The sequence below is a fragment of the Neopsephotus bourkii genome, unplaced genomic scaffold (assembly GCF_033783945.1).
Source record: "Neopsephotus bourkii isolate Nb327-2 ecotype Australia unplaced genomic scaffold, CSIRO-AGI_Nbou_v1 NB_1067, whole genome shotgun sequence".
In the NCBI taxonomy this organism is placed as follows: Eukaryota; Metazoa; Chordata; class Aves; order Psittaciformes; family Psittacidae; genus Neopsephotus; species Neopsephotus bourkii.
Genome location: NW_026901555.1, coordinates 2,323,558 through 2,445,453, shown reverse-complemented (window position 1 = coordinate 2,445,453; position 121,896 = coordinate 2,323,558). Strand labels below are relative to the sequence as shown.

At 41.8% G+C, this 121,896-nt stretch overlaps 3 protein-coding genes across 5 annotated transcripts; all 3 read left to right on the top strand.

Moving 5' to 3' along the window:
* Window positions 1-5,080: 5,080 nt before the first annotated feature.
* On the top strand, window positions 5,081-63,126 carry LOC133216857 (TLR adapter interacting with SLC15A4 on the lysosome-like). 2 transcript variants are annotated; one of them, XM_061361922.1, is made up of 3 exons: window positions 5,081-5,194; window positions 6,930-8,501; window positions 63,117-63,126. In XM_061361922.1, the coding sequence occupies exon 2, from the start codon at window positions 7,010-7,012 to the stop codon at window positions 7,931-7,933; it is 924 nt and encodes a 307-aa protein (XP_061217906.1). In that variant the 5' UTR covers window positions 5,081-5,194; window positions 6,930-7,009; the 3' UTR covers window positions 7,934-8,501; window positions 63,117-63,126. The 2 variants fall into 2 exon arrangements, with proteins under 2 accessions (XP_061217906.1, XP_061217905.1); XM_061361921.1 differs by lacking the exon at window positions 63,117-63,126 and having other exon boundaries at window positions 5,085-5,194; window positions 6,963-8,736.
* Window positions 19,245-47,745, top strand: LOC133216853 (sodium/hydrogen exchanger 2-like). 2 transcript variants are annotated; one of them, XM_061361915.1, is made up of 12 exons: window positions 19,245-19,898; window positions 21,030-21,322; window positions 21,684-21,934; window positions 25,689-25,906; window positions 29,715-29,911; window positions 34,771-34,860; window positions 36,844-36,914; window positions 38,057-38,221; window positions 38,917-39,031; window positions 40,343-40,477; window positions 44,894-44,966; window positions 47,039-47,745. In XM_061361915.1, the coding sequence occupies exons 1-12, from the start codon at window positions 19,622-19,624 to the stop codon at window positions 47,173-47,175; spliced, it is 2,022 nt and encodes a 673-aa protein (XP_061217899.1). In that variant the 5' UTR covers window positions 19,245-19,621; the 3' UTR covers window positions 47,176-47,745. The 2 variants fall into 2 exon arrangements, with proteins under 2 accessions (XP_061217899.1, XP_061217898.1); XM_061361914.1 differs by having other exon boundaries at window positions 20,859-21,322.
* On the top strand, window positions 55,941-72,480 carry LOC133216858 (transmembrane protein 182-like). Its single transcript, XM_061361923.1, has 5 exons — window positions 55,941-56,216; window positions 58,764-58,881; window positions 60,943-61,041; window positions 63,648-63,785; window positions 71,626-72,480. The coding sequence occupies exons 1-5, from the start codon at window positions 56,064-56,066 to the stop codon at window positions 71,853-71,855; spliced, it is 738 nt and encodes a 245-aa protein (XP_061217907.1). The 5' UTR covers window positions 55,941-56,063; the 3' UTR covers window positions 71,856-72,480.
* Window positions 72,481-121,896: the final 49,416 nt, after the last annotated feature.

Below are 121,896 nucleotides of genomic sequence, written 5' to 3'. Positions count from 1 at the left end.
AGTGTAGTAATTGGATAGTTCCCTCACCAGTGTTTCTTTGGGACTTTTGTTCTCTTCACTACCACTGATGATTTTGTCAGTGTTAGAATGCAGCTTGTTGCTGTTGGCTGGAGAGCAGCTCTGCTGCCAGACAGCTCATGGTGAAATTACTGCTGGATCTAGCGTAGAAGTGAGTTAAAGTTAGTTAAAATGGCATTTAATTCATGTTTTATCTCTTCTGAATGGGGAGCCTGGGAGATCAGTTTCAAGCTCATGCTTACATAAGCAAGCAGAGTATCAAAAAGCACAGGGATAGATTAATGTTGCCTTCACATGCCTTTGTGCTTTTTCATCAGCGCCTCATCAGTAATTTTGTTAACTCATATTTCAGTAACTACTGAAATGCTGTGAAATTTATTTCTAAGATTGTTTGAGGATGGAAGCTAGGTTACGTTTTAACCCCAGTGTCTGATTTTTGTTGCTCAGTATGATCTCACCTGTCTGAACTGATGAATATTGGTACCATCTTTATGTCTCAACTAGTGTTTAAGCTCTAAACGAGTTTTTGAGAAAGTATGGAAGTAAAGTCTTGTGAAGAAAGTGGAATTTGACACGTGAGTCACTGTGCTCATGTTTGCTGTGTTTCCTGTGTAAGGAAAGTAATGGTGTAAGTTTTGTAAATTGCAGTCATTATTTTGTGGAGCATGTAATTGAAAATCTCTGCCAAATTCTGACAGTTCAGCGACCCAAAACATGCTGGAACGAAGTTGGTCTCTGCTTCTGATGGGCAAGAAAATCGCCAGGTTTAAGAAGGCAAAGTCACTTCCCTCGCCTGGTCCCCCAGCCTCGCCATATGGTAGCGTTCAGACTGTGTCAGCATTCCTAAGAAAGCTCTGTTGAGACAGACTGAATTACTTCTTTGTCCGGGGAACAAGGCACCAACACAAACAGAAAAATACTGAAAATAACTCCTTGTTGTGTGTGAAACCTGCATTCATTCTGATGCAGATATCCTGCATGAATTTTGGAGTGCTGGGAGTCTGCTGCCTGTTGGCTTTTTTTCTGTACTGTACCTGTGTTGGGTTAACGGTGGGCACAAGAACGGAATTTGTTCATTTATCTGTTGTTTTTCTATGTAGAAGGCAGGCATTGAGGATTTAATGTGCATATTAACCATTCCTGTATCATTCCAATAAAATCGTTTTAGAATGCTTTCTCACACGATTGACTTGTTTGTATGGTTTGTTCACGGTTTGAAGGGGTCCCTTAAGTTGGACGAAGTGGAGCTTTCAAATGAAAATGCTGCAAGCTCTGTACAACAAAGTGCATGTAACACATGTACTGCTCCTCTGTTACGTCTGTTGGGTTGGAGCTCTTACCTGTTGCAACTAGTGGGTTTTAATTACTTAGAATACATCTACCCAAAATAGTAATTGGAGGCTTTGGAGCTCTGAGGGAGCACTGAATACACTTCGTCATTAACCTGCTTCCCCCCTCCTTCCCCAAGGCTGTGACAAATGGGAAGTGGATGGAGCAAATTGGGTTCATCCGTGCCTGCAGAGCCTGGCTCTGCCAGACAGTCCCTGTTGCTTTTTTGGCAATGTGAGATTAATTAGCTTTTAGGGAACTATGTTATTAAATATTTGTGTTGCCAGAGGGCAGTGTGGGATAAATTTTTAAACTAAAACTATTCATTTTTTACCTTCTGTTTGTGCCTGGTAGATCCAGCAGGTTCATTAATTTAAGCTTTACGTGCTGAAGTTTTGCACCACCTGGAAGATGTTCTGTAGAGCCTCAGAAGATGCATTCTCAAGCCCCTAAACTGCCCTCGGGATTGCCCAAATCTCAGTCTTCAATCCACATCCTCCAAAGGAAGCAAGTAACTTACTTCTTTCAAGAGTGGCTTGTAAGGCTGCTTGCGTGCCATTTATATGATGGCTTTTTTTCTGTCTGAACAACTAAAGCACAACTGAGAACCACCAGTTATGCTGATGTCTGTTAATGGTGTTCATTGCTAGTCCCTCGCATTGACTTCCTCTAGTTTAGCATCTTAAAAAATGGTCCATTGTGTAAGACAGGAAAAGGGCTTTTGATGCTATTTCTGAATTAGAGTGAATCCCGTTTACCTTTCCCGTATATGCTCTTCACTTGTATAACCCAGAAGAATCTCCATGTTTCTTCTTTGTTCATACCAAGTCAAAACCCTGTGCTGCTATTCATTAATGTAAACCTCAGTAATAACAGTTTTCAAAAGTCTGTTTAGAAAACACACTGCATGTGTGCATATAATGTTAACTTGCCGTTTCAGGTTGCAGTGGTGTGCACTGTAGTAATAAACTTTTCTACCAAGAGATGTGGGACTTCAGTCTTTTTTTCATGTAATATTCTCCATCTGCATCTCATGACAAATCCTGTAAAGTCTGATCGTATCATTAAGATGGTGTTGCACAGATTTCAAATACCAGAAATGCCTTGAGGGGTGCGCAGTGGAGGTAGGTGCCTGCTAGTCCCTTAATGAAAAGCCTTCAGAGAGTGTTCAGTTTAACTTCACAGTGACAAAGCCCAGCATGGGTTAACCTGAGACACAGCAGCAGTTGAGGAAGGGCTCTGGAGCAGCTCAGATACAGGTGAGAGTGTGTACACGTACATACACACATGCATACATATGTGTATATATATATACATACAAACACATAGAGTATACAAAGATCTGCTCTGTGTCTTGATTTTCTGGGTTTTGGGTGGGAGGGTTTTTTCTAGATATGAGGAAAAGGCAGGGGCCAGTCCTGTGCACTGAGGCCCACAATTTGATACGTGCACGGAATAACGTTTACCAAGAACAACGTAATTAATGTTTTGGGGTTTTTTTCCAAAGGACTAATTTAAATCCCTTAACATAAGAGACTCAGACTGATCAGTAACCTGTGTTAAGGACTTTTATCAGAACTGATCTGTGTTTTCTCCATTATGGTATGAGAACTTTCATAGCCAATTTGAAACGACACTGAGACAGCTCATTACCTTGGAACTGGGCACTCAGGTTTCCTGACTCTGTGTTTTCCTCTTTCACCAGTCTTGCTTTTTCAGGGCTTTGCTGTGATGTGGGAATGTGTGTATGACAGTGCCTAGCAGGAGGCGCTCTGTGTTCGCATTTCCCCAGCCTCTGATGTTCAGCTGATTGTAGGAGTAAGGGGAAAATCAAGGTACTTAGTTATTACATCAGGTAGCCCATTCCAGATCCCAGTTCTGGTGTTGCATTTTTGCCACGTTCCTTTTTCCTCCTTTTCTCACACAGATCGTGACAGCCTCTGCACTTGTTCTGGAAATGGATTACACCCATGATCCATCTGAATAGATCAGGTAGCACTAACCTTGCAGAATAATCCCTCTGTGGTCTACAAATTTTCTGTATGATGTGATCTTGGTAGAATGTTTAGGTTGAAAAGTTCATTATTAACCATTTTCAATAGGTTATTACTAATAATTTTGAACTGGGTTGGTAAACTTTCAAAACAACGAAAATGCAGGTGGCTTCTACAAGGCGGCTTAAGGTGATGAAGTAGAAAATTGCTGACTCACTACAGGAGGTGAGCACCTGGAGCATGGAGTACTCCGAGTATGCAAAATACATGTATTTAGTATGTTGCATTCATGAAGTAACAAAATTGGTTCTATATAGAGTAACTTCTCTTACAGGTTTGTCTGTTGAAGACGTGGGCACGAACTTGGACTTTTCATTCCGAGTTGCTCAGTACAACATTTCAACATCCTTTTAAGGGAAACGAGCAGCATCATTCATGTAGCATCAGCTGCGATGTAATTCCCCCGGGACTCCGTTCCTCTCTCAGCCCTTTCCCAGCGTGCAGAAGTAATTCGCTGTTTGTGCCAACAGCCCTTGATCAGACGGACTGGTCGCGGCATTACTGGTGAATCCCGGTGGCCGCCGCCTCCTCACGGGTCTGCTGAAGCCCGGCGTCTGGTCCAGGCAGGGCGGGATGGGGCAGGACCCTCCGCACCCCAGGTACCAAACCCTAATGGTACCCACGGCCCTTCACCGGCCACCGCCTCGGCGTGTTGCTGTGGCAGCCAACCGCGCCCTCCCATTGGAAGTTCCTGATGTCAGTCAGGGATGTCCGTGCGTGCCGCGGGGCTCGGGTACCCGCCCTGCGTGCGGCGGCATCGCTCCCATCGGGGACCATGGCACCAGCCAGCGGCCCCATCGCACCATTCCCCGGCCCGGCCGAGCCCAGCCTATGCTCCCTGTGCCCGCCGCCGCCGGGCGCTGAAACGTGTCTTCTTGGGGTCTGAAGTGTGCTTCTTGGTGTCTAAAAAGTGCAACCCAGCCCTTTCGGCTGCAAAACCGCCCCTCCAGGATCGAAACCAGGTTCGTTGTGCTGCTGTCATTGAACCTGGCAGAAGAGGCATCCCCAGAGAGCTCGAACTCTGGTTGGGGCAAATAAGGAGTTGCTGTGGGAGAAGGTACTGGAAAACTCGAAGAAGTTGGGGTTTTAAAATGAAATTGTGCTGGTTTAAATGGCAAATAATAGACTTGCAGCAGCTAGGCTTGGAATAAAACAGTTAATATAGTGAACTTCTATTTCACATTTATATGTATCAAATACAGAGGCTGAATTGAGTGACTTTGCATGCTGCTATAGTTCTTTTGAAAATTTGATGAAATGACGTTTTCAACTTCTTCCCCATCAGAAGAAGGTCACAAGACTATAAATCTGGCTATTTGTTTCAAAAGGGGAAATGTGGTAAATATCACCGCCTCTGTAAGTCAGGTGGGTGACAGCACGAAGCTGAACTGCTGTAGACGAAAGTGTTGGGTGGAATTCAGGTTTGGTTTTGAACAGCCGGATGAAGTAAGACATGGTGATCCTTCAGAGGACTTAGTTGGCTTTAAGTGATGTACTGTGGCAGTTAGCAACTCATCAGCATTGCACCACAGCCAGAAACTACTCCATTCGCTTTTTTAACATCCTCTTTAGCTCTGCTGTCACTTGGTATTCAAAAACCGTGCCCTTTTCCAGTGGGATCACTTCTGTTTTAAAAGGGAAAAAAAAATGGGGAACTAAATCATGTGTACTGTTTTTTTTCCACACAGACAGCAGTGAAGAAAGGGTATGTAAGATTCTGTTCTCGTGCAGCCGCTGTAGTAGGAGAGTTCTGGGCTATGTGACCATTCGCCACCCTTACTCGACAGCGTTTGGTAAGTCTGGGCTTTTTGTGCCCTTTTTCCTCACTCATTGTTCCAGAATGCAGGCACCATTTCCTTTACTTAAAGAGGGCAGTTTTGCTAAGATATCCATATTTTAGCTCTACATTAACACTGTGACCTTCTACATTAACACTATGACCATTCTCAAAGCAATGCAGCAATATTTTTTAGCATTTGAAGATCTCAGTACCTAGATCCCATTTTTCAGAGGTACATGAAGCATATGTAAATGCTCCCATAGGTAAAATAAATGGTTATGCTAATGTAACCGGCAGGAGGCATGGTGTATTGCCTCACTTGCTGGCATATTGCAATTCCAGTGTTGCCTTCAGCTTCAGGAGCAGTGCCTTTCCAGCTGAAACAGAACCCTGAAAAAGAAAAAGCAAATGGCTGTAATGTGCCAACAGGTGGGAAATTAAAAATCCCATCTTTCAAATAATTGGAGTTGTAGAACAGCTTTCTGGAAGGAGTATTGGGATTAAAAAAAGTCACTCAGTGGATCAAGTTTGATGGCTGATAGATAGAAGCAAATGAGTGAAGTGAGGAGGATCTTTCTGGTTTTATATCATATATACTCAATCTGCAGTGGTTTCATTGGTGTGGAGGGCTAAATAGTGACTTGCATGGCATCACTACTGATGGAAATTGCCAGCCCAGTGAAAAGTATTGAGCCTTAATTGTCCATGATGCAAGTAGAATTTTGGGTGTATTCTCAACAGCATTCCAGTGTGTCACGTTCTGTGGGAGATTTAGTACGTACTCTGCAGTAAAGCTGCCTCAACCCTTGCCTCTGCCCCCTCTTTGAAACCATTAGCACAGTAGAGGCATGTAAAAGTACTTGAATTACTCAGAGATTAAAAAGGCATTTGAGGAACAGACAGATTTTCTTGTGTTCATCTTTCCCATGCCTCCGTAAGAGGAGTGCTGAGGATCTTTCCCTTAGTGAGTTTAGCTCAGACTTGGCATTAAGTGGAAAGATTCCCACTGATTTTAACAGTAGGTGAATTGAAAAGGAATGGTAAAGAATTGCTAAACCCAGTAGACTATTTTGAGACATATTGGCCAGCTTTTAATTGTTCATGTGCATTTAGTTTTACTAATGCACATGATTGATAAAAGCCTACAGATACACAAGCATACTACTTATCGCTATTGGGGAAGACAAATTCATATCTATCTTTTAAAATCATCATTAAGAGGAACTCTAAAAACATTCGTATACGTGAACTACATGTTAGATGCATTTCTGCTGTATTTGAGCTATCATCATCTTTTAAAGGTCCTTGGCATCCCACAGGAGGGCTCAGACCAATTCAGAATTAACCTCTAAGTCTGAATTTGATCTTGATTTCCTTCCTGTGTCACTCCTTCAGCTCTTGGAACTTGTTGTCTTTCAGTGGAAAACATTGATTTGCAACTGATGGTAGTGATATAGACAAGTAAAATGATTTTGTTGATTTTTAGAGCCTATAACTGTGATCTATCTCAACTACCCACAATACAGAGAGGTTATTAGGAGTAGAGGCCGTATTAGAGATGAAGGACCCAGTTAATGCCCTTCCTATGACACTTGTTGTGAATGACACTTGTTGACATGGTATGGAGATTGAAATTCTAGAAAAGCATGCAGTTGCTAAAAATAAGTATTTTGGAGAGAGAACAAAAGAATCACAGTCTTTATGAAAAGCACATTGTGAATTTTTTGTTATTGCTCCTCTTTGTCCAGAGAAGGTTGAGGTACTCTGCTTGTCACTCACAGGACTACATGGAACTCTGCTGATCAGGCTGTTACTCACACTTGTCATCATGTTGGCAGAAGGCATCTTAACTAGATTCATATATAAAGAAAGCTGTCATCAAGATAAGCCTCACAAATCTCATGCATCCAGAAAGGATAAAGAGGGAATCTGGAGACAGAAACTTGTAGACAACCCAAAAATCAGAGGCTTTGCTGATGGACATGAGAAGCAGGGTGAGATCTCTGCTAGAAGCAGCAAAATGGAACACAGGAGCAGTCCTCAGCGGAGATCTGCAGAAAAGGAACCTGCAAAGGCACAGAAAGTGCTTGTTAAAGGAACCGTGTCACCGGCTTTGCACATCCCCAGAAGAGAACAGGATACTGATGAGGTGGATTTGTACAGGTCCTGGTTGTGCAACAGCATTTACCAAAACTACCCTGACCTGCACATTGGGGGAGACCACGTGGGGGACCATGCGTGTGATTCCGGTTGTGTTTTGGACCATGCGTGGGATGAACTTCCCGATGGCCCTGTTTTACTGTCTGCAGATATCCCTCTAGGTCAGTCCCTTCCATGTGAGCATCCCGAAAAACCAAGTGTGAAGTCCCTGTCTGGAGATGAAGCTGGGGAAAGGAGTATTGTGCTCTGTGAGGAGCCCCTTTCAAACTCTGTGCTCAACAGGTACATGGAAACAAAAGTGGCAGAGCTCTATAAAGAGGTTTTTGAAGAAAACCTGACCAGATGTGGTTCTGTAACAAACCTCCTCACCTGCAGCTGGATAAGGAATAACCTGACTCAGATAAGCTTTCAGCTATCACAGGAGCAGAATATCGAAGCATCGAAAGCCAGAGAAGTGCTCTTGCACTCTTTAGCTTTGTTTAGTTTGTGCAACGCTACCAATAGGCATAGCTCTGAATTCAGTACTCCAAACTTACAAATCTCAAACCCAACATGCATGAGGAAGAGCTGCAGGACGCAGTTTACATCGTGACTGATGACTTAGCTGGAGCAGTGAATGTGGTTTGGATGCGGATATTTCACTCCAAGGATTAGGCTGGGAAATTAAAACATTTACACACTACAGACTTTCCCAAATGACTATGTTAAGGCTTGACCCATACTTTGTTAGCAGAGGAAGTAAAGGTCACTGTTTCCTTTTTTCCTAATATAGAATTTGAAATTAATTTCTCTCTAAAATACTACTCAACCATATTTTTATACTGTATATGTCCTCCTAAGACTCTATCTGTATGAATAGTCATGTACCATTGGGTTTATTCCTAAAAGAAAGAAGAATAAGTTGAAACATGGCTGATAAAACTTTCCTCTAAGAGACTGATCCACCCAACCAGACAGTGAAAGAGGTTGTCTTTGCTGGACTGGACTATGTAGTTGAAGCCCAAGTTTGAACTACTGGGGTTCAAATTTTGCTCCTGCAAAGCTTGATCACAGTGGAAAATGTTTCCTCGGTTTGAAAACCTTGTGAGCAGGTGCAGATGTGCAGGACCTGGGGGTTATTTTGTGTGTATCATACATAGGAAATGTATTGACATGATAACGTGAATGAAGACACTAATGTTACTGCAAATGTACGTTTGTACTGCGTAGGTGCAGTATGTTACAATGAAAATCTGGGTGATAGTTGATCAAGATTGTAGAAGTGTTTAATTTTCTTTAAGAAATGGTTTTCTTTTAAATAAATCCTTACCTCTCTGATGAAACCCGTGCAGCTTTCTGTCAGTATACTGTAGGTTATGGTTTATTTGTGTTTTTAGTAAATGGACTCTGCTTTTATTTCCTTGGAAATGAAGCACCTGCACCCTCAGCAAGGTGAGATGACTGCAACAGATGGGCAAAACCAATTCCTGCTGAGCATGTGGCAAATAAAATAGTTAAATGAAATCAGACTCATATGTGTCCGAGACTGAAGTGACCATCCTTGCTGAACCAGAAATTCCCACTGGCCTCGGTGGTGTAAGGAGTACAAGTGATACTTAAGAAATGAGTAATACTTTTCTAAGAGGGCAATAAGAAAGGATTCTTTGCTTTCACTGTGCATTGCCCTGATTCCTTCCAAGCATTCAAAACCAAGTCAGGAGTCCTTCTGAAGAGGCTGAAGGACTGCATTGGTAGAGATACAGAGAACAAGCTAACTGAGGGTGAAAGGAAAAATATTCTGGAGGACATCAGTAGCCAAAGGTTTGCAATTAACCACAGAGAATAGTGCTCTGTGGCATTTGTGCTGCCTTGCCCTTGCCTTTGATTTCCCCTGGGATATATTTATAGTTCAAACTGAAGTCCTGAAAGAAGTTCATTGCACAGAGTTCTTCCTTAGGAAATGTGGAAGTTGGAGTTATGGCAGAGGTTCAGACTTCGGTCAGTTTTCTGTCCTCCCCAGACCTAAGCAGCACAAGAGGTAGACCTGTTCTCTCCTTCTCACCCCTGAGTCCTGGCCCTAGGTCTTGAAGCCAACTGTGGTTTCAGCACTGATGTTCACAGATGCTGCTGCAGTGGGAGCTGCCCTGATGTCCCTGCTTCTCCCATCACCTGGAGAGAAATGGCACAGTTGGAAGAGCGTGGAAATGAATATTCTGTGTGTGCCACTGTGAATCTGTGTCAGTCCCATCCCATTTCAGGATGGGTTTCAGAGCCCAGTTTTTAATTAGTTTCATCAAATATGTGGACAATTTTATCTGGAAGGAAAAGAGGACACAATACCACAAGCAGCATTATAATAAAGGCTACAGATACAGGCTGTCCTGATAACTTTAGCTTGTATTACAACCAGATGGAAGTGAGAAGCATGTTACAGAGTTCATGATAGCAGCTATACCAACACCAGCCATATTATCGATGTGGGTGAAGGGAGGATGTGTCTAGCACCTGTAAAGATAATACATGACTTTACTGCTGGCATGCTTTCTGGTTTTGTTTTTCTGCTAGAAAAATATAAGATGACTTAGTTTTTAGAATTTTAATGAACAGTTTGGAGGAAGGAAAGGGAAAATTAATTTTTCATAAGTGATGTAGCTGCACAGCACAATGATGCACGTTTTAGCAGTGCAAATGAGGATGTAGAGAAATGCTAATATAAAGCACCACAGACCTTATTTTGTTATTGCTGCTGTGCAGTTTTGCCCATGGAAAAGTATCGTGTACGTTGCTGCAGAATATATTTTAGGAGCAAAATCTGGTATTTCTGGAAAGCCAAGACAAATACATTTATTAAACACTTAGATGCTGGTTTAATGTCAATTTTTTTTTCCATCCACATGCCAGAAATCAAAGGAGAAATGCTGCCAGGGAATTCTTGCTTTCACATCCAGTTCCCATCTCATATCCTCACAGAGAACTATTTATCAGGTAATGGGATGAGGATGCTGGAGGCAGCTGGACTCTTCAGTTAAATCTACCCAATTAAACAATACCTGTAGTTAGGACAGCCTGCTCTGTCATGGGCAATAAACCTGTATAGAAGGTGACTCAATCTACCTGGGTAACAGGGATTTTTACATGCCAGATCAACGTTAGCAAGTTTTCTGCTATCTATTAAATAGTGAAATGGTGATATCTAGTGGTGGGTTCCTTTAGTACCTCCTAGTTCAGGATTTCCAGAGCTTTACAACCATTTTGCAAATAAATCTCAAAGTCCGGCTCTCTTTGGAGGGAGGATTATTTCCCACAAAAGGATGCTCAAGTATGCAGAACAGCTTCTATCAACTGATGTTATATTCTGCAGGTTAAAATCTAGAAAGATGGCAATCCATCTTCCTCTGCAATAGTTTACATATAAAAATGCAATACCTATATTTTTTTTCCCTGGTTTGCTCTTGTTTTACGTATAGGTTTCCAAAGTTTAGCTATATGATTTTACTTAACCCAATCCTCTTTTTCTTTATCACTTAATTCCTGTCTGCATCTACTCTGAGTTAATTTATTTGTGCTGACTCCATCAATCTATTGGGAATATAAATCACCTGCATGGGTGCCCAGCTGCTAGCAAACCTTGCTACTCCTATGTACTAGGTCCTGGCTGCCTGTGGGCTTCTGAAGTGGAAATGAAAGCATTTAGTATTGACCCGTGAATCCCAAGAGGCCAAAGACCTTCCTTCTTCTGTCCTGTTCCTTGCAGTGATTGCAGGTATTTCCCCTTAGCTTGGGGGCAGTGCTCTGGGAAAGGGAAAAAGGCTGGAGGAATATCTGATACAGTGGACTGTGGTGGGGGGGAATCCTGCATCAGTCAGCAGCAGGATTGTCTCCAGAGGGGTTACTGAAACTTGCACAGAATGTGCTGGGGGTGTTCTTTGGACTATGTCTATTGGGGCCTTATTTCTCTTGGGATGCTTGTCTGGGGCTCTTTTTCAGGGAGAAAATTTGGCACTATTGTTAAAATCGCATTAAATTGCTGTTTCCTGGAAACCATCTGGCATCTTGACACTTTCCTATGGCTTTATTTACTGGTGTTTAACTGCTGAAGGAGGTGAGTGAGGGGCTGAGGAACTTCACCTCGTGAGTGGTAACTGTAGGAGATCAGAAAAGCTGTGTCTTTAAAACCAACCAGAAGCAGCACTAAGGCTTGCAGGGGTTTTCCATGTCTTGTTAGTACTGCTTCCCCCTGAGGGTAAGTGGAAACAGCATCTTCCCTAAATATAGCTCCAGTTATGTAAAACTGAAATATGCTGCTGTGAACTCTGTGAAATTCTCTATTGGGAATATAAACTTCCTCTGGAGCCAGGCTGATAGAGCTGGGCTGGGTCAGCCTGCAGAAGAGAAGGCTCCTGAAGGGGAGACCTTAGAGCAGCTCCAGTGCCTAAAGGGGCTCCAGGAAACTTGGAGAGAGGCTTGGGACAAGGGCCTGTAGGGACAGGCCAAGGGGAATGGCTTGAACCTGCCCGAGGGGAGACTGAGCTGAGCTCTTAGGCAGAAGCTCTTCCCTGTGAGGGTGCTGAGGCGCTGGTGCAGGGTGCCCAGAGAAGCTGTGGCTGCCCCATCCCTGGCAGTGTTTAAGGCCAGGTTGGACACAGGGGCTTGGAGCAAGCTGCTCCAGTGGAAGGGGTCCCTGCCTGTGGCAGGGGTTGGAGCTGGGTGAGCTTTGAGTTTCCTTCCAACCCAAACCAGGCTGAGATCCACTCTATCTGCTTGGTCTGTCAGCAGTGCTGGCAAGTTAGTTGAGGCTGGCTTATGTGTTTATTTTAGTAGCGTCATTGCAGTTGAATTAACCCAAAGAGGGGTGCTAGCTGTAATTTCCCCCTTCTGTTTACATGGGATGGGAATCCTTGGCTTTGCTGTGAGCATGGAGTTCTTCACTTTAGGTTAAGCAATGTGGTATGGCTCCCATTCACTTCTCATGCTTTTGTATTAGGCTTTTCTGCAAATTCTCAGGTCATTCTGTACCCAGCTGTAGGAAGCTCTGTAGAGGTTTCCCAAGTTCCAAGGCACAATACTTGGAGTTCCTTGCGATGGACATACATTCAAGGAATACTGCTGGCCTTTAAGCTCTGACTTACTCTATGGGGTCCTGGATGCTTTTAAAGAAAATTCTTGGTTTGTGCAATAGGATAATTTCTTAATGTGCTGTGTTGCTATTTTTTGTTATCATTCCCCATCTGTGGTGACTGCACACTTCTGCTTTCCATTGCCAAATGTATGAGGCATGCTGACCATTTATTTACTTGCTCTTCCATTGCTCAACCATACAAAATTGGTATTTCAAGAATTAATTACTAATCTGAAATGTAACAAACATTAACAAAGAGGAGTGAGAGAAACCCCAGGCTCATGCCTGCTCTCACTCTCTGTGTACATAAAATGTATTAGCGCTTTGTTCCAAATGGATAACATTTGTGAACTTAATGGGCCAGGGAACATATCTGCAAACTGATTTCCAAAACATCTTGGCTTGAAGTTTTAAATTAACAGATCTGTTCATTCTTATTCCTCTTTCCTTTTAGCTGAGTTACAAGAATCCTCTTGTGGAATAGGAAGGGAAGGCATGAGTGTTGCGTATGCAAAAGTCATGCAAGTTATAATGTAAAATAGTATCTGCTGGAGGTGCTTGCATGCTTAGAAAGGAAGATGGCACAACTCGGTTTCCCTTCACTAACCATGCACTGCTCGCACCCGGCTATGGTGTGTAAAGTACAGGTCACTGATCACAGGCAATGCCATTGCACTGAAATGGCTTTTGGATAGATTTATTGAATACTTTTATATAACAAATACTGCTTAGGAAGTAGCCACCTGATTATGCTTATTCCACAAAAAGAAACCAGAGGCTGCGTTCAGCATGCAAAGGACTTCAGAAAAACTAGACATTGCCTAACAGTTCATCTCCAGCCTGCTTTGGAGGACAGTGTGGTGTGTAGGTGTATGTGCGTCCAGAGAGCAGAGGGCTGCTCCATAAGCCAGTACACAGGGACTGATCTTCATGCTGAGTTGAAGTTCGTGAATGAATATATCTGGGGTATCATCAGTAAATGTACTGTGTTGAGGAGGTGTAACATGTTCACACCTTCGAGGTGAGGGATTACAGTGCTTGTGTACATTGAGTGTACTACAGCTTTATTCCAAGTTATTACAAGGCACATGGAAAACAAGGAGGTGACTGGTGGCAGCCAACATGGCTTCACAAAAGGCAAATTGTGCTTGACAAATTGAGTGGATTTCTGTGACAAGTTTACAGTGTTGGTGACTGACATCATCTTCCTAGATGACCTTTAGGGTCTCTTCCAGTCCAAGCCATTCTATGACTTTATTTACAGTCACAAGCTCAATGCAGATGGCACTGCCGTTTGCCTGCTGTGATCACTTGCATTGATTCACAGGGTTTGTTTTCCTTGTTGGTTCTTGCTTTATTTTGGGATTACAGCACTATTGTGACCACACACTGTGACAGCACTGGTGGTCAGCATTTGGTTTGTCCACGATTGCGTATTTTTCCAGGGGGTGGTTAGCAATTTGGTTGGGGAACAAGAAGAGTTGAGTAAACTGGAAGAAAACGGTGAAAGAGAAGAAATTCTTCTATCCTTCCCCACATCCGAGGCTCTGTGTGTGTAAGGCAAAGCACTCCTTAACCCTTCCCATCAGCCGGACCATAGCTGAAGAAAGGATGGGGAACTGGAAAAACATGACCCATAGGCATGACCTATGCTCGTCTTCCAGGACAGGTTCCTGCAGGGCTTTGTTCCTCTGCCATGAATACCTCCCAGTCTTGTTTATGCGTAAATGCTCCAGGTCAGAGCAGGAAAAGCCTTCAGCAGTGCTCTCATGAGGAGGGTTTGGAAGATACTTGGAAGTCCTAAGGGCTTGGGCTCCCATTTAACGAGAAACAGCTCCCCACCTCATGGTTGACTCCTCTGGGTGAGCTCAGCTTCTGGATCTCTTAGTCTGACCTGCTGTATAGCATTGTGATCTGGAGATTTTCTGCATGGCTTTAAGGACTCTAGTTTGCATCAAAAGAAGCGTGACCAGCAGGTTGAAGGAGGTGATCCTGCCCCTCCATTCTGCTCTTGTGAGACCTCACTTGGAGTATTGTGTGCAGTTCTGGTGTCCTCAACATAAAAAGGACATAGAACTGTTGGAACAAGTCCAGAGGAGGCCACGAGGATGATCAGGGGACTGGAGCACCTCCTGTATGAAGACAGGCTGAGAAAGTTGGGGCTGTTCAGCCTGGAGAAGAGAAGGCTGTGTGGAGACCTCATAGCAGCCTTCCAGTATCTGAAGGGGGCTATAGGGGTGCTGGGGAGGGACTCTTTATTAGGGACTGTAGTGATAGGACAAGGGGTAATGAGTTAAAACTTAAACAGGCAAAGTTTAGATTGGATATAAGGAGGAAGTTCTTTCCTGTGAGGGTGGTGAGGCACTGGAATGGGTTGTCCAGGGAGGTTGTGAATGCTCCATCCCTGGCAGTGTTTGAGGCCAGGTTGGATGAAGCCTTGGGTGACATGGTTTAGTGTGAGGAGTCCCTGCCCATGGCAGGGGGGTTGGAACTGGATAATCTTCAGGTCCTTTCCAACTCTAACTGTTCTATGATTCTGTGATTCTATGATCACCTAAAAATTAAGGAGTATTAAAAGTATTATTTAATAGAAGAAATCTTGTATCACCACCTAAATATGAATCTGATTTGTGGTTGTGCAAGTTCTGGATGTGTCTCTGGAAACCGAAGTTTGGAGTTTAAATCAGGCAAATATTTCTTTAAATTAGCGAAAGGAGAAGAACTGGATATTTTAAGGCCACAGTCACAGGCTTCTCCAGTTATAATGGTGAAGAAAAATATCATTTAGTTTAGAAGTGATTTAAGCAGTTGCTCGAAGTGCTCAAACTGTTACTGACAAAAGCAGAATCCAAACAGAAGTCAGTGCCAAAATGATTAAAATGGTACTCAGCCTGGCGTTGCCCTGTAGGAATTCTTTAAGACCTGTGTTAATTAGGTGTTGCTAATTGTGAAGCTGTCATGACTGCTGCATTGTGGCGAGTGTAACCAGGCTGCTATGTTTGCAGTGAGAGCAGTATGGAAACTGTGTGGAAGTTGTATGGAAAAAGTAGGTACAAGGCAAGAAGAATTTGGATCTTGTGACTATTGACAGGGGGAGGGCTGTTTGTCAAACTCTCTCCATTTAGCAAATAAAATCATCAGTGATAAATCTGTGTTTTTCAAGTTGGCAGAATGTTAAGCAATGAGCCATAAAATATGCATCTACTGTTTATACATCCTCTGCAGCTTCCTGATGGTGAGAGAGTGTGGGCAAAGAGAATGTCTTGTTCTTTTGATTTATTCTTCTTTGCTCATTTCTTGGTAATATTGCATTTTGTTCAAATTCTCATTAAACCCAGATTTTTGAATGAAGTCAGTGTTGTTAAATTAAATATCCATTCTTGCCTGAGCTCTGTGGGGTGCTCATGAGTTAAGCAGCACATCAGTCCATCCAGCTCACTGCAATGCTAAGTTGGTTTCTCCATATATTCATGGCCTGTGATAGGCTTGAGAAAAACACATGCTATAACTTTGAATTTTAAGGGGCTTTCCATTCCAGCTGTCCGGAACAGCTGCGAGTGTGATCCTTCCCAGCAAGGGAAGTGTGAGGAGGGGCTTGGTCTCAATTTCAGTTCCCATTAAATCTTGCTGAACTGCCTGTCAGCGTTATGTGTTTTCTGTGTTTGCTCGCAGGCCTGTGTACAGATGGAAATATGTACTCTTCTGTCCTGGACCTTCAGAGAGATCAGTGTATCATGTGCAGTCTTCACTGGGCATATTAAAATGCAATGGAAAATGCAGGTAGTGAGGAGGAGAAGCTGAAAAATAAGGCGATTTTTTGAGTTATTAGCTTGGCAATTCTTTTGAGATGGTTATACTGTGTGATTCTTTGTGCTGGATATTTCTGGGAGGCCCCAATCCAGCATATGATTTTCACGTTGTCAACCATAAACTGTGAAACTCTGCGTGCTTGTAGTTGAGTAAATGTTTAAACGATTTTCTGATTTGAGGCCCAAATAATATGGAAAGTCTTTGTGGTACAGGAGCTAAAAGGTGCACAACAAGTTATTTTGCTTTCCCCCTATATAAGGCATAAGCTTATTCACATTTCTCATTTATAATTTTCAGTAGCTGATATATGATTTTCAGGAGGTGATGGAAATTGTGGTTTAATTTACAAATATTTCTTTTTTTTTTTGTTAAATGATACATGCATTCATAGTGATAAAGAGGAGCTGGAGTATACTTAGGAGTGATTATACATCAGGAAGGTAATGGAAGGTTTCACTTTTGTCCTTCTCTCAAAGTAAGTAAAGGCAAATAATGTGTTGCCATTGATTAGGGAGTATAAGGAATTAAAACAGTTGTTTCAACATAACATTTTCATTGCATGAGCCTGAATTCTGGCCACTGTTACCACATCACACAATACTCTGCTCTTCTCATAGTCCTCTTCATTCCAGCAGGGGCAAGGTACTTGTCAATACAATTATGGCCATCAGAATTTAGCCTGGAAACCTAAAATCTGGGAAAGCACATTACATGAGAAAGAAAATGAAAACATGTCAATGGATGTGTGATCAAATGGTACTTGCATTAAAAAGTTGTTCAATAATATCGATATCCATTACAAGAGGAACAACATATATTCTGTTATCATAGAACTTTGGAAAAACGTTCTGCCTTTGGCTTTCAGTTTATTTATAACTAATACATAATGAACAAGTATACATGTAAGAATGAAAGTGAAGTAACAAGCCTATTTATATAGAACTTCAGGGTAAACCAATGCAACCAGAAAGACGAGTTTCAGAATCCTAAAAGCAAACTTGAAGGTTCTCACTGTCAAGAAATACAATGTCCAAAATATTTGCAAAGAGTCTTTAATCATCCTTGTGCAGGTCTAGGTATGGCAAGCCCATAATTAGAGTGAGAAGAGATGGAGCTTTTAAGAGAGACACTTGAAGGCCTGCATGATGAAAGCCAGTGTGCAGCGAGAGGCTGCACTGATTGTCTGTGTGGGCCCTTGTTGAAGAAAGGAGCAGAGACAAGAGAAATCAGGGCACAGATTCATTAGAAACTCCGCACAGGGTACTGGCTCAGGCTCTTTCCCCCTCTGTTATCATTTACTATCTTAAGGACTACGGTGTGTTTAGCTCTGTTTGGGCAGAGAGCTTTGGTGAGCAGTTAAGGTAAATAAGTACATGTGAGTGTCTTTTTGCTTCACCTGTTAACTGTTGCTTAGCCCTTAAGGTCCTGATTTTATAAGTGAACTTTACTTGAAAACAGTGAGGCATGTTTAATGTTCTCTTTGTTGACCTTCCTCAGATACCATCCCAACTCTGGTTCCATTGTCAAATAGATATTGATTCTACCCACAAACTCATTTTTCAGATAGCTCTCTTCAGCTCCCTACTGCAGGTCTTTTTTTCCTTCCAAGGTGCAAGCATTTCATTTTTAGCTTAAGGTAAATGTAAGTGATTATTAACTTGTGTTTTCAAAATGGAGCATTTGGGATGGAGGAAAATGGGAGCTTGCCAAAACTCCTTGTCCATGCCACCAAATGGAACAAGTCTTTAAACTCTCAAATTTAGCACCAAATATTTCAGCAGAAAGAGGAAATATGATGGCTTGGAATGTGAGCCTGGGCTCAGAACTGCTTCAACGGCTCTTAGCTCTGGCTAAGTAATTTCTTAATCACTTCTTAATTGCTGTTAAAAGCATGGCATTCTCCCTCCTTTGGAGTAACAAGGGATCCCGTCTTCTCATGTCTCCTCTGTTCCCTGTTCCAGACCCTGTGGAATTGAACCATGGAACAGAGATAGAGGAAAACCTTGTAGAATTTCTCTCCTCCAAGTGTCTGTCCTGCAATTTTGCTTACTTTTAAAATATACAAAGGAAGAAGTGGCACTGAGCTTAAACTAGCTTAGTTTGCTGGAAGACTGCTCTAATGAGAGGGGTGTTGCTTTGCTTTAAAGTCAGCAAGTATGGTAAAGGCACGCTTCAAATTCAAACTATCCATGCTAAAGGATACACTCCACGAGTGTATCACTGCATCTCTCCTGTCTCCTGAAGTTTATCCTCCTCTGGCTTTACAACTAAGATCACAAACAGGGAGCTCACATGGTACTGAAAGCCCAGGATCTGAGTCTGCATGGACTTGGGCTCTTTACAGCAGAGAAGGGGGTCACCAGCTTGTTATTGCCAGCTCAATTTTGGTGTCATTTAGGCAGCTGAAGAGAAACAAATAGGCCATCGATCAGCCTAGCAACAGCCTGGGGCCCCTGTACTTTAATTATGTGTGCTCCTTGGACCAAATTTATCCCTGTTGAAACAGCATCAGCTTAATGAAATTCCACAATGGAGGAATTTGGCCCAATGTGTTTATACTCTCTGTTACTAATACATCTAATACTGTTGCAAATAACATTTTATTTTTGTCTCTTCAGCTTTCATAAGCAAGCTCAACCTCAACGAGCTTTTGGTGCCATTTCAAGTAGTGAAGAGAGGTGAAGAGAACTTTTCCTGTTAGGCTTTATTATAGGAAGAAGCTTTAAGCAGTTGTTGAAATACATTCATCCAGCACAGGTGATCTCTGCCAGCACAACATTGGAGCTCTGTATTTAGCCTAAAATGGGGTGCTTTGCTGGATTTACAATGCAAGCTGTGATTATCAGTAATGCTGCTGCTGTGTGTTCCCTCTGTGCACACTGGAGTAATCCACTAAAGTCTACTGTAAGATCTGTCCATTTCTGGATGAGGCTGATGTGGGACCTGTTCCATCAAAGCCCGGCTGCCACCTTCACCCTGCAAAAAGGGTTGCTAAGAGACTGGAAGTCAAAATATGTCAAGAGTTAGGAGTAAATGCGACTTATCTCTTTCTCAAGCAAAGGTGTGCTATTAGTCGGGGGGTGCACGAGGCATTTCTTCAAGGAAGCTTCTGCAGGAGGAGCCTGTTTGCGCACATGGTGCCAAAGGGTGCAATTCTCCAGCACGGTCTCCCAGCTGGAAACTAATGGACCAGGGAGAAGAGTCAGTGTGAGGCGGAGCAGTTGTTCCTCTCTTTGCAGCAACCCATGCAGCGAGGGTGAGCTGAGCTCTACAGTCTCCAGCAGTGCTCCCAACCCCTCACCGCAGCAGTGGGAGCTGCTGAACAGGAGCAGGCAGTGGCCAAATCCCTGTGGCTGACAGCTTCCAGGGAAAATGGAGCGTCAGAGGCCAGGGTGCAAAGCTGCAGCTGCTGTCCTAGCCTGGTCCTTGCTCTTCTCTGTCCTCCAAACCACCAGGGTCAGAGCTCTGCAGGGATCCCCACCGATGCCACAGTTAGAGGATGTCATCTTGGACAACATCAGCTGGGCTGCAGAGGAAGCTCAGGGCAATGAATCCTCAGAGCACGCGTTCTTCTCTCTGGATTATCAGCATGTCCAAGTCCCCTTTGAAATCACCCTCTGGATCATGCTTGCATCCTTGGCCAAAATAGGTAAGGCATCTTGAGAAGATGAGGAGGGACAAGGGTCTCTGTGGGGATGGCGTGGGCAGGAGTGGCCACTGCTTCACCGGTCTTGGAGCCTGAGATAACATGCCAAGTCCTCGGGATGCAGAGATTGTGTGCCAGACATGGTGCACACATAGAAAATAAATACTCAGTTGCATTTGTGGCTAGAAATGATGTTTTCCATTTGGAAGTTCACACCTGTGCATGCTGTTGCTGTTAGTAGGAAGAATATTGGGCTTTCTAGAAGGAATTTTATGTAACTGCAGTATGTACCGAAGTGTGCATTCATCTCAGTTAGCTTGCGAGCTACGCTACGTGCAGGTTGTCCACTGACACCTTCATCTTCAAATGAAAAGGCATTGTTCTTAAAAACCTTGAGTACTTGTGGTTGTCTGCATTTCTCTCTAGCATTGGGTGTTGCACAAGGCTGACTCAACTGGACTGTTTTAAATGTTGCCCTTAGCTTTAGGTGTTAATGATTAAGGAATACTAAAAGTGGTACCATTTATAACTGAGAATGCTTTTTGTGAGTTTTTTTTATTTTTAGTGTATAGAATCTGTATTGTTTAAAATTAGCAGTTGCTGTTTATGTAGCTGCTGAAGATGGGCCTGTGAGCTAGATTACATCATAAGTAATTCAAAAAATGTTTTTATTTATGCAGATTATTTTGTTTTTCTATTTGTGTATTACCTAAAAACATATCTTTAACCTTATGCCATGATGCAATGCAGGCTGAACCAACAGTAATTTTAGAAAGTTTGGTATTTTCAGGGATCTTTCAGATCTTGCAGCAAATTATTGATTGAGTGACTCCACCTTAATTGTGGACATCGATTACAACTACCCTAAGGTGTAGCCTGCTGAAGGTGGGAGCATGTTTGGTGCTATTTAGCCAGTTTGGGCTGGTGAGATAATATGGTTTTCATCTATCTGTCCCTTTCCAGGGTTTCATCTCTACAACAAGCTGCCTTCTGTTGTTCCCGAAAGCTGTTTATTGATATTTGTAGGACTCATAATGGGGGGGATCATCTATGGTTTAAACGACAAGTCACCACCTGTTATGGACAGCGACATCTTTTTCCTGTACCTCCTGCCACCCATCGTCCTTGATGCAGGTTACTTCATGCCCAGCCGTCCCTTTTTTGAGAACATTGGTACAATCCTCCTCTATGCGGTCGTGGGGACAATATGGAATGTGTTTGGGATCGGCTTCTCCCTGTACGGGATCTGTCAGGTGAAAGCCTTTCGCCTGCAGGATGTGTCATTGCTCCACAATCTCCTATTCGGCAGCCTGATCGCTGCCGTGGATCCTGTGGCGGTGTTGGCTGTCTTTGAAGAGATACACGTCAATGAAAAGCTGCACATTTTGGTCTTTGGTGAATCGCTTCTGAATGATGCAGTGACGGTGGTAAGGATTAGCCTGTACTTTGAGTATTTAATGTTCAGATGAAGGGTGGGCTGGTGCTGAGAGGTGGGATGTGAGATCTGCAGAGGGAAAAAGCATCAATGGTCTCTTCTAGCAGAGGGCTTCTGGTCCACTTCTCTAGGCTGAGGTCCTTGAAGCTCTCAGGTGAACATCTCTTTAACTGCATAGAGATGTAAATGCGTGTGACTGCCACAGCACTCCCGTGGCAGGAACCTGACTGCCAGAGAAAGATGTTGACTCCACAGTGTCACATATCCCAGCAGCGTATTTTAGTGTCACTGCTACATATGGCCATGTCTGGTTAATATCTTGTTAACATCTGGTTTTCATGTTTTTCACCCAGGTACTCTACAAGCTATTTCGAGCTTTCTGTGAAATGCCCACCATCAAAACTGTGGATGTTTTTGCTGGAGTTGGAAAGTTCTTCGTGGTTGGGCTAGGAGGAGTCCTAGTAGGTCTTATTTTTGGGATGACCGCTGCCTTTACCACGCGATTCACCAAGGATATCCGTGTCATCGAGCCACTCTTTGTCTTCCTATACAGCTACCTTTCTTACCTCACTGCTGAAATGTTTCACCTTTCAGGGATTGTGGCGTAAGTACATCCCAGCATCTCATCTGTCCAGGAAAGCTTTCTGGCTATATTTACTGAAAAGTAACAGAAAAAGATTGAAGTTCGCTTAGTTGGAAATCTCTGTATAGCAGTGAACAGTGAGTATAAGAGCCTGTGGAACAGATGAGAGGTATAACCCCATTTCACACATAACACATCGATGGTAATAGCGACAAGTCACAAGCAATCCAGATGATTCCTGCTGGGCAAGCTTCTGATGGCTGATTGCTTTATGGAGGTTATTGAGGAATGTTTATTGGAGCTCCATGGTTTTGTTTGGAAATCCTGGGCATTCAAGCAGTGAGATGTCTAGTAGATTTACCAGAGCCAGAAGAGGCTTTCTTGGCATATTTTGTTATTTTTTCCATGTTTGGCCTAGCCAACACCAACATTTGAAGAGCTGCAAGGAGTATTTAATCAACTCCTCAGCCAAGTTTGGTCTTGGATAATAATGTTAATGGTTGTCAAAGAAAGCTCACCTTGGAAAGCAGAGACAGATGAGAAACAGAGTGATTCAATCATGGTTTCTGTGGGCTGGTATCCACTGAATTTGGCTGTCCTACTTAAACTAAGTCAGCTGGCACTGAGGATCACAACCAACTATTTAATATTTCCCAAAAGACAGACTGCATGGACAGCTACAGTGTAAACAACTGTAAATCTGATAATAATGAAGATAAACCATTCCTATATCTTGCAGATTTTGTTTCCTCGAATGGTTAATAGGAGCAATATCCTAGCATTACTGAAAACAATTCTAGCTCTGGGAATAAGTAAAAGAAAGCCTATTTATAGGAGTGTAAGACAGAACAGTGAAATAAACATGCTGCATAATCATCATGGAGCAGAAAACGTTCAATCCTAATGGTGTCTCCTTCTATCAATCACAATCTACTATACCCATTAGGAACCCATTTTCTATTCTTTTGAATAATTCATTGTCTCTAAAGCAAAACAATTGCAAAGGCAGCTGATTCCTGCACTGCTGGTCTTATAATTGCCAAATTATAAATGCTTCTTTTATATATCTTGATTTGAAACGATTCATTCATTTGTGACCAGGGAATACTGCATTGTAAAAAGCAGATCTTGGCAGTTTGTTCTTTGAAAAAACAATCTGATTGCCAAAAAAGATCAATTCTACATAGTCAAAAATATAAAAAATAAATAAAATCTGTGAATGCAGCTCAGTCTGCTAAACAGCTCTGCACGTGTGTTTTATCTTCATTTGCTCTTCTTTTGGTTTTATTTTTTCCTCTTGCCTTAGTATCAGTGTCCATCTTTGAAGCTGTGACAAGACAGGTCAAGTTTATTCCTTCTCTATGAATCTGGTGTGACCCCCCCCATCCGTTCATGAATAAGTGCTCCCAAACCACAGCTCTGGAAGTCACTTACCCAGAAATGCTTATTGGATTTCTTACTTCTTATCTGGACCTGTTTTACCCACTATTTGTTGAGGCAGGAACAGAAGAATTTATTATTTTCTTTTTAGGCCGTGCTTCAATCTCTGTTACTTCTGGCTCAGTGCTTTGTGCAAAGTGGGTCACTCTGAAAAGGATAAATCAAAAAAAGACCAGTTTAAGGAAATTTTTAGGCATTGATACATTTTTCTCAGGACATGAAAGAGGTGCACTTAAGCTACATTAGACAAAAAAAGTCTCAATGCTGGATAAGATGGAATCTCTTTCCCAAGCAAGAGTATCCTGTTCCTCCTGAGTCTAACCTTTCATATCCCATGCCCTTCCTGCAAGTCCTCTCCCTGAAGTCCAGCTTTAATTTCAGACAAACTCAAATGTTTTGGTTTTCCTTTTCCTTCAAAACAGGTATGGGTTTATTTCATGGCAATAAGGAAAAATAAATAAGAATTATTTTAAAGAGAAAGGAATAGAAATGTGTGGGTTTATTGTTGTTTGGGTTTTGTTTGTTTGGGTTGGTTTTATTTGTAAGTTTGGGTTGTTTTGTTTGAATCTAAAGCCCAGTAATCAGTAACTTGGAGTTGGTGGAAGTGCATTTTCATTTGAAAAAGTGTTTTCTTTTCCTTTTTTTCCAACCACATATCTGATAAGTATCTTTCCATAATGGTGTTGCTAATTTTCCTAGTGCTTTAGAAATGAATGTAGAGCAGAAATGAATAAAGTGGTTTTCCATTCCTTTGTCTTGGTCCAAGAATAGATGCTGAGTTGCGGCAGGGAAGATGTGGTAGAGATTCACTGATGAGCTAAGAAAAGAGCCATTATTCTGCTTCTGTTAGCAGCAGTACAGGTCAGGAGCAGCAATGCAGTGGCCAACACTGTTTTCCTGAAATAGCTATGGAAGACAGGACTGGGGACTTTGGTTTCATACAAGTTATAAGCCCACAATCAGAGCACAGTCAACTCTGCCCATATGAAAACTCTTACGTTAGGTGGAGCTGGGGGGAGACCCTGTTTTCCATCAAAGCCCAGATAAAGCAAAGAATCTTTTTGGGGAAATTCTGGAGTGAAATCATAGAATGGTTTGTTTTGGAAGGGACTTTCAAAGCTTACCTAGTCCAATTGCTGCAATGAGCAGGGACATCTTCAACTAGATCAGGTTGTTTAAAATCATGTCCAGCCTGGCCTTGAATGTCTCCAGGAGCAGTGTCTCTACCACCTCTCTGGGCAACCTGTGCCAGTATTTTACCACCCTCATTGTAAAGAATCTTTTCCTTGCATCCAGCCTGAATGTCCCTCTTAGCTTGAAACCATCACCCCTTCTTCCTCTTGCAACAGACCCAGCTAAAATGTCTTTCCTAAAAAAAAAAAAAAAAGTCTTTTCCTGCTAGAAATCATTCTTATAGGCCCCTGTTTTTGTGGCGGTTTCACTGCAAAGCAATAACTGCATGGCTGTTTTCTCAATAGCTCTTAACTGAGAAGATAAATTCTGGATAATGTGCTGCAGAGGTCACTACCTATCTTAACACCTACTTGCATCTATGTAGGTCACTTAACTGTCCTGGTCACAGCTAGTGCTTAAAGTCAGTCTGCCAGACCCAGGGGCGCTTCTGCAAGCCGAGGACCTACCTCTTTGTGCACTTGTCTGTGTGACATAACAAAGAGAATTGCCATGAAGTCCCTTTGAAAGCAATTTTAAAATTAATAAAACTTCGTGTAGATGACCTTAAAATTATCAATGGAAGTCAGGTCTTGGAAACTTAAAAGTCGTTTTGCTATTTCTGGTACAATATTTAGAACAAAGTGTTTCTGTCCAGGTTGAAATATAAAAAATGGAGCTTTGACTCCTTGAACACTCAACTGTTTTGATCCTCTAAGATTGCTGGCCTCAGAATGTACTGATTTGCAAAGCTGATGAATTAGGCTATCCCCATGTACCCTGTAACTTGAAGAACCAATTATCCATGAAAAATTACAAGGCAATTGCAAGATTAGAGTTTGGCAAAGTTAAAATGCTGAAAGCAGTGTATTATGATGGGAAGAGTATTGTTAATTGTAGGTACTGCTGTGTGACTATGATAAATGCAATAGGCAGTGGGTCAGTTACCTGTTAAAAACCAGATTTGGACAGTCTTGGCAACATTTATAGTTTCTATTGTCCTGGTGTTCCTCGTGATTTCATTGGACTGATGTAGGAGGTGAATCGCTACACTGAGACATCTGCAAACATGTAAAACTTGATGAAGACCTTCTTTTTTTTATACATGACAATGTGTTAGTTTTATGTGCTCAAATATAAATATTTATTGTTTCATTTTTCTCAGCATCATTGCTTGTGCCATGGGCATGAAACGTTACGTGGAGGCCAACATCTCTCTGAAGTCTCACACCACGGTCAAATACTTCATGAAGATGTGGAGCAGTGTTAGTGATACCCTCATCTTCATCTTCCTTGGAGTTTCCACCATTGGAGAAAATCATGAGTGGAACTGGCCATACATTTGCTTCACTGTCATTTTCTGTCTTGTTTGGAGAGCACTAGGTATGCTATAATCATAGGGGTTTTTTGTTTGGTTGGTTTGTTTTAATATATATTATTATTTATGTGAGTGGAAAATGTAACTCCATTTAATGAGAGAATGCTCCTGCCCCCATCATCCTTTCCTGCTCGCTCTGTATGTGTGGTTATCCCAGATGTGAATGCAAAGACTGAAGTAGGAGACCCCAGCCAATGCTTTCCTCTTCTACTACTTGCTCAATAGCAACTCTTGCATTTTACTACAATTTCCTACTCTGTCCACTCACCATAGACAACACTGGTGCTAAGCAGAGATTCTCATGACATCTGTTTTGTAGATACCTCTGTCTTAGATCCTCTTTTGATTGCTATGATCTCTTCTCTTGTTTCAGTGCTTATTAGAACCTTGGTTTCCTCACAGTAGAAGGGACACTGTAAGTATGTAGCTTGGGATCAGAGAGCCGTGTAAAATCATGAGGCCTCTGACAGCATATTCTGAATTGCAGAGATTTAAGTGATTTAATTTGTAGCAAGTTTGTGTACAGCAGCGTCCTTAAATGGGAAACTGGAGGAACCTTCTAACAGCTGTCCCTGGAGATGCTGTTCTGCTTTACAGAAGAGCATCTACCCTGCTTAATGCTGGGTAGATGAAAATTGGGACCTGAAATGTGAGGATGCTCCTGCTCCAACTCAAGAACCTCAGATAATGAGAGAGAATGACAGAACTGCACAGAACCGGACAATTGCTGAGGTTGGCAGGAACCTCTCAAGATCATTGGGTTCAACCCTTACTTAACCAGGATCAGCTAGGCAGGACTGTGTCCAAACAGCTTTTGATTATCTTCTTGGAGGAGACTCTGCATGCTCCCTGGGAAACCTATTGCAGTGTTTGACCAATCTCACAGTGCCCAAGATTTGGTGATAACAAGAGCACAAGAGCTGTGTATTAAAATATTTTCCTGATAATTGTGCCTAAAGATAATTTTCTTGATCACTTGCAATGAAAACCTGAGTCCTGGTCCCAGAATACTCTGGGATCCTATTTTCCTGCATTGCAAATGACCAGAAAAACAGATAGGCTACTTCGTGTCCCCAGTTGCATCTTTGCACTGAATTGGTGCTTCAGAGAGACCGTTTCTCTGTTGCTTCTTACATTGTGCTGTCACCAAAGCGAGTGCAATGCCTGCCTTCCCATTTATGGAAGTTTTTCTATATTAACTATATCTGCAAGTATAACAGCACACATTTTGGCAAAGAATTTGACAGCTAAAACCCATTCAACAGGATTTATGCTTACAAACCACTGAGTCAGAGTGAACTCAAATTTGATAGACACTTCAAAAAATTGTTTAAATAGGATTGGCCGTGATTAGCAAGACATAGCAGAATGGGTTTCATTAGCTGTTAATACATGCCAAGGTTTGTTTTAATAACTGCACCATAAATGCACTTGGAAACATGCTTATTAGTTGTGTGGACGTTCAAATGTTTTATTATGGTAAAGTGGTTTTCTCTAAATTATTTCCTCAAGTTCTTACTTTGATTTTTCTTAGTTCAAAAAATTCTTCACTGCAAGACATAAGGAACATAATAACATCACCAGATCCCCTGGCTCTCTAAACACAGCTCCTCTGATTGCATTCTCAAATTATGCAGCATGTTATTAGGGAAGAGCTCAGTGCTGCAGCTAGGGAAGAAAACCCTTTTTCCATTCAAAATCTCCCTTGACTTAAATAAGAACACACAAACCAGGGCTGAAAAATCATCTTGCACATTTGATTCCGAGCAGGGTGTCCCTTTTCCTCAGCACCTTGCTGGGGAGCCATAGATGTGCTAGGAGGGCATGAGCTGGGTAGGGTAATGCACAGGCTGGGCACTCCTCTCTTGGAGGTGGTGGCTGAGATGAGAGCCTGACCTTCTCAGACCCATCTGGCAGCGATGGACATGCTTGACACACTGATCCAGAAATGGGAGGCACTCATAGAGTTTGCTTGCAGGAATCGGGGACTTTCAGATCAGCAATACCGGGGTTAGTGCCTGAGCTGTGATCTTGTCCTCTATTGGACCCTCTTTGTGCCGTTAAACAAGAAATGATTCTGCCGAAGCCCGAGACCTGGAATTACTTTGATGTAGGAGAGATCAGCTAAAAAGCAAAATGCATTAATCGCATTACAGCGCTAATATTCACCATTATCCAAGCACTGGGGGATTTCCTTCTGTGCTTTCCCAAGGTCTATCTCCAGATGAAAATATATTCTCCTCAAAATGATGAATTGTATGTCATGTCTTGGAGAAAACTGGCCTTGAGTTAGTTTAGGGAATGCTAATGATAATTTATGAGGAATGATTAAATTAGAACAAAGGCCATGATATCAGCTGAAGTAAATTTTGTTCCTTTAAGTCATCATCACTGCCTGAGCTTTACAGTAGCCGCAGATGTGAGCTAAGGTATGCTTTATTTAAAGTTAAAAAGAACCTTGAAAATGGTGTACTTCCCCTCTGCTGGTCTGGATATGAGCTCCATGGAGATCTGGAGATGGGGAAGGTGTTGCAAGGTTAACTGAGTTTGCTATTCCTGAAACATCCCCAGCTTTTTGTTTTCTTCAAACCGGTCTGATGTGCAGTCAGATATTTTTAGTTGTATGTGTGTGGGAAGCTGTTTGATATGTATATTACAAGTGCACCCATTTTGAAGTTTATTTCTTCTCCAAACACCCTTTAGAAAAGCAGCAGTGGTGTGGATCCAGCTAATTCCTAGTTAAATTCAGTGTCAGTCTGTGTTGTCAGTTCTAAAAATGGCCATTAATCTTCAGGAAATAAGATGTTTATCATATCTGTTGGTATTAGATCATGGCTCACTGATTTAAGGCCCAACTTTTTGTACCTTTCTGTATCTGTTTATGTATTTACAAATGACCATAAATTACATCAGTTATTGCACCACCTTATGTCTTCTTAAGTTCATACAACATAAACCTTTGAGTGGAAGATTTGTGAAGAAGCAACATTTACACAGCAGAATAGAGCTGCTTATCCAAGCTGCTGCTTGGAAACTTTTGGAAATTGGAGGGTAATCTGTGGCTAAACTGTTGATGATCATTTGCCTTGAGAACATTTATAATCTGAGCAATTTACTCATTCGTTTGCACCAATTAGAGTAAATCAATATTTCAATTCAGTTTTTAGAATCTGGTTCTGTGTCATTTTATGAGTGAAGTTTTGGCTGTCACATGGCTATAGAATTGCCCTAAAAACTTTCATTAACCACCATCAAAATAAATGTGCTAATATATCCTATGTTGCCAATAGTTCTTGTTTGTTCAGTATTTAGCTGATGTTTAACACCGAGTCACCAGGTAAGGGGTATGTTCTGGGATCAGTGGTCATTGGAGCAGGATGAGAACACCCCTGCAGAGTTCAGAGTCCTTCTGAAGGAAGCTCTGGTTTCCCAGCTGGGCTGTAATAAGCACAAGGTTGAGGTAAAAAACAAGAGAATTTGCTACAAGATGAGCTACCTAAAATTACATTTTCTAGTAAAATTCATAGTTGTGCAAACTCCCCAAACTGTGGCCAGTCAGTGTTGGTGTAATACCCCAAATCAGAAATGCATCAGGGATCAGTTTGTAAGTCGACAAATCAAACACAGGCCTGTTGGACCAGGGTGGAAGAAAAGCGCTTTCCCAGTGGCACACCGGGAGCATACCTTGTTCCCTGGCTAGTTTCTCATGCCTGGTATTTACCAGTTCAGAGGTGTTTTACTGTATAATGCATTGAGTTCTATCTAACTGTTCTTTTTGTTTGATGTGCTCCCATCTTCTTTCCTGCTTTTCAGGTGTTCTTGTGCTGACTTTCTTTGTGAACAGATTTCATGTGAACACCATCACCAGCAAAGACCAATTCATTATAGCATATGGGGGTCTCCGAGGAGCCATTTGTTTCTCTTTGGTTTTCTTGCTGCCTGACTTTCACAGAAAGAAGCTCTTCATTGCGGCAACAACTGTTGTTATCCTCTTCACCGTGTTCGTACAGGTAAAAACAATCTTGGTGTCACTAGCAGATGTAGAGAATAAGCATGAGGTTTTTTTTTCTGTTCCGGACAAATAACCAGTACTAAACCATTAGGTGGAACAAGGATTTTCCAGTCATTAACTCTTTCCCTCTATTGAGTGGTTAGGCATCTGGAAACTTCAAATTATTACTGAAAGAGGCAGAAGGTTTGAGAGCCTGACTAGCAGTTGTTGACTTGCAACACGTGTTGTGCTTGTGCATTTTCCATGATAACTTGTCCCATCTTTTATCCGGTCCATCTGTAGTGGGATAGCAGGTTTGAAAATTGTGAAGAATGATGCTGGCATAGGTTTCCTCTCTAAAGCAGTGCTTTTATGTGTTTTATGTGAGAGCAAAGCCAACACAAATCAACCTCTACAACTAGTTTGCTGTTTGAGCAAGGTAAGAGCCACTTGTTATTGGAGGCCTTGTCATGAAATGAAATGCTACCTGAGCCATGCAGTAAATGAAGATCGGTTTTCCTGATCCCAGAGGGGAGAAGATGGAGGATGTTGGAGATGTTCCAAATCCCCTGAACGAAGGCAGCAATAACTTGAAGAAGTTTATAGTTTGGTTGTCTCAGCTTTGGTAGTTCACAAGTGGGACAAATTTAAAGGGGCCTAATTTGGGGGGAGTGACTTTTTAATGGTTTCTGAAAATGAGTTTTATTGGGGCACCCAACATCGGAAGCAACAACAGTCATTAGTTTGTTTTATATTTTGTGTCTATGTCTGAGATGTTTTCACATTCATGCAGCAAAGCAGCTGCAGTTATTTTGTGATGATACAGCAGGAAGGGGATTGCTTTAACACTTCCACTGGAAAAAAAAACCCAACTTTGGGTGTGTTACTTGTTATAAAAGCAAGGAAAATCAGAAGTGAATAGAAAAGTCAGCACTTTTGATTAATTTGCCTCTAATCTTTCTTCTATAACTGATCCCTGAGCCCTGTTGCTACCTGCTTTCTCTTTCTGCCTTGGTGATTCTTGGCTTGTTTCCTACCCACCACCAAAGCTTCTGTGAGCAAGTTCAACCTGCCCACATCATGCAGCAGCTGCCAGGGTGGGAGAGAGAGGCGGACCCTCAGAGCGCTGATTGCTCCAAGATAGTTGGTTTGTTGTTTGAAGCATGGAGGTACTCTCCCCCCACCCCGTTTTAAAGACTGATTTCTGTGAGTGTCTTTTGAGTATGCTTTGCAAAGCCCACTCGTACAGAGAGGCTGTAGGAGCATCTGCAGCTTAGGCTGCTCTTTGGCACCATATGAGCAGTGCCCCATCTGACTTCAGCCCACAGCTGCATAGTGGGTGAGGATGGACAGTCTGCAGCTGGGACAGAACTTGGTGCTGGTATTGCTCTCCTTACTAATCATATGCTGTTATTTTTGACGGATCTGGATTAGCACCCTTCCAGGTCTGTGATGGAGAGAGCTTTTCTTTCCCTCAGGCACAGGCTGTGGTTTTAAGGAGTTGTTGAGCTCGGGAGGAGCAGGCAGACAGCATTGCTCTGACACCTAGTGGTAAAAGCATCCTTGCAGCCTTCTGTGTGGTGGTGTTGGAGGTGTCTCCTTGTTCTTAGCTCAGCAGCAACTCTGTAAGAGCAAGGCTTCTTTCGGGCTTTCTTTGAAATGCACGTTTTAGTTCACCTCACAAACGCTGTCATGTTTGGAGGAGAATGTGGTGGGAAAAATTGAGTTGTCTGGTCCTGAAGTGAGCAACACTGCTGTCTACCTGGTGTGCACCATCCCAGAAAAGTTAAGCATGGGTCTCCATAGGGTTGAGGCAAGCAGGATGCGGGTCTGGAAAAGATGCCATGCAGAAAAGCTCCCCAGGAGCTCCTGCTGAAGAGCATGAGGCCCATGCAGAGCTGCTGACCTGGGGCTGCCCTCTTCCTGCCCTTGGATGGAGGAAGCAGAGCAGCAGCCGGGGCTCTGGGAGCTGGTGGGTCACGGTGACAGCTGCTGAGTGGCCCCATGGCTGAGTATCAGTCCACAAGAGCAAATTCCTTTTGCTTGGCCTCCCTGAGCCCCTTAGGTGTGGGTGTTGGGCACTTGGGCAATGTGGAGGATTGGTGTTGGCTCTCTGCTTCCCCACATCCACCTAATCCACATCATGGGCTGAAAACATGGTCAATGTGTGACATGCTGATGGGCTTGGAGCTCAGACCTGCAGGGCAGCTGGACTGGGCACAGCTTTCAGACTGAAAGGAGGGAGCAGGGGCCAGGGGTGGGGGGAACGTACTTAGGTGGAGGTTGACGAGTTTTAAGATGCAAATGTGGGTCAGAAATTGAAAAGACACAGTCACTAGGCACGTCCGCTCATGCAGAGACGCTCTTGAGTCTCAGACAAAGGTTGTTCTAAGGCAGCAGCTCTATTCTGCTGAGGCCTCGGAAAATCCTTCCCAGGACTGGGAAAAGGGCTTTTGTGTAACCTCAAAGCTCAACTGGTGATGTCATCTCCATGCGAAAGGGTGAGAGTTAAACAGGGTCCCCTGTGGGTATGTGTCGGCGGGACGACCCCTTGACCTTCAGCCATTCAGCAGGAGCATAGTGTCTATAAAGACAGACTTTGCTCAGGCTCAGGATACCTGCAGTATTGTGTAGCTGAGGCTGCCACAAGAACAGGGAAGGGGGAAATAAACTTAAGCTGAAACAGAAGGATGAGAACTTTTCAATGCTGTATCTCAGCATATACATACACAAATAGAAGCATGTATTAAGATGGACCTTTACAAATGATTCCTACAGCTTCTGAAGTTCGTGGCACTGCTGCCAGCCACATTGATGGATGCATTATTGAAGAATTAATATCCTTAATATCCCAGCACCTTTGATGGTGCTCTGTCACTTTGGGTGGAAAGGACGAGTGAAATATTGGCTACGAACCAACTTCTGTAGACAGTGGACTTTTGTTGTTGTTATTTTGTGCAGTAAGTTTTCTTTATATTCTCAGTGATATCAGTACAGACTCGGCAGGGGGTGTCTGTGTTAAGATAGGACACAAACTAGGTGAGAAATTATCTGGCCCCTTTTAAGCTGGGGAAGGCCAGCAAAGTATCTTGTCGGAGCACAAACTGACTTCATTTTCTTGGGAATCCTGGTCACACTCTCTGAAAAGCTTCACGCTACGTGAACTACTGATCAACATGTTAGCGTTGGGCTTGTCCATACATGGGTCTGTCAGTGTATTACACAACCCAAGAAATTAACCTATTTTGACCTTTTTTGCCTCAGTTGCATAAGCCTGTTCCCACAATGAGCCTGGTTAATAATTTTGAGAAGTTTGATTGAGCAATTATCAAGTCCTCAGTGCTTCTGAGCAGGCCTGGATATGCAACATGTAGCCCAGAAAGTCCTTCAAGGAGCTGTGGGCTTAGAATGTTGCAAAAAGCCATTGTTCTTCCTTTAAGTGTGGTCTAAAAATGAAATAGCACGTTCTCTGTTTGAAGTTCACTCTCTCAGCCCATTGGCCTCTGACCTCTTGCATGAAATTGCTTGCAAATGTAATAATTAAGAGTGTTTTTCCCATTTTTTGGCACATGTGTGAGTTTCTTTCATTTGATTTGGGTATTTTTGTTGTTTGTTGCCTGAACCGCTCCATTATCTATTGGATCACTGGTGGTAGAAAACATTGTATGAGCCACAATAGAGTTGTCAGCATCTGGTGATGCGCTTTTAATGAATTATTGCAAGTGGGTGGAGGAGCATCACAGGGGCCCTGTAGGTGTGTTGTGAAATAACACATGGTCTGAAATAGCACATGGGATTTCACTGATGGTGAAGGTCAGGAAGGGCCGAAGGAATTCAGGAGTTTAAGTTTGTGATTCCTGGTCACGAAACTCCAAAAGGCCACTTCAAAATGAAAACAAATGCAGTTGATTACCCAGTGAAGGCAAGAGATCAATTGCATAGTCTCTACTTAATTTTTGTGATATCTGTTATTTCTGAATTTGTGAGTTTTATGTTATTTATTCTGAATAGCAATGCTTTTTTATTGCTATTAGCTATTAAAATGACACATTAATTGTTTCTGCAATTAAAAATGTGCTCAGCTCTCCTCCGTGCCAGCATTTGTGACATTCAGAAGTCATAAACATCAACTACTCCATCATTTTTGCAGTAAACACGTCCTAGAAAACTCATTTCATACCAAAGCCAGACTAAGAAATGTAGCACAGAAGCATTTTAGAAGTTCTCTCACGAGTCTTAAATGGCATTAAAACTCTTCCTTTGACCCTTCTCACCAGGTGGATACTTTGATTAGTAAACTTAGCCACCGGCAGGCCATCAAAGATCGTTGGGGTAATGATCTGTGACACAAAATACTCAAAGTTAGCAGACAAATGCTGGTGGAGGCTCCGTGCTGTGAAGTCTCAAGGACTATCATCATTTCAGGCATTCAGACTTTGAACACTTCAAGCCTCTTTCCATCTGGTAGGCTACAAGGAATAGCAAACCACTGGCTTGACCTTGAAATTATTGCTTGACTTTCTGTGGTCTTTGAGATGCCAGATGAGGAGAGCGGAGCATTTCTCCTCTCTGCCTACCCCCATCCTGAAGCCCTTGTGTGAGCTCCCATTGACAGGCTGCTACCACAAGCAAACAAAATGTTTGGCTTACAGCTGGGAGAACAGTTTCCAATCTTGTTGAAGCTTTGCAGGTTTTGCCTGGCTAGTAAAGCAGAGCAGATGAGAAGCGTCAGCTCAAACACCAGGTCTTGTTCTGGCAAGGAACAAAGTAGCTGTGGCTCATACCTGTGCTGGTGATTCATTTTTTCCCCATGCAGGTACTACTAAGAATACTTGATGTGAAGAAAGGGTGATTTTTGTCTTTGTGGTTATGCTGCAGGGAATGACCATCCGTCCTCTTGTTGACTTGTTGGCTGTTAAGAGGAAAAGAGAGAGTGCTCCCACAGTGGGAGAGCAGATCCATATTCGGGTAAGTACATCCATTAAAATGCAGCCAGAGCTTTCCAATATGCATTGCTGGTAGCAATGTGGTCCTCCTGAAATGTGTGTGCCTCCAGGGACTCTACAGATATGCAGTTTTAATCTTCTGCAGGTCCCTTTCCAGGTTTAGAGTTTTATGCAGCTTCCTAAGCATGGGTTATTATTTGCACTGGAATAGCAGTCACAAACTTAGGCTGATGTCGCTGCTGCACAAACATGACAGACAAAGACGATAACTTGCCTAAAAGCTCGTAGTCTAACCTAACTCAAACATTTCTGCTTCTCTGTAAAGAGTGAAAGAAAGAAAAAGAAACTTGGTTGCTTTGAGGGTTGGGATCTTCCATGTGTTCATCAGCCACATCACTGCCATCAGTTTGGACATTTTTGCAAAAAAAAAAAAAAATTAGAAAAAGGAGCATAAAGGCTGGAATTATATTGGAGGGAACTACAGAAGTTCCCCCTCCCTGGAATTGTTCAAGGCCAGGCTGGATGTAGCCTTGAGCAACCTACTCTACTGGAAGGTGTCCCTGCCCATGGCAGGGGGTTGGAGGCAGATGATTTTTAAGATGGAATTTGGTTCACTCTGCTCTCGCCATCCGAACACTGGCCTTTCTAGTTATAGTGGATTTCTTCAGATGGGGTCAACTCCACGAGGAAACAGGGTACTCTGCTCATTTAGCTGATGCTTTGCCTTTGCATCTCTGTCCAATGTAAAAGACTGTTTCTGAACCTCATTGTTTATGCTCAGGTAATGGCTCAGGGGTATGGCTCCTTCAGGCATATTTTTATCTTCTTTTTGGATAGCTAGAAATAAAGACATTTGGTCTGAGGACATTTATAAAAACTGTTTGGCATCCTCACAATTAGGTTGTATTGCAGCGCTTTGTCTGAGGTTAACAGAACAGTTCAATAGGCTGAAGAGTCTTTTCCCATCATGAACAGAGAATACTTTCTTCTTTTGTTAGTGTGTGAATAGTAAATCATCTCTGGAAATGTGTTTATTAGGAAATGAGAGCTGAAAATGACTGTGTACCAATTAAGTTAAGTAGGGAAGGCAACAATGCAGGCTGCTGGAAAGGAGGGATGCAGAAGCAGCTTTCTCCCTCAAATTTATTTCTCTGTCTGGAGAGTCAGGGCATTCTTGCTCGCAAGAGTGATGACCGGTGGGGGTGACCAACTATATGGCTACTAATAGCTAATGGCATTAAACCTGTACCAAGCTGCAGGGCTGAGTCAACAGCTCTGATTTTTTTTGTCTCTGACCCCACAAAAAATGTCAGGGCTGGAGGAAGCTCCAGGGACATTGGTATACCTGAGTGTGGAGGATCATTGACCTGCAGTAGAGCAGAGCCCTCTCCCAGTTCGAGCTGCCAGTAGGAGAGAAAGCAATTTGGGAAATTATAGAGATTTAGCTTCTAGGTGGAAAAATCAATCTGTCTGGGACTTTTAATATAATTTCAAACAATAATAATCTTTTTGTATAAGGCACAATGTGGCCAATTATTTCATTTACTGGGAAGCGTCTGGGGGAAGGTAGTATTTATTATTCAAATCAAAGCACGTTATCTACATCTGTATGCTGAAGATTCCAATCTCCTGAGACACATTGTCCTCAAAAACCTCAATATGAGCATTTCCTGCTTATCAAGGCCCAATATGCAGGACATGCAAGCCTTCAGCTCTCCTGTACCTATCATAAAGAGCAGATCCACCTCCCTCAGTGATTATTCTTCGCTCTCACAGACCTGAAAGCAAGCAGCCAAACCACTTATTGTACTCCAGAGCAGAGGGATATACGTGGATGACTGGATGGGGAATTAGCCTGCCAGCCCCTCTCCTTGTTTACCAGTGCTGTGTACTGAGCTGAAAGCATCTCCCGTTTTGTCTGCTGGCTTTCAATGTTTGCTGACTGAGTTCATCACATATGCAATACATGCAACCGGTGTATAGCAAAATCCTCTTTTCTGTTTAGTTCTTGGATCATTTGCTGGCTGGCATTGAAGATATATCTGGACACTGGGGACAGTATTACTGGAAAGACAAGTAAGGATTTGCCAAAATACAACTGTGTACATGTGTAGAGAAAATAAGGCTGGTTTCTATTCCCTAAGTTTCCACTGTGAGCAGCTGGATCTCATTCATCCTTGAGTCACAAGGGAGGTGAGAGAGGGACAGCTTTTCCTTGTCCAAGGTGAGACCAGGCTCTTGGGGTGCTTCCCCACTTGCAGGTCACATATTGTGCTTCACCCTAAAAAGACTCTGTTCTCCTCTGCTATTGTTTGCTCCTTTTTGTCCAAAGAAATGAAACGAAAGGGGCACGCCAGCACAACACACAGCCCATGTAGCTTCAGCCTGTCCCTGCCTGTAGCAGTGTTGCCCGTGCTCTCCTGCCTTTCTGGCCGTGAAGGATCTGAGGACTCCAACCCAGCATGTGCACAGTTAAAAACTGAAAGTATGAAGCACAGCTGCTTGTTGTGGACTGACAAATTATAGCGGCTCTCTGCAGATCTCTGCTGCAAAGTGCTCCATTTTCACTGAACTTGGGCAGATCTTACACGTAGGAGTGTAATTTTTTTTTAACCCAAACAACCTAAACCATATTAATAACAATTTATCAGGTTTATTTCCTTGGCTGTGCAGACACAAACGCAGCTAACTTCATGGTGAGGACTCTGGTTAGCAGCTGGCAGGGATTTCCTTAGGAATGTCAGTACTTCGAAGTGCCACTAGAGGGAAGGGGAATCGCTGCTGGCTCCCTTCGAGCAGGTTTGTGAACAGCCCCAACTGCCAGACTTAAGTGTCAGTATTTGATACCGGCTAGATCTTTTCCAAATGCTGTGCTGCATGCGAGCAGAAAGTGAGAGGAAATGGCTCAAGATGGGATCTGGAAGTGTTTAAATCTGTTGCATCCCTTGGGGATGTACTTGCAGCACTTATAGTAGAGTTCATGTTAAATCTGGCAATTTGGGGGGCTTTTATTGCATTTGGCAAAGTTTTCCTATCTTAGCTTATGTACTGTAGTGCATAAATAAATAGGAACTGATCTCTCGGACTGTTGATTTCTGGAAAGAAGGCAATGGAATGTAATGGAATATGGAGTGGTCAAGGGCTATGAAACTGCTGGCTTGCTTTTGCTGATGGGGTGTTGTGGGAGGAGGCTAAACCCATCTTTTGTTCTCAAACAGATTAGAGTATTTTAACAGCAAATACCTGCAGAAGATCCTACTTCGAGAATACGACCAGCCAAAATCAAGTATCGTGCTTCTCTATGAAAAGCTGGAGCGGAAACATGCCATTGAGCTGGCAGAAGCAGGGCAGCTGGGGCACGGCCTGTCTCACCCATCCTTGCTGTGAGTGCTCCCTCTCCTGCACTTGTTCCCTTTCCGTCACTCATTCCAACCAGAGGGAACAGTTATTGAAAGCTTTTGCAAAATTCTCAAGCTCCATTGCTCTTCCCTGCTGGGCTGTCCCATGGGAAGGAGGAGCATAGCCTGGACAAATGCCATGTAAACATGATTAGTAGGTGCGTATTAAAAATGGTCAGGTGAATGAGCAGTGTACTGGCATGGATGAGCACTCTTCATTCATGAAGAGAGGTGAGCCTCTTTTACGTGTATCCCCCCTGTATCCCCCCTCAGAGTGACACAGAAATGGTGCTCTGAGGAAGAGGCTTTTACACCATTTTTTTGATGGCTTTGCACTGTTGTGTGAGCTGAAGGAGCCAACAGTGAGAATGAGCATTGGCTGAGATGAAAGGGTCAAATATTTGTGTGTCAGAATGGCCAATCTCATCCCTTACAGAAGGTTCTGCTCTGTCACAGCTCCCCACAGCTATTCTGTCTACCAGGGAGCACATGGATGGGGCAGCTCTGATGCAAATACCAAACGCCCCATCTGCAGTGAGCTCCATCTGCAAGAATTATCTGTTGCTTGTGTTCCCTGGTGGTGGAATCTAAAAGGGCTGCCATGAACTCTGGGCTTTGGGGATGCACTGATTGTGCTGCTGAGCATCTTCCAAAATGAGGCATTCTGGTTTTCTTTGCAGCAACAATGACAGGACTGTCATAACAGACACAAAATTGGAGGATACTCTGGATCCGGCTGTCCTGGATAACATACAGGAAATATTGGCAAGGAACCTGTATCGAATAAGGAGAACGGTATAACTTTTCCCTCAATCTGTACTTTAGATGTCCAATAACAAAAGTTATCTCAGTTATCCTAACAGCCTGAGCAGATGTTATGAATATTTACATAATTACTAATGATGTCTCTTTGTGAGCAGAGAATAGTTGGCTGTGTGAAGCCAGATCCAGTTTCCAAGTCAGTGGCACATTTCTGTTTGCAGCATGACAGCTTTTGAAAGGTTCACCCAGTCAGCCTATAATTTCATGAAGTATTTCAGGCATCAGCACCCAGAACCAGAAAGGAGAAAGGAGGAGCACATGGATCTTCAGGCATCAGGTTAACAGATCCAGCAGTTGCAACAGCTCCTGGTTACCTACAGGGATGGGGTTATCCTCACATTGTGTTTTTTTTTCCCCATAGAACAGAGCACAGTCAGTGAGCTGTGAGGGAGACTTGATCTGCAGATGTTTTAAAAACTGCTTGGCAGTTCTGCCATGGAACTGGTGCAACTGGTTAAATAGCACAGAAACCATTTGCTGTTTACAGAATAATGTACGAATCGGAGGTTTTACACAGCACCCAGGACTGTGCATTTTAATCGCTGTTCACACAGTGATACATGGAACCTTATCCTTAAAATCCACCTAAGCCTTTGTTTTACAGATTATGCATGAAATACTGAGTCCCTGGGGATGTGGCTGGTGCTGGCAGCTGAGCACAGAGGGATCAACCTCCCCCTCCTGTGCCGTTCCTGAGCCGGGAGAAGCAACTAGATACGGCTGGGAGGGAACCTATAGGAATGGTGAATGGGATGAAGATGAAGGCATACCTCTTGTTTTCAAATCTGCCTAAATCCAGCCTCACCTCTTGTAGTGACATTATAGTGACAATGCCAGCTGATGTTAGTGAGAGGTATAGCTTTGGTTGCTATATGGCTTTTGAAGCAGGATTTATGGTTCCTGTTGATTGTGTAATTTATATCTGAAGTTGGACTGATATAAAATATTGGAGGGTTGGGCAGAGGCACTGAGGCTGAAGACACCTTGAACAAAGAGACTGATGTGTCACCTGGACTAATAGAGAAGCATATCTGTCTTGTCATTTAGTGATCACTTGGGCAATTTTGCATAAAGAAGCAGATTTTGGAGTCCCATCTTTCTTCTTTGGCTCTTTCCCTCCATCCCACCTCTCTTACTTGGATAGATCAGTTTACCCCCATAATTAGGCAGGATGGTTACAGGGGGCGAAGGACCCTGGGGGACACAGGTATTAGTGAGGGGATGCTGCTGCTGAGAGAGGGATGGTCCCATGTCTGACAGTGGTCTCTCTGGTGCAACATGCAGGGGCCAGCGTACAACAGGCACACCCTTCCTGGAGAAACAGAGCCTGTGGAACATGCCAAGGAGATCCTGATCCTCCGGCACAAAAGCCTGCAGGTGGAAGTGAGAGGAAGTGATACGGTCAGCTCCAGGAAGGAGGTAAGAGATACAGCAGTGAGCTCTTGGACCTGCAGAGACCTTGCACAGGATGCTAGCAATAGTGCTGTTTAACGCTGGTGGTATTTCTTTTGAAAGACAAATCCTGTTACCATAAATTAAAAAAAAAAAAAAGTGTCTCAATCCTAAACTACATTCCAGTGAGTAGGAAATACTAAGAAATAAAACCAAAACAAAACCAGAATCCAACACAACTCCTAACAAAAAACTGAGCCATCTTGCGTGCGGCGCCACTCAGTGCTTTGTGAACACAGGCTTCCATCCATGCTAGGAAAGTTATTTACTGAGCAAATGTTGTTAATTGGGTTTCAGTCCGTGGATTCAGAGGTCTGTTTTTCCCATGTTTTCTTTTCTGGGAGATTTGGTTAAAGACAGGAATTTGGTTCACCCATTGTCAGTGGTCCAAGATGGACTGTAAATATTTGAAACTCTTCAGTGTTGTTTTTTTTTACCCCAACTCTTTGAAATGACAGAAGCATTATTGTGAGATTCCTTATTTATTCTGGAGGTGAGCTTTTTGTTTTTAAAAGCAGCTATGGTTCTGGACAGACTTGAAGAAAGGAAAATAGAGGGAAGTGTTGCATACTGGATTCCTGAGAGAACTGCTTTGAGTCCAAATTCACTGCTGGCCCATCTCCATGTCAGTTCATGTTATGAATTAGAGGAGAAACAAGGTAAATATAATGTCTGTGGCTGATGAAGACTTTTGCTGATTTCTCTGGCAATCAGTGGAAGAAGTTGGGCCAACATTTCCCTGTAGAAAGACAAAATGGTCCAGGAAGGTTGCATGAGGAGCAGGCTTGGTTTTTTCACTTCTTTCCATCCTCTGTAATTCTTGCTCTAGAGGAAAAGCAATTCATATTATTGCTCCCAAACCCTCAGGTCAGAAGCAGTAATTGCTGAGCCATCCCTAAATTTCGCCTGCTGCTCTTAATCTTAGGTTTTGATGGCTTGAGCTAGAGCACTATCCATGTGCAAACTGTGGTCTCTAATCTGGGCAGCAAGGCTCCATCACTAAGGCGAACAGGATGACCTTTTAAAAAGAAATAATTTATCTTCCTTTATTATACAGTGATTTTTCCGTGACAGCACAAGAACTTTGGACTGCTGCAGGCTTTCTTTTGCTCTGACTTCTTTGTTCAAATGCCAGTCATTGAAGAGCCCACCAAGGATGGCAGTAACACACCAAATGCCGCTTCTTCTCAGCCCTTCATTCCAGAAAGGTGTTCCGGCTCTTGCAAACAACTCAAAAGACTTAATTTGATCATTTACATGCTGATTGGTACTTACAATTCTAAATAGATAGGCAAGAACATGGCGTGTTCCTGTAGAACATTTGGTATAATTAAATTTCAAAAGAACAACATCAAACTAGGGTTGATTTTGAGCACGTTACATTCTTTAAGGACATTTGATTGTTAACCCTTGTGCTCCTGCTTTCCCATTTGCTGCTACTCCCATTAGGTACTGCAGTGCATTTGGAAGGAACTTGAGCGCCTTTGGGAACACTGTTTCTCCCATCACTTTGCATGCTTAGAGCTGGCCTTGAGAACAGAGTATTTTGGGGGAATTGCAAAAGCAGTAGAATTGACTCTCTATATATGCTGATTCATGGACGGTGGCTAATATCCTATATGGATGGCAAATGCTCCTACGGATTTTGTGAAATGCCAGTTTGGTGCTGAATACTGCTGTCTCTAGCAGTCATTTCTTGGTGCTAATCGCACGTCTTTACAGCAGCTACCTTTGCTTTGTGCCAGTCCAAGTGAAACAGGTGTAAATATGGAAAGCTGATTCCAGTGACTTCTGTAGAGGAGACCCTAAGCCCAAGAAGGAGTCTTCTGCACCCAAAAGGAAAAGTCAGGTGTGTTGTCTGTGATCAGCAGCTTATCTGCTAATGTTTTACAGTAGCTGCCTCATTTTACTGCAAATAGAAATAAGGTGATACCCCAAAGTGATGGGATAATGTGCTAGAAGAGCCCTAGAATATTAACACAAGGTGGGAGGGAGGGTGGGTGCTGTTACTTCGTGCTGTAGAAGGACAGATTGCAGAATTCATCAGTAGAAAGAAGGAATGTTGTGCTAAAATGTAGATCTTGGTCCACTAAAAGCCGCTCAATAGTTCAAATTTTTGGAGAAAATTAAATCACTTAGATTTAATTTCATGTCAAGTTGACAAGCAAATGGCATTTTCCTGTTTAAAAAAGAGATGAATGAAAAATATAGCTAGTTAGTGTTTGAGAGCTTTCTAATTGTCAGTTGCTCCATCTTTTGTAGTCCCAAAGGGAAGTGTTTGGCCTTTCAGGTTTTGAGTCAGCAAGAAAAAACTTGATACTGTCACGTCACACATCTTTCTGTTCTGCATTTCACCACGAGATGGAAGCATTACAACTGTGTTTGCAAACCCAACTGGAAATCAAGGAACTGAGAAACAAACTTTAAGCAAAGGGCCACTGAAAACCCTCTGGTGCTGGTGGAGTGCCTGCACGTCTTCTGTTGCCAGTCTATTCGATAAAAGCTTTGGTGACATGTTCAATCAGTTCGGTGTTATGTGCTGAGTGAATCCTTAAAAAATCCCTTTGGTTCAGTAGAAACACTGCTGCTTCTGCTTGCTGGCTGCCTGCTTATGTATTTTTCTTTTCTAGTGAAGCTGGTTACTCCTTTGCTATCAAAATATAAAGCTGTTGCAGCTCAGTCGGATTTGTCTTGTAATTTATCAGGTATGGGTTGGTCTTTTCCTCCTGTATCAGTCACCACAAAATAAGGGATGTGTGGAAGAACATATAGGTCTGTGGCTGCGCTAGGCTCAGGAGGAACCATCAGTGAGGCTCATCTTGCCTGATGGACAGTCCATCTCCCTCCACCGTTGGTGTGGAGAAACCAGTGCCCTTGGCAAGATAGTTACCTTTCCTCTCTAACCTGGGTGGCTTTAGGTGCCTTAGGGGTCTACTGCACTTTAGGTGTCTACCTTCGCTTTTACAGTACTGAGAGACGTCTCTTAGGCTGTGTTACAGGCCCCTGCTAACGAGAGGTTGGAAGGTAAATCAGGAAGGCAGAGAGAAGTAAGAAAAGAACAATCTTCATCCTTCCCTAGCCAACAGTGCAGGTTAAATGATTTACACCAGGCAGAAAAGCCTTGTCAAGACTACGAGGTGATTTCAGATCTGAATTGCAGCCCAGAGGATTAACTCCAAAACTGTCTATTTCGAACAGAAAATTTGCCTTCCTCCGCCTCAGGACAAAATTCCTGTCGAATGCTGCTGCTTCCTGCATCTGTGCATCACCCTGGCTCTGAATGCTGTCCAGATTTTGGGCTTGCCTTATTTTAGGCAAGGATCCAACACAGAGTACGCTGGCAGGGCAGTCTCTGAGACCCAGGATAGCTTTTATTTACCACTGAGCACCCAGAAAATCCTTGCACCTGTAGCCAGGCAACTTTGGCCTCTTTTCTTTTGCCAAACACGAGTACACTCCCCCAGAAGGAGCTTATTTGGAGCTGCCTGTAAGCCATGTGCACAAATGACATACTGCCTTTGGTAATTATGTCGGAGCCCTTTCATGGAGCATGCTCTGAGAATCGCTAAATGCCCCTGGGAATGGCTTTCCAGGGAACTGGGTGCTGCTGCTTGAGCCTGGAAGGCATTGTTATTAAAATGGTCAATAAGAGTGTGAACAAGGGATGGAGGGCACCGGTCCTCATTAGGGGAGGGAGGAGAACGAACTCAAACAAAATGCAAACCAGGCTGGGAGATGTCCAGAGTTATTGGCAGTCCGGGTTGCTGGACTGAGGTGCCAAATCACAGCTGCATTAAGAGACTTATTCCCAGTTTACAGAAGCACTGAACAATTCAGGCGGCGTTGTGCTACCTGAAGGGTTTGGGTTTTTTTTTTTTTTCCCTTCTCCCTTTTTTTATTCTATTATTTATTTATTTATTTATTTATTTATTTATTCTCCTGAAGGGTAGAGATTAGCTCTGGAGTGAAAGGACAGGGAGCTCATTAGTGCAAGCTCCTTACCTGCCTCCTTGGTCTGCAGTCAAAGCAAGGGAACAGCCAAGGTGAGAAATGTCCATGTCCTGAGGATGGGCTTTGACTCCTGCACTTGCCTGCCTTGTCCCCCCCATTCCAGGGCTGTGCATTCCCCTCCTATCTGCCGAATCACTCCTGGAGAGCTCAGACCTCTTCCACCAACTCGAAACAAATCAGCATCTGTAAATATTTCCTCACGTTTATTTGGTCTACTTTTAGCTATAGTTCTTTTTGTTTTTCTTGGCAAAAGTAAAACGAATGGAAACAGAGTCCTTGGAGATTGCAAATGGCTTGTTTATGAAGCAGGAGTGTCATTAACAGACTTGCTAGCAATCTTCATAAATGCATTAAAGTACTTTTCTTCCTCAGTCACAGAAGGATGACTCCTACTCAGCGCAGGGTGACTCCAGCATGCAGCCCAAGCTGTGCCGTTCCTTCACTGGTAAGCTGGGGAGCTGGTGGGTGCTGGTGGTGATTTCCTACCTCCCCTTAATGCCAGGCCTCATCCCTGTGGGGTGGCCCAGCTGGTGACAGGGAGGATGTGCTGAGCTTATGGCATATCCATTACAGGGTTTGGATTTGGGAGGCAGTCAAGGCACAACCTCCTGCCCTCCCTACCTTGCAGCCAGCAGCAGCAGGAAGACCTGGGCTGTGTGTTGCAGGCAGAGTGGCACGGGCATCAAACCAGCCTGAGGGACAAAGTGGTCCTCCTTAGATGAGCATCATGAGTGAGCTAAGTGCCTTTTCTCAGTCTGACCTGAGACAAGATGTGGTCTAGTGGTGAACTTGGCAGAGTTGAGTTAATGGTTGGACTGGATGATCTTAAAAGCCTTTTACAACCTAAATGATTCTAAGATTCAGGTGTGCTGGGACACATCACTGGCAGTGAAGGTGCTCCAGGCAGCTGCTCAGGTGCAGGCAGTGATGCTGGGAATCATCACAGTGAGATCTGTTCCAGTTCAGATGTTTGACCTCCTTATTACTTGTGTGCTGCAAGGGGGTGCATGAGTTTACACAGAGCTTTCTTGTCTCTTATGTCCAACCAGGACATGAGCATTTGAAAGTGGTACTGTTCTTCATGTTCTACCAAGCACTAAGATGTCTGGCAGTAACTGCAGATCATTCTGTCTATGGTGATGCTACTGAATAAACTAAACCCTTACAAAAATAAATTACATTTCAAAAAGTAAAGTTTGTGCCAAAATTATTTAAAAAAATTAAGTTTATTTGTTTCTTCACTAAGTATTATTTAAATGCATTTTGAGTGCATCATTAGCAGCACTGTCTGTTTTAAATATCAGTCACAGAAAGATTGATGGTCAAGACCTCATGTTTTTATAAGCCTGAACCCAATTTCTAGATAACTGAAAGCTTAGTTTTCACTTTAAAACAAAGAGAAAAGGTTTATCAATGAAGCTTCACACAAGATAGAGCTGTTGAAAACCGTAGGCAGTCATTTCAGCCTCTGAACCACAGTGGGCTGTTCAGTGGGAAATTGAGCACTGAATTTTTACAAAACTTGGCATAAAACCTTTCAGCAGAATTGTCTGTGAAGGTGACAATCATGTCTGTAAAAGTGGTTGTACAAAAGAGTCATTGTTTGTTGGAAATAACAAAAAAAGTAAAGTTGCTTCCCAATATGGGCTGAGATAGTTTAAGGGACTGGGACTAATATTAATGTACAGAATGTTTCTTTATTACGTATGTTTATTACATACAAGTTTCTTTTCTATCTTTTTTTGTCCTTCAATTTCAAATATTTGCTTCCTTTGTAATTTTCTTTAAAAACTTAGCTGAAAACTTGCTAAATAAAGAGCCATGGAATAGCTGGCACCTTCTCTGCACAAAGATAACTAACTACAGGTTTTCAAGAGTGGGTAGGAAGAACAGAAGTGTGTGGCATTTGTGTGTTCATAGGATGGACATCCGCTGGGGATGTAGCTATTTTGATCCACAGTTTATAATGAACGTTTGTATTCTTCCTGAAGAACAACTGGAATGTAAGGAGAGAAAGTGATAAGAAGCAGTGTTTTTCTCTCCCCAGGAAGATGTGAGCACAAAAGCCCCCAACATACTTTGGTAACAGGTCTGTAGGAGACTATAACTCTTCAGTCATGATTGCTTGTATATCCACCCCAAAAATATCACTTAATGTGGCAACAGGAAATGATAAATGCTCTAGCAGGACACCTGCATCTTGAAAAGACAATATGATTTTTTGTTCGTAAAGTTGCTGGTGGGCACTGTCAAAAGAATGATGATATTGATCCGGAAATGTAACATATTTCACAGTACAAAATATGGTTTAAAATGTCTTATTTTCCCCTTTTTGTCATTCATTGAAACACTGATCTTTGTCCTCTGTTTTGTAATTGAAAAGTGATCCCTGCAGTGGTATAGCTCATCCTCAGTGAGCAAATGGCCACCTCCAGTAGCTCTCAGTATTCCTTCGTTCCCGTTGACCCACAAAGGAGAATGCTTCTCATACAAGTTGGTGTTTTTCTCTTCCTGCAGTGGGGAATGCCGAAAAGCTTCTGGAAGTGAAGCAGAATCGGTCCAAGTCAGTGTGTGTTATCCCACCACTGCAGCCCAGCAGTATTGCCTGTGGGGAGAATGAGGAAGTGGAGAAAGAGCTGGCTTTGGAGATGTGAAATTGCAAGAGATGATTCAAGTGAGGGATCTGTTTCATGGATGGCTATGATACATGTAGATAATGTAAATAAGATTCATACTGAAAGGGACAATATGGACAGGGCAAAATATTCTAAGTGGTTTGCAACAAAACATGCTCTTATCAAAACCCCAGTGTTGTACAACAGGAACCAAGGGCAAAGATGCATGGTTGAGCACTAGCAATGCAAGGTGATGTCTGAGAGAGAATTTCTAAGAAATGTCTAGGAAAAATTAGTCTTTTTGGCATGGGAAAATTGATGAAACTGTCTATAACTGCAATAAAAGATGTTTTAATAAGGTGAGATATCAGATCTTCTCATTAGTCAGCAGGGATAGACTAAACAGCAGGGAACATTTAGATCAAACATTAGGAAAAACTTCATAATCTTGAGGAGGGCTTTGTTAGGCAATGGCATGTGTCACTAGGAGAGACAGCAGAGCCAGCAATGGATCTCTTCTGCTCCTTGGGAACTGGAGCCAGGAAGAGGAACCAGGTCCTGCTTCTGGACATTAAACATATAAGTCCAAAATTAAATCAAGTAGTTAAATAAGTGACTCTCCCACACCCAGACATGGTTCTTTTAATGGAAACTTATTATAGCTTTATTAAAAGGGGAAAATATAGTCTTACTAATTTTTTAGCATTTATATAAGGAATGGCTCACCTCAGAAAATAAGATGGGGAAGCTCCACATCCAGTGGCAATACCAGGAGACTAGTGTGCTATCCCTTAAACAGAAGAGCAAGCAAGTGGTTGGTGGTTTGCAGCAAGCCTGCAAAGGGTCCCTGAGATGATCTCTGTTGTTATAGCTGAGAGGGTCAGAGGAGGTTTGAATGCGTCTCCTTAGAGGATATAGCAGAGAGAGAGACCCAAAACCTAGCTGCCAGGGCCGCTTCTGCCAGGAAAGGTGTGATCCCCTTTGCAGAGTAGATGCAGGTAAACTCCAGTGATAGCATCTGAGGAAGATGGATATCTCCACATTTGGGTGATTTTCTTTGAAACTCCAGATAAGTGTCCAAGCCTTCGAATTTTTATCCTTAGCTGATAAAGTTTTAGCATTGCGAATATTGAGACATTTTTCTTTTTCTTCCCCTTCCTCTGCATTGAAGGATTCAAGAGTATTTAATCTGAGCAAGTGACTCTTTCTGAAATAACAGAAATTGTAAGAATTCAAACCCCCCTCCAGGATATTTTCAGACTTTCAGAGCCTATCTCCTCTGTGCAGTAATACTCCACTAGGAGACCACTGCCTGGTACAGCGGGGCTTTCATTTTAACCTAAAGACACAAAATCTGGTGTATTTGCTTTGCAATGATGTGGACATCTCATTTTCATTTGAATAAACTTCTTCACCGTGAACTGACATGAGCTAGTGTAGTTCATTTCAACTCAAAGGCCCCTCTTAATTGCCCCATCACTGGAAATTCACCTCATTGCAAACAAAAATTGGACCTTTTAGCCTTATATAAGTATTTTGTGTGTATGTACGTATATGTATTAATTGACTTTTAGTATATGTTCATTGTTATCTACACTTTATTAAAATGTTGGTTTGTTTCTCATTTTAATCTGCCTTGTGTGGGAGTCTTATGGATTTGTCAGCACTTGATGTAGAAAATTGCCCATCTTTGAACATCTTGTAATATGCAACATAGTACATTGCAACATATTCATATATGTTTCTATTTCAATTAAATATGTTGTGTTATGAGATCATCTAAGAGTTATTACCTCCTTGCATCCGCAACATGCTCACAATGATGTCAGTGGTGGCTGGTGACACACGGGTGTCTCTCTGGGTGTCATCGGTCCGGCACAGAAGCCTGTCAGATCCGCTTTGAACAGTGGTGCATTCAGCTCTGCCCTGTGCAGCCTTTACTCAGTGATCACAAGATCATGAGCAAGGCAAGCGATTGTAATGAGTGAGGAAAATGGTCTATTTATTGGTGTAAGCAATTGAATACACGTGAGAAGGGAAAAAACTACTGAACCTGAAGGTCCTCAGCTCTCTGGGGTTGAAATGTCCACTGTTTCCTTGGAGTTTAATGTTCACAGCATATAAAAAATCTCCTTAATTTCTGCACAGTAAATAGCTATAGAAAGATTTTCTAAGATGTGTCCTTTTTATTCTGTAGCTGGAGAGCAAAAAGGAAAATAAATGAAGTTGCTTGCCAAGGAGTTTTTAATCAAGATTTTTTAATCAAGGATAGAAGCTTTGTGAATCCTTTGGTCATTTCTTGCTTTTTGACTATTTGTTTGGTTTTGTTTTTTTTTATTTTATTTTGCTTTTGGCTTCTGAACTGTCTTGCTTTTGTCCAATAAATCTGTCTGTACCATCTTTGTCTTGTACAGCATCTATCATGCTTCTGGGCATTGGATACTTAAATAGTGATATTTCTCTGTTTGAGTTTCCCATTGTGTAAAATGAGTTCCCTGCAATATTGTTATGAGCTACCAAAGGCCTTAGCAAATGGTGGTTGTTCTGGCATGTGTAGATTTCTTTGTAATACTGTAGTAGACGACAGAAATAGTTGGAAAAATCAGAAAATGGATTTGAAATTTTATTTGATGTGGAAAAAAAAAAACACATTTTGCTTGCATTTTTCCAAAATGGCATAATTTTCATCTCGCACAACAAGAGACATTTCAATGCCAGCTTCTAGCAATTCCAGATGTGGCTCAGCTCCAGGTGTGTGTTTCAGTGGCTTGAGGCTGCTCCAGCCAGACCTGCATTGCTATGCCCATGCACTGATGGGTCCTGCACAGATCCCAGCCCATTAATCTCTTCCACCCCTGCTCTGCACTGCTGGTACCATAAATACCTCTCTGCTGTATTAACCATTTGCTTGATCTGCAGGGAAGACAGTATTCTGTGCAGTACATACTTTCCCAATGAGTCATTCTGCCCCAAATTTAACCTTCTAGATACTATGGATTTTTTTCTAAATGTTTCTTTACAAAATATAATAGCACAGCTAAAGCTTTCATGAAGTATTTTCCAGTTGTTTAGTGGCCAAGCCCTCTGACTAGTATGGATTTCAGCCCAAAATACCTTTGATAATCTTTGCCAGTATCCAGTGTTGGTGGTCTTAAAATTCTACAACTGAGTGGAAAACGGCTTCAGAGCATGCCGAATTAATTCTTTCCAGGGTTTTAGTCCTTTAAAAAGTGTTAAAAACATGGATTCAGTGTATCATTGAATATTGCATGGTTCTGTGGAAATAAATTGCATCATTTTGATTCCTTTAGTAGTTCAGAGAGTTATTGCTCTGTGCTTATTTTGGAAGTTTTCAAGAGTCTTTTGGAAGTTAGGGTTAAAAAGGCAAAAGTTGCTAATGATGGGGAGTAGCTCAATGGTAAAGTAAAAGCCCAGAAACTGCATTGGAAAAGTCTGGGCACATAGATCAAGCAGCTGCATTTAAGCTAAATCTTCCTTGCACTCACATCTCCAAAAAAGAATTCATGTTCAGCATATGGACTTTTAAAAATTATTTTTATTTTGACCATAAAATCAGACTTGTATTTATTTTATTTCATGACTGCTTAAGGAGATTATAATGGCTTAATCCTGGAAAATACGGGCAACACTTAAGAAGCAGGTGAAGCAAATTTGAGCTTTTCTTTCTCTCCTGACATCAAGAACTGCGGGGTATTCAACCTCATAAGATGTTGAATAAGATTAAGGATCTTTCAACATCCAGGCTTATGTGCTTCTTCCATGAGACTTGTAGACGGGAAAGATGAAAAAGGAACATGATGGAGATGAACTGGTGATTACAGTTTTAATGCAGAATTAAAGGGGCAACTATCAATATCGGTATCTGTTCCTCTCCATTCCTGTGCAGATCATACTGAGGGGGCTGCTCTTTGCAAAGCCATTTGGGGATGTTGGTATCATTTCCAAGGCAAAGATAATAGAGCATGGGTAGCACTTGGTGTGGTCTGGATGGCTTTGCTCTCTTTCTTCGCTTCTTGTTCTAAGGTCTGTGGAGACAACAGTAAAGGCAGACACCCATGAGAGATATTCACCCCATCTACCAAAGGAAACACTACATGGAACATCTTTCAGAGCATGACAGATCACCAGGGTAAGCTCCAGTGCAGAAAGATACTTAGGGAAGTCTCTGAAGGAAGCCCTGAAATCACATCTGTTCATAAAATTGTAAGAAATCCTCTGCTTTTAGCATGAAAATATTTTTATCTGTTTACATATTTGTAATTTTTCTGTGAACATGGACCACAACACAAAAAAAATAGCAATTACTTGGACTGTGCTGTTGGAGTCTTTGATCAACCAAAAAGTAAAGCACTGGTTCTATGAAAAATCTGACGTGAATAGCCACAGCTCCTTGCTAGAGTATGTGTGTTTTGAAGATTCATAATTTCAGTTTAAAAGCTTAAGGGAGAAAAAAAAAAAATCCCTGGGGTCAATTAGGAAAATGAATGTTACTAAAATGCCCAGGTTATGACTTTTAGGTCCTAGTGCTGCCTGTGGTGGAACCCTCATTTGACAGCTCTGGACAAGAGGACCTTGAAGGCAGCTCTCCATTGCCACCAGAAGAAGTAAGGGAGGAATCGAGGGCCATTTTCGTTGGTAATTAAATGGTATTTATGTCTAACTGTTGCACTGTCAGATTGTCTGACTGGTGACAGTCAGTTACTACACCTACCTAGCTCTAATGTAGCCCTCCAGAGATCCTAATACAAACTACAGTGAACAACTGACCAACCTATCCTACAACATGCTGCAGACCCAAAGGGTTGTGGAGCTCAGGCTGGGTAGATACTGGGCTGTCCTTATGGCCCCACTGTGCTTTCCTTATGGCTTCTGAATAACAAATGCTGGATGTTGGTTGTCAATAGTGTGGCCCCAGAGCCCCAGCACTACACATTTTCCACAGGGACAATGTGTCCACACAGAGTTCAGATGCAAAGGCAACATCATGAAGGAGCCCAGGATAAGATGATGAAATAATATGGATGAGATGATCATAATTTTTACAAATATCTTATTAAAAATTTTACATCAATTTCCATATTTAATAATTGCTTTCATTCCTTGATAGATTTCAAAAGGTGTTTTGCCCTCCAGAATGGAACTTTTCTTTCCTTAAGTCTTGAAATGAAACATTGAATATTAAGAAACACCTTGAAGTTTTTCCAGAGGTACTTGCTCACCCCAGCCCTTCCTCAAACATTCTTTGGTTTTTAAACTCCACATTTTCTGATTAGTTCATCAGAAAATCCCCAGCCCTTTCTAACTGCAGAGGAAGGGAGGGGGCTGGAATGATTTATTGGTGGCCATTTCTTCTTTCCTTTTTTTCTGCTGCTTCTAGTATATGTGTGTCCTGTCTATTAACAAGGCTGTCTATTGCATTGTATAAAATCTATATGAACAAAATGCACAAAAGAAAAAAAAACACCTAATTTAAACTTCAAAACCACATGGGTCTGAATCTTATAATTAAGATTTTTTTTCTGAAGTTTAAAGGAACTATATTTTCTGTTAGTCTTATGAAAAAAAAAACCCAACTCTAAACATTCCTATTATTGTAAGAATTTTATCTACTTTTGTTCCCCAAGCACTAGGGAAATAAAGAAGCAATGCTGGTGCATGGGTTAGGTGCTGGGTGCTGGAACCTGGGTGTTCCCCCCATGTGCTGCTGGGGCCTCTGCGTTGTCCCTGTGGCTGCCAGAGTCCCAGGCACAATCTCATTGTCCTTTGTGTCCAGGAATTTTTCAGATCCTAATGGTAGTGGGCATGTGCAAGGGGATGTGCCAAGGAGAAGAGGAAAGTTCATTGCATGGGGAGATGTTTTGACCTTGCAAACTCAATTCCTATTCCACAGCCTAAGAATTTGGAAGATGTTTAGCTGGGCATGTAACAGGCCATGAGGAGCCAAGGCTGGGCACCAGCAATGCTCTGCCTCAGCCACACAGGGGGTTTTCTGCCAATGGGACAAAGAATTGCTGAGGACACCTTCCAAATGGCAAACAGTGCTAACTTGCAAATACACATTAGCATAAATGCACCAATGCCAAATATGGATGACTGAAAAACACACACAGAAATGGGGAAGTGTGCATTAATCCCTTTGTAAAAAATACACAAGTGCCCACTTTGCATTTTAATTTTACACAATTGCAGGGCAATCTGCAAAAAAAGCCTTGACTTGTGGTGTACAAACCCTTGCCTTCATTGAGCTCCTTAGAGCAGTGCCAAAGATCCCTTGCTGGTTGCATTCAGTTTTGAGATACAGATCACAAGAATAGATGACAACTGATTTTCCTTGTCACTTCAGACAGGTTTAACCAGTATTACATGTTAGTTAAATGGCAACTGATTGAAATTACACTTATTGAAGATTATTTAGGTGATAGATATATTGCACTTTGTATTTAATTAACCATTTTATGTTGAATACAAAAAGATGTCATCTCATTGCAGTAATCACTGCCTGCAAATTAACCAGATGACTGCAAGATGAGTATGTTGTTGAAGTTCAAAACTGTGGAAAAACAGTGGTTATGCTGGGCTGCCCAGGGCTGTGTGGGAGAGGGTTAATACATGTCAGGATGGGAGGAGTGAAGGTTTAGAGAGGGTTGGTCATGAGCACCTGTGTGCAAGCCCTTCACAATAGCAGGGATTGCTTCCAGTGGAGATGGCATCTAAAAGCAGGAGGGGAGGGTAAGTGGCCAAGAGAGACAGTGTTTATTCATGCAGAATTAGAAGGCTGAGGAGGGCTTAATTCCCAGGTGGCAGTGCAATGAGAAAGAGGAGGAACAGTGCTGCTTACTGTTGCCCTACAGACGCACAAAGGGTTCTTGGTGGGAGGCTGTATTGTGTCAGAATGATTTCTCCTCTCCCTTAGCTGACTAAATAGTTTGCTTGGAAGAAAAGGGATGGTTAAGCAAGGTGAAGACATGATATATATTTTCACTTCACTGAAAGTGTCCTTTGCACTATGGCTCTGCCATAAGATGCGTATCTGCTGCTCCCTGTTTGAAGGCCTCACAGTGATGTCTCTAGCTGGTGAGAGCCGTGTTCAGCCCTGCTGTGGCTTGTTGTACTAACATCACAAGGCCTGATTCCATTTTAACAACTGACAATGATGTAAGGCAATCCTTTGACACAACATGCTGGCCCTGACCTGCAGATGCCTATGGCCTTGCTCACGCACCATCCACCCTACCATGCCAGATTCTGCCCTTCTTGCACTCTTGCCTCTTGCAGTCCTGCTCTAGCTCAGACTCGTTGTGTGCTAGGGTTGTGTGGACTGCAGCTGAGTTTTGGCCTACATGACAGTAAGTCTGCAGCCTGTCCACCTTTCCTTCCTCCACTTATCAGTGTGAGAGCTCCTCTGGGCAGAGACCTCTTTCCTGGATCCCATGGGATACCTCATGTGCTTGTGGTCAGGTTAAACAAAGAGCAGCTCTGCCATTGTGACAGCGAGGCAGAGAGGTTTAATGTATTATTTAAAGGCTATACCTGCAATATTTAAGAAAGAACAATGCAGAGGATAGAAGAAATTATTGTAACTTAAGGTCTACTGCGCTTACAGAAGAGTGAGCACATTCATCCGTCCATATGTCTCAACAGTTGGCTGGAAGTGTAGTCAAAATTTTACCCAACCCTCTCCAGTTTCCCTAACCAGTGTGCAGTTTCTCCAAGATACCCATATGTTCACAGTTATCTTGAACTATTAAATTGTTTCATAAATTTATTTGGCAACACAAAATCCCATAGGAAGTCAGCATCATCATCTATCCTGCCTTTTTGGAACAGGTCATGACTTAGGCTAAGGTTAGAAAATCAGAACTTGAATTTTCACTGTAATTTCAATTTCCTCCCCCAACTTCCTGGCATGTTACAGGAATATATTTATTGTCCTACAGAAATTATAATTTTCCTAGTCTGGCATCCAATTCCTGGCAGTGATCTACAGCAGATGCTCCAGCAGAAGACAAAAAATGTTAAGAATCAAATGGTAATGAAATTCCTGCTGGAATGTCCTCATCTCCATGAAACACTTCTTCCACAACAGGCTCGGGTGGTGGGAGGTGAATGGGTGCTATATATTCTGCAGGAGAGGGAACAGCTTTCTACAGCTGCATAGCAAGATGCTTTAGGTATGTTGGTACGTACACCTGATTTTAATATTCCTTGTCTAGCTAGCTGTGGACCTGTTGATTAAAACATGTTTGCATGGGTTGATTGCATCAATTCTGAGATCACCAAGATATTTAAGGTCTCACCAATGTTTTAATGTTGTTGCTTGGATCTCTGGGGATACTTTGTGTGAAAGTTGTGTTAGCGTTTTGCTCAGAGGAAGCATGGAGGTGGAAGGAGATGGGTATTCCAAACTTCTATAGTGTGCTTGCAAGGACACAGCTAAAGGTACCTCACAGCATGGGCTGTGGAAACTGTGGTCTTCATGGCATGGTAAAGATCTTCAAGTTCAGATCTGCCCAAACCATGCACAGCCATTCTGCTAATCTTGTGCACAGAGTCCTGGGCAGTTCTGTATCCTAACTACTCATGACCTACAGACACTGCCTGACTGGCTGAGGCTGAGCTCTCTCTGCACCTCTCCTCTGAAACCAACAGCCATGTGTTTTTTTGGAAGTCTTCCTGCTCTGTCTCAATAGCTATTTGTCATGTTCCTTAATGCCACAGCTGTTTGGTTACGCCAGGTCATCTGCTTTTATTAGTCCTGTTCCCACCACCCACTGAAACTCACACCAGCCAGGACAAGATTATTATCTGTGCCTAAAAATAGCCCTTCTCTGGTCCCCCTCTTCCAGCAACCGTGGAAACTTCAGCATTTTTCTTCTTTTCTGGTTTCCACATCTGCTGTTTACCCCATGAAGGTTGGCGTAGCCGCCCTCGCAGCCGGGATCCTCGGCAGCACCGGCATCTTGCTCTTTCTCATCGCTTTTGGGACGGATTACTGGCTTCTGGCTACGGAGACCTGCGGTGTCTTTGAGCATGGGAACAGCACGCTGCAGGGCGGGGAGGTAAACTCTGAAATCTTGTCTTACTTCAAGAGAATTGACCTGCTTAAATAATTTAAAATGCTAGATTTTGAAAGTTTTACATCTGCAGTAATATTTATGCTCATTTAAAATGACCTCTTAATGTAAAATGTCAGTTTGAGCTAACTTTAAAATCCAAACCAGCTTTTCCATAGTATCTACTGTTTTAACTGAAGTACAGTATTGTCTAGGAAACATTGAAGACAGCACCTCTGTAATCTTGCAGATATGAACATTAGGGAATGAAAGGAAAAATATAAGAGCTTTACTTGTTGACAGTACTTGCCTCTAAAGACAAAAGATATTTCCTAACATTTGCCATTAAAAGATTTCTTCCTCTGTAGTTTCTTCATTTAAAAGTAGTTCATGTTTTAAAGTGTAGGGCTTGGCAATCATTTACACCTGAAGTGATGTGACTACAGCACAGACAGAAAACAAAAGCAAACATCAGATGCAGAGCACAGCAGATGAGTTCCTGCCCATCTGACTAGAAAAGGACTATATATTTCAAAATTAAGATTTATATAGGATTTCAGCTGCAGGAATTTTAATTTCCTAAGGGCAATATGGTGTTTTGGTGCTAATGCCTGGTATTGCCAGTTTACAGATCCTTTCAGAAGTGTGATTTTAGCTGCACTTGCTATTGTCTAACTCTTCAATAAAATAACCACCAGATCAGTTCCTTAAGCCACCCACTCTTCAAAACTGTTTTTGTGCTGATCAATGTGTGGTTTCAATTGCAGGATGACAGGATGATCCTTGTTGTGTGCAGACTTTTTGTTACTTCAAAGTTCAATCCAATTAGGTTTGGTTTTCTTCTGGTGTGGTGAGTCACACCAGCTAAGCATCATGATGGCAGCAAGGAATATTTTCTTTTGTTTCAAAATCCGATACCAAATGTAGGACAGTGCTTTGAGTCATGCCTCCAGATGACTTTCTCTATTGAAGAAAGAAACAACCCACAAACTTACAATAGAAAACTGCCTGTCTTTACAGTTTAAAGCAGTGTAGTAAAGCCCCAGAGATGGTGGGGTGTCGTGGACAGAGGAGTGCAGCTCAGTTTTTGTGCACTTGGGAGATGACAGTGTTAATTGTTTCAGACTTCCATTTGTGCTGTTGACTTCTAAAGTGGATTGACTAGCAACATTGCACTGCACGACATGAAAAAGCCTCTCAGACATTTAAGATAACGCTCTTGGCCAAGTGTTAGTGTGCCTGTCACTAAGGCAGAGTGACTTCAAAAGCACCAAGCAGAAATAGGAACTGTTCTTACTCTTTCCTTTGAGCTATTTTATTTCTATTTCAGACACTGTTTCTATTATTTCTATTCCAGTTACCGATTGTGTACACTGGGCTGTGTTTTTACCTTCTCTGCCCTTTCTTAAACTGGCAAATCCTGTCCCTTTCAGATAAGGATGGTCTTGAGTATTTGCCAAACAGTGCTTAAATGTGCTGTAGTCAGCAGCATCTGCCTGATGAAGTTTGAGGGCTGTATGGTACCGTTGTCTTAATTAGTATTTTACCCTGAAAGTCAAAGGAAAATCAGTTCAGAGCTCTGGAAGTGGTCATAAGTTGATGCATAAAAGCCTTGAGGCGAGGGAAGTATCTTCTAGCACCTTGTATTTGAGCCCTGTCTCCTTTCTCTAATTCACAGGGTCCAATTCTGTATGGAGCTTCTCCATCCTCCACAAACGTGATGTTGTAACACTCATGTCTTCTCTAACAAGCTGCATGGGATAAAGATAAAACTGATTTTGGCTGTAGGCTTAATAAGATTTTTTGGTAAAATAGTCCATGACTCAACTCTGCAATAACCTTCCTTTTAGAAAGACCTAAACCTTTGCTCACAGGTCTCATCTGAGGGTCCAAGTAGACTCAAAAATAAAGGAGAAATTGTCAACATCCCTGTCATAGTTTATGAGAAAACTAGTCTGGGCAGAGTAATTTGTGTCTCATGTAAGCTTAGCATAACTTCTACTGGGCTCAGCAGAGGGAGAGAAATAAGGAAACCTTTGGGCTGGTGATTGGAAGAGGCTCTCTGGAAGTTTTAGAGGTGGGCTGTCTTGTGAGGTTAAGCCAGACCTTACATGAATCCTGCGGAGCAGCAAGGGCATCAGAACTCTGCTGGGTCACACCTAAAATTGTTTACCTGGCAATCAACCTGCTTCCTACTGGTTACAACAGCAATAACATTTACTTAAGGAAAGTGTTTAAGTAGAATATATACCCAGAACGCTCAACTCCCTGACAAACCCACCCAGCTCTGTCAATCATTGTTTTAAAGATATTGGAGAAAGAAGAAACAGGTTTGGGTCTAGAAAATGATTTGCTATCAGAACATTTTGTCGCTATGGGATGGCAGAAAGTCAAGGACAGCAGCTGCCTCTGTGTTCCCCAATCCCTCCAAAACCAGCGCAAGCAACAAATGAAAGCCTCAACAGAAATGAAAGCAACAACTGTCTAAGCAAAACCCACACACTTTCCACCAAGATCATCCCTGTATCAGCTTGGGCTTTCATTCCTTCACAGGCTGAAATGCTGACAGAGGTCAGGAAAGAGATGCTCACTTTCCATCATGAGGGCTTCTTCTGGCGGTGCTGGTTCTTTGGCGAGGGTCACTCGGAGACCATCTGGACCTTCTGGTACAGTAAGTACGATGCCACTACGCCATATCCACAGCATTCACTCACAGTTTGAATTGCAAACAAGTACAAGAAGGGCTCCCAGGGATGTCTTTATTTAATTTTATTTTCATTCTCATCATCTCTCTAACAAAAGCAAACTTGGCTCACCCTTTCTGAGCTCTTTTTTTGACTTGCATTTTGCTCTCAGAATTCACAGAAATGTAGAAACCTCTTGGTGACATTTAATATATCACTACAAAGTTTTATGGAGTAGTGGCTTCCAACAGCAAGGACAACTCTTCCCCCTTACCCCTACTTCTTGATGTCCGTGTTCAGCCAAGGTCTCCTAAATTTGAGCCCATGCCTTCCCTGGCCACAGGGTGGCTGTGTTTTCAGCCATCGGGGTGCTAAGTGCTCCCACCTGCTGCTGTTTTCAGCATGGGGAAGGCTGAAAGCACATGCCTGTGGTCTCCCTGGGTGCTCAGGACCTGTAGCAGTGGGCAGTGGTGGACCATGCAGAGCTGTAACCACCTGTGTTTCTGCTCTTAAGCACACAAGATCCTTACTGTAAGATCTCCCCTGTTTTGCTTTTGAAGGTCATTGAAATTACACGTGTGAATAAACAGAAATGGATGCAAAAGAGGTTGGTTTGGTTTTGTTTTGTTTTTTTTTCTGAAAGCACATTCACTCTTCAAGCAAAATTGAATGAGAAGGTGAAACCTGTTCTGAGACACCAGTTGGTGCTGACTGGTGGCTCACATGCACTGAAGTGTGGGGTCTTGGCCCAGTGAACCAGGTGCTCCCACAAGAATGAGCAAAGGAGTGAGACCAACCCACAGCATGCCTGGCACCAGCCTTGCTGGTGGCTGAGCCAGCACCTGGCTCACAGTGGGCAATTAGAGGACAGCCTTTCCCTGGGATGCCACAACCTTAGAGAAATATTTGGCATTACAAAAAGAGGTGTTAAATAAGTTCTGCAAAGGTTTACACTGCAAAACCCTTGACCATGTGCTCGCTGGTGCTTTGGTTTGGTCAAAGATGTTTACATGCATGTAAAGCAGTGTGACCTCCTTCTGGGCATTTGGCTGCAAGTAATGAAGATTCAATGCAGTATACAATAAATGTACTCTTCAGTGACTGAAATTTCAGATGACTTTGCTGTCTCTCAGTCACTGACCTGTGTTTCCTGTAAAATCATGCAGGACGGTTACTGCCACTGTTCAACTGAATAATGTGAGGATTTTCACACAGAAATCTTTTTATAAGAAAGGAAAGGCCTAAGAGAGGGAGTTTGTGATCTAATTATATTAGATGGAAACACACAATATAATATAATGTTACCTGAAAGTAAAATGGCTCTTTCTGATAACTGGCAAATCTGTAGTACTTCTTTAGGTATTTATGATAATAGGATTGATCATGGCAAATTAATTTGCTGCTCTCACAGATATAATAATTAATTCAATAGGTATTCCATAGTCAATTTAGCATGAACTAATGTCCACCTATTATAAAGTGTTCCTTTGAGCTGGGGAACATATTTAAATAAGTGGCCAACCATTAATTAATTCATTTAACATTCATTCTATTACCCTTAATCATGATAAGCCTCAGTGGTATTAATATTGATGGGGCACTTCCATTCTAATTGTGCTTTCTCTTCTCACAAACTGGATGTCTTGTAAGGCATCTTGTTCTGGTACCCAAATACCTTTGCCCTTTCCAGACGCTCTGACACATTTGCTGAAGGAAAACAGCAGTGGGAATATTTACACTGATTTCAGTTGCTCCATCTTTCATGATTTATGTCCACCTCAGGTTATGAAGATGGGAAGATGTACGGGTAGCAGTCCCAGATCCTGTTGTATCTCTCCTTTCTCATAATTCTTTTTTTTCTTTTTTTTCTTTCTAACCAGGATTTACTATGCTTTACTCCCCAGCATTCCAATTTCAGTGAGGGTTTTGTAGGTGTTTACAGAATAGTGCATTGCCATCTGAATACTGTAAGTGTGATTTTGCAGGAAAATAAAAGCAAACAGGGATTTCTTATTTATTTATTTATTTTTGTTAATGTTCATTTTCAGCCAGCCAAGCACACCCCAAGTTCTGCACCCATGGCTACCTCTTCCCCATGCCCATTGCTCTCGGACCTTTCCCTCATCCTTCCTATGACACAACTGCAGGTAGGTTTCTTTCCCCCTCCCCAGCAGCTCCCTGACAAAGAGATTGGGTAGAGATTCATGGTGTGTTTCAGTGGTATAATTCTCCCATTGTAAACGCATGTAGCCAAGCATGACCAACAGTTTTGTAAAGTTCCTTTACAAAATGGCCTTGCAGATGAGTGACCCAAGCTCATTGAGATGAGCTCAATGTGAACTCATTGAGATGTTCTCCCATGTCTTCTCTCCTCCAAAGCCAGCCATGCCCAGCCATGAGCAGTGCACCCTCCCACTGAGTGCTCAGCACCTCCTATGAGCAACTGAGGATGCTAAGTCCTCTCTCCCACCTTCTCACTTCCTGGGAAGAGCTGGAGGCAAAGGGTTTCAGCCCCTGAGGCCAAACCCAGACCCTGTGGGCAAGCAAGAGAAATTCTCATGGGCTGCAGGCTTGTAGCAGCTCAATGCTGACTCGTTTCCAGCGTCTGGCTTCCTGGGAGAGCTCTGGTGTTGATTTACTGCATGACAAAATAAACAAACACTGGAAAATCAGTTAAAGACCAAATTGTTAGAAGATCCACCTAAGTGACTGGCTTATTTTTAATACACCCAATACGACACAGTTGGAGAGCTCTCCTTTCAACTGGTTCCCTTTTTATTTATGTTTCTCTATATTTTCAGAGTTCTTTAATGAATCAGCTGCTGTTAGGAATTTTAATTTACTAAATTGGTGGCAGCAGCTAGAATTAATTCAATGATCTTTTTTGAAATGAATTGATTTCTTTAAATAGTGTGCATCACTCTGCCTTGCCTCCAGGGATCCAGGGCAGGCATACTGCACAAACAAACATCTTGACCTTTTCCTTAGCCTTTAGCAGTACCTTTTTTATTTTTATGTTTTATTTTTTTTATGAGAATTTAATTTTTTTTTAAAAAGCCATTTGTCAGGAATAGGATGTGAGGGAGAGCAGCTAGTTTATTTTGCTGTGCTGTGCAGCATTCCTGCCTCGGGGAACATGCCGTAGTGTAAAATGGATACGAGGGACCTGTCGACAGTTGGAAGGAGGAGCCCATTGCAGGCTGTGTGCAGCAAATATGCGGGTTAAGCAGTGGGATTTTTTCTGCTTGGGAGAGACAGGCATGATGTCTGGTTTCTGAATGATCTTGCTGATAAACACACTATTTTTTCCATACTAAATAAAGGGCCCTGGAGGCATCTGTCCCTGCCTGTCAGCCCTTGCTATGAAACCCTCTTCAGCTGCCTCTCAGAAATGCCAGTTGGGACAGGTCCCAGGAAGGTGCTGGATGGGGGGATTGTTCTGCACTGGGGTTGCATCCTGGGGTGCTATAGGGCTCTGCCTGGAGTTTCCAGGGAGACAAGTATATCTCAGCACCCACATTTATGGCAGTGGGAGCATTGGGCTCCCCTGCTGCACCAACCTTGCTGCAAAGCATTTGGACACCTGCAGAAAGCAGAAGCTTCTGTTGTTAGCATTCATTTTATTTCAAACCAGTCCATCCTCATATGCAAATGATGACAAAACAGGAGGCTGCCCAGGCGGAGGGGTTCTCCAGCTATTACCTGCTCCAGAGATAATTCTGCCTTATCTGCATCCTCTTAGGCTCCCTGAGAGAAATGGGTGACGGGAGGTTAAACATGAAAATGAATTCTGTGGTTTTGGAGAGTTCAAGATACTTATCTCTCCCTAAGTGGCTCTCCTGACAAAATGGTTTCAAATGAGTAAAACGCATCTTCTCTGTATCATTTTTCTTTCAAGTGTGAATCATTTCAGCATTACCCACTTGCTCGTGCTCAGCTTAGGTCTCTCTAGCTAGCGCTTCTGAAAAACAACAGAGTGAGATGCAGTGGTTCAAAGGGATCAGATAAATCAGGGGAATGGGGAGCAGAGTTTCAGGGACTCTCTGCCTAAAGACCACTACCTTTGGCCAGGGTTTATGGCAGTGACTGGAAGAGACTTGGCTGCTGGGAGACTGAAATTAGTGAGCTACCTCCTGTCCTGTAGCATGTGATGGACACTTTGAGCTTGCTCGGCTCTGGCTGGCATGGTGACATGAATCTACAGCAACCCTCCCCAGTTCAGTGGATGAAGAGGCAGCTGTTCTTTTACTCTGTTCTCTTACTTGGAGTCAAGCAAGGCCATTAACAGGGGAAATCATGAGCTCCTGTTTTCCCTGCAGTCCTGCTTACAAGAACTGTATTTTAAACCAGGAACCTGGCACCTTCTGTAAGTGTTAATTAAAATGGAACAAAGATGTGGTCTGATTCCATCTCTCCAAGTTTTCCTATTTTCTTTCCTTTCTTGCCAAGCTCTTCCATCCCCCACAGACACAACTAAGCACAGTGTTCTTTACTCTCACCCCCTTTTGTGGTGTACTTCCCTGGCAAATCCTTCTAACCCTTTGAACTCATTCCAATCCCATTATGTAGAGCATGACATTCAACCTGAACTTGCACAGGTTCCAGGCATATTGCACCCATGCAGCAGCCAGGAGTTAGCAGAGCAGGAGCTCCAGCTTTTCCTAACATGAGCAGCATTAGAGAGTTAAGCATGGACTGAAGCGAACTGCTTTTCCTCTCCCTTCCCCTGACTTTGCTCTTTTTTACTGTGCAGTGTACAGAGGTTTCTGGACGGCATTCATCGTGCTGGCTGTCGCCACTGGGCTGGTGGGAGGACTGCTGCTGGTGTGTGGTGTGCCCTTCGTCAGCCCTCGCTCCTACAAAATCGGAGGTGGATTCCTTCTCTTCTCGGGTAAGCTGCCAAGCTGCGGTAATGGGATACAGCCAGGGCAGGAATGTGGCCGTGCTCTGCTTTGTGCTCACAGGGGAAAGGGAGGCAGCTGGGGATGAGGCACTGCTGAGAGAGATGGGGGCTCTGATGGGAGCTGCACTGACTCAGAGTAAATGATTTCCTCCTTCCCACACTGGAATTAAACCTCTGTGCTCAGTCAAGCTTTAGCAAGATGGTCTGTAGTCCTAGAGATGCTGAGGTTTTTTACTTTCCTATGCAACACAGAGGAGCAGAGCCTTTTATTTTAGTAAAGTCCATTGCTGTGTCAACCCAATGGGCAGCAATCAGCCATGCTGTGTTCCCCTAAGTCAGTCTTTGCATTTAGGCCTCTCCTGTCTCTGCTGTTAACATCTGGTAGAGCTGGAAACTCACTGACTGATGAAAGATCTACCCGGAGATTCAAAATGGGAGGGCTGGCTTAACAAAACCTGGAAAGACAAAGCCATGGCACAGCAGGAAAATTAATTAAAATTAGGCATTTATTCATTATTCCCACTGCTGTTACAAATGCTTTTACTGAATTATCACTTGGGCTTTTTCCTTTTCTATATTTGAGAAGGAATAACTGGCTTAACTAGATTATATATATATAATATATATAATATATATATTATATAGATTATTAACTTGATTATAACAGTGTTATATTGTTATAACAGTGATGAACTCAGAAAAAATCTTTTTTGTGACTCAAGTAGCTAAAGGCTGGAGCTCAGCTGAGCCATACCAAGGAAAGAGCTTCATTCTGAAGTCAGGCCTTTCTCTGACAAAACACTGCTTAATTACAAATCCTCTGCCACGTTCTGCTTCCTCATACATGTCATGAATCAAACACGAGCCACTGCCTTTGCTCCCAGTTCGGGCTTTGAGCATTCCCAAGGTTTTTGGGGCTGAAAGCTTTCGTGAAAATATTTAGCCAGAAAGGTCCCAGCACTGACCCTGGAGGAACTCCACCTAAGCTCCTTCCAATCTCATCATGTCCTGCTATTATTATTACCTTTTACTCTTCCACCCCCCTATTTAGCTCCCATTTTATAGCTCCTTTCCTAATTTCTTCTCCTTTAGGTGTACTAACCACGTGATGCCACCTGAGCTGCTTGTTAAAATGAAGCTAGATGACATCTATCTATTTGTCTAAATAATATGGAAGGCACTAAATCAATTTGACTCTATCTGCCTCTACTAATTCACTTCTCACTTTGTCCAATTTTCCATTTGCCTCCAGGTCTTCAGTCTTGCAGTGAGGGCAGCAAGCTTATGGGTATCTGCTTATCTCTTTCTTGTATAGCTTAAGAAATGTTTGGTTGGGCTTAATTTTTCTAAGGGAAAATTCCACATGGTTTTATAAACATGGATTTTGTTTGGGAATACAGGACATCTTCCTATCAGATCTCCATCAGGTACCAATGCCTTGTAGTGAGTAGCGTCAGCCACTTGACACGTGTGTGTGCTGAAGTGATTTCTTCTTGTGAGACTAGGGCTGAATGCTTGGATCCTCTCAGATGTGACACTCTACCCACCTCATTTAAAGCCCCACCTCTTCAAAACACTCAGCTTTAGGCCCAAATGGAAAAACTGAGATCAGTCACTTTCTGACACTGGCCAGATAAGTAGAATATCCCACAGAAAAGGATGCTGAATAATATCAAATTGCTGTATTCCTTTTTTCTTTTTCTTTTTTTTCCCTGATTTTTTATTATTTTTGCACTTTATTTGACTACCTCTTGATTAAAAGGCTGGGGCACAGAATGTGACACTTTTTAGAAGAGCTGATTATGCATCACATAAACCTCTTGGCGTTAGACAAAGATGCTGCTGTTTAAATTGAAGTTTGTATTAATGCAGTTTCAATCTGAACAGCAATCATTGTTATTAACTGTCATTAGGAGGAGCGAGTTCAGCTGGAAGAGACTTCCTGCTATATTTTCAATCTAAATGATAGCTAGGAGAATGCAATATTATTTCAGCAAAGTTTGCTTAGAGTTTCACCTGATCTGTTTATTTTGCAGGGGTGGGGTGATAGGTAGGGGGATATCCTTAACCCCGACTTCTGGATCCTGCTTGGCACTGGCTTCCTGACAGACTTGGGATGCAGCCCTCCATGCTTATTTTATTACTATCCCTTCTAAAAACATTTTGCATAATTGCACTAAACACTAGGAACAATAGCTTTAACACAGCTTCACTGTCCTTTACTTCAGATAGCGGGATGTGGAAAGATGATGCAGGAGAAAGCGCGTCTTGTCTTCTAATCATGGCCTGTGGGTCAGTGTTAATTAACCTTCCTTACAGAAATGATCTCTCCTTGAGGAAGTGTGAAAATGCTGAAAATCTGTAGAGTGGGAACGTGGTCTGGCAGTCGGATGGTGAGTTGGGGAGCCACAGCTGTGAGACACCCCAGCCTCTCAGGGCATCCTTTCTATGCAACTTTATTCCGTCTATAAACTCCCCCTGTCCTTTTTGGTAGTAGCCCATGATGAGGTCATGAAATCACAGCCATGGTTAATCGTTGCAAAATGCTTCAACATTCACTACCAGAAGTCTCTATGAAGATATTATTAGTACAATTACATTCCCAACTGTATTTATAGATACGCAGCCTGACATGATCTTGAGGAGTGTGCCCCTCCTTTGCTGAGGGGAATTCAGTGCCTAAGGGTGAACATCGTTATCGCTCAATTAGTTCCCTCTAGGAAACCTTTCCAAGACAGCTTTTTTTTACAGGACTTTCAAGAGGACAAGGCTGACTGTCTGCAGCTACCTTAACAAATGTACTGCTTGGCGGGTGGTGTTCCTGAGAGCCCTTTCAAAGGACTAAAGCTATCCCCTGTGATTTCCTCTGCTGGGCAACTCAGGAAATACAGCCAGAGCCCATCTCACCTTTGCATCTGCACATCGACAGCTCCAGCTGAGGAGTTATCCTTGCCAGCCTGCTCCCAAAAGTTCTTGAATTGCATGAGCAAATAGTGTGCTGCTTCCCTTCTAACATTTACCATCTCAAACTTAGCTCCAGTGCTGCTAGGGGGAGGCACACACTGCCTGGTGACTAATCGTCCCCTTGTATCAATAGTCAGATGACAATATGATTAATTGTCATTACAATGTCACTGAGAGGGACGGGTGAATGTTGCGCTGCAGCTTCTGGAAACTGAACTGCTGAGACAACTTTGCTTGTGATCCTTGTTTTCCTGTGCTCGTGCTCCTTGCTTTTCATTTCCATTGGGCATTTTAGAGACCAAGCTTAGAAATGAGCAGAGGCTTCATCCAGACCTAGGGCAATTACTGAGCTTGCTGTGCTGCCCTAATACATTAGGACCAGCTGCACAGCTGTAGGGGTAAGTGAAAAAATGACCTGAGCTCTGCCTGGTGGCTTGCTCAGGGGTGAGGAGGCTGCTTGGGAGAGCATGTGTGTATGGTGAATTTTCAAAGCAAACAGTAAGGATGCATGTCCCAGGTAATGTTCAGCAACCAAAAGAGGAGCTTGTTATCAGCTAGCCTTCCACTGGAAAGCACAGATGATGAGCCAGGTACAGTCTAAACATCTTCCAGCTGCTGTTTCTCCAGCACTTATATGGCATGCATGGGTGTGCTTGCACTGTCCTGCAGCCACAGGATTGCTGTAGGCCATGGGCTGTTTCCAGCAGGTAAAGGCAGCACAACCCCTTTCCTGTGCTTTCAGAGCAGTGTTGTGGTGCTATGAGGGGAGCACAGTGTGTACTCAGACCAACCTGTTCTTCAGCATGAACCAACTGCATTAAAAGAAAGGCAGATTTACCAGTCTTGTGGGTTAAAATGCTGAATTTTGTGCTCAGATTCCTCTTCCCAAATCAAGCATCTCTATTTTGGCAATCTCAGGCTTCCCATGTGCAGTAAAGGCTGACAGTTATGGAGGGCAGCTGAAGGTCACCCCTCCATTTCCTCGTTATTAACATCCTGAAGAGGTAACTAGTGAGAAAGGCGAATGAGTCAAAGTTCATTATTCTTGTAATTAGCAGATTACACAGAAGTTCAGTAGCTTCCCAAGAATAAGAGTAAAAGATCGAGTTCCCTCACCTGTCCCTACAATTAGCAGCTATATAGGTGTCACAAGGATATAAAGTGAGAGAAAGAAAAAGCCTGACTCCAATTTACTCACAACGAAGTTGCAGCCCTCCTAGGAGGGGGAGATGGAGCATCGGGGTTCTTTGTCTTGCAGTTAGGAGCGTACGAAGGGGAAAGATTTAGTGCCTCACTTCATTTTTCTTGCAATTAGCCCATCCCCAGAAGATGCCATTGACCTCATCAGCACTGAGGCAGTTTTGCAGTTAATTTTTCTCCATACCATCCTAATGAACAGAGGCAAAGAGGGAAAGGGAGACAAAGAGAGAGATCACTTGGCTAATTTTCCAGTGGTAGAAACCACAAGGATGCTAGAATGAGTGTGGGGGGGGTCTGGTTAGATGCGGTCTTCACTTATGCTTACCCCAAACCTCTGTCTCAGGTATTTGTGCCAATGGCAGGTTCATTTCTTGGGTAGAAATCTAGTTGGTTTTTTTTCAGTTTTTCATTTTAATGCCCTAGACAGGAAGAAATCTGTCTCTGCACATAAAAAGCCATTTTGGGCTGGCAGGAAACAAAAATGTCTTTCCACTAAAAGTCCCCAAAAGAAGATGGTAAAGTGAGATGTATTCAAAAGATGAAAAATCCAAAATAATATCTCATTTTACTTAAAAAATGCCCAAAACTTGCTCTAGTAATATGGGAGTGAAACATCCTGATATTCTCATTATGAAGAGCCTACTAATGTCTGGAAGCACGACAAATTTTAGGCAGTTTCATTAATAACTGTGATTGTTCCAACTAAGCTTTTTATTTTGACGAACAATTTTTCAGTGAGATGCCCTTTCTACACTTCCACCATCCTTCTTTGGCTGCACCTGCCCTTTTGATTTCCTTTTCTTGCTGCGGGGATGGTGTAAATCCCAGGGACTCCTCACCACTGAGCTGTAATTATTCCGGGAAAGAAGGCTGCTTACTTTACATTTTCTTGTCATTTTCCCAGAGTGTGAAAATGTTCTTAATTTAGATGCCATGGCTGTGCCATCACCTCCAGTACCTGTTTAATAATAAATCCTTCCATACTTGAGACCTGAAGCTTCTCCTGGAGAGAAGGGAGGGACTGTTTCCCCATCCTTAGCTCCTAGTGAGCTTGGGGATGGTGACACCAGCTCATGGGGTTTCCTTTCACCCTCCTCACTAAGAACTGGTAGGTCTTAATGTGATTGGTTTTTCATAAATGAGGTTTAGGCCATCTAAATTGTCCTGGGATAATTAAATGCAAAATCTGTGGTTATTTAAAGACAGGTAGGAGAATTCAGAAGTATCCTGCAGTATCTACATCCTCTGTCCCATGGGGCTATGGTTTTATTTGTGTCTCTTATGGTAGGTATTATAAGTTAATGAAATAGAAATTGATCTTTAAAAGAGCACTTTTCAAGGTTCAGTTGCTATCTAATTAATTTAATTTTAAATTACATCAGTAATAAAGACTTAATTGCCTTCTTATCAATATATTGTCTTTCGTAAAGGACATGTGACTGTTTAAACACACAATCGTTTTCTTATAGTAGAATAATTGGTATTTTAAGCGTACAACTATCATATTAAGTGTAAAATATTTATTTGTGCGTTTAATTTCAAGTGGTTTTGAAATCTCAATGAACATGCAAATGTTAGAACAGCTGTTATTTAACTCCTAGGCTGCCTCTCCAGCAAATAGGAGGACTTTTCCATGTAAGGGAGAAGGGCTTGAAATATCAGCGTGTGGTGATGTAAAGTATGTTCATATGGTGACACCAATTTTTGATTCTTAGGGTTCATTTTGCAGTTTTAGGGTATAGGAAGCAGTTTATCAGACATGACAGCTTAGAATGGGTAGCTTCAACTTTTATATAGCATGCAGGAAGGACTTTGAACCCTGTATACCTTCCCGTAAGTCTCATTTTTGGCTACAAGTTGCAAAAATGAGCTTTGTAGTAGCAGATGCATTTATACCCATTATAAGCAGAAACACAGCCAAACAGTGATGTGTTTTCTCTGACTGAGGTTTCAGTAACTGCTATCCCTGACCTGATATACCAATGTCAAGCTTTACCCATTTCCTTTGCTTAGCACAGGAGCTGGATTTTTGTAGTGTATAAGCTGCTGGGAAGAATAATTAAATATAGTACAAGCTACCTTTGATTTAAAAATTGCAAGGGAAGAAACTAAATCCAGCAGAAAGCTAAAGCACAGAACTGTGTGTTAACTATTTAACTAAATTGATTTTGAACTGTTCACTTCTACTATAAACATATTATAATCTGTGATGTATTTCTTTCATATATGTGTGTGTATGTGTGTATATCTATATGTTATATGGCACCGCTTAAAAAAGGCAAGCTTCTAGCTGTGAAGTAGCAAGATCAGATATTACTGAAGTGCGTTCAGAACTGTCATCACACTGTCACTATTTAGTTTTAATATATGTTGACTTTAAAATGCTCTCTCTATATTCTTTATTATGACACAGTAAATAATATTAGGGCCACTCTAATTTTTGTTATCTGCTTCATACGGGGGAGCTAGACCTGCAGCCTCTGATCACCATCACTTTGAATTATGGGGAAACAAGGTTCCCATTAAGGCACCAAAGCCCCTAAACCTGCCATGGGCTGCTCTGGGTCCGGGAGGTGCCTGTTCACCACGTGCTTTTCAGATGTGGCTGAGTTCTTCCTGCAAATGCTGACCTTTGATGGGTATGCATCTGGAAATGTGAGATCACAAGGTCTCACAGGAGATCTGCTATGTGGGTTACAGGCATCCTACAGGCCTGGGAGGCTCTGAGGAGAGCAGACCCTCTCTAAGTGAGATGCTGACCTTGCACTCACTGCTCAGGCTTCAGTGTGGCCTCAGCCTTTCTCGTGTCTGATTTGAGGGGAGGGCAAAAGAGTTCTCACCAATAAAAAGACTTTTTTGCCTCCTGTTATAAGGTAATTATTACTCTTTTTATTATTTTGTTGTTTAGTAGCTCATCTGAGATTAGTATCTTATGGCTATATGCCTTTTCTACTCTATTATGCATTATTTCTTTGCAAAACAAGATCACCAGTACTCCTTGTCATATGTTCTAATACTTGGTTGCAAAGCTCAGTTTAAGGAAAGGTGAGACAAGACATAAAGTGGAGCTACCACAAGCTGCAGCAGCTGCTCGCTGCCTGTGCAGCCTGTGTTTGCTCCAGTAGCAGGTCTGGTGTAGGATAAGTCTTGGCACCAGCAGGATTGATCCACATATCTTTGCATTTCTGGTTGAAATTGGATCTGACACTAGTTTGTAGGGTAGGTACAAAAAAGGAGGAAACGAGTCTCAGTGTCTCCTTCTCACTTATCTCAGACAAAAATATAAAGGCAAAACAACCCACTTTTAAGACAGGAATGCAGAGCTAGCCTCACACAGCTGTGAAAGTCAGCCATGTTCAGGATGATATCTATATGATCATGTCCAGCTGTAACAGCCCTCAGTAGCACTGGTGGTTAAAGCAAGAGGTGTTGGTGCACTGGCAGCTGTGCACAAGCTGGTCGTGGTGGTGTGGGTTTCTCCCACGGTGAGTGGGCTTGCCTTTCGCAGGAACTTGTATAGCAGTATCATGGATAATAATTCTGCAACACTAAGCTTCAATGCAGAGGACCTGCAGGAATAAATGGAAATCCATTGTCATCTTTTCTCCATTTTATTTCTATGTTCTATGTACAGAGAATAACTCATCTTTGTCTCTCTTTCCAGGAGGCTTATTTCTCCTGCTCATATTTCTCTTTGTGATATGGAAGGAGTTCGCCGCTGATTTTCAGAAGTACATCCTTCTGGAGAGGAGTGAGAAGTGCATGGATGATGTACCCGTGCATGTGTATTACGGGTGGTCATTCATGTTTGCCGCGGCAGGTGTTCCCCTGGTTTTACTGTCAGGACTTGTCTTCTACTTGGTTGGCAGAGACATTATGAAGTCGCTGGAGTAAGACAAATTTGGAGGTCTTTCTTTGAGAAAATTGGTGATGCTCCTTGTAATGAAACACACACAAGATTTGAGGGCTAGATTGGTTTTGTAGCTATAATTGTCAGCATAGATACATGACTACACTCACTCTTGCATGGAGGCAGGGATGGAGCACTGAGCATCCAATCACTGTCAGTCCAAACCTAGACCCAGCTGAACATCCAGCCTCAGCATTTTCACACTTTGGAGAAATTTAGGTATGTCTATGGGTTTTGCATCAGTTTGAAGCCCAAGGAAAAGCCTGTGCTGTTAAAAGCAGATTCCCTCAGCTGTCAGCAGAGCCCTACATCCATACTCAGCAGAGCTGGAGTTTTATGGTGTTCCCAGCATCCCTGTTTCTTGTAAGAGGTAATCGAATCTGGCTGCAATGGTGTACACTCTAATGTCTATTTCTGAAAAGCAATTAAAGATGATTTTTTTCTTAAGCTGGCTCTAATTGACGTCAAAGGACAACCATTTTAATGGGATATCGGGAAGCATGAGAAATTCTTTTCATTAAAAGCCCTGATTCCAAAGATACAAATGTACCTGGGCCTAACCTAACTCTGAACAAGTGAATAAACCAATTTCTATGGCATGAAACATAACATGAATAAATTTGTATTTCTTTACAGCACCACATTACTCTGCATTTAATATTTTCCCTGGATGCAGTGTTGCAGGGATTCTCAACCCCAAAAAGGAAAGATGATTAGAACTGGGGGAAAGGGAGAGGAAACAATAATGCTGTTATGGGGTAGACCCTGTCAGCCAGCTTAGCATGGGACCTTGTATTCTACAGACACAGCACAAAAGTCAGCTCCAAAAAGACAAACTCTATACCATTTAGATATTTTTAAGTTCTTGCAGGTTCTTGGGTGTCTGACAGATTGCAGTGGTCCTGTGAAGAGTAATGCATGATAATCCAAGCTATCGAGGTACACCAAGCTATTGAGGTACAGGTGAAGTAATTTATATCGTGTATGCAGAAGTTTGTGAAGACACTCGAGAAATGATAAAGATTTGATCTTTTCATGTTTTTCAGGCTGGATTTTGATGCTTTGAAGTAGTTTGTTGGGCCCTTGTTTGCTGAACTCTTTTGCATAAATTTTAAATCACACTTCCTAAAAATGCCTGTTCTCATGCATGTCATAGTTTGTGATGAACATATATCTCCCGAGCTTTATGTCACACTATTGACTCAATATGGTTAATTAATAATGTAATGTAAATCTCTTCTCAAAAGCAATGAAGACTGTTGACAGTATAAAAATGTTTGTTAATGCTCTTCCTAAAATATTGTTCAAGTCTGGCATTTCTTTCTTTTTGGAGCAAGTTCTAATTATTCCTTTACAAGATTCATGGCATACATTGAGAGAAAAACTGTAATTTCCACATGTAAAGATTAGTTCTTTCATATGAATAACAGGCTTGGTCTACAGTTCTTAAGCAAAATTCACACTGTTTTCCCTTAGTAGAAATTTTGTTCGGATAGAATTGGTATATACAGGTGAAAATTGTGTTTTTTTTCCCAGTCAATACATTTTTCATGACATTTACAAATTTAGAGATATATTTCAGTATTTTGGCCATTTCAAACTTTCTTTGGTTTTGGTTTTGTTTTGTTTTTTTCTTGACATCTCCTTGGGCTATGCCTGTGCTCCATCAGTTCTTCAAGTGATAATTTCTCACTGTAAATTCCCTTTGAATACTTTTTGTCATTTAATTATCTATTCAGTGTAGAGATGAACACTTATGGTCACAAAGAATAAAAGTATATAATCCAGGAGCAGAGGGGGTCAAGATTTACAGTCACTTGCCTTTCACTGATCCCATAAAACAATCCAAGCATGCAGAAATGATGATCCCATAAGAGACACCAGGGCAGAAGAATGAGAATGCAGCAAGAAATACATCAGACTTATTGATATCTGTGAAGCTAAGGATCCCTGAAGTTGTGAATATAGAAGTGAGTTTTATATTATAGAATGAAATATTTATTAACTTTCTCCATCTGTTCTTTAAAAAATTTCGTTTAATGTCGTCAAGGCATTTATGGAATACATTTAGCTTAATCATGCATTCATGCCTTAGGGAGTAAACCATCCCTGGAGACTTGCTCATTCTGGATCAGCTCTAGAACAAGCAATAGTTTAAAACTCCATCATTCTTTGGAAGAACACATGAATTTGAATCACTCTTGAAGAGGGTTTGGATTTAAAAAGCCTACAACCTCTGGTATTGAGCATACTCAACAGTCACAACAGCAAGGATGCAGAGAATGAGGTAATACATGAGCATGTGTAAGGTAATTAACTCTATTAAAATGCAGTGTTTGTAGCCAGCACAGGTGATAACCAAACACATCATTTTGGTAGACTAAAGAGTTTAATGCCTTCGCTGTCAAGTTTCTTGTGGCAAATACAGCTTAAGCAGGCAAGATTTTGTGTGAGATTCATCATTTCTGGAGGAGAAATTTCAAAAAACAAGCTAATGGACTCAGTGGTAGGGTTTGAAATTGCAGAAACCACGGTGTCTTTCATCTGTTGAATGTGAAGAAGTTTGATGAAAGGATATTATAGAGTAGTGACAAGGACCTAATTCTGATCCAAGTTTTGTCATTATAAATCATGAGTAATTCCAAAGATGCAGTAGACCCTTATCACTGTTAAACATCTGTAAGTCAGATCAGAACCGGGACTAATAAATACATTCAAAAATGCATAATTAAAACAGTGATTTCACATCACTCTGATGAATTTTAGTCAAGGATTTCTTCAAGGATGCTTTTCTCACATTAGCATTTGACGTTAGTAAGCAATGAATAATTCCATTTTTTCTTTCCAACATCTGGGACACTTCCTGCTTTATTTGCTACTTACAGAACACTCTGCAAGAAATATTAATGAATCTTGGGTGTTAAAATACAGGCTCTATGGATCATGCTTGGGAGGCAGTACTATGTAGTAGAGTCTTGAAATTAAGAGCCTTGATTTTGGTGAAGTAAGATATTGGGAGATTTGCAAAACCTGAAGGAAATACAAGGAATTGAGGAGGTTACCCAAAAGCCAACCCCCTGCAGCTTCTTTGTTCAACTGTTCCCTCACACCAAAGAGACCACAATGAATGATAAAAGTTTTTCCCCTTGGTCAGATCAACCTTTTGATTTAATTCAGAAAACTATCACCCAAAGATGCCTAAGACTGGGAAGGTGCTAGGTAATGGGCACCAACCCCAAGGAGAGATGGACCAGGAGACTGTCTTGGCATGGCAGCATCACCGCCACGTTCAGCTGCTTTCTCACACTCTTTGAGGCCTGGAGCTTTTCCCCTTTCTTGGTAAATTATGTGGCAAAACTCCGTGTTTGGAGAGGTGTGCTGACTCTTCCAAGCAACCTTCAGAGGGGAGCTGAACTTGAGCACCAGAGGCAAGAGAGCTTCCGAAGGAGGCAAGAAACATCTTTCTGTCTAAGTGCAGAGTGACCTAGGCAGTTCAACATCTTACCAGGAGGGTGAAAGCATCCTCTGCAATGGAAAACAGGTTGATTGGAACTTAACCAAAATTCATTTCAGCTAGATATGTAATAGACTCTCTGGGATTGCTTGCTAGACAGGTAGTGTTTTCACCTTGGTTAGACATACTTCTACTGCATTTGTGGGCTCATATAACAAAATGTAAAAGCCTGCAGGACAAATATTTCCATCTGGGTTGCTCCCCCAAGGCTCCTTGTATCAACCAGGCATCACCAGTGCTCAGGACCACTCATCCTTGCAGCCAGCCTATGCAACGCAATGGAAGAATGTTAAGCTTTACATCTCTGTGGAAGATAACCAAGGAATAGTTCCATGGCCCCTGCCCTGCAGGCTTCTGTTGGGCAGCCCAACCCTTATGCTGCTGAGTCAGCACCTTCTGAAGTGCCTCTAGTCACTCATCCTGAGCAAACACTGCCTGGGGAAACACTGGTGGGAGAGGACACAGATGTGGTTCAGCAAACTAAGACAAAACCAAGATTCAAATAAATAAGAAACTACAAGCTAGCTCCATGCCTTGTGCACCGGGCTGTACATTACTGCAGGATTAAGTCATATCAGCCAGAGTACATTTCACAAGAGTGCACAGCACCTCAATCCTATAATCAATAAGTTGTACATGCTGCAGCACAAAGAGCTCTTATCTGGAATACCACTTTGAATTTAGGGAATTTATTTAATCCCTGATGCCTGCAGAGCATCAGTCCTCTCTTCTGGGTTAATTTATTTATTCCAGTGATGTATTTTTAGTCTTTCAAGTACTTGACATTTGAGAAGCAGCTCTTTTCCCTACTCCCTAAAAAAAATCTGAATTGGAAAAACTTTACTTACAGAAATGTATTTGTTTCCTAACTCACTCCCCACTCTTTCTTTTGGGAGCCCTGTTATCAATACTAATAGCCATACACTGAATGTATGGTTCCTTTTCACTCTGCTTGGCAAAGCCCGTTTCTAAGCCAATGCTGGACATTCAGTGATTTTCTCTCTTTCTTGTCAGCTTATTTTTTTCCCTATGAATATTCTGTCTTCATCTAAAAGGAAAAAAAGTCCCCTATTTTTGAGGTATATACAAGATGCTGTGCTGTGTGTAGTTTGGGAATGGTCGCGAGTGCAGGTGATGCTCTTGTCTTCTGGAGCTTGGTGTTTCCAAGTATGATCGCATGAGCCATTCGCTGAACCCAAAAGAACCAATGGTTTAAACAAGTGTGACTACATAAATGCTTACTGTTACAAAGAAATAACAAATGAAAAAATAGTCTCTAGCCACTGCTGTGTGGTGGAGTGGTGATTATTATCAGAGCTGTGAAGAATGCACTCTAATTAACCCAACCGGAAGGTACTAAACATTTGGTTATGGAAGAGGTGATTGACGCTTTATAAGCCTCAGCATCTGCAAAAAAGAAAAAAAGTCTCACCTGACCTTGTCTGACTCAATTAATGATGGCTTCATAAAAGCTAGAAAAAATAAAAATATAGTAGCACAAAGGGCAATTGTGTGAAAAACAGGGTTAGTTCTATTTTCCTTATCCATTTCCAGTATTTACCAGTGTGGCTTACGTTAAAAAAAAGGCAACAAATGCTGATAAGAACCACTCCTAGAATACAGACATTATCCTGGCAAAATATATTACCTGTCCTCAGAAATATTTTTGTAGAGCCACAGAACATAATTGGTTTTCCATTTCAGATGTTGTGAGAAATCCTTCATACTTTTCTTCTCTTTAAAAACCAGTCTGTGGGAGAAGTTGTTCATCAAACCATTGAGATAACATAGGCTGAACTGGCTGCTTTAAGGTCTAAAGCTTTTATTACTGATTAAACCTCATCGGTTACAGGCTGCAGCAATTGTTGCGCATGGTGAATAAGTGCAGCTCATTCTGAAATAGAGGCATCAATTTTGCACCTGTTCCTGCCAAAGAAAAAAAGTAGGGAAATTTAACAATTTAGACAAATCAGCCACTAAATTAATTCTACTGTTTGCTGAGGTGGAGCCTTGGCAAAAGATCATTTCATACACAAGCAGAGATGCTGCCTCTGAAACGGCACACCTTGCTTCCCAGAATCAAGTTTGTTATGTCATGAGTTAATTAGCTCAAAAAAAACAATTATTAATCAAATATATTGCATCATGTCCCCAAAATAAACACAGGGTCATTATGTCAGCTACTTTGTGGCAGTGAAGGCAAGATTGAGTGAGTCCTTATATACACAACTAATTGAACTGTTTTGGTCTCTCCGAAGGTCAGCAGATAGTTTCATTTACATCTTCAGGATGATGCTGAAGTCACCTAGTCGTGGGCAAAAGTCACCTTATGGATGCTATCAGCAAGGCAGACAGTGGATTTTTGTTCTGCAAGTCAAGAACTCTTCTACATCTTTCCATACTTATTGTGAAAATCCATATTATACTAACGCAAACACACACATGTACACTTTACAGCTAAATATGTATATAAAACAACCAGCATTCTCTGCAGAGAGCCTCTGTCTGTGCCACAAACACTTCAAAGGCTTCAAAGCAGCGGTGCCTGCAGCGAGGGCTGAAGCTGAGAGCAGAAGTGATGGTTTCAGCTGACACCAGAGGTTTCAGGATCTTAGGGCATGAAACGTTTTTCACTCATTTTAAATTAATCTAATTGGGAAAAAAATGGAAGGAGAAATAACTTGAGACATTTTTGGAGTTGTGTTGTGTTTTATTTTTTAAACTGGAAAATGCCATTTTGAGATTAAACCTGTCTTGAAGTAGATATTTTTAAATGAAAATATCTTCAGTGTTTGAGAAGGGACTGCAGAGACCTACTCTTTGCAGCCATTTTGGAGAGGAGGGCTTTTTTTCTTTCTTTGCAGCAATATCATCACTGTTACTCGAGCAGCATTTCAGCTCCAGGGCAGGCAGTGGATGCAGACCTCCCCTCTGGTGCCCCTTCTTTGAGGTAAACATTGGTTCGGTGGGCAAAAAAATAGACATTTTTGGTATTATACAAACCAAAAAGCTGTCTGCTGGGTGGACGGATTTGTTGTGCATCACAGATGGGAGATAAGGTGATGCAAATGCAGTTTTATGGTAAGATGCTGCACCTAGCAGTAGCCTAGCAGCGCAGCAGCCACCTGGCACTTGAAGCTGCCCACCTCAGAGTGACATGAAGGGAGGAAATGATGCTTTTTTATTTTTACATTTTTTTCTTTTTTCTAATGAAAATGCTGAAAAAGTAGAAATACCTCAGTTTTGATAGTCATGGCATGGGAATCTTCTTAAATAACTGCCCATTTATCTGCTGACTCAGAGGTATCCCCTACACTAAAAACGTTTCAGTGAAGAATGCATGAGGTTTGGGAGTGCTTTCTGGTCCTCTCTTCTGTTTGCTTGTTTGTTGTTTTATTTTTCAGGTTACTGGAATCCCAGGGAGGTTGGGTCTTTGGGTTTTGAATGCTTTGTAATTGGACAGGAAAAGATCTCCCCAGGGCACACAGCTGCTTGAGGAGCTCAGCCAGGGCAGTCCCTGTGAAGGAGGGATAGCAGAGGTTTCCCTGGACTAGCCAAAAGAAGAAATAAGCTATGCAATCTTAAAGCCACCACTTAAATAAAAATACCATTCTTAATACCATTAATAATAACAATTGATATAATTAATTAAAAGGCTGTGAGAATGTGTGTGTGAGCATCACATAGTGCAGTGCCTCCCTGACCCAGTCCAGGGCTGCATCTCACAATGCCCATTGCAGGGAAATGTGGACCCAGAGCACAGCTTTCCTGTCTTTCTTGCCAGACTGGCAGTCATGCTACCTGTGATTCCATATGTCCCCTGTAACACTGTGTATGCTGCATTTTGGGACAAACCCTTGGATAGGGAAAAATCAGTGAAGCGTCGCAACTGCATTGATTTAATTGACTGTGAGCGTCGGGCTCTGCCCAGCATCTCATCTTGACTCCCAGGCAATATTAATGGGTGCAAAAGATAACAGTGCATGCTCTAATTGCAGAAGGAATGAAAAGATTTCTTCCCAAGGACTCCAAAGACTGCCATCAGAAAAGAAAAATTATGTCAGTGTATTTTCTCTTTCTAGCCTTGGGTTTGCCAGCGGGTGCAGAGCTCAGCCTGTGAACGTCCCTCTGGACCAGCTCGCCTCCAGCACTGAAGGATGCTGCTGGGGCTCCAGCAGGTACAGTCAGGCTGCCATAGGTTTGGGGTTTTATTTGCTGACTTTTATTATTTTTATACAGAAATACTATAGAAAATCACAGATGGGTCTCCAGCCAAGGCAGTAACTGAAACTTGTAGCAGAGACATAAAATCTGAAGGTTAGGGGGTTTTGGTTTTTACTTTGACAAAACTTGAGTGCTTCCTCATGTGCAGTCATGACATTATGCAGTATAAATGGATACCTATGATAAATGGACCCATGAAGTCAGGGAAAGGCCTTGTTAAGGGAGGCAGGGCTGTTGCAGCAAGCTTTCCTAAACACCTTGAATAACTCACCCTCCTGCAGCAGCTCTCCAACCCAGAGCCACTGTCCCCTCCAAACTGTTTTACAAAAGGGTCAGTGTTTCTATCCCATTAATGAGAGATGCATAGATGGGTTTGATCCTCTGAAACTGAATCAGAAGACTCAGAGTCTTCTGTTGCTGCTTCCTAGCATCAGGGAGGGTATCAGCATACCCCCAGTTTATGCAAGCAATAAAACATCTCAGAGTTGCTTAATGCTGTTTTACCTGACTTGGCTTGAGAACAGCCAGGAGGGCATGCACGGCCTTGACTTTACTGTTTGCATTCACTATTTTGATGATGAGTAGTTACACAAGGAGCTTTCCTCTTTCTATGTCTTGCACACACAAAGCAGCGCTGGGGTTGGTCCAAGGCAATTTGGCTATCACTTTCTCATGAGTGTGGCAGTGATGGGAAGCTGCCTTTAGGATCAAGAGTTTGGGAACAGCCTCAGCAGGAGCAGGTCTTGAGCCTTTCTTTGCCAGCATGTGCTTCTGCCCTAAATTAAATGCAAAAGTAAAACTCAGGGCAAAAGCTGAATCACTCGCTTAATTTAGCGGTGAAATCATAAGCAAAGCACTACAGTACCTGGTGAAGGGTGCAGTGATTTCTAATTATGGATTATACAGCTAATCAGTACCAATCAACGTCTTATGATCTTGACTTAATATTTAATATAATGTTAATTATAATTGCTTTTGCCACAAACTGTGTCAAATACTAGGTGCGATTTCCACTCCCAGCGTGCCTCACGGTGCTGGGTGGGCTCTGGGATGGGGGCTGCTGTAGGAGGGGGCATCTCTTCCCAAAATCCCACCTAGCAGCACAAGCCCACCTCCCCACTTGCCTTCCTGCTTGGTCTGCCTTGAGTTGTGATGCTAATTAAGTGGTGGTGAGTCTCAGTGTTATTAGAATGGAGCTTTTTATCTCACATAAGTACCTTCCAGCTACAAATAGGGGAAGTTCATTTAATTAAAACTAATTTTAGTGTAAGTTAATGTGAGCATAGTTCAATTACTCTGAAATATGTTTAATTCTTTTTTCGTTTTTTTTTTTTTTTTTTTTTTTTCTTTCTTTCAAAGTCTAACAAGAGGCTGCAGAAAAAAAAATCCAGATGGTGCATTCAGGCCATTTCTGTGTATTTAGCTCCCCACATCTTCCTGCTCTGATTTCCACCTTTTTGCCCCTAAAATGTGTGTTATGATGTTTGGGAGCTCTGGCATCATAGAAGCTGGAAGGTTTTAATCAATGAAAACATAATATTTTAAATAAATCTTCTTTTTTCTACACTGCTTTCCTTTTCCTTCCTTTCGTGACCCAGAAAGATGTTCAGCTCCTGCCATCCCCAGTGACCTTTACTTTATGATTTCCAGCATCCCTGGGAGAGTTGTCTTCAGGAGGGGGCACTGCTTGCTCAAAGCATGTCCAAAATTCAAGGGACTTGGGCAAAACCTCCATAAATCCCTTCTGACTCTGAACCTTCCATTGCCATGCTGGGTAAACAAGAAGCACTTCAGAAATGCAGTCTCTGATGAAAACAGAACAAGGAAAATGAGCAGGATACTCTACAGGAGACACTGCTTGGGCACAGGGACACTGCTTTTAAATAGAGGGGCTGTTTTTCTTGCCTATTATTTAAACAAAGCTGTTAGTGTACTTCAAACTCCCCCTCTTTTGACATAAAACTCACCGGATATAGAAAACTGAAGGTCTGCAAGAGTGAAATCCCACAGCTGTCAAACCAACCCACCACTCGCATCTCATTACAGAGAAAATTGATGCAGGCGAGTGAACCTCTCCTATATCATTACAGATCTCAGCCCGGGGTACGTAGCACAGCTATGGGGAGATGCTGCTGTGAACAAGGACTCTGACACATGCCCTCCTCTCTACCATATTATGGTCAACCTTAAAGTCAAACACCAGAAGATATATTTGGGGGCTTAATGCCATGCCTTGCTTTGCTGGAAGACTGGCACTCCCGGAGCGGCTGCTGAACATTGTGAGGGTTATCAGGGGACAGCAGGAGCCATAGTGATGGGTACACTTTGGTGCAGTGCTTTTTTCAGCCTCAGCATTTTTTCTTACCCCTCTCTCCATCCATTGCCACTGCCTGTGCAGTATCCTCGAAGACATTTTTCAATTTCTACTATATTTCAACTCTTTGCTAATAAGGCTGACTGAATAAGTTGAACTGAATTATTCCTTCAGTGAATTTCACCTCTTTTTCAGGATACAGTTCCTTTTGTTGGATTCATTATTCCAATTATTTCCTGAATAGCTTTAGAAAATAATTCTCTGGCTTGTAGATGGGTAGTGAGTATTTCTACATAGTCATTTAATGGTCAAAATTTAAGCTCTGCTGGATAAGTACAACTGCTCACACGAGTTGTCTTGATGCTTTCTCCCCTTTCTGCTCTCTAAGCAGACACGTGGCATTGCCCAGTGGGGGCACCAGGCTTCAGGCTGGCAGCAGACTCAAGCAGAGGGTCCTCTTTTCAGGCTTTTTCTGGTAGTTTTAGGGTTGGAAACTTTTCTCAGGACTTTCCTTCAGGCAGGACCCAAGGCTTGAGGCTGGCAGCATCCTCACTCTGCTCTGAAACACACCTGCCAGTGACCGAGTGTCCAAAATGTCACTACAAGCAAACACAGTAGTGTAGTGATAGTGAAGCTGCGTTCATGCCACTGTTCATGTGATTGTTTATTGATCATTCTCAGGGTTTCACCCAACTCTAACTGTTCCCAGTAAAAGAAGTTTCTGTCCTTAAGTGCCTTCCTGCCTTTCCAAAGTCCTCTTGCCAGCTCTAAGCTGATGTCTGTGCATGACAACAGCAGAAGTCCTCAGGTCTACTGTGCACAGAGCACCTAAGACCCTTCATAGGCCTGATAGGTTTTCATCTAATTTAAAATATGTTTAAAAAAACCTGAAAAGTAAAACCAAAGAAAATCCAGAATGTCTAATAAAAAACCGCTCCAGCAATTTTTTAATAGCCAAAATACTCTAAAAATACCAGAAGTATACTGCTGGTTCAGAGACCTAATTTAACTTAACCAGCATATTCTCCAAATCAATTTCCAACTAGGCTTGGGCTCTGGTCCCTCACCTTGTCTTATCCTGGGCGCTCTCCCTTGGGACTGAGCTGGGGTCTCCTTTGGGGATTCCTTCCCCTTGTAATTAATAAGCTATCAGCTTCTACTTAAAAGAAAATAGGCATGTTTAATTCACATTGGTGTGACTGCTGAGCCCAAACCTTCAGTGAAGAGGAGAAACCCCGAGGCAAAGGAGAGGATCAGGGGCTTCACCAGTGTGCAGCAATGCTGTAAAACCCCTGACCCAGTGTCACTGGTCTAGAGCCCAGTGTGAGCAGCTGGAGCTGGTGGTTTTGTCCCTCCAGCACTACCAGGGACTGCACAGAGAAAGGCAGCTGTAGGCAGGAGAGGAAGGAGCCCTGTGAGTTAACAGGAGGGTTGACAAAAGGGGACAGGAGCACAGGAGCTGTCTTCAGGCTGCAGCCCCCATGAATCAGCCGGTATGACATTAGATCCTCTGAGCCCGCACCTCCTGATGAGGTTAAACACTGACCAAGTAAAGCAGCTTTGAGAGTTTTTGTTTGTTCTTTATGGAATAAAAGCACCTAAAAGAAAACCTATTTTTTAATAAAATCAAATACCACACATGGACCCAGGCTGGCTCTCCAGGGGTAGAACCCCTGGGGCAGCAGCCAGCTCTGGTGGGTCAAATCCTTTCCCTCCACCCTGAACCCTTTTACTTGGGTTTGACCTCCAGCCCCCTGATTTGGGAAAACAAAGCTCAAGATAGGAGACAAGGTCTTCATAGCTAATAGCTAAGCCCATTGACTTTCAAATGCAATCTTGTGGGTTTTTTTTTTCCCATATAAATCTATTGTGTTGCATCCTTGTTTACTCTCTCACAGCCACCATTAACTTAAGTTAATATTATCATAAGGGAAATTAATTCCACCCCTCCACACACATGGAAACACCTCCCATCAGAGTAACTTAACATCACTCACGTGGTAATGTAAAGTAATTATACGACCATAATACCTCTGGTACCACTACATCAGGGACTGATAGGTAAAGTCCTTTCATCCATTAAAGATATTATAACCTCTTGTTACATATGTAGTTACATATGAAGTCCTATTCCCAGAAAAGGTTAATTAAAGCCTGTAATTCCTGTATGAGCTGAGTGTGCCGGGGGTCAGGGAGGAATTTCTCCCATGAACAACCCCTTACACTTAACTCAAATAAAAATGAACTTCCCAGAAGGACTCAGAAGCCTAGGCTTCCGTTCTGAAAGGGGGAACCTCCACCCTCCATCCCTCTGCTTGTATAGCAGAGACCTAAAATACCCATGTAAATCCTTGTTCAAGACCTGGGGCCCGCTGACCACTGGGGACATGTCTTGGAGGTGGCATTCCTGCACTCCTATGTGTAATAATTCCTCAGACTGACTGGGCAATTTAAGGAGGGAGGGAGTTTTCTCCCATAAGGAGTATAACCTGGCCATCCCAACACTGAATTGTTAAAAGTGGATCTAGTGGCTGCCCCAGTGGAAAGGGTTAGCAGATGAGTGTCTCTTTTAATGCATCCTCCCTCAATTAACACTGCTGTGAGGAAAGTGGACTCGTAGAGCAACTGTAACCAATATATGGAAGCTGTTTCAGTGGGAAGGGTCCCTCTATTTATTTGTGCAGCGTGGGAAATGAATGGGTATGATATAGTAAACAAGAGAGTCCTCAGAATTATCTATACTCACAGGCACACACGCACACCTATTTAATATAAAATAGCAGAGTCAGAGAAGACCACCAACCTTCAAGCTCATTTTTGCCATCTTTCCTGCGTGCTGGTGGTGAAGGGAATGTGCAGCGCCTGTGATAAACGTGGTGTTGCGGTATGCCATCAGTGCTACCTAAAAGCAAATGAAACTGGCATAAATAATTGTGCTGTAGAAAGCCTTTCTGTTGCACCTTGCCTATCACTGACAATTTACATATCTTAGGAAAACCTTTGTCAGCTTCTGTCATTTCTGCACTATTATGTGCCTTTCTGGATAATTACCAGTTAATGTGAAAAAGCAGATGGAAAAAACCTTGAAATTTCTGATAGAGAATCCTCAAACCTCTCCCCTTATCTGTGCACAGCAGCTTCCTGATTTCAAAAGAAGTTTGAAAACCTTTGTTAAAAATGTCCCTGATTCCCAGTTTGAATGAACCAAATGACATTCAGCTAAAATTATTCAGCTTTTTCCACAATTAAATTCCATTATCGTGAACTGCCAAAGTAAAATGGAAGGTCTCTTAACTAATGTGTCGGTTGTTTGCTTGTATTTTTCGTGGTGTGTATTGTATAAAGCTGTGTGAAGTAGAAGGAGGATAAACAATAACTGTAATTTTGCATCAATGAGTGGGGCATTTTTAGACCCTTCATTATGGGAATGCACTGGGGTTGGTGGACTTCTCTCTTCCTTACTCCCCCTTTCCCCCTCCTTTTTTTTTTGTTAATTCCTTTTCCTGCAAAACCCCACTGAGACTGATTGGATATTTCACCAAACTTAAGGAGCAGTGGCGGTTTGGTTTTTAGCACCAGAAATGATTTCTTTATGCAGCCTCTGCATACCATGAGTGCTTAGCATCAGGCAAGTGCACACACTTCTCTCCCTCTAATGAAGAGGCAGCACAGCAGTACACAGGGGAAATAATTTCATGTTTAAAATACCATTCCCACAAGCAGGGGAATTGTCCTCGTGTTTTCTCAGTTGGTTTTCCCCTTGTTCTTCTGGAAGATTTAAAATAAAGCTGCCCTTGAGAAAGGCAGCGTGGTTTGTTCATGTGCAGGATGGAGTAGAGCACAGATAACCCCTAAAGCCATGGAGCAGTTGAACCTGCCATGCCGCCCAGCTCTGATGCCCACTCAGAGTTTATTTCTGCAAGGACACCTTCTGAACACTGATGACAGGGCTTCATGGTGGAGTTTTCTGTACAAAACACACTTAACAGGTTGATGTGCTTAAGGTTGAATTTTGCTCTGCAAAGCAAAGCCTCATTCAAAGGCTGCGGGTAACATCCCCATGTAGATGCACTCTGCAATCATGTACTACTCAACTGTATGTTTCTAAGCACTGCAGACTTCTGGCCTTTGTAGGCCCTTTGGGCAAACACATGTTTGCTGAGCCATTCCTGCCCTGAAGCTAAAAAAATGGCTGGGGAGATGAGGAGGAGATGTGCTGGGCTTGGAAAGGGAGAGAGGAGAGCAAGGAGATGCCAGCCTGGCAGGGCAATGGCATCGCAGAAGGTTAAAGAAGTGGGACAATGAAGAGCCATAAGGATAATTGTGTTTCTGCTGGCATGCCTGGTCTCCCACACAATGTGGCATTGCACCAGGAACAGAGGAGATCATGTTACTGTAGGACAAGCCTGTTTGAATTCACACCAATCCCACTGCAGTGAAATCACTCCTTTGCTGTTATGAAAAGAAAAGCATATAAATAGTATGCTACAACACAGAAAAAACTATTCCTTTAGAGATTACAGAGAATGAAAGCAAAGATGTGTTAGTGGGGATCACTACAATGGGAGATAACTGGGTATCATGATGTTGTATCAGAAAGCTCTTTAGACAAAGGCTGTATAGCGCTCTAGCTGTCCTGCTGGTTGATGTTGGTGGTGCTTCTCTTCCTGGCTGGCATTTAGCATCTACATCCCCATAGAATGACATTTCAGATGCTGATTGAAATCATTGTCTTTTATGGTGGAGAAAGTTTGTTCTTCAAAGTAAAGAAGATTAAAAAAAAATGCTGTTGCAAACAGTGATGAAAAACAGATGGATAAAAACAACGAAAAAAGGTTTTAATTCCATTATTTTCAATTAGCCCTTTAATTTGATTTAAGTCATTTGCACTTGTTGCTTGATTTACATCTCTTATTGTCCAGCATTTTATTTCACACATCTAACAGTATTAAATCAAACTGTTTTCTAGTCTTTGCCTTCTTTTGAAGCCTCTTGAAAGTCTAAAGCAGACTTAAAAAAACAGATATTAAAAAAGAACTTTCATCTCTCTGCAGGTTATTTGTAATCAGACCTTTCTCATCAAGGGCTTGTTTCATATGTGTTTGGGATCTGGGAATTATTAAAACTGCCAATCTATCTTGTTAAAAATATTGCCCATGCTTCAGGGTTTTGAAACTTTAGCATCACGCTGGAATTCATCAGCTGGCATAGGAGATTTGCTGCTCCTGATTGTTGGTACTTAAACGTAGTAAAGATGCAATAGGTCTGTATGGGCTTTTATTTACATGATATCATACTTCATATTGCAAATGCCTATTTGTTCACTGCTTGGTTCTGAGTAGCTGGTGGACAGGGATATAAAATAATCTATTACTAAAGGGGCAATATCGCTTCCTTGTTGTAAATTAGCAGATCTTGCCATGTATTTTGAAGAAACCAATCACAGTTCCACAGCTGAGTTGCTTTCTCCTTTCAATTGGAGGGTAACTAACATGTTGGTTGCCAAGGAAGAGCTTCATAAATCTCCAGGTTACCATCTCAGTGGCTTCTTTATGAAAAGGTACAGTTACAGCTGGTGCTAGTTGCCACTTAGACCCTTTATTTTCTTCAGCAATTAATTTGCTGTTAATTTTTGCCATCTTCTTTACCAGTATATCCTACCGACTTTTCTCAACTGAAAACCTCATCGGTATTTGAATATTCTCACCTACTGCTCACAATGGCATGACTTTTCTTTCAGAGATAGTGTTTCTTCATTGAAATTCTGACTGATTAATGCCTTCCTTGAACCTCTCATCCTCACAGTAACCCCAACCCTCATCTGTTAACCTCTCGTCCCTTAAAGACTTCTAAAAGGTTTGGGGCATTTTACCACTGTTCCCATTTTTCATCCCAACATGCTCAACAAAGGATGAAAAAGTTCACCCTCCCATTTTCACTTTCTATGCACATGGTTTTATCTGCAGCACAAAGCAGACCTGACAATAAGTGTTTGCCTCAAATAGCTCTCATGCATTTTCCTTGCTGTGATGTTGTCTGTTAACCATCCTGAGCACCGCAGCCTGCCTAGTGATCAGGTCAGGATCAGTGCAGTCCTTTACCTGCTCATCAGTGGTGCCTCAGGGATAGCCGGCATCAGCCCAGCACAGGAAGGGCAGCTTTCCATGCACAGCTGCTTGGGTGAGCTCTCCAGCAAACAGACCACTAAGTATTTTTAAACTTGAGCTATTTTGTGTCCTACATCCACACCTACACTATTCTTGGAACGTTATGATAAATTACTTGGGAGGTTTTGTAAACGAAAAGAAAGGAGTGGGAGGGGAAAGAGACCACATTTTACAATGGCTGAACTTGAAGTTTCTGCTGAAGACAAAAGCTGCTGTAACCATTTACCACTATTTTACCCACCTATGTTATGACAGAAGGCATTCGTGCACATGGCCCACAGCCCTACATGGTGCTGGGACTGATTCCTACATATGTAGCAGCAGTTTGCCTGAGATCATGTTTTGTCTTCCTGGCCTTACAGTGACATGTGATTTAGAGGGGAAAAAAAGCAAAGGTATTTAGGACTCATTCAGAATGCGTGTATTTTTTGTTTTAAGCTCAATTGTTCCTTGCAAACTATGTGTCTGGATTTTTGCACCTCTACCTGAAAAACTCAGATGTGCTGGTACTGACTAGGTGATCATAACTTCACATATGTAAATGAAAGCACACATTCTGCAGGTTGTAGAAAGGAAGTTCCTTCTAAAGTGCATGTAGGAGAGTCAAGAAAAGCTGAGAATTTGCTGAAAGAAACTTTATCACTGCAAGTGCCTGCCCCCTCCCAACTGAACAACACACATTGAGATTTAACTTCAGTAACTATTGCTACTAATGGTTTTACTCCAAGTCAGGACATTAGCCTGACCTTTGGAAAGAAGAAGCAGCATAAAAGCTTTAACTGTATCAGTGACAAGCTCAGAAAGTGCTATTACTTTTCCCATTTCAGAATTAAAAGGCTCCTCAGAAGACTTCATTCACATACAGACTAGAGGTGCCTCACTGCAGCTGTTTAAATATACTCAGTCATGTAAGATGGAATTAAAATAACAGCTTTAATGAAGTTGATTGGCTTCATCATTACAATTTTCTGTTTGAATCTTCTGCTCCCAAATGCAATTCCCTTTGCTGCTTAAAGATCCCACCAAAACAGCCTCTGCCATTTACATGCTGCTCCAACCCAGTGAGCGGTTACGTTCGTCTGTGAGCTTAAGATACCACTAAATATATTCTCTAGCTCATGCACCCTAATTAGACTCTAAGAAGACTACATTAAAAAATTCCCCACCTCATCACAGTCTTCCCTTTGCCTTAGGGATGCTGTAGACAAAAGGTTAGGGTAACTCCAAGAGTTTTGAAGACCTGCAGATGGACATAGCAATTTAAACCAACCAACCAAACAACAGAGTTCAAAGATGCCAAAGTCTCCATACCTGCTGATTCAAACCAGACAGGCTGCTGTCCAATGAATCCTAGTTCCCTCACAAACTCTTGCTCCTGTTTGTTTGCAAATATTTGGGTGTAACCTGTGGCACCCATCTCCCTCTGCAGGGCAGAGCCCCAGGGAGGATCTCCGGAGCTTAAAGAAGTCAGATATTGCGAAAATGACCAAGGCATTGGTCTGGACAATGCTGACCCCTTTCTGAGTGTGCAGTTCAGTTATAAAGACCTTGTTCCCAGTAAGCTCTTGTTACCTTTTCTCTTCACTCCATTATACTGAGAGAAAGCCTCAGCAGCATTAGGGTACTATTAGGATTGAATTTGATACCGAGTAATGCAGAGAGCTCTGATGGTAGCTCTGATGGTAGAATCTCCAACAGCCAGTTTGCCCTCTGTATCATTAGATTTTACCAAAATGCTCACCAAGTATTTAAATACTTCAAGTTTTCACCCCTTTGACACCATCAATTCAGGATGGTAGAGAGGAAGAACTGCTTATGTCCTGGACAAGCATGGCAAACTGCTAGGCTTAAAATGACAATAAACCTTCTTCAGTGAATCAGCATTGAGATTCATATCTGCGAGCACTTGCAACTGAGAAAGTTCCACTTGGGGTTTTAAAATTTTCCAGTTTTAAATGATTCAGCTTTGAGTCTACTTACATGTTAAGAAGGTGAAGGCACATCACAGGGCATAGTTGTACTGCCCTGCATGCAGATGGCCATGAAGCCAGGACAAGTCTGGAGAAGGTCACACACAAAGTCTCACTTTGATGGACACATCCAAAACTTCATCTCCCCCAAGATTAAGCTCACTGGGAGCAGCCAGAGTAGGTAATTTTCTCTTCTTGTGACTCCTTAGGAGGAGTTGTCCCACTCAGAGAGACGTATCCTGGAGGGTGGACATCCCACTGCAGCACTCCTGAACAAAGAAGAAACCTTTCAAAGCAAAGACATCTTTATCTCAAAGGCAGCATTCCCTCTTTGATCTCCCAGTAAATCAGGCTGGCACTGCTCTTATCAATGCCTCCTTAAATAACACCTCTGCAAACAGGAGAAGTCTGAGTAGATGCAAGTCTTGGCATTTTAAGAAACACTTCCCTGGTAAGAGCAAAACTGGGTATTTTACATGGTGGGAAGAAATTATGTACCCACCTCCAGACCTGCTCATTCTCCCAGATCATTTTTTCCATGATAGAAAGAACATTTTAGCAGCCACAGAAGCCATCACGCTGCTGGAGAGGATGGGGAAACTGCATAGTGTCATACATGGAAGTTAATTCCACCACAACCAACGCATAGATGTTACCTTCTTCCAAGGCATCCCCAATCCTTCTGTTTCATTACTGTTCTATCCATAAAAGGGTCCTGATTAAGACTGTGGCCTGTTGTTTGATGAACCAGGAATCCATACATTCTGCAGTTTTCCTTCCTTCATCTTCTTTTCTTGTGTTTATATGTCATATTCAGTAAAGTCTCTGTTTTATTGAACATCTGTTTGGTACATAGTAAGCTTATTCAAACTCAGCAGGAAAGCACCTTTACTCCAAAATAAATTAAAACAATGTATGTGCCTCTGGCCAATAGATCATTGGATGGGAGTCATGAATGTACATTTGTGGATATTTGATGGGAAGTTTATCATTTAAATGATGAAAATACAGTACTTTAACATATGGATCATTCAGAGCTACTCTCTTTCCTTTCCAGTTGAAGAATCATTGTGCATTTAGAGGAATTAGGCAAAATTAAGAATTTATACTGGGCTGCTAGTAAAAGCTATTATCAAAGAGTGGAAATGCAAAAGCAAGATGCTGGCATGCAGTCTGACTTTGAGATGCATGTGGATTAAACAGGTTTAATTTTAGGTGGTGCAAACAATGAGCAAAGTGGTGTTCTTTTCTGAGAATTAAAAAAAAAGAATTAAAAATTTAAACAGAAATTAAAGTACAGAGAGCACCTTTGCAAGGTACAAAGTTGGGATTTTAACATTTTGTGCCTTCTTTGCTGTTTTATTCTGATTATCAAGATGGGTCCAAGTGGCCTCTTTGATGATCTGGAGTGGACCATTGCCATAGCTCTAAAATGATCTTTTCACTCTTTTCACACAGTATTAATGATAATTTCCATAATGAGAGTTGTGGTGTTTTTTTTCTGGGGAGATGTGCTAGTAGGGGAGTCCTTCCACTGCTCTCAAAAGCATATCCTAATTTCTGAGGCAATTTAACAGCAGAAAACTCTTATCACAATTAGCAGGAAATAAACACAAGTATGTTGAACTCCAAAAAGTGGCTTAGAGTAATCAAGGAATTCAAGATCATGCTGCTGTTTCATTTCCAGTTATTAAGATACCTTTTGGTATTTGACTGTGTGAAAAAGATCTGCTACGCCATACCTGAGCAGTTCATACCACTTTCAACATCATGATGTTGAAACCTATACTACAGTATCAGTTTTAAACAGACATAACTAAAATTTCACAGAGACTAAAAGGTATTTTCTGGCCTGAATTTTCTGCTGCCCACACTGTACAGACATTGACTCTAGCCTGCTTGAAACTATTCAATAAAACATATTCCCTTCTCAGAATTCGTTTCCCAAAATGTCTCACAAATACTCTGTAGTATGAGATTTCTGAACTAGGTTTTGCAGCTGCATTTAAACCATAAATTATTACCTTGTGTTCCTTTAATAAACTTAGTCCATTAAAGAAGCAAGATCACTGCAGGGTATGTCTTTTAAGTATAAATATATACTTATATATGTAAGTATAAATTAAACTGCTACCACAGAAAAAGAGGCCATGGTATAATGGGCTCATAAAATCACATACCCGTTCCAGGAACAGAAAACAATAACAGAAACAGAAGTAGAAAATACATGTTCTATTGCATTTCTCTTCTGAATGTGCTGCACTTCCTGAAAGACAATGCATCAAGTAAGAATTCTGCCTTTTTTATACAAGTACTTCAGCCCAAAGACCTCCCTCCATGACTTTTCCTGCCTGCTGGACCCCAGTCCAGCAGAACAGGGTGCCAATGGGTGCAGGGAGACAAGCCGGGGAAGCCCAGCCCCTCCATCCTGCCCCCAGGCTGCAGTTTCAATGACTTCTATTGTGTTTTTGAAGAGAAATGAGTTTTTACTGGCCAAGTACTTGAAGCTCAAGCCACGTTTCATTAACGCTTCGCTGTAAATTTGTGTGTCCCTCCAATACAGTTCTGCTGCAGCTGGGACCATGGAAAGCTGCCTCCCTGGCACAGCTTTTGTGTTGAATTTATTGTCAGAGGCATGCAAAAGCTACTACCAGCCTTTTATAAAAGACCTTGTCTGATAGTCATCTCTGCTGTAATCACTTGCCTGAGAGCAATCACACCTCTGTGGGGCAGACACTTAACAATCTATTATATCATAATTAAGTTTGGCCATGTTTACACTGCTTGATGAGGATGCGTAAAGATTAATTTACCTTTCCAGCCCCTGTTGAAAGAATGTACAGCCATAGCCCCCCATTAAAAATGGAAATAGCAATGAAGTCTCCAATTATTTTATATTGCTTTAAGTCCATCAGAATTCATCATTTTATGCACTGTTACTTTAATTTATTGGTTTATCATCTATTGATGTAGTAGCAGTTATCACAAGCCGCTGTATATATGTTTTTAAGTATGGTGATAACATCTATTCAGAAACAAGCCATGGTAACACCTTATTTACAATTTGTCAGTTTAAGGTGGTCAAAGAAAGCTACAGAATCACTTTTGGCTAAGATAATCTTGCAGAAGAGCAGCTAAAATTAGGTTAGACTGACTGTCACTGTAACCATGACTTCAGTGTGACCCTGAATTACAGCTGAACCCAGGACACCCTGACAAAATCCAGTGCAATCGGGACTAAGACAGAAACATGAATATACAGATTGATCTTTACACTTTGATTTTCTTGAAATATTGATTAGAGATCTGAATATTAAAGAAAGATCTTGGCTCTGTTTCAGCAGAAGATTGAACTTTGAAACTAGCTTCTGAGCACATTCATTTTCTCATCAGTTTTAGAGGGTTTGCAGTTTGCAAGTTGTGCACAGGTTGCCTGCTCAACCGAGTGCCATGGCCAGAGAAGGCAACAGTCACATCTGTTCTTCAGGTCTCCTGAAGTAAGTGCTGTTCCAGATGAGCCCTTCAGCCTGGAGCAAAAGAAGTTCACCTCGATGCAATTACGCTGCTGGGAAGACCTTAGCTCTGTTTGAGTGTTCTCGAAAGTGAAAGAAACTGCTCCTGGCTGAGGCTGTCTTCTTCCTTCCCACCCATGGGGGTTTGAGTTCTTTCTGTTCCTGGTCTCGGACATCTCAGAAGGATCCAGTAGGGCTCAGCTTTTGAGCCCCAGGGGCCAGGGAAGGATGGCTGCTGAAGACCTTTTTCAGCATCCCAACAGACATAGGACTTACCCACTTAAGCATAGATGCTGCCTGAGGCATCTTTAAAATACCTTGGGGTAAAAGGGTGCTGCCAAGTCCAATAGTGAGGTCCCATGTATCTAATTGATAGTGATAAACGTACACAGGAACCATGGTCACCACAGCTGTGCCAAACCTTCAGAGGGTTTAAACCTTCTGTGCCTGACAGGAAGGACAAAATCCTTTGAGAAAGAACCATTAGCTCATACATTTTGATTCTTAGTGGTCATTCCCCTCCTCCTCTCATCTTCCATTCAACAACACTTGTGCTTCCACTCCTGTGATTTTGTACTCATCCTTTGCTAGGCTAGCTCCTAGAAATGGTTCGAAAATCCTCACTTCTGAGTCCTCGAGTTGTTTTCCTGTAAAGCTCATGCTCACTCCACACCATTTTGTGCTCTTTCTGAGAGAGACGGCTTGCCAGCTTCATCCCACTTCTGAAAAATCTGATTAACAATTGTGTTGAGTGTCATAATGGTGATTGGCAAAGTCTTGAAGAAAGGGAGAAAAATACATGCTGCACAATGCAGGCTGATTATGAAGCAACATTGACACCATGCACCCAAACTTCATTATCCAGCTACCACCTCACCACTAGTGCCTATCCAAGTCCAAGGACTCCTACTCCTGCAGTTTGGGAAACTGTGACTGATTGCACTGAAATATGATTAAGCTTTGTAAGGATGTAGAGGTTGTTTCCATGCTCACATTCTCCTCCTTAAGTGGAAATCTAGTTTGAAGGAGCCCATCTCCTCAGCATCAGGGAAGTAAAACAAATGGTGGCTATGCTGGCATTAACACTCCTGTAGGAACAGGCTTCTTCCGTCAATCACCATTTTCATTGTGCTTATATGCATAATTCTTCTGCTGCAAAAGGAAGGGGAACTCTTAAGGTTTAGTGCCTCTCCAAGGCTGAAGCAATCAATGATGGTGAATAGCCCAGGGCTGGCTGGGCAGAGCAGGAAGACATAGCAGGAACAGCCATCAGACACAACTGTTGTGCCAAGGAGCCTGAGAAAGGGAGATGTCCATGGTTCAAGGACATTGGCAGGAAGATGTCCTAAGTACAGAACAGGCAGTTACGTTGAGTTCAACCTTTATTATTTACCTGTATGAAAAATGGGAGTTGAAGTCAAGGTAAGTGTTTCCATGGGAATGAGGATATATTATTTACATACCCTATTGAGCATGCACATGGGCTGCTTCACTTCCGTTTAGTGGGCTGCTCCCTACAACAACCTTTTTGGAGTTTTGTTTGCCTGGGATGACAGCAGAAGATTTCAGAGCAGGTCAGGTTATTTAACAGGAAAATATCCTAACAAACAGCCCATGTTTCCACACACATCCTTGGTGATTTATGGAGTCATAAGCAGCAGTATGCAGGCAGTAAACTTTCTAACCATTTGCCAGGTTTTATGAGCTGGTGCCACTGAGCACTCGGTTAGCTCAGGTATCCCCGTGGGATGTACCTAACCAGGGCAAGTGGCTTTCCAGAACCAGGGGCATCACTTACTCTGGCATGGGTATCACCTGGCACCCCACCGCAAGAAGGAAACCATGAAAGACACCTCTTTTTATCCAGTCCATGCTTTTTTCCCCAGTAAGACAGTGTTGGCTGCCCATTGAGTGAAACATGGCACCCAGAGCTTCAGGACCACAGGATAGAAACCTGCTGCATCCCACAGCTCCCATAACATCACTGAATAAATACTGGTGGGATCATCCCAGGGTTTCTTTGCTTGCACCCTTCTGCAAGGGATAGGTGATGGTTTAATGGCACATCCCTGCACTGTGATTATAACTGGGACCTGTCATTAAATAATGAGCTTGGCTATGGAAGAAATATAAAATGGCATCCACAGTATGCACAGTGGGGTAACAAATCCAAGGTGAAATAGTAAATCTTCAAGGGGTTACAGAAGTCCAGACAGATACTCTGGTGGAGGTGCATTTATTGTGGAGCACTACAAGGTTTTTCTCTTATCTCTGACTTTATAGATCTGTGCAGCTGCAGCAGTCCTTGGATAGGACACATATTTGAAAATACTATAAATTTCACCTCCTGTTTATTTCAGATTCATTGGCACTCTCTGTCTTTACTATCTCCTGGTATTTTATGCCTCGGTACTTGGAGAAAAAATGCTTTGTTTGCACTAGATGTAATATGAAAACTCTCTCTGACATTTAAACTTTAGTATCAGTTTGCCTACAGTGTTAATATCACTGAAAACGCTTATATGGATTAAATTGCCTATAGTATATAATGCCAAAATATGAACACAGCACATTTACTGATTCAAGCCCTTGAAAGAATTATTACCATTAAAATATTTAAGGTCACCTTTACAAATGCAATAAATCAGAAGGATGGCAAACAGAGAGCATTTAAAGCTCCTGAACTGGAGTAGTCCACTGGGAAAATGATGGTTGATTCATTGTCATGCGGGGAGCAGGGTTTTGGGACAGCGTTGGGGCTCACACCCTCTGGATACATAGGACCAGGGTGACAAGGCCACCCTGCAAGGTGATTCTTATCCAAATTCTGCTGCTCTTGCACAAAATCTCAGCCCAGTTCCACCAGCTCTGAAGGTCGTGCAGGAGGCACAAGCATCAAAACCTCACTTTTGTCATTAAAGTCAGACGCAGCAGCTTGGTGTGCCCTTGGGAAGCAGAAGTGATGAGTAATAAGATGTCATTTTCATGCAGTCACTTTTCTGTGCAGAGCAAGCTATTCATGCTATGGGGTCCAGTCCTGCAAAAACCCTTATTGAGGTCAACACAATTTACTGATAATTGAAGTCAGTGGAAAGTTTTGCTTCAGTAAGAACTGGCAAATCGAACCTATCAGACAATTCTTAAAATAAATAAATAAATAAAATCATCCTTTCTTATGCTTTCATCTTAAATATTAGGATTCAGCAAATTTCCTGAGAACAACCACTGTGTAAAACTTTAATCTTTTGAGAATGGATTGGGACTGTAATTGCAAAACCCAACATCCTCTTCCTGCACTACATCCCCTCTCTCTGAATGTCAGCATTTGCTAGCATGTTATAAATGGGGATACATTTGCATGTGGTTATTACTCATATTTTTATTTGTGTCCTGATGACTGTTTTTAATGTTTAGCACAACACCCATATCTACAGTGGCCCATCATAATTTACAGCATGAGGAGGCAGACTAATGCTCATCATCATTTCCTGAGGCAGACCAATATGCTTAAAGGTACCACTTTCTTTTTAAATTCCACATAAGCAATTAAATGTAATAATTGATTACTGCCACATCTATAAAAAGCTTGCCAACATGAATTGGTGGGAGGTACCTCAGAGCTTTCTAAACCAATGGTCAGGTGCTTAGAACCAGCTCTGCAGGAACATGATTTTAGGAGAATTTACATATAGTCATATCAACAATAATAATTAAAAAAAAGATGCAGGAATATTTGAAGAGAGGTTTTATGCTCAGATGTGTAATTCCTTACTTGTGCTGGTTGGCAGTTTCATTATGTGTTCAGCAGCACACGGCTGTCCGTGTTGCCAACTGTACTGGCATTCCTGCTCTGCCTGACAAGCAATTCCTTTCTTCTTCCTGTTGCTGATAACATCTGTAATGGGGACAATTAAACTAACAGTGCTCATTAAGTACAGGTATTCCTGTGAGCAGGTATTTCCAAGCCACCTTGCTACTGCTGCTCCAGGAGCAGAGGTACAGAGGACTGTTACCACATGCCTTATGTCTTTTTATGCTGTAACACTAGAGGGGATACCCTCCATTATTCCCGGTAAAATATTCTTAAAATTCGTATTTTTGAGGGGAAGGACGGAATGGACAACCTACCTTTACTGCACTGTGGATTTCTCTCCGACTCTTACTGCCTGTTCCCTATTTCCAAGGGTTGCAACTAGTGACTGGTGGCCCCTTCTCCTTCCCCTCCTGTTAAGTTGTGCCCCCATAGCATTCCCAATGCACCATTGGCTTCTGCCTTATCTGCTCATATAATTGCTGGGGAAACTTGATGCTCAGCTCCCCACAGTCTCTGCCATCTCCAAACTGGTTTAGGTCCAAATCACAGCACTAGATGCCATAAAAGTGGACAGTAAGAGCTGCCATGGCTGCTCACAGACCAGGTGTGAAAAAATACAGGACAGATAAGATCATGGTGAAGTATGCTCGTTGTCCAGAAGGGTCTTTCAGATGAAGGCAAGATTTTGTACTGGTTATTAGGAGACAATTTAACACCTGATATACTACTTCTAAAATACCCTTAATTGAAGGTAACATGCCAGTTCCACCCAAACCTGGGTACTTAATTTAGGCACATAATCTGTTTTCTGCATCTTTAAAGAGATTGATTTTGGGGAGCTGGACACACCCTATTCCCATTGACCATAGCAAAAACTTGGATTGCACCTGGTGAAAGCGAGCAATAGTGTTTGTGTTCTTCTTTCCAGTCTTCTCATAGAAAAAGCCAGACTTCCTTGAAAAATACTGTAAACCCAAAATAAATTCTGCTGTCACAGGACAAGGAGCAGCTCCTGAGCTTCAGCAGATGCTTTGCAGCAGGAGCTGAAGCTGAATCTGACCTAGTCTTTGCATCTCTGAACTTTTTGACTGTTCTATCCATTATATTTAACAGTTGACTAACAATTTGATAATTGAGCATGTTAGTATTTTGTAAGAGTGACTGACAAGCAGATTGTTGTCAAATCAAAGATCCATCAGGCTGAGGATCTTGAAGTTGGCAGAGCCCAATAATTTACAGCTTTCTCCTTCAGCTTCCCATAATTTACTTTCCAGCCACTGAAGGGAAACCTACAGCCAAAGAAAATTGATGAACTCATCATCTGGACATGACACTCTTGAAACTACAGATTGCTATTTCATACACATGTTGCAAAGAGGAATGATCAATGGGAACTTGTAAACTCCTCATTTACAAGAACCCTTGTGAAGCTGCACCTAACCTGTCTGCTCCTGTACCTCGCTGGGACTTCTGGTGTACTCTGAATAGTTTGCACATAACATTTCCTGTATCCCAGTGATCTAATGATAATGCAGCTACTGAATCTATGCTATTAATTTATATTGCTACAGGATCTTACCCCAGGTGAGGGATATTCTGTAAAAACAGAAGACACAAAGTCTCTTTGGTTCGGCCCATCTTTTGTTGGCTGTATGGTCCAATCATATAGAACAACCCAAATGCTTATGCTCAGACTCAGACTTATGTTTCTTACTAAAATTGTGAAAAATTGTTTGGAAGGTTCTCTGATGCACATCATGACCCCCAGTTGGTTTCCATCAACCAAATATATGCAGAAGTTTTTTACTTTCAAATGCCATAATGCATATATTTTATCATGGAAACACAGTGTTAAAAAGAAATAATCCTCCTTTTCTCCTTGAGAAGATCAATAGTCATTTGTCTATATGGGAAAAAAAACTAACAAACTTCCAGATGTAAAATGTGATTACTAGGACATAACAATAGTTTACTAAAGGCAGGTCAGTGCTGGGGGTGATGTTTCCCAATTGAGTAAAGTCAAGATTTAAAGCTACAATGTGCACAGTGTTTTTAGAATCTGTTTGTAGAATTATTGTCTGTAGATTTATCTGTGTTCTAGGTAGAAACCTATCTCAAACTCCAAAGTGAAAGTTGGTGGTAACATTGGGAAAAAATGGAAGTTGGTGTTAAGTGTAGCCAGGGTCTAGCCAAAGCTTCCATCAGCTGCTTGGAGAGGCCACTGTCATGGGAAAGGGTCAGGGAACTTGTTGCCATTCCACAAACAGCTCTAGAACCTAAAGAAAAATAACATTTAAAATATTTTCCTAAGAAAGGAAGTACAGAGAGAACTGAAAAAATACTTATTTGCTTCAGCAGTAAAATAAATAGAAGGGAATAAAGGCTTTGCTTTGTTTGCCAGCCCTCAGCTTGACAAAGTGTTTTAGCGCACACATAACTGTGCATGGATGTAAATATACACACTGAATTTAATAGGACTACATGCACATTTAAAAAACCTCAGGCTGAAGTACCTTATTGAACTGAGCTTTAATACGTATATAAGCTTGTTCATGCTGTTTGGAGCTTGTGTGAGGTATTCATATTTGCGCTTGTCGTGTGCAACTAAATAAACCTGTTGAACTGGGATGTTTTACAAGCTTGCCATATTTTAACTGTGCTATTCACTCATTGTCTCTGCTGTAAAATGACCGTATATTTCCTGGGACTTTTCAACCCTAGTAAAGATGATGTAGGATAGAAAGCCCAGCTCATCACATAGAAGAGGAGAAAGATTCTTGCTGGCCAAACACCTAAGCCAGCAGAAATAATAAGCAAAAATAATTTCTCTGAAAAGGCAGAATCAGTCCCAGCCTGACCTACAATCTTGCACTCACATGGGCACAGTCTGTTATGAAAACAAAAGGAGGAGTTTGGAAATAATGTCAATGCACTTGGAAATAATAGATACTTAACCCTTATTTAACCAAGCAATTTCGATTTTATGTCTATACCAACAGCCAAACTGGATCCAGCTGACCTCAAGCTTATAATGCTGCATGTTTGAAACATATTTTTAATAAACACTCTCTCATGCATTTGCAGTACTTCAAAAGGAATATTTTTTTTTTAATTTTTAGAGAGCAACTGAGGTGAGCTTGCTTCAGAAACGTGGGGAGCTTTAAATCAAATACCACAGTTCTAAGAAATCCATTAACTGTTCACATCTAAAACTCATCCTTCAACACTTCAACCTATAATGCACATTGTTGTCAATTTTTGTCTTATTTACCCCCTGCTAATAGCTGGGCTCAGTTCCAAGAAACTTAAGACAATTGTGGAGAGATGCAGATCTAACATTTTTCAAGTTGACAGACAATAGTTCTGAGCATTTAATTCCCGAGAGGAAAGAATCTCCAAATCCTGCTTTTGTAATTCACCCAGGAAAACACATCAGAGCCAAAATGTGTCTATGCAGCCTTAGTGAAAATGTTATTGTTTGATCCAAGTTGTATCTTTCTTGGCAGATTTGTAGGGATTGATCCTGGCTGACACTGGTATTTTAATATGAAGCTGAGTATTCAACAGTGCTTGATAAATTAGCATTCGTATTATAACCATAGGCATTCTGTCCTCAGCAGTATATCTTAGGTAAAGGTTCATTTAATTTACCCCTTGTTAAAGTTTAAACAGCTATGCCAGATTCCACCGTCTTGGTGTGTGTGACATGACTAATGACTCTGCTAAACTTCAAGTCAAAAGCTTCGATTCTGATATGCATCATCTTCATGTATTTGCCCCTGAGCAGCAGTGCAGAGTGAAAAATAAATAAATAAAATTATTCCATTTACTCAGGTTTGAAATTTAAGCAGCTAAACACAACTGTAAAAGTTGTACAATATTTATGCATTAATTTGCTAAGGAGTTTATGCTCAGAGCAGAAAGCACAGAGGGTCAAGTATAAAGACGGCACTAGGGATCTTCCTCCTCCCTTTAAGAGGATAACACCAAAGCAGTAACCCCAAAATGTTTGTGCTGATGCTCCATGCCTTGGTGCAAAGCACGTGCCTTGGACCTGAGCTTCAAGTCAGCGAGGATCAGGGTGAATTTGCCTGAACCTCACATCATCCTTTTGCCCTTTTTTCTTCTCTCCTTGTCTTTCTAGTCCTTGCACAGATCTCAAGACACCTATTCTAGTCCAGTATGATTTAAATGGAATTATTAATCTTTCTTCCCAATCCTGATCTGACATTTTTGTACCTAAGTTGTGGAAAACACCACCATGCTATCTGCCTTTTGATCGTTTAGCTTGTATTTATGTAATACTGACTTTATATTCACTTGCAAATCTTCCTGTATGTAAGCCTCCAGGCTATGTTTAAGTCTCAGATATTTTTTTTTTTCTACATGAAATGACTGATACATGGCCTTCTCTATTCATCCATATAGCAAACCATTAGCATTTTGTATCTTCATAGGACCCCATGGACCTTCAGAAGCCCCGCAGACCAGTTCCCTGCTCACAGCAGATCCAGCCAGAGCAGGTTACTGGAGAACAGGCCCAGTTAAGATCTGATTTTTTCCACCTTACCCAGTTCAATGTCGGGAGGCCAATAGTTTCCAACAAGCAATTTTATACATTCATCCAAGCCACTGTACACATGTAGGACTGGATTCTTTAAATTATTCTGCAAAATTTTCCTTTCCTGGAACAGCAACAGAAAAAATTGACATAGATCGTAATTATGAAGTGAGCACAATTACTATTTACCTTGATGTTTTCTTGTACAATACTAATTGCCTCTCAGTATTTCATCCTGTATTGAACCTTGCTTTCATGCAGCACTAACACAAATATGTCTCAGGTCATAGTTTAAGCATCCACGGGCAGTAATACTAAAAAATAAATAATCATACCATTTTGCAAGTGAGTCATTAACTGCTGACACAGATTTTAGTCCAAATCCTGTGTTTCTGGGACACTTCATATTAGTAATTGGAAACGGTGATTGGCATTTTTCTTATTTCAGTATCATGAGCAGTATTAATTTTGCATGCTTTACTCCTTGTACAATTTAGTATCTGCAGATTGGACAGGGCCTTTTCTGTATTCATGCAGGGCCATGCTTGTCTGAAACATCTGTGCAGTGCTGTTATCATGTTTGCAAACACAGAGGTTTAGTGTTTCATGGAGGAGCACCAAACTCTATCGTATGGTATGGTAAAAATAATGTATTTTGAAAACATATCTAAATTAGGGAAAGATTTTATAATGATATATTCAGGAGTCTACAAAATGTTATCCTTTGACTGGAAAAAAAGTGTTTTGCTTTGCTTTATAATGAAATCAAACCTTTGGCTTGGGGGAAAAGAAAATTAGGATAAATCACTTCTAGAGCAGAATATGGCCCATAGAGTTTATCTGTGAGAAGTTTGCCCTTATTCCTGGCCTTTACAAGAGACCCTGTCTTCAACAGCCACTGACTCCTGCTGACTGCACAGCTTGGAAAAGGGTGTACAAAAATTAATATATTGTGGAAAAGCCGCCAGCTGGATGCCTAGCCCACCTCGGGGACTTCCTTCCTTTGGTGGAAAATAAATATTTACAGTTAAATAAAACCTTGAATGATTTTTGAATAATTCTTTGAACAGCAGGGCTACTGTACAGTGTGAAAGGACTCAAAAAACCTAACCGGATCATTTTTAAGCTTCAAAGTTTGATGGATATACCCTAAGTCCAAGATAAAGTACTTTTAGGCCAAAAGGTTTGACAGGTGATCTCTGATCTTTGTGTAGTTCATCATCAGTAGATGAAAACACTTGGCAAGGTATTCAGTACATGTTGGTCTGTTCCTTTCTAGATAACTGTTTTTATGGGGCTGCTCCAGTTCCTAGTAAAATTGTAACAGAATTTGGTGCTGCCTTACTCCAAATTTTGTGTATGAAGTAGGAGGGAAAGGGCTGAACATTTCAGCTGATGCAAATCAGCATCGTTCTACTGAAGTCAGCATTTGGAGTGAGCTCCTGAATATTTGGGATTTATCAGTTGAGGAATGCCAGGACTTCAGAACCCAAGGAAAATAAATCTGGCTTCTGCTTTAAGCCAGCGTTTGTCAAAATCATTCTTATTGCAAGGTGCAAAGATACTTGAGTAATATCAACTATGCCTTGGCTTGTTATACCACAGAAAATAAGCAATCCAGTTGTTATCAATAACTTGATTTAACCAAATATACTGCTGAAAGAGTGGTTAAATTTGCCCTTCAGCTCTATGTTGGCATAAAAATCAACAAGTTTAACTTCCCTATAAACATCTCATTAAAGATCTTAAAATCCTTAATAATCCTAACACTACTGAATAGCCTTCTGTGGTCTTCAGCAAATCATGAGCCGAAAGAGATGATGCAAGGGGCACTGAGCTTGCTGTGCTGAGTAAACGAGAAGGATGCCTGATGACATCATCCCAAAGACAGTGCCCAAACCTAATTCTTATTACCATGGCCAAACACTTGGAATATCTCCTTATTTAATTACATTTATTGAATACTTGCTATGTAATGTGAAAACACCATGATGACACCATGTTATCTAGGATAAGAATAACACAGCAATCTTGGATCAGCTCTGCTCTCCTAAGTATTAAATGTTATATACCCATGGCAAGCAGGCAAGGTGGGCGAGCACGGGTGAACATCAGCGTATCAGTCATACCATGACATCAGTCTCAGTCTGCACTAGGTACAAAGAGATCAAGACACACCAGCAACAACACCCTGGCAGTAGAATAACAAATAGTGAGCGGTTTCAAATGTTATTTTTCAGCTAAAGAAATGAAAGGAGATAGCTGACCGCTGACTTGTTATGTCAACATGTCACACACAGCAGCATCTCTCCAGGACTTAGCCCTGCTGGTGACAAACAGCTTTGTTGTTAAACGCCAGCTGACGATCTGGTCCATAGCACTCATAGTTTAGTGTTTATATCCATCTCCGAATGCTGGCCGTTTAACCCCTTGGGGTTTTGTGGTAGTTTTTCCCCCCTCAGGTTCAAGAAACTGAATTGAACTAATCTGATATTCATATCCAGATTAGTGTATATTGGTAGTATGTGTATACATATATGTACAGGCAGACCACATATAATACAAAAGTGTGTATATTCTGGAAACAAAAGACACTTGCAAAATACATGCAGAGTTCAATGCTCTCTTCACAAAAAAAGAAATTTCCTGAAACAACACATCTGAAATACCCTTACAGATGTTTCTCTGCATTACCAAAAAAACTGTCCCCTGAGCTAAAATGAAAATTGATTTTGAAAAAAAGCTGAAGGATATGAGTGGATCATCATAATTGGATCAACATGCTCCAAGAGCTTCAGGCTACTTCAACTTCATTTCTTAGCTGACAGCTTTCTTTTGGAATTCTTCAAACCAAACACAAATGGTTTGATTGCAATATGTGAAACATTTGACCATCATATCCTTGACAGTCAGTCCGCTGCAGGGGAGATTTGATAACTGTTGTCAAATTCATAACAGGCAGTCTAATCCACAGAACCAACAAAAAAACACAGGAGCTGCTTCAACAAAACCAGAGACTATACTAATATAAAATGACACCATTTACAGGGAAAACAGAGAAAAAGGCTGGTTTGGGTCTTTTCCAAACAATGTTGCAACCATGTGAACGGATCTGATTGGTTCTTAATTGTTAAATATGAATTAGAGGTGTTAAAAATCCACTTGGTTTTCCATTTAACAGTCATGTGAAAAATTAAAGCAGCAATAGCAAGTCACTCAAACTGAGCATGCATTAATTTATGGACAGTACTGTCTGGTAGATTAGAGCTAAACAGTTTTTCCCCCCAAAAGAGGTGTTGCAGGGCATGAATCAAGGCCGCTGCCAAATTTACGCATCCCGGTACAGCTTCCAGCATTAAATAGATGAAAAAGAAATAAGAAAGCCATGTTAAAAAAAAAACAATAGAATATGATCTAATGGTAACTTCTCTGTTTACTTCTATGACAGACAAAAGTGAATATTGCAGCACTAATTGGCAGAAATGAATTGAAGGCTCTCATGGCTAAACTAATTACTGGATGTCAATATTGCCTTAAACATCTAGTAAGAGGAGTTTTAATGAGCACTTGCTTCCTAAAGTTGAAGCTTCAAGATTATCAAAATTTTATGGAGGATTTAATTCATAGTCCTGGAAAGAGCATTTTAGGAAAATACATACTTGAATCTCATTGCAGTTACACAGGGTTGGGAAGGACTGCAACTCAGAAGCCTGCTCTTCAGCAAGTAAATGCTAACTTTAAAAGCAAAACCTTTTCGTTTACAGACCTCAATCTCACATTCTCAATCAGAGCCAGTTACAGGGAAAGTGATAACTATTAAACAAAGCTCTCTCTGCAGGGAGGTTTCTAGCACTTGACTTTACCAACACAAAGCTTCTGCAAGATGTGTGATCAATCTCATTTTTCAGTGCGAAGATTGTACTCCCGGGCATTGTGCTCTTGTACCTTGCCTCCTTTTCTGTTCAGCCATAACCACAACAAACATATTTAGTCCAGAGTTTTTCCTTATAGCTCAGCAGTAGTTTGAATATTTTTTTTTCATATTCTTCTATTTGTTTTTCTCTCTGAAAATGCAGGAAGCAAAAGGGATAAAGTTTAAGGACTGTTCACAGTTCAGTGTCCTGCAAAATCAGAGAAACATCTGGAAGCTGCTTTTGCTTCTGTATGATGTTTAACTGACTAAATGAGCTCATCTGCAGTGCTGTGTAGTCTTGTTGAAGATGGAGAGGTAGTGGTAGTTGCCCCTTCCTACCTGAAATACACCACAAATCAGATTCCAAGGGTTTTTCTAGCTCCTTAAATCCTCTGAATTTTTATTTCTTGCATTTAGGAACAGCATTCATTAAACAGCTGTAAAACTAAATTAAGACAAAGCAATAACATCTGATTAGAGCCAGGAAAAAAAATCAATAGCTCAGCATGAACAACTAAGAAATAGAAAAATATTCCAGACACATCCAAAAGACGAGTTTTAGCATAAAAATCTTAGCTCATGGGAAAAGAGATGTTATCTGAGCTGGAATTCAGGTTGAACAACTGGGATTAATAATCTGCATTCTTCAATTCCTTCGCTAGCTCTAACTGCCAAGCATTTTTCATTTCTAGCACTGAACTGCTGTGCAGTATAGCGGTGCAACATTCCCCAGTTCGCTTCTCCACACCCTACTTTGGGTGCATGTCACCAGCAAGGAAAAAATGCATTTCTGGTTGGTATTTTGCAGGGGCCCTGCTCTGCAGACCTGGCTGGATTAGCTCCTCTCTTCTGCTACCAGCAGCATGCACCTGCAGGGGACCCAGCATCATAGCTGGACTCTCATGCATTGAAGATTAGGACTGTCAAATGTAAATACAATTAGATGCTGACATTCCTTGGGAATTTTAACCAAGAATACCCTCCAGGATGACGGATGGTAAGGAAAGAAAGCTATACAAATTAATTTTCTTCAGAAGGCTGCCTATACTTTAAGTGCATAACCAAAATTTTGGATTACACTGTTAAGCATCTGGGGCTGGGAGTATGACACAGCTTTTTTTTTTTTTTTTAATTTTTTTAATAATACTGAAAAATAGTTTTATTTTGGGAGTAAAAGAAGGATTTGTGTGAGCCAATTTTTTTTCTTATACCATTGATCCATGAGGCTGGAAAGCTGTGCATATACATTCTAGCATTCTCATGGTCCACATTCATCTGCTCTGCTGGATATATTTTCTCTTTTTTCCAAAATTTGTGTTGTCAGCAAGATCATCTTCCCTCTTCATCGTATTCCCTTACTCTTTTCTCAAGTTACCATGGAATCAAAACATCGCTTACTGGCTTGTCTGCATGTGTTGGAAATCTATTTGATGGCCATTGCAGGAGACATGTCTTCAGGTGCAACAAGTTGGGAACTTCTGCCTTGATACAGAGGGACAATAGATTTACTCTGCTACAGCATTTATTCTTACCAGATGGCCCTAGAAAGGACGATGTGTTTCTTCTCTGTAAAGGAATTTTCTTCCTAAGCAAATGTGATGGCTGTGTGAAAACCCCCAATTTAGACCATGTGCAGAACACATTGCCACGCCACCTGAAAACTGTCGTTTGAGCCTTCAGGGATCAGACACAGCACATGACTGGGATTGCCCTTTGAAAACATATATCGATTTCATGGTAAACAGAGACCAGCAAAAGGTATCTGGAAGAAACCTGCAACTTCGGAAGAAGAACAAATGAAAAGCAGGAATTGTTTTCCATTGGAAGTCCCAAGGCAAAGGGCCATATCTCAGTGAGCTTGGCTTGCCAGTGATAATGAAACTGACCAACAAAATGGTATATTGTGATAGATACAGTCTACTGCACACTTTGGCTGGTAGATGAGGAAGCTTATTTGCATTACAGAGCTGGCCTATATTTTGCTGATAGAGAGTAAATAATGCAGCATACCTATGTATTCATTGCTCAGAGGCAACTGAGGACCAAATCAAGATACCCTGTGATGACTTCAGCTACATTGCGTGGTTTTCCCCTGGTTTGTCTGAAGACATCCCAGTGTCTGATGAGATCTGAGACTACCTGCACTTGGGGCAGCCAGAGATATATAAAATGTCAGCAGGGATGGCTGCTGGATACCAGTGTCTCCATCTAACAACTCTGGGTGCTGGAAGATACCCAATGACCCAAAATCCCCACTTAGGGCTGTTCTCTCAACAATGGCATAGGTGGATGATTATTTATCCAGAACAATTTATTATCTGCATTCTGGTGAAAATTACTAAATTTGATGATAAACTCTTCTACGAAATCAATGATTCTGTATCTCAAATATTAAATGTAAACCTTGAGAATCTGTGACTAAAAAGCTGTGAGATATCTTTATTTCTGTGGCCTAACAGAAATACATTATTATCTATATTTCTCCCAGCTTCAGTTAGTTTTTCTCCTACTCAAATGTAAAACTGATTTGTTGCATTGGGAAATAAACAACAAAAAATGATTCTTATCTTAGTTTAGTATACGGCCATGGTAAAAATTAATGGGTCACTAAAAATTAGTATTCAAAACACATAACAGCCTGAAAAAAAAAATAGACTGCTAAAACATCTACCAAAAATGCACATTTCGAAATCTTAATCTAGAAAGATAATTCACAGCACCAAGTTCACTAAGGTATTCTTAAGGTACTTGATGGAAATGGATATGAGGTCAGGTGTCACGGGAGCCTGAGCAAACACTGAGCAGAAATTTAACCATAGGACTTTAGGGATGAGCTCTACATACTTGTTTTTTTGTTTTTTTTTTTTTTGCTTAACCTGTTTGTTTCACCTCAGAAAGTTTGGGGCCATTATGATGAGATCCAAGATCTGATCACATAGCACAGACTCCTCCTCCCTTCTGTTCTCCAACTGTCAGAAGCTAGTCAGTCACCTCAACTCCGCCACTCAGCAAGTATATATAACATCAAGAAGAGAAAGCCAGACCAACCACCATGATAAGAGGAGGGAAATTAATGCTAATTAAGTAATTCCTCCAGAATATTAACATACCCACTTAGACTTTCTTTTTCCACAGACTGAACCAGTATTTAAATCTTATATAAAAACTTGACATTTTAGGATTTTTGGAACTAAGACCAGGCATCGTTTGAAAGTAAAAATAAAGGATAAATATCCAGAAACTGGCCAAAGGCTATGCCACTCATGTGGCCCTTACTGGAAACTATTATGACATATATCAAAGGTAGCTCCATTCAATTACACTTACATATACATAATTATGTCCTCAACATAAGAAGCACATGGAACTGTTGGGACAAGTCCAGAGGAGGTCATGAGTATGATCAGGGGACTGGAGCACCTCCCATATGAAGATCAGCTGAGAAAGTTGGGGCTGTTCAGCCTGGAGAAGAGAAGGCTGCGTGGAGACCTCATAGCAGCCTTTCAGTATCTGAAGGGGGCCTATAGGGATGCTGGGGAGGGACTCTTCATTAGGGACTGTAGTGATAGGACAAGGGGTAACAGGTTAAAACTGAAACAGGGGAAGTTTAGATTGGATATAAGGAAGAAATTCTTTCCTGTTAGGGTGGTGAGGCACTGGAATGGGTTGTCCAGGGAGGTTGTGAATGCTCCATCCCTGGCAGTGTTTAAGGCCAGGCTGGGCAGAGCCTTGGGTGGCATTGTTTAATGTGAGGTGTGTCTGCCCATGGCAGGGGGGTTGGAACTGGATGATCTTAAGGTCCTTTCCGACCCTAACTATTCTATGATTCTATGATTCTATATATGTATTTAATATATATATAATTATAGTATGTTAAAACTCTGTTCTGCTTACATAGTGGAACACTGTATGTCCTTAAATAACAAATAGAGCTTTGAAACCAAGGAAAATTAAGATCTCCAGGGAAAGTCCCAGTGGCTGCAGAGGAGCTCCTGCTTTAGAGAAGGACCCAAGGGTATGGCTCTTGCTACATCTGGGACTACCATGTGAATAGCTCAGTTTTGGAAAAACAGAGCTCTCCATTATGAGTAACAGAGAGAAGTGATTTACTGAAAGCCATCTCAGTTGGAAGTGATGGACACTGCATATTAGCCTGAAATAGGTTTTATAACCTAACATTATTTGTTATGTGAATGTGAACAAAAAGAAAATAATAAAAAAAAACCCACCAGAAAATAAGGTCAGAATAATCCCAACTGGGTCTCATGAAAGGGCAAGAAAAAGAAATGCTATATCTTGGGAAAAAATTTAAATTAAAATTCTGTGAAATGCTCAGGCACACTAATAATAGCATTTAAAAACCAGAAAATAACATCAATTGCACTGAATCTCTGAGACCCAGTTCTACTGGGACAGACTGATGTGGACTCAACAGCCCCTATGGGAATCTGTTTCTCTATCTGTAAATGCTGGTGTTTTTCTTTAAAGTCAGAGGAAGTTAGAAACAACAGACTTCAGGGAAACAACCAACCAATCTTAACTCATGGACCCCCTGTGCATTTTCTCTTTCTTAAACTAAATGAATTATTCCTCCTTATGCCTGTAGTTCTCACTCATCTGTACTGCACCCACCTCTTCTATCCTACCACACTGTCACTGTGAGCATTCAAACAGGAAGGCATCAATTCACTATAGGACAGACCTTATTCATAAAGGAAGGAGTACACGAGGGTGTTAAAGCAGTGCAGCAGAAGCTAAGACACCTGCATCTGTCAGCTAGGAAGGCTGGAGGAGCTGGAAGCTTTTCCCCAAATGGGAATAGTTGAAAGTTGATGTATCTGAAAGGATTTGCCTATAGGAAGAACCATGAATAAATTGGGCTGAATTCAAACATGTGCCTATCTTTGTGACCCTAAAAAGGCGGTTGTGGTTGACAGACCCCTTGCCACTAACCCAAGACCCTCTGGCTGAAATTTAGACCTCTCTATGAATTCAGTACTGATTTTAAATTATTTTATTTGATGTTATAGTATCAGAATCAACCTGTTCCTGGTCTTCAGTAGCAACTTTTTTTCTGCTCAACAACTTGAGTTATATTTATTAACCTTTCATGATTACTAATTTTACATAGATGGTATTAAAATTGCTCTTTTAAGGTATTAAGGAAAGATCATCCCATTGCTAAATTTGTCCATTTAAAAATGAATAGAACGTTATTTACTGAATTTTATTTAACAATATACGGCGGGTACTTGGTCCATGAGCACTTCAGAACACACACACACACACACACACAAAACCCCCAAACTATTCCAAATAAGGAGAAGAGAAAAAGAAGAAAAATCATGGATTAGAACAAAGCCACCAACAGAGACCCATCAAAGCTCACTTCTTTTGACTTGTGCCATTCCATGGTTCTCTCTCCTGCTCTTCCTGCCACATTCTTCCTGCTGGGAAAGTTTTTTGGACTGAGAGATATTTTTTAGATGCTGAGAAGGGTTATAGTGAGACAGGAATTCAGAAATCTGTGAAAGGGGGAACATATGGAGTTTCTTATCATACATTTCCGTTTTCCCCAACACTTCCCTCTTTACAGGAGATATTATAGGATGAGAAGATCCATTCTGATGGCAAAGATACAGACACATGCATTATATACATATATACATACACACACGTATAGTATAGATTTATAATTTCACGTATTTTATCTCTTGGCACTTATTAAGAATTTACAAATCTATTTTAACCCAAATTAAACATTCCCTAATCCAGATTAGCACTGAAAAGCAAATGCAAATATAAACTAAAGATGTAATTGGAAAGGTAATTTGTGAAAGTAAAGGTCCCATTGCACTGAAAGGAAAGGGCTTCACTGCAAATGAGAAAGGATTAGACCCACAGAAAAGTATTGCTATAGCAACAAAATAATTTATTAGAATATGTATAACAAAGACAGAGCCACAGAAATGTGACGGGAAGAGGCTCTTACACACTTTAATAACATCACGCTTCCCTTTGTAATAACTAACACATTGAAAGAAATGAGCACACTTTAATTTTCTGATTTTGTTTTTGAACTCCTTTTATCAGCACCATTTGGCAACTCTCAGTCACTAGAAAAATACCTCCCCTGTCCTGGTCAGAGAGAAGGCAGCATAATTAACAGATGCAGTCCAATGCTAAAAGGCATCTCCCCTCTGACAGGTAACTGGGGCTTGAGGAAGTTTGTGCCATGATTCGCAAACAGCCCTGATAAGACCATGTGCAGCAATGTGAGTGATGGTGTGGGGCACGCAGTCATCCATCACAGCCATGAGAAGCCCTCCTATCGCGGTAGGCAGCCACTTTTAATGTATGTTTTGCTAATTGGAAGTTACAACGGTGGTCTGAAGTCCCAGGTGAGCAGCTCTTCCTGCTCTACAACCATGCAGGAGAAGCTTTCTGCCTCTTCCTTTGGAAGATCTGTTTAAAATTTAGAAAAATTTATTATCATTACCATTTATCCTTTAAGGCTATAAAAATCTGCCAGCAAAAAACCCTCAAAAGGCTTAATGCATTACCAAAGCACTAATTTTATTCTTCATTATTCCCCCGAACCTACATTGGAAAATGAAGCTCCTGCTCTACAGAGAGCTGTTGTTTAATGTATTTCTGTATGTAGATCCTTGACAGAGACCATTTTTCTTGCATCTCAGGTGGCTCGTATAGTGAGATTTATGCCCATAGCACATAAATTCCCTGCAATATTGCTCTAGCATAATCAGCAAAAATCTGAGAAAGCACCCATAGCAGCCACAAAACACCACCAGAGACAGTTGGATGTGGGCCACCTTCCTGAAGTCACAGAGACTCTGTTCCCATTGAAATCAGCAGCTTATTTTGGCCCAGATCAGTCAGAGGGACCACAAGGGTCCCCTCACCTTGCTGAGTCCCAGCATTGTCCTTGCCTGGCCTGAATGCAAACATCATCACCAAGAGGGACAGCCCAGTTGGGATACTAAAACTCAGTTTAGGTAGTAAGCCTTTTATTAGAGCTGGCCTTGAATTTCTGTAACTAAAAATGTAAAAGAAAAATAATTAAAAAGCATTTTCCATCTTTAACATTATGTCAGCATCATATTTTCTGGCTTCTATTTATTGCCTGTTATTTACACATCCCAAGATCTGACCATATGAATGCCTGGCACCTTCCTGCTCAGTGCTAGAGGCATGCACAGGCTTTCTTAATATGCTGGCAAAGCCTTGCCTCTCACTGCTCACCACTTGTCAGGGCTGGTTTCAAGGCACATTTGTCTGCCCGAGTCCTGCCTGCAGCACACTGTCACTAACCTGATTAGCTTTCCCTTTGTACAGACTGCCTGCTCCCGGTTCTGTGTCATTAGACATTTCCATCTCCTGCTAATATGTTCTTTAGCTGATATATAAAAAGGACAAAATTAATTCTAACACTTCTCTTTCAATAGAAAACTGAAGAGCTTAACTCACACTCAACAATTTTCCCTGGGACTGGCAGAAGAGAGTCAAGCAGCCAGGTGAAACTTCTCCTGTATCTATGCTTTGCTTCCCTGGCGTAGATCTCCTGAAGGCACCCAGGGTGGGATGAGCACAGTTCCCCCAGCACCTGCATCACATCCTCTGTCACACCATGCCAGGTCTCTGCTCTCCTGAGGGTCATTACCTAAGCAGAGCAGTCTGGGGCAAAGCCAGAGCATCTTGCAGACCTCATGGTAAGGGCAGGTTTCTGTTATAACAATGACGCATATTCAGCAAAAGCACCAAATAGGGATTGACCTCTGCTAATCACTGACAATTTTTTCCTTATTCTATCACCAGTGCAAGGCTTTTACAGTCACTTGTCTGTCTGCCCCATTAGGCTGTGAGAGCTCATATTGGAGCAAAGCCTTTCATTTTGTAACACAGCACACAACATCCTCAGACCCCCGGTCAGCAAAATCCTTCAGCTTCATTTGGAGCATAACTATATTCTTCAATTAGAGTTAATATAAACCAGCAAGTAGAATTTATTACGTAGGTGTCTCATCTATCTGACGTACCCTTGTTTCGTAGCATCAGTGAAGTCAACAAGACCCAAAGGCTTGTTAAGTGTTACATGAGTTGCATGCAAAGTCTTTAGTATGCAAGCTGGGTGTTCAGGAGCTATTCTTGATTTACACTGCACTCAAAAAAATAATTGTATTCAAATTGTTTTTGGCTTTTTCAAAAAGTTGGGGATTTTTATTTATCAGCAACACTGCTACTACAGCTTTATAAAGACCTTTGGTTTTGCTGACTGAACAACCATGATTTAAAAACAGATGAATTACTTTCAGGCAATAGGAAATCATCTCAGTGTAAATAATTGCTGTGGTAAACAGGATTCTTTTCTACTCCGTGGGGAGTGGATGTAAAGGCCCATGAAGCAGCTAAGAGGAGTGAGATGGACTGCACCTAACTTTGGGCACCTAAAAATTAGGCACTGACTGCCCAGATGATCATGAACTGCAGGTAATGAACACAGAATATGGGAGCCCCCCAACTCTCAGATGACTGTAGAGAAGCCTTAGTCTAAATTAGAGATTGTTCAAGTTGTTGAAATGGATCTCTGTCCCCTAATTAAAGCAAGATCTTAGAACTTTACTTGGTTTCTCACACAAAACCAGCAGAGTCATTCAAATTACATGGGCTGCCTTTCAATTTCTGCAACTCCCACTTGTGCCTCTAGGAAGACTGCCCTTTATGTTTTGATTGAATTCATTGATTTATATTTATTTATTAGGCCTCTTTTCTTCCTAGAGTTTCAGATCAATACCAGGTCAGTGGTGGCACAGAACGATTATCACGGCTGCCTGGCCACTAAACAGGGAAAAATTCCCTCTGCTCTTGTTTACTGTGAAAACAGAAAACACTATACAGAAAGTCCACAAAGGTATCAGATTGAGCTATAAACTCAAAATTAAAGTTGATGAATTATGCTTAAATACTGTAACATAACAATTAGACACTTCTGGTTTTCCATTGCAACAAACCACTGAAATAAAAGCCTGATATTCCACCCAATTTTATTCTTTATTCTCTGCTCTGGCTGCCCATGTCTGTATCCCCATCGCTACCCTAAGACAGCATCAAGGATGAGCAAAGCATCCAGAACACCTCTCCCAAGCAGACAGCAGCATCCACCTCCAAAATGCCTAAGGACGCTGCAGAGGAGGGCAATGGGCACCCAGCATGGGTCTGGGGTGCCAGCTATGGCCAGCACCCACTCCCTGCCCTGCTCAGGATGTGCAGGAGCAGCAGCACTGCCGCCCAGGCTAGGGACATGGCACAGAGCAGAGACAATACCATTTGGACCTTCACCCATACAGCCAAACCGCATTAGCTTATAGTTCTTCCTCACTCATATCCCAGGTAGGAGGCAGGAATTTAATTTGTGCCTAAAAGCTTGAACAACAGAAAGCTTTTAACCCATACTTTCTACTGGCACATACTCTGTATTATATTACAGCCTCTACAAGCTCAAACACTTTTTACCTCTGACACAGGCTCAATGCTGAAGGGAGACTCACAGAGGTTTTAAGCCTCCTCTGCCAGGGAAGAGTGGGTTTCATCCTCGTGGAGAGCCCCTAGAGGGAGACATGACCCAGATTTTGGGAGGAGGCACATACGGGAGCCAGGCAGCAGCTCCCGAGGCCCTCGGTCCCAGGGGTGACCCAGTGAGTGAGCCACAGGGGAGGGATGCTGCTGTCATAACTCTGCATGAGACCTCTTTGCCCTGCTGTGGATGTGTGGTACTCAGTAACCTCCTAGAGAAGTGATGGGCAGTGCTGGCCTGATCAATGAATAGCCACAAAGGATGCAGGAGGATGATAGCATCACACATCCCATGATGTACTAGAACAAGCCCATGGAGAGGTATGCATGGGAATGGGATGGACAATGAGGAATTCCCAGCCAACCTGGTGACAAGGCAGCTCCAAATTCTCCCTTCAGGGAAGCTATGGCTGTAGTAGCCTACAACGTGCCTCTTTTTAAAGGAAGTGCATGATGATTCCCTTTATCTCTTTGTTCATGATGATAATATCAAAATTTGAATAAAGAAAAATGATTTTCAAATGGCACAAAAATAAGAGGACTAGATTATCAGTGCATTTGCATGGACAATAAAATATCACCAATTCATGAAGATAAACTACATGGAAGATTAGTCTGAACTGCCAATTTCTTTAAATGTTTCTCATTTTTTGGTTATGGCTATTTTTGCAAATTTCCCCTTCAGAAATCACATTTCTTTCAAATCAGATCATTGCCTTAGGGCTGTTGACCTTTATTTCGCCCATCTGGAAAACAAATGAAGCAGGAAGGATAACAATATGAGATACTAATCAGAAGTGCTGCTTGGTTTTTTGGAGCTTGATTTCCAACTTACGTATTCCCCCCTTTAAAGGTGGTGCCAACAATACACTGAAGAACTGCTCTGTAAGGAAACCCAGAAGCTCGGCCAAAAGTCTTTTTGTGGCATCTTATCAGCAGTGAAGAAATAAAAAAGAGCCAAATGGATAGTAAAAATGCATGCAGATGTAGCTGCAACAGAGTGGCTGAAGGACCAGGTGAGGTACCTTGATATTGCTACTAAAGCCTTGTCATTCCAGATTTGACCTAAGTAATTTAATAGAGGCTGGGTGACAGGCAAGGACAAACAAGTCTATTATTGTTAATTTAGGTCAAAGAAATGTAAATAAATATTTGTAAATGTAGTTACAAAAATAAGTATGCATGGGGAGGGAGTCATAAAGATGGGAAAAAGAAGAGCAGCCATACTCCAAACAGGGTAAAGCAGTTTCAGTTCGGTTTTCTCACTAAGCAATGCTGACTCCCAAGATGGTGGGGAGGGAGGGTGGCAAATGGGTAATGAATTTTGTTAGACTTGAAGAGGAATTTGTTTGTTAGGAACTTCTGAATTCAGCCATGCTGGAAATAAACCTGATTTGGGGGAATGATAGTAAGGTTTTATATTTTCTATTATTAGAAACCTGTGGGTAGTGAAATCAACAGGTTTTAGGCAGTTCTGTTAAAAAAGGGATAATACATTTTAGTGTTCATTAAATGTTATTATTTTCTCAACAATCTCATTGTTTTTCTCCCTACTACGTGTTACCCAGGTTTTGAATTAGCCATGAAACTATGGGCAGGTCTTTGTGGAAACACATGGCCAAGCCTCATGCAACAAAGCCATCAAGGAGCTGTGGCTGAGCGAGCACTACCTGACCATGGATGGGGGAAGGTGGTTTATCTAAAGAGAATAAGACCAGATAAAGGAAAAGAATCTGGAGAGACCAGCAGTGACTCCTTCATTTGGCAACCCTTGGGCCACACTGCATGGTAGCAGGGGCAGACCCGAAAGGACCAGTGGTGGTTTGTAAGCACTGATGGAGATGTGTACAGAGTTAAACCTAGACAGCTCCTGGGCTGCAGCACCAAACATCAGAGCCATTATGTATGCAGCTCCTGTGCCTGCACACAACCTTGAATATCAGAATCTTCTTTGATGATAAATAGTATAAATGGTGGCTAGGACACTGAAATACCAGGGGATCATTAGTGTCCCCCTGTACACACCACTGAAGATGAGCAGAAGGGCTATTGGTGCAGAGTCTCCTCTGAAGGACAGACTGCTCGTATCCCATAATAGTAGATTCCATTTAAAATAGCAAATGATAGTCAGAGGAATAATAAAACCTAGAAAATCATACCAAAACCCAGCAATACATCAAAGCCATTTTAATAGCTCTTAATACAGTCACTGACATAGCTACTGTACTTGCAAGGCTGGATGATGGAACAGGCAGAGGTTCCTGGTTTTACATTCATTTAATCCTAAAAGTTTCTGTTGCTTCTTGCATGTAAATTATAGATAATGATAGTGCTGACAAGAGGTTACACTTAGCTGACTCCACTATGAGGTAAAATTGGAAGAAAATACCTGGTTAAAAGAACTTCTCATTTATTCCCCTTGGAATAAAAAAAAACCCCAACCCCAGACAAGATGCAAGAAGTTAATTGCACAGGGCTCCTCATATCTCTTGGCTGGCTACTGAACCAGTGCCATAACTCAGTGCTTCTGGATATTAAGAAAGGAAATGTTATTTGATGTAGTAGGGGCAACCCCATGCTTATCAAATCATCTTCCTTGCCTGTAAAGCTAAGCTCCAATTTATGATGTTTTATGAAGCCACAGATTGAGCTAAGGCTATAAAAATTGGGACTTAATATTCAGGAATAAAAATGCATAGAGTACCACTAAAGTGACATTTTTTTAAAGGACTTGTATCCTCCTCACATTAAATATAACCAGAGAGTGTGACAATAATGGCATGCTGTCCACTGGAGAAAACACAAGACAAAAGGCATAGGTTTGTGATTTCTAAGACACAGGTCCTTGCTGCTGTGCACATCTTAAGGCAGAATAATGGGTCATATGATAGAACAACAGCTAAGAAACCACCATGCATTGTATGGCCCTTAGCGAGGTTATTTCTGTTTTTAAACATTTTCCCTCTGAGGAAGCATCTCTCAAAGCACATCTGCCTGCCAGACACATTTTTTTCCTTCAAGTGACCAAATGCACAGGAAGAAATGGAAGATTTACATGCAGCTGTTTGGAAAGCAGCCCTTCCATTTACCCACCTGAAGGAAAGGACGAGATTCCTTTTTCATGTGCTTGAAAAAAAGTAAAGTAAGAGAGAAGGAAAATTTTCTGATCCATTCCTGCACTCTCCATAGCCACCACTGCATGTGACACAATTTCCCACCACCTTCCCTCATTGATCTTTTATTATAGTCATTAGGAGATGACACCCATCTACTTAAATTATATCTTTAAGGCCCTGGTGGAGCAAAGCACATAAATACCTGTTTAATGTTAGAAATCTATTGAACAAAACACTTACGCATTCACCTAACTACCAAAGGTGTTCATATGACTTAACGGCTGCTTAAATTATTGCTGTGCAGAGATGAGGTTATTTAGATGCTTCATGTTAAGTGTAAAACTGATGTAATTGTCTAAAACAAGTTTGAAAATCCTGAGGAAAAATTAACTAAGGTAGCAATTATACAATAATCTTGTACTAAAGAACACTTGATTTTTACTCTGAGATTTTGGGATCTAGAGAAGAAGCAGCACTGATGTGTTCAAATCTGTCCTGCTTGCCCCCCAAGGGATTTGGGTGCAAACTTGCTTAAGCATATTGAACACTCTAGCCTTGATCATTAGAAGGATGCACTAAAGGCAGATGTGGGCATCATACAGTCTTAAGGAATCAAACGACTTAAAACCACCTGAATCCACTTTAAATATTATTGAAAGATAAAAAAATGTTCAGCTTCTTAAAATGTCTGAAGGATACACACAGATAGCCCTTTTAGGAGCCGCCTGTGCTGAGAAGAAGTTACTCCCCCAGCTGCTCATTAAAACCCACTTGCTGGAGGTTTTGAACAGATCTGTTGGCAAAGCAGTTCAAATAAGCACTTTAATTCTCTTCAGGCAGGAAAAAGGCAAAAAAAAAAATAATCAGCTGGGATAGTTGGGACTGGTAATTCAAGCCATTCAAACCAACCTGGTTGAGAAAAATTAGGATCTGAAGCACACACTATTTGATAAGCAAGCTAACAGAAGCAGCCACTGGCAGGGAGGATGGCATCATCCAGCCCAAGTGGGTATTGCTTCAGCTGGCATGCGTACTATGCTCCCTTTACTGTTTCATATGAGTCAGTCGTTTGTGTAATTAAATTAAAAATATTTACTACAACATAAGCCCAGAAGTATTTAATATATTATCTTAAATATTTTTTCCTCATTAAATTCTAACAGAAATTGCACAAGATCCAGGAGACTTGGCACAGGGCTCAGGAGACCGGAATCCCTTAAGATCCAGCATCACCGCCCATGACTCATTACGTGACTCCAGCAAAATTGAATAGATTCCCTGAGCTATCATTATGAATCTGCAAACCAAATTGCCAGGTAAAACTCCTGGGTACAAATCCCCTCTGGGGGTGCCATTCCCTGGATGACGCCCTGGCTCTGCCACATGAGTTGCCACCAGGTTGAAAGGCCACCTGCAGATGCAGAATTTGAGCACAGCAAAAGAGGTGTTTGGGGCCAGAGAGTTATTTCTCACTAACAGACAGAGGTTTACTAAGCAGGTGTCACAAGTATATTTCAGGAACTATTTCTGTTTCCTACATTTTAAAGTTTGTGATACAGCTGTGTAGGCAGCAGTTACAATCCATATTTCCTTCACACTTTATCCATGTGATTCCTTGGATCTGACAGGGGTGGTAAATATAAAAATCTAATTCACATTAAAGCAGAAAAGAACTCCCTGAAACCCCATCTCAAACAGGAGGTTTGAACTCATTGAAACTCTATTATATGCTTGAGTAACTCCTGGAACAATAGAAAGCTAGGCACAATTATGTAGGCAAGGAGAAATATGTGAGGCAGAGGTTGTCCTGTCCGCCACTCGTTGAAGTCTCATCCCTGGCCTGGATGCCATCTTCTCAATGTTTGTTCATTTGAGGTGGTCACACCAGGGTAAGATGGCAATGATACATCTTTAAATCAGGTACTCCTGCTTATTAGGTGTTCAATTTGACTACATGTGATCTTGCTATAAAAGCAAAAATATCAGTGATGAAGTATCTCTGCAGAAAGAGAAATTAAAGCTCTAGGACTATCTCAGCTCTGTAGTACAGGTGCAATACTTAGGAGGAAAAAATGGGATGTAGCTATTGGAGTGTTCTACCGTCAAAGGACATCTTCTTTCCATTGGCTTTAGTTTGCTCTAGGTCTCCAGAAGCCTAATCATACAATAAACACTTCATTCCACTGTTCTTTTAAGGTTATTTTTTGATTCCTCTTCAAGTTTCCTGCTGTAGTGAGAAAAGCCTCTGGAGAAGGTGACTTCCAATAATGAATCCCAACCACTGCTCCCTAATTTTGAGCAGATTTTCAGCATGTGTGAAGTAGCATAGTAGTATTCGATATGAGTGGACAAATACCACTGATAGCAGCTTCTGGCCTCAGCTTAGGTAAAACATTTCAGTAACAAGTAGTAACAGGGTTCTATTTGACACACCTGGAACAAGAGTCACTTGCACAGCTTCAACTGCTATTAGCAAATTCAGCAAGCAGCAACACTTCACCATAAGAGTGAAATCTCATAGTAACTATCAGATTAAATAAATATTAAGAAACAAAACAAAACCAAACCAAAACCAAGCCAAACATGTAGAAAAAAAAAAAAAAAATCCCTCAAATAAACATCCAAATAGAAACATAGAATCATAGAACAGTTTGGTTGGAAAGGACCCTGAGACCATCCAGTTCCAACCCCCCTGCCATGGGCAGGGACACCTCACACTAAACCATATCACCCAAGGCCTCGTCCAACCTGGTCCTGAGCACTGCCAGGGATGGAGCATTCACAACCTCCCTGGGCAGCTTATTCCAGTGCCTCACCACCCTAACAGGAAAGAACTTCCTCCTTATATCCAATCTAAACTTCCCCTGTTTGAGTTTGAAGCCTTGCCCCTTGTCCTGTCACTACAATCTGACCTAATGGGGGGTTGTGAATGCTTCATCCCTGGCAGTGTTCAAGGCCAGGTTGGATGAGGCCTTGGGTTTGGTTTGGGAGGTGTCCCTGCCCATTGCAGGGTTGGAGCTTGATGATCTTGAGGTCCTTTCCAACCCTAACTATTCTATGATTCTATGATTCTAAATATGAACCTTTAACAACGTGGAAAAAGAGAAAGCTATTGGCTTTTTCTTTGTAAGCCAAAGTCCTAATATGGGGAAGACCTGACTAACCACTTCCAAACACTTGGTTTCTTACATGCTGTCTGCAAGTAAAAGGCAAACACATAAGCAAAAAATCATCAGCAGTAATAATGTCTCTAAATTCCCAAACAAATTTGCATGGGTATAGTGGGAGAAGTTGTATTATATGTGTAGTTCACCCATTTGCCCCTGCAA

Excerpts from the sequence above, each read along its gene's own strand:
- LOC133216857 (XM_061361922.1), top strand. The coding sequence starts at position 7,010 with ATGTTGGCAGAAGGCATCTTAACTAGATTCATATATAAAGAAAGCTGT.
- LOC133216853 (XM_061361914.1), top strand. The coding sequence starts at position 19,622 with ATGGAGCGTCAGAGGCCAGGGTGCAAAGCTGCAGCTGCTGTCCTAGCC. Across the intron at positions 19,899-20,858 it reads TGCATCCTTGGCCAAAATAG|GGTTTCATCTCTACAACAAG; the intron begins GTAAGGCATCTT and ends GTCCCTTTCCAG. Across the intron at positions 44,967-47,038 it reads GCTGTGCCGTTCCTTCACTG|TGGGGAATGCCGAAAAGCTT; the intron begins GTAAGCTGGGGA and ends CTCTTCCTGCAG.
- LOC133216858 (XM_061361923.1), top strand. The coding sequence starts at position 56,064 with ATGAAGGTTGGCGTAGCCGCCCTCGCAGCCGGGATCCTCGGCAGCACC. Across the intron at positions 58,882-60,942 it reads CATCTGGACCTTCTGGTACA|CCAGCCAAGCACACCCCAAG; the intron begins GTAAGTACGATG and ends GTTCATTTTCAG. Across the intron at positions 63,786-71,625 it reads TGGATTCCTTCTCTTCTCGG|GAGGCTTATTTCTCCTGCTC; the intron begins GTAAGCTGCCAA and ends CTCTCTTTCCAG.